Below are 121,896 nucleotides of genomic sequence, written 5' to 3' on the forward strand. Positions count from 1 at the left end.
AGGACAGTCAGTAGAGGAGTTTGTGCCTGTTCAGTTTCTGCTCACCAGGAGGGAGAGGAAGTTAGTGAGCTAGTTAATTTTCCCTTGGCACTTGTCTTTCCCCCTACCTGAGGAAGTGGACTCTCTCTCTCTCTCTGGATGGACAGAAAAGTCTAAAGTGAGAGAGGAAAAATACACAAGACAGCAGCCTGTAGCCTATGGGCACGTTCAGATCCCGCGTTTGTTCCTTCAAGAGAGATTGGCAGCGCTTTCCTGCGCTCCTGCCCACACGCTGCTAAGGGGCTTATGGTTTTGTTTGTTTCCCCAAAGATAATTCCGTTTAGAACTGCCCGGCTCTCCCGCATAGCGCCAGCTGAGGTTAGCCTGGAGTTACTGTGTATTGGGGGAAAGCAGGAAAAAACTCAGCAGCCATTGGCAAGGAGGGAAGAGCCAGAGAAAGGACAAGAAAAGGTTAGGCTAGCTTTTGTGTGCAGTATAAAAAGCAAGTCAATACCATTGTGGGGGCATTGGCGGGTACTCAAAGCAATCAGCCGGGGGTCATTGTGATGGTTTAATCTACATGTGTATTTCCCAAGAGCGCTATTAGTGAAGATGAATGGACTGTGCAATGTCCCTAATTTCTTCTCATTTGGAGCTGGATGTTTAGGGCCCTCACACCCGCACACAAAATGCTCCCGTCCCTCCAGAAACACGGGGCACGGAATCCCTCTGCACGATGCAGCAAAACGTAGAAGAAGATGAAATTACAAACTGCTGCTCAACTCCCGAGCAGGGAATAAGGGCACAAAGGAGCCAGGGGAGCGCACCTTCTGCAAAAGCCACAGACTGTGGTCCTGCAGATGGGCTGTTTTCGTGTCTCACCAGGGTTGGATCAAAGGTAGGGTGAAGCAAGAGGGTCCAGGTTCCCAGACCACAGTGTGCAGGAGTCCTCCACTGTGACCTAACACAGCAGGATAATATCCTATCCAATGTCCGAGGTTCCTTCCTCGTGGCTAAGGAGCCCCTATTTTATTTTTTACCTTAGCATCCCATAATCTATTATAAATACCTATATGACATCCATTACCACACAGGCTTGCAATAACTACCCAGAACATGATGTATAATGTGAGGGGGTCAGCTGCCAACTCCCCTCAGAGAGAACTAGCGATTACTGCACAGACAATATAACAAGTTTGTCTTACTTTATCCCCCCCAACCAAGACTAACACTTGCAGTTTAGGTTAGCAAACGGAGGAAGGGTAATTGCTTGAACGTCTTCCTTTGATACTAAAGCATTAACCACTAGATAAATCCTCTGCACACCACTGAATCCCATCTCACACTAGTGTGACATCTCAGAAACTGATCCCATGATAGGCCGGAGCTTAGCAAAGACGATTTCGCCTTGGAAATGACAAATAGGGGAATAGGATAAGATCTGAAAATATCAATCATCTGAATCAAGTAGCTGGGATATTCCTCTCCTTTGTGAGATAGTCCCCGCCCCTTCCCATTCCCTAGCTTCTTGCAAAGGTGTTTTGTATTATTACTATTATTGTTGCAGGTACTTTATGAAAAAAGTGTGAGACAAAAATAGAGACTATGTGAAGCGTTTATATACCAGCTTCTACACATGATGCAGAATAGAAGAGAATAACTTATCTCCTGTCAATAATACTCAGCGATATGCATCAATTTCTCCCTTATAGGGCAGGATGAAAGCAGAACCACAAAGCACTGACCCACAGAATTCTGCTTCCCTTTTCCATGTCCTTTATTTGTCTAGATCAAATGATCATTGCCTTTACCCCTCCCCCACACACACTTAAACTGTACATAAACAAAAAAATTGTTTTAACCGTTACAATACTTACCAATATGGGTGTATGAAACAACGGAGTGCGAGCGCAGGTTTTAAATAGGCAGCAGGTTTAAAACACACAAAAGGAAGTATTTCTTCACACTAAGCACAGTCAACCCGTGGAACTCTTTGCCAGAAGATGCTGTGAAAGCCAAGACTATAACAGAGTTCAAAAAAGAACTAGATAAATTCATGGAGGATAGGTCCATTACCCAGGATGGGCAGAGATGGTGTCCCTGACCTCTTTGCCAGAAGCTGGGAATGGGCGACAGGGGATGGATCACTTGATGATTACCTGTTCTGTTCATTCCCTCTGGGGCACCTGGCATTGGCCACTGTCGGAAGACAGGATACTGGGCTAGATGGACCTTTGGTCTGACCCAGTATGGCCCTTTTTATGAAGGGTAAATATGGCTCTCTGGATGGACAGCGAAGTCTAAACTAAGAGAAAAAAATACACAAGACAGTATCAGCCCGTGCTTATTGGAACATTCATATTCCCTGTTCGTTCCTCCAACAGACAGTTATAAAAATTTATAGCAATTTGTATTGTATTTTTCCTGTCTCTACATAGGTCATCTTATTTGCACATTAAAGCACTCTTTTTGAAAACACAACTTGAACTTTACTGGGGAACTGGCGTCCTTCGCTTATTACTTATTGCGGGTTGCCTTGCAGTGCTGTGTAACATTTATCAGAGGGGTAGCCGTGTTAGTCTGAATCTGTAAAAAGCAACAGAGGGTCCTGTGGCACCTTTAAGACTAACAGAAGTATTGGGAGCATAAGCTTTCGTGGGTAAGAACCTCACTTCTTCAGATGCAAGTGAACAAATGTGTAACATTTGTTTCTCGACAGACGCATTTTCAGTTCCCATCCACCTGGACAGTTGATGATATTTGTTCAGCCCAGTGTAGATGAAACATACACGCAGCATTAACAAGGAACGCGGAAAAGGTTAGCTGTCCGCTGTAGGTTACTACACGTGGGAGTATACAAGACTGAGATTAACTATGTATCTGTTCAGTGTCCAGCACAATTCAGCCCGATTTGCCAAGGCGCTTCCCCAGTAGGAGCAATGTTAAAGAATAAATAACGATGGGTCACTTCTGTGGTCGGTGAATAAGCCAGGTGTGTGCCGCTGAGAAGCACAGACCTGGGCCGGTTGCACCAGTGATTTCTCCTGAGAGGGCGGAGCTGGGAGTTTCATGCCGCAAAGCTATATTAATGCAATCCTTCTTTACTTGTTTTCCAATTAGCCTAATTGAATTCAGATTGCTTAAAAGTGGGCACCAGAGACGTTTATCTTGATGGGATGACGGCCCTGAGCTCTAGCGATCCTATTAGCGGTAAGAATGCAAATCCCAGGTAGAGTCCCTCTAGCAGCAACAGCAGCAGCTCCCATGTGACAGACCCCTGCTAATCTGCCGTCTTCCCGGCGAGTCCCCCACACCCGTATGCGGCCCCCTGCCTGCGGGCGAGAACGTTTAGAGAAAGTACTTAGAGCAAGATCATTTATTAATTATTAGTGGTGGTGTAATAGGAGCGCGAATCTGGGCCTGGCTTATTCCTGGCTCTGCCCCAGGCTGGTTTAATGACTAGGGCAAGTCACTCGGGGAAGCGGCCATTGATTTATATTTGGTGTGTGTGTGTGTGTGCTCGGCCTGACCCAACCGCAGATCTGATTTTCAGAAGCGCTGGGCAGCCACAACTCCATGTGCAGGCGATGGGGCCTGCGAGTCTTGAGGCGCGAGGGGGTCTCAAACCGGGCACCGCCCGCGAAGGCGCTCACAACTAGGGTCTCGTTATGACTTTTTTTTTTTTTGGACTTCCCCTCGCTCCGTTTTTCACACGTGTAAACTGGAGACGTGTACCTACCCCCAACCATGCTGTGAGAGTGAATTCCCGTTTGGGAAGCGGCGTTAGGTGCTCTGTAAAATGCAAAGCTGTAGTAACACTACTGCTGTCCAGATGCACTAATCAAGAAGCAGGACAAGAATAATTTTGGCTGGGTTATCAAAGGACTCTAAATCCCTTAAACTCCTTGGACAATCCCGAGCTTTATTTCTAAAAGGCCCACCAGTGCCACAACATTCAGGGTGAGATGTAGCTAATGAAGATTACAGTTTAAGGCTACAGTGCCTTTAAAAGGGAACAACATGCCTCTAATAAACCAAAACCTGCTGCTAGAGGGGAACCCCTTGGAGGCAGGGACTCTCTCATTGTGTGTCTTGTGTAGCACCAAGTAAATTGTGGAGTTTCACGTAAAATACAAACAAAACCTTTCACTTGCGGACTGCTAGCGCTTTTGGCGCGGGGGTGTGTGTGTGTGCGCGCGCACTTCCTCTATATAAACATGAAATAATAATAATAATTTCTCTGAAAAATAACCGGGGGAAGCGGAAGTGAGCGACACAGGGATCAGCCTCAACTCCCCGTGAAGAAGGTTGAGTTTCAGTGAGGAGGAATGGACTGAATCCCACACGCCAAGGGCCACCCCAACAAAGCTCAGACACCTACTAAGCCAAGGTGAAGTGGCAGATACGTAGAGGGCTTGGTCTACATTGAGGATTTTCTCCCACTTTTGCTCTGGCCCCTACGCAGCGCCACTCCTGGGAGCATTAGTGCAGATCAGTCACAGCTGTGTTTAAACACCGTCCTCCACACAGGCTCAAAGCAGGTCCAGGCTGCCCCTTCCCCCGTTTTTACCACCCATGGAATGGTAGCCGCTGGGAACTGTGCTTCTGATTGATGCAGGTGGGATGGTTGAGCTCTTTTTGTGTGTAAAATCAGTTCGGTTCAGAGCTCTGCCGCTGGCCTGCTGAGGGACCTTGGCAAAGTCCCTTCACTTCCATGCCTCAGTTTCCCCATCGGTAAAATGGAGATATTACTGATGCTTCCCTTCTTTGTAAGGTACTTTGAAATCCACAGAAGAAAAGTGCTATTTAAGAGGTAAGTGGCGTTATTAAGGATTTTGTCATTTTTTACTAGTAATAAACGGCTAGATTCCCTGTGAGACAATTTACGACACTGATTCTTCAAAGCTTTGCACTCCTATTTAACGATCTCTTGCCAGTAATCTCATTGAAGGCAATGGACCTAGTGCTCACAGTTATTGGGGCAAATAATGTCTTTCCGTATTTGACTCGTGCATTTAAAAAAATAACCTTGTCAATTACCCAGAAACTCCTCCCCCTCCGTATTTGTCTAGGTTTGTAAACGCTGTTGAAGAAAGGGGCAAGCTGATTTCTGAAAACGCAAGCCCTTTAACGAGCAGAGCATGAGGTCATCTTTTTTAAGTGCCAGGCGGTGGGTCAGGTGACAGGAAGGATTTACTCTTCAATCCCCTTGCTTTTCATTCTCTGCTAGCTGCTGCTTTTAGATTTTTGCAAACCTAAAGCCGAATGGGAATCTCCCCTATTTCTCCGTAAAGTGCAATGTGTAAAAAGAACAGGAGTACTTGTGGCACCTTAGAGACTAACACGTTTATTTGAGCATAAGCTTTCATGGGCTACAGCCCACTTCTTCGGCTGCATAGAATAGAACATATATTGTGGAGATATATACACACACACACACATATACAGAGCATGAACAGGTGGGAGTTGTTTTACCAACTCTGAGAAGCCAATTAAGTAAGAGAAAAAAAAACTTTTGAAGTGATAATCAAGATAGCTCAGTACAGACATTTTGATAAGAAGTGCGAGAATACTTACATGGGGAGATAGATTCAATGTTTGTAATGGCTCAGACATTCCCAGTCTTTATTCAAACCTAAAGGGATTGTGTCTAATTTGCATATCACTTCGAGTTCAGCAGTTTCTCCTTGGAGTCTGTTTTTGAAGCTTTTCTGTTGTAAAATAGCCACCCGCAGGTCTGTCATTGAATGACCAGACACATTAAAGTGTTCTCCCACTGGTTTTTGAGTATTGATTCCCGATGTCAGATTTGTGTCCATTAATTCTTTTGTGTAGAGACTGTCTGGTTTGGCCAATATACCTGGCAGAGGGGCATTGCTGGCATATCACATTGGTAGATGTGCAGGTGAAGGAGCCCCTGATGGTATGGCTGATGTGATTAGGTCCTATGATGATGTCACTTGAATAGATATGTGGACAGAGTGGGCATCAGGCTTTGTTGCAAGGATAGGTTCCTGGGTCAGTGTTTTTGTTCAGTGATGTGTGTTTGCATTCCTGTTCATAAGTCATAGAAGGTGTTTCTTGTAGGCAGCACTATGCCTCTGTCAGCAAAGTGCCATCTCTTCCATATACGATTTTGAAACTTGTCTCAAGTAAGTGATTTGATTCCCAGAGGAGGTGAATATCTACAGATTCCAATGAAAATCAAACCACTTAGACATCTAAACGTAGATCTGGGTACTGACTATTAGTTGCCCAAGTTTCAAAATTCTAGCTGGTGTGTTTTTGTTTTAAGTCCTTGGCTTGTCTTTAAAAAATGGTGCATAAAATAATCTGATCCCTTTCAAAAGGTATTTTAGTTCACTCCACTCTTGTTAATATCAGCCCAGCTTCATTACAGCACCCATTTGCTTTGAAATTCTTATAGAGCTGCCCCCATATTTCAGTACAGATCACCCATACATTAAAAAAGACATTACTTCTTAGTAATATGGGACAGCGGACAGTGAAAAGTCTTTTCCAATAGTGACTTCTATAATTACACTTCAAATCTATTTGCTTCATTCAACCCTTAATTTTTATGGAATCTTATTAATCACTTGTGTAGTGATTGTACTTTCTCCTTTGACCCTTTAAACTGTGAAAATGCTGATCCTATATGTACTGACCAATTTAATTAGCTGCTTGAAACCACCAGATGCTTTCAATAAGCTTTTCAAGATGTTTCTGTCACATTTTAATTCAAAGGTCAAATGCTTTAGCTGTGTTTACTGTGGTGTTTTTAGATAAGGTATTTTAATCTGCAAAGCTAGACAAAGGTTTGGTGGTAGTATCAGATTGATATAGGGAAAAATATAAATGGAGGCATGGACTGATCACCAGAAGTTAAAAGGTTGAAATTGGGCTTGTGACAATTTTTTTTTCCCTTTGTGATGTAGAAAAACAGGCTGAAACTTTTTAGTTAACACACATCTGTTTTATTTATTTTTTTTTTTTTTAACCTAAGTAAAAACATTCTTGAAAACTCTGGTGACTGAGTTTGTCTCTTGTGATGTCATCATGTAACCAAACAAGTGTGGTGGGAAGATTTTCAAGCAGAAAATATTAAACTCTGACTAAAGTACTCTTTGGAAAAAGGGAGGGGGTCTTTATTAAAGCTTATCCTTGCCCCTTCAGTTAAGAGGTGAGCACTCACAATACACACCTTAGAGATGTCCCAGAAGTCTTTCAGAAAACGAAGGGATGACCAAACTTGACATTCCTGCTATTTTCTAAGGTGAAAAAGCCAAAAAACTACAAACAATACTTTTTTGGGGGGGAACGCCCCATGCTTGTACGTGGGTTAGAGGAGAACAAATCCAGTTATTAGCAATCCTTTGCAGTTCACCTTTGAAACAATAGTTGCCAAGAGATACAACGTAATGGGTGTCTCAGTTACACGGCTAGCTGTACCGCTGCCCCACTCTGGTCTCTCCAAATGCATCTTCCAGGTTCCAGGCCTCATGTCTTAAACTATTCTGGGATGGAATTTCAGAATTCCTCCACTCTTAGACCAGGCCTTGGGGCTATAGTCCCCATGGATCCACCAGGCTTACTCACCAGATCTGACAGGGTGTGGCACCTGCAGTTCTTCCCTTCAGGAGCCTGTGTCCAGGGGCGACTACAGTGACAAGACAGCCTTCTAAAGCTAAAAGTGTTGTTTGTTTTGCAATAGGAACAAAAAGCATTTAGGGGAAAAAGGGTTTAAAAAAACCAAACAGTCCATACCATCCCCTTATGGTAACCTAGGCAGGCCTAACTTCTTCAGACACCCCAGGAAGTGCCTATGTCTCAATCTGGTTTCCCAGAACAGCCCCTCACTCCGTTAAGAGACACTCTTTTTAAACAGCCAGAGTTCTTTTTTTGTTCTGCATTCTTGAGCTCTGGCCCTTCTGGACAAACTCAGGCCTGTAGGCTCAGTAGGAGATTAAGCTAGGATCCTCCTCTGACATTGTCCCTTAATGACCCTCAAGTGTTTGCTGAGAAGTTGCTTATCTTGAGCCATTCTTTCCTTTCCTGACAGTCCACCATTAAACCAATATATTCATACAGTAAACATCTCAATCACCAGGTCTACATACAGTATTCATAAATTAGTACAGAGCAGCTCCAATTGCATCACAGTTGGTTTAAAAACTTAAACTATACCACATGGAACTACCTTATACTAGATGATGGTGAAGTTAGTTGCATGGATCTACAGATCTTTATCACTAACGTCTATGATCCCACGATCACACGCATTGGGAGCATTTTCTTCATAAGGTGATTCTGAATTAAAACTAAATAGCTTGATTCAACACTCAGGAATCTGTCAACCAATAGCTGTGAATACAGTGTAAATGCGACAAAGATGATAAAAAAGCAAAAATCTAGGTTGTCAGGGTTTTGTAAGAGTGAAAGAAAGTTTTCTGGCCAAAGAACTTAAACAAAACACAACAACAACCACACCACACCATTTCATTTATACCCCGCCCATACTAATGCATGTGCTTAATTTCACTATTATTAGTGGCCCATTGACTTCAATAAGAACACTTGTAGTGCAGCAAAGCACAAGTGAGAATTTGGGGACATACCAAGGATAAGAAAGCTGGTTATCTGGGATGTTATAATCCTCCTAGTATTGCAGTCTTCCAGAGAGTCTTCTAGGCCAGATAAGAATGGACTTTAATTTAAATTAAAAAAAAGCAAATTTTATTTTGAAAAAAACAAATCAAGCTTTTTTTTAAAATGGCACAAATCCATTCCTCCCCACCCCTTAGTATTACATAGGAAGCACAAAAAAAAGACCCATATTGACACATCTGTCAACCTAGGCATGACCAAGGTCAAATTTGCACTACATATAGGGCTTATTTGGTGGAAATAACAGGTTGAGCCAAACCAAACTGTCTTTACAACCACACCCTTATATACACCCACACACTTAAGCCCTAGTGTTCAGACACCCTGCTTTTCACACGCAATTATTGTGCAACTTTGGCATTAAATGGACTAGCCCATTTGTAAGGAATTAAAAATAATTTGTTTAATCAAACCCCTTCAGGCATCTATCACTATAACAGAAGATTAACTACAGTAGCAGAAGAGATCTAGTAAAAAAGGTAGATTTACTATTCATTAGCTAATTGTATTTTGTTATAAATAGGGTAGCTACCAATTTATGGAAAGACCCTACACCCATTCCTTCATCAAAGGACTGAACACCAAGGAGTGACATTTCATCTTAGCAATGTGAGTATATATATAGCATTAATTTGTTATACTGCAATTTCTATACATGCTTTATTTTATCATAATAAAATTTTGAATTTCATCACTTAGTGTGTCACTAAAGATTCTTAGACTGAATTAAATAAGTTACCTGCGATGAAATCAAGGCCCAAACCTTGGGCTTACATTATTTTTAAATTTTGCATCTAAACATATTATTAATGAGAATATTCAAATAAAAGTTTATAGTATGGGGAGCCTAGCACAATGGGGTCTTGATCTGAGGCCTCTGGGTGCTCGCTGTTGCAATAGAAACAGATAAAATAATAATGTGGTAGGTATAGAGGGCTGTATGTAGCAGTCACCTCTGTAGTCTATCTTAAAAAAAAAGTGATTTAGGGCCAAATCCTGCTTCCCTTGCACATATGAAATCTCCAGCTGCTTACATGCGTGAAGCCCTGTCTACAGTGTGACTAGAATCACAGCAGGGAAGCCAGTTACAAGAAAACTTGCAGTCCGAGGGTGAACATCCGTTTCGGTGGTAGAGTAACGCTGGGAGGGTGTATCTCCAAGGAGCCTTTTGCAGAGCTCCAGCCCAGTTGCTCCAATGGTAGGTTCAGGAGATACCAGTGAAGTTCAGCTGCAGGGAACTCCTCCCACCCTGGAAGAGCCCCAGAGATCCACAGGTGGTGACAGACACAGGACAGAAGCCTCCATACCAGGCCCTTGGCTCCTAGCAGTACAGCTCCTTTGACTGTGGTTATATTAGCTTTTCTGAGTTAGCTCCATGGGGAAGATCAGGAGACTAGTTACATCTCCATTCCCAGGGCCACAGAGGGACCACTTAGTCCCTGCCTACTTCCCTTTATCCTTGGTGCAGAGCCTGATAGTCACCTCATCATTGTCCTGCTCCTGAGGTCCTGTGAAGAGGGTGGGGAGGGAAGAGTACTGTGGAGGCAGCTGACTCCACCCTTCTGTGGGAAGCCCACATGTGAAGGGGGTCCTCTTAACAAGGAGATCTTGGAAAGATGAGGAAGCAGCTGTCTATACTGCAAATTAGATGCAACTCCCACCAACGATTCCCACTGGAGTCACTGGGAGTTGTTCTGCATCCCAGGGCCCCTATTCTGTAAAGAGAACCATGCAGATGAAGTGTCACTACAGCCAGGGGTCCATCTGGATGCGGAGTCTGTCTGCGTGGTTCTCCTTGTAGGATCAGGGGCCCTGTTTGTAAGGGAGTTAAGGGATATGATTGATTATTATCCAAGTTCTCGGATGGGGTTGTATTGGACAGGTAGACAAGGCCCAAGGAAGCAGGATTTGGTCCTTAATGAACAAAGACTACATCAAATTGAGGGCTTGATTCTCATTTACCCCATTCTGGCTGCATAAAGGGGCCTTATGTGAATATAAATAGTGGTATAAAGGGACCTCAATGTACATGAGAATCAGGTCCTTTAAGTTTGTTATTCACTTTTAACTTGACTTTAAAATACAATGTAGATTTTATTTTAACAATGAAATGCTTCCAGCACCATTGTATAGGGCTCCCTTTCTCCCCTTGGAGCAATCAGAACAAACAGTGTCCTTGGGAAGCAGAAAGATTTAATTTGTCAAACTAATTTGTCATCCAACTAATTCCCTACTTTAAAAAAAAACAAAACACACTTTATACTTCCATTAATCATAACAAGAACATCGTCCATCCTCTAAAACCCAAGAGCAGTCAGTTTTCATTGATAATGTCACAGAATAGTTATTATATTTAAGTGAAACCACAGAGAATGTACTCGAACATGAGACAATATAAAGAAATCCAAGTGAAGGCCAGTTGCTGAAGCCTGCACTCAGAGTAAGGGCTGCAGGATCAGGTTCAAACAGTTGAACTGAAGAATGTAATTACACAGCAGGTAACGCGAGACTCTCCTTTGGTTCTACATACAGCACCATTCATGCACAAGGAGGATAGGTCCATCAATGACTATTAGCCCAGATGCTCAGGGACACTATCCCATGCTCTAGGGATTTCCTAAATGTCAGACTGCCGGAAGCTGGGACTGGACAGAGGATGGATCACTCAATAATTGGCCGTTTCTGTTTATCCCCTCTGAAGCACCTGGCACTGCCCACTGTCAGAACACAGGAAATGGGCCTGATGGGTCATTGGTCAGACCCAGTATGGCTATTCTTATGTTCTTATAAGGAATTTCAAAGCCTTTTTTACTGTTAAACTGGCCAGATTGGAGGAAGCAAATACCTGGATACTGTCTGCATTTAAGGTTTTGTAGCCAGTTCTGGTAAGGGTTGCTTGTTTAGACATCTGGAAGCCTTTCAGGCACTGAGGAGCCAGAGTATACTAGAACAAGTCTCAAAGAGCTGGCTGAAATTTTTCATCTCAATCTTTTTTCCCCTTTTTTAGGATAAAGCCAAAAATATATATTTTTGCCCCCAAATTTTGGTCTCTTCTCCTCCTTTCTTTTCTTTTCCTTGACACTGAGGACAATAGCACGAATGCGGTCTAGGATTTTCTTGCACACCCATTTTTATTTTGTGTCCATCTGTAACTATTCCAAAGTTGATGAAGATTTGAAAAGCGACAGACTAGCAAAAGGAAAAGGTGTGTGTATGGAGGGGGAAAATCCAAGCCCCTGGGCGCATCAGTCATTTTGTTGCGCTCAGTGGCAAAAAGATAGAAATTTGTCAACTTTTAAAATATTTGTTTTTCAAAAAATATTAGGGCTGTTAAGCGATTAAAAATTAATTTCAATTAACTGTGCTACTAAACACTAGAATACAATTATTTAAATATTTTTGGATGTTTTCTACATTTTCAAATATCTGTATTGTGTTGTAATTGAAATAAAGTATACAGTGCTCACTTTATATTTTTGATTAAATATTTGCATTGCAAAAAACAACAAGTTTTCCAATTCATCTCATACAAATGTAGTGCAATCTCTCATGAAAGTTGAACTTAGAAATATACAAAAAGATAACTGCATTCAAAAATAAAAATAAAACTTTAGGGCCTTCAAGTCCACTCAGTCCTACTTCTTGGTCAGACAATCGCTCAGACAAACAAGTTTTTTTTGTTTTAAACATTTGCAGGAGATAATGCTTCCCGCTTCTTGTTTGCAATGTCACCTGAAAGTGAGAACAGGCGTTCTCATGACAATGTTGTAGCTGGCGTCGCAAGATATTTGTGTGCCAGATGTGCTAAAGATTCATATGTCCCTTCATGCTTCAACCACCATTCCAGAGGACATGCGTCCATACTGATGACGGGTTCTGCTCGACAATGATCCAAAGCAGTGTGGACTGACGCATGTTCATTTTCATCATCCGAGTCAGACGCCACCAGCAGAAAGTGGATTTTCTTTTTTGGTGGTTCGGGTTCTGTAGTTTTATGCATCAGAATGTTTCTCTTTTAAGATTTCTGAAACCATCTTCCATACTCATCCCTCTCAGATTTTGGAAGGCAATTAAACCTTGGGTCAGTGCTGTAGCTATCTTTAGTAATTTGATATTGGGACCTTCTTTGTGCTTTGTCAAATCTGCAGTGAAAGTGTTCTTAAAATCAAACACCATATGCTGGGTTGTCATCCGAGACTACCATAACACTAAATATATGGCAGAATGAGGGTAAAACCATGGAGCAGGAGACATACAATTCTCCTCCAAGGAGTTCAGTCACATTTAACTAATGCATTTTTTTAAAACAAGCATCAGCATGGAAGCATGTCCTCTGGAATGGTGGTTGAAGCATGAAAAGGCATATGAATGTTTATTATATCTGGCACATAAATATTGTACCTTGCAATGCCGGCTACAAAAGTGCCATGTGAACACCTGTTCTCACTTTCAGGTGACATTGTAAAGAAGAAGTGGGCAGCATTATCTCCCATACATGTAAACAAACTTGTTTCTCTTAATGATTGGCTGAACAAGAAGTAGGACTGACTGGACTAGTAGGTCTCTAAAGTTTTACTTTGTTTTGGAGAGCAGTTATGTAACAAAAACCCTCTACATTTGTAAGTTGCACTTTCATGATAAAGAGATTGCACTACAGTACTTGTATGAAATGAACTGAAAAATACTAGTCATTTTTACAGTGCAAATATTTGTAATCAAAAGTAATACAGTGAGCACTGTACACTTTGTATTCTGTGTTGTAATTGAAATAAATATATTTGGAAGTGTAGAAGAACTTCCAAAAATATTTAATAAATTTCAATTGGTTTTCTATTGTTTAACAGTGCAACTAAAACTGCAATTAACTCAAAAAATAATCTCAATTAATCGCGCGAGTTAACTGCGATTAATCGACAGCCCTAGAAAATATTCAAAACCAAAAAATGGTTCTGCTTCAAACCCTGCACAATGGAAACAGCTCTGAGATTTCAACATGAAATTGGCTTTTTTCCCCACAGCTTTACTTCTATCTCCAGCACATGCCTTCCATGTGACTTACCTTGCCATTGCCCAGGTTGGACCACTAGGTCAGGAATTGGCAATTGGGAGGCGATTGGATGATGTATGCCTCGCCAAAGAGAAGGAACTGGTGGGAAGCTGGAGCAGATGGTAACAGGGCAGCACTTAAGAAGAAAGAAATAGCAATCCAACCTGGCCTCTCGTATGAGTTAAGTGGTGAGGGTGGGGCTGGGTCAGAGGCTGGAAGTGAGCCAGTTCCCTCCGTGGGAGGGAGAATCAGTTGCAGGGAGGATTAGGGTGTTGGATAGTTTGAGAACTAATTAGTATATTTAGTCTCCATGTTTGAAAGGTTGAACATTACTAAACACAGGTCTCAGCTGCAGCAGAAGTTGAGGAGTCTAAGCCCCTCAAAGAACAAGACCCCTAGTTACTGGTATTGCAGCAAATACATAGGCAAATGGAGTAGCTATTATGAGCTTAGAAATAGCTGACCCACAACCATAGACATTAGCATCTGTTTTCAAGAAATTTAGGGAGGAAATGTTGAGCACACTAACAGGGTCAGCACCCACCTCTCATGAGCGCCCCCTCTGGTTGCATATGTCCACGGTCTTTCAACCAGTCCCAGCCCTGCCATTGGGTTGTACCCCCAGGGCTTCCTCCCTGGAGGCAATGGTTTTGCTCTCTTAGCCTGTTTTGGCCCCAGTCTTCACCTGGGCCTCCTGATAGTTCAGTCCCCTTCTGGGAGTTTACTGATGTCCAATTGTAGGCCCTTCCCCAGTAGCCTGTGTGTGTGTGTGGGGGGAGGGGGGGGGGGGGGGGGGGAGGGATGAAGGGGGCAGGCACACCCACTACTCTGGTCCCAGCCCAGGAATACTAAGAACAGGAGCCACGCACCACCGCATCCCTTTAGTAAAATGATCTTCAGTTCCCTGGGCCACTTTCCCATGGCCCCAGCCCTCACCAATGCCTTACCCTTAGCTCAGGGTTCTTCTAAGCTCAGGCCCAGTAGCCAGCCAGGAGCTCTTCCTTGTTCCTCACTAGCACTGAGCTATCCGTTCTGTTGGTCTTCCCTTTGCCAGCCAGGAGCCCCTCTACACTCTTCTACCTCCAGCAAGGAACTGCCTGTCTCCAGCGCTGTAGCTCCATTTTATAGGGCCCTCCTGGGCCCTTATTGGCTGCTTCCCTTGCAGCCACTCTAGTCTGCTTGGAGGACCTCTCCACTGCTTCTCACCTGGGACAAGTATGGCAGGACTCTGAGGCCTCCAGCAGGGGGACTCTGGGCCTAGTCCACCCCATCACACACCGCCAGACGTTTTCCTTTCCTCTTTTCTACATGGCTGCTGGATTTTTAACTTTCACCTTGAGAGGCCCAAGGGACAGTCAGTTCAAACTTGCTAGATTAGGGATGACACATCTAGCACTATAGTACCTCCTACAGCAGCCACAGTGGGTGTGAGCCAAAGTTCCTGATCCTGTACTGTACTTGAACCTGCAACACTTGACTCAGAGACAAACCTGCTACCAACAGCTTGATTACCTGTACAGGGTTAAGCATGGTCAACTTCCCATCAGGAGGAGGCGTATATATTTTGAGAGGCTTTGAACATTCCAGTTTTAGTCTTCTTTCATATTTCTAATAGATACACACTGTATGACACCTGGTGTATCTGTAATCATCTGGTTACTATAACATATCAGAGCCCATGGTTTAATAATGCTGATTGCACATGTTTTGGGAAGCATGGTTTATAAATTACCAGTAATAAATATGTACAATTTTTTCCCTTCTCTTTACTTACACATCACCTTTGCCATATTTTGAAACCAGTCGTGTACGCCTGACTCGGGCTGAACCCCCATTGATAATAAATGCAACTTCTGCCTGGGTCAAGATTGTAGCCCATTTCCACAGGATGTGTTACCTGTGTTGCCAAAGCAGTTAAGATACAAAAAATAATAAATTAATTTAAACAGATTGTGTTGAAAATGCCCTCCTCTTTCTAAGAGAAGTCTTTAAATGCACTGTAGCCTTCTCAATGCTTGTCCTAAAAGTCACCTGCAAAGGGCTTTTAAAACTTTGGGCTTGTACCATTTGTGATTCTTGACAACTGTACAAAGAGGGGAGGAAAGCTTTTCTTCTTCTACTTTCTAACTGTTTTCTTACCTTACCAGTATTCAGAATGATAGGTCTGATTCACCTGGTCTTGTTGGGGGATGCAGCAGGTCTATATTGTTAGATCTCCCACCATAACTGAAGGAGAGTACTGAATCTTTAGCAAATGCTTTCTTTCCCTAGAAATGTTATTGAAGTCACTGAAGTTAGAGGGTGTTCAAACTTTAAGAGTCAAGGTCTACACTCCGCTTTTGTACCATATTGGCTAGGGATGTGGTTTTTTGTTTTTTTTACCAGTGTAGTTATACCGAGACAATCCCTTGTGTAGACTCAGTTATACCATTATAAAGATGCCTTTTACAGGTATATATTTCCCCCCCTGCCCATATAGGAATAAGATATACAGGTATAACTGCATCCACTCCAGGCGCATTGTACCACTTTAATTATACCAGTATGGTTAAAACAGTACAACTTTTGCATGTAGACATGGCCAACACCTTGATTCAAATCTCCCCTCCTCTCAGGCCCAGATCCTGCAATTAATTATGTGCAGGCACAGCCCTGCACCCATTTCAAGCTGCATAGTGAGTTGCACGTGTCGCTCAGTCTCTGGGCTCACAAAATGTCATCATAGGGTCTTCCATGCTAGAGAGGACCTACATTTTTAATGGAAAAAAGCAAGTAGGGAAACTCTCCCTCCCAGTGACAGGTTTTTTAGGAATGAATAAATAACATTTTTAGACCTTCATTAAACATCATAGAAAAGAAAAAAGGACCTTAAAAGCAGGGGTCACCTTTAAAAACTCAGGACCTAAGATTTATGGGGAACTTACATAATTCTTAGCACACGGTCTCAAAGGCAGAAGTTCCTTTCACGTATATTAAATTAAAATAAAGTGCCCCTTCTGAGAAGCCAGGCAACATCAGATTGATGCCACCTTGGTGTGAGTTTGTACTTGATTGACACCTGCCTGGGAGTTTGTGACTGATAACCTCAACCTTAAAGGGTTTTTTTCTCTGTTGGGTGAGGATTGAGACAGAAAAATACAGAGCTAGGGACAGTTGATGTGAAAGGAGTAGTATAGTCGGTGGCTTGAACTATGATTACTTTGATGGGAGGGTCTGAAAGTGGGGCTACAGCTGTGTATATTTTTCCTGCTACTATCTACCTCCAAAGAAACCATAAAAACAATATTATGTACATAATGGTAACAAAAATAGACTGGACACAATATCCTGAGTCTTTTTTGTCCCTCATAAACCCATCCCTGATATTCAAATCTTTCCTAACTGCTCAGCAGCCAGGACTGATGTATTAAATACGTAAACATTCCTGTAATTTTTTGCTGAAATCTCTAAATAACCTGAACTAATCAGAGCATATTTTCTGAAGCAAGTGCTGGGAAACAAACACATTTTAAATAAGATCACCTACATTTTCCCACTTCACAGAAAAAGGTAACCACTTTAAAATTACAAAAGTTTAGAAAATGTTGTGGCAGAAAATAAATCAAAGGTACACAGATATATAATATTTGAATATACTCCCCCAAATGAATACAAAAATGGCCCTTGATATGATATATACAGTAATGAACATTTGAAGCCATATAGTGCTCTCAATCTCTTTGTGCAACTGGAGTTGCACTGTAGATGGGGGACAGTATTTATAGCCCTTGCTGAGATGATAAACTTGTAAAAGTTTTGGAGGAACTTATCCAGTCTATTTTTTCTGTGATAAAGCACCTAAGGTATTGCTTCTTGAGCACCATATTGGAAAGCTTGCAGGCTAAATGCAAGCATTGACACAACACCTAAGCCAAAGCCTTGTCACCGCTAACAAAATGGAGTGGTGGGGGAGGTGAGCGAATATATTACATTTAGGGAATTAACCCATCCTTAGAAATTGATCCTACTCAAATGAATGGAAAACTCCCATTGACCTGAATGGTGCAGGATCAACCCCCTACTGAGGTCTTTTAATTCCTCTTTCTTACATACATGGGATGAGTAAACTGTCAGCAGCCATTCACATGAATGTTTGTTTTCTGGTTCAAGAAAATGTTATACGCTGTTGTTCATAAAGCTGGTGAAGTATATTTTTATTACATTTATTCAAGTAGGGGGCTGGAATAAAGGGGGAAGAACTTTGTATTCCAAGGGGATGTTGCCTTCTTCAATTGAGCAAAATACACATTTTGTGAAAGCAAAACTTTATAAAACTAATGCTTAGGATCAATATAAATGTCTCTTCAATGCTTTTAAATTCTAATTAAAACCATTGTGTTTAAATCAATACAAACATTGCAATCCAATCATTGCTGCACCAAATCCTGAAAGTGAAACTGGCTTCTTTGATATTCAGTGCCAAGCCAAGGGATATGCAACAGGCAAAGAGAGAGCATCAGCAAAGACAGGTACACTAGATTTTAAAGGATCTTTCACATTTAGTACCTAGGGTATGATTAGGAACATAGGGAAAGAAATGTGTTTACCAGACCTGGTTTAAGTTGACAGAATCCCTTTAAATGTTCAGTAATAGAGAGGCAGATGTTTCTCTGTATCCACCACTGGACTCTGAGAATGCCCAGCTACTTCCACACTGTATCCACCCTGTGAAGGTCCCATTTCAAAGCAACCACACCTCCTTTCTGAAGACCGTCAAACAGGAATTCCTTTGGAGCTTCTCAACAAAGCTCCTTCACTGACCATGTTGTAGCTACTGAAAGATACAAGGCACTCCCTCCCCTAGGGGATTCATGAGGCTGATCCCACAGAGGCCAGTTTTAACTCCAATAAACCCATTAGTCCAATATTAAAGGTGGAAGCTGTTGGGAAGAAGTAATTAAAAACTGGAGGACTGGGGGCAGGGGTGCTGAACTCTTAATGGATCTCACATCTGAAGTCCACTTTAAAGCTGCCTTTGGCCATTTCGAGGAAGATAAGTGAGACCAGGTTTGGCTTGTGTGTTCACAATGAAAAAGCGACCATATTTTAATGCATTTGTTCATCCTAAATTCATCCTTTACTTAAGGGGGAGGGGAGGGGAGAGAGAGAGAGACATATAAACCTCTCAAATAGCATTAATCTAGGTACACACACTGTAGAATATTTGTCAATTTCTTCCTGGCCTATCTGTCCAAGGAATTACACAGCCCGCGTCACTGTAGTATTGAGCATTCAGGGCCGCCTCTAGGCACCAGCAAAGCAAGCAGTTGCTTGGGGCGGCAAATTTGCAGGGGAGCAAGAATCTAGCATGGGAGCTGAGAACCAACAGGGGGCCCTGGGAGCTGTAGTTCCTTGGTTAGCTCCCTGCCTATAGAGCCAGCCCTGGAGCAGGGAAAGAACTACATTTCCCAGCATTCCCTTGGCCGCAATTAACAGGAAAGGGAGGGGAAGGAGTGTGGAACTGAAACCTCATGCTGCAGCTTGCTGTGAATGGTAGGGACAAAGCCAGCTCTAGGTTTTTTGCTGCCCCCAGCCCAGCCCTGGGCTCCCCCCGCACACCCGTGTTGCTCTAGCCCTGGACTCTCCCCTGCCCACACCGCCTGCTGCCCCTGCTCTGGCCCCCACCTGGGCTCTCCCCCCACCCGCATCTCCTGCCACCCCAGCCCTGGGCTCTTCTCTCCCCCCCCCCACATCCGCACCCCTTGCCACCCCAGCTCTGGCCCCCACCTGCACCTTCTGCCACCCCAGTCCTGGGCTCTCCCCTAAAGAAAGAATTGGATGGACTAAATGGACAGTGCACCTCTCTATCTGAAGCTTAGCAAGGGAGGTACATGGATCCCACTAGAATTTAAAATGAAAAATAAGGGAGGGGAGGCTCTACTAGGACCTGGGCAGCTTTAAATACAGTACCAGGCACGTAGGAGGATTTACACTTCTGAGCCAGGGAAGCAGAAATTGACTTTTCTTTTCCAGATTTAGCTAATATTCAGAAAGGGAATCTAGCACCTGCCTTCCAGTTTTGAACACCCTCAAAATTCAGGAGTGCTCAAGCTCAGTTTGGGCAGCTGTTACTTCATTTCTCCCAAATCACATATACTGATCCACTGTAACTTGCTGTAGAAAAAGTAAAATAAATGGAGCAAGAAATGCTTCCCAGTGGTTATTAGGACTGGAATTCCTCAAGGAATCAATTATGAAACATTTAGAGGAAAGGAAAGTGATCAGGAACAGTCAGCATGGATTCACGAAGGGGAAGTCGTGCCTGACTAACCTAATTGCCTTCTATGATGAGATAACTGGCTCTGTGGATGAGGGGAAAGCAGTGGATGTGTTATTTCTTGACTTTAGCAAAGCTTTTGATACTGTCTCCCACAGTATTCTTGTCACCAAATTAAAGAAGTATGGGCTGGATGAATGGACTGTAAGGTGGATAGAAAGCTGGCTAGATCGTCGGGCTCAACGGGTAGTGATCAATGGCTCCATGTCTAGTTGGCAGCCGGTTTCAAGTGGAGTGCCCCAAGGGTCGGTCCTGGGGCCGGTTTTGTTTAATATCTTTATTAATGATCTGGAGGATGGTGTGGACTGCACTCTCAGCAAGTTTGCAGATGACACTAAACTAGGAGGCGTGGTAGATACACTAGAGGGTAGGGATCGGATACAGAGGGACCTAGACAAATTAGAGGATTGGGCAGAAAAAAACCTGATGAGGTTCAACAAGGACAAGTGCAGAGTCCTGCACTTAGGACGGAAGAATCCCATGCACTGCTACAGACTAGGGACCGAATGGCTAGGTAGCAGTTCTGCTGAAAAGGACCTAGGGGTCACAGTGGATGAGAAGCTGGATATGAGTCAACAGTGTGCTCTTGTTGCCAAGAAGGCTAACGGCATTTTGGGCTGTATAAGTAGGGGCATTGCCAGCAGATCGAGGAACGTGATCGTTCCCCTTTATTCGACATTGGTGAGGCCTCATCTGGAATACTGTGTCCAGTTTTGGGCCCCACACTACAAGAAGGATGTGGAAAAATTGGAAAGAGTCCAGCGGAGGGCAACAAAAATGATTAGGGGTCTGGAGCACATGACTTATGAGGAGAGGCTGAGAGAACTGGGATTGTTTAGTCTCCAGAAGAGAAGAATGAGGGGGGATTTGATAGCAGCCTTCAACTACCTGAAGGGGGGTTCCAAAGAGGATGGAGCTCGGCTGTTCTCAGTGGTGGCAGATGACAGAACAAGGAGCAATGGTCTCAAGTTGCGGTGGGGGAGGTCCAGGTTGGATATCAGGAAAAACTATTTCACTAGGAGGGTGGTGAAACACTGGAATGCGTTACCTAGGGAGGTGGTGGAGTCTCCTTCCTTGGAGGTTTTTAAGGCCCGGCTTGACAAAGCCCTGGCTGGGATGATTTAGCTGGGAATTGGTCCTGCTTTGAGCAGGGGGTTGGACTAGATGACCTCTTGAGGTCCCTTCCAACTCTGATATTCTATGATTCTATGATTCTATGAATTGCTATTTTCAACAGCCATTGCTTTTTTTGTTAGTTTTAGTTTTATTTGTTTAAAAGGAAGACAGTGATATTGCATTGGCAAATTCCCCATAGAAACAAAGAATGGAACAAAAGAATAATAAAGGCACCTCAACTTTTCCTCATTTATGTAGGACAGTCTTACAATATGCATCCAGATAGCCTTCAATCACACAAGCTGAAAATTGTTCCACTTTACTGCAGTTCTGTAACCATATGGGAACCAATCCTGTCTGTGTTCTGTGCACATTCAAAATTCCTGCTGAATGACCCGCCCTGGGAGCGAGCTACCAGTGACCCAGGGCTGGGGCGGCAGGAGGGTGCAGTTGAGGGGGAGGGGGGGAGTGAGCGAGCCCAGGGCTGGCGGGGGGGGGGGGGCAGCAAAAAACCTAGAGCCAGCCCTGTGAGCATTAATAAGTGTATTCTTACAACAGAGAAGTGTTGTTATCCCTGTGTTACAGGTGGAGAACTCCAGCCCCGAAAGAGTACATGATTTGCCTAAGGGCACACAGGAAGTCTGTGACAGAACCAGGCACTGAATCTGATCTTGAGTCCCAGTTCACTGCCTTAACCACAAGACTATGCTTTGCACTAGCTATCGACGAGTTATCTCATAGTCCCTAATTTAATGTCACTTATTATAGGCTCTTTTAGAAAAAATAAATGCCTCAAGTCTGCCAGTCACTGAAGAGGACTAACTAACCTCGTGGTCCACAGGCAGCAGTTCTAGCAAGTGATCCAAAATTATGCCTCCCTGTAACAAAGCCAGTAGAGGCTGTGCCAAGCTTGTCTCAGCTGGAAGCTGGTCGTTGCATACTGTACCTTTGTGCTTTGAAAACTTCTGGGATGAAAAGGGCTAAACCAATCAAATTATGATTAATCATATCTTCGTGTTCACCTGATTACAGGACCGAATCCCAAAGTCCTTATTCAGGACCTAATTCTCCCCATTTATGCTTCGGTCACTCCCACTTTATATCAGGGCAAGTGAAAGGAGAAATCAGGCTCTTGGCATTTACTTCGGCTTCACTCAGGCAAGTCTCTGGTTGACATTGATGAAAGTTTTGCTTGAGTCAAGACTAAAACCTAAGGGCCAGATTCTGCTATTACATTAGTGTAAATCAGAAGCAAGTCAGTGGAATTATTCAGAATTGACACGGGTGTAGCTGATCATAAACTTGTTTTGAGTAAGGAATTTAGGATTTAGCCCACTGTAAATACGCCTCTACCCCGATATAACACGAATTCGGATATAACACGGTAAAGCAGTGCTCCGGGGGGGCGGGGCTGCGTGATCCGGCGGATCAAAGCAAGTTCGATAGAACGCGGTTTCACCTATAACGCAGTAAGATTTTTTGGCTCCCGAGGACAGCGTTCTATGGGGGGTAGAGGTGTACCTGCAAAACTGCAGGTAAGATAAATACTCGTGTCTAACAATTGCATTGGTTCTTCTTTCCTGATCTCACTGGTTCTTTGTTCTGAGATTTATAAGTAGCACATTTCAAGAGAAGTAAAAATATATTCTACCGTGTCTAATAACTGTAACTTAGTTACAGAAAAGCATGAGAAATAGTAGAGAGAAAAAATCGACAGCTGAAAAAGAAACAAAGCTACTATTCAAGTTGTGCAAATCCCAGACTTCAATCAGATTAAATGCTAACACAGGACACGTGTATACAGTATAAGATGCACAACAAAGATGATTGCAGGAGTATAAGGTGACACCATGAGTTAAAATACTTACCTGTCACTTCTGGGGATCTGATAATGATCATACTTTGCATCTTTCACCTGTAGAATAAGAACCAAATTCATTTCATTTAATAATCTCCGTTTAGCCTATGCTGGATATTTGTCAACATCAGAAACCCACAGCATTCGGAACCAATGGCAATCCAGGAGAGACCCACTACTGTAATAGTAAGTTTGTGTTGTAGTCCAGGATTGAGGAGCAGTTAAAGTAATTGGAGGAAGTTTGCGTTATTCGTTATTCCTGGCTCTAGTGCTAGCCACCTATCTTTGACTTACCACAAAAATCACTATATTCACTCAGAGCTGTGTGATTGTGCAGCATTTCCTGCAAGTTCTAAATCCATAAAGCATTTGTCCTATGATGCATTGTTATAAATTTCAAGATTTTTTTTTATGTTTAGCATAGAGGTGGTCAAAAAAGGGAAATCTAGTTTGCAAAATGTGTCAAAATTTCAACATTATTTTTGTTTTGAAGAGTTTGAAAATGACCCAATTTTCATTTGTAACATTTTTTCCATGATTTATTTTTTCTGAAAACAATATCACAGTGGTTATAGACATTTTTCATTTACCAAAGACCCAATTTCTGGTTAAAAAATTAAAAACCATTCTTATAAGCTTTTTGATGTTTTCAATACATTTTTTGGAAAAAAGGCAGCACTTTTTGCAAAAAATAATTTGACGATTTTTCATGAAAAATGTTGTTTTTGAAAATGCCATTTTTCCATGGAAAAACTTTGTTTGAAAAATGCTGACCAGCTCTAGATTAGTGCTATTTAAGCAGGTACATTGCCTACATTGATTTAAATCTGGAGGTTTAGAAGTCTCTCTCTCTCATATGTACACATATTGCTTTGGAACTATATGGCATGCCATCAATTTTGCTTGTACCGTCCAGCAACTCCCATGATACAATATTAAATTCACATGATTCGCAAAAACTCTCAAGCTCTGATTTCTCTTTCACATGACACAACATTTCTGTTCGGCTGCTTGCTTTATTTCAGTGAAAGTGGCTTGAGCTTTTTCTTTAATAGTGTCTATATCCATATTCTGAATGTTCTGTAACTGTCCAAGGATAGACTCCTTGTCTTCTTCTTCTACTTGATCCTCTGCCACCATTTTCTGGAGGTCTTCTGGTAAATCCACATCATCACCAGCCATTTGTATCTGGTTCTCATCCATTTCACTCTGTGAGGAAAAACAAATATAGTACATTCCATTATGACAGCATACTGCCTTTGCTAATATAGAACCTAACCTGGGGGGACGGATAGCTCAGTGGTTTGAACATTGGCCTGCTAAACCCAGACTTGTGAGTTCAATCCTTGAGGGGGCCACTTAGGGATCTGGGGCAAAAATCAGTACTTGGTCCTGCTAGTGAAGGCAGGGGGCTGGGCTTGATGACCTTTCAAGGTCCCTTCCAGTTCTAGGAGATAGGATATCTCCATTAATTTAAAAAATATATATTTATTTAAAATGTAAAAAAATTAACGTAACCTATCGCCTGTTGAAGTCAATGGGAGTCATTCCATTGACTTCAGTGGACTAGAAGCAACCCATGGGCACTTCAGTCAAAATTTTTAGACACAACAAGTAAATTTTGGTGTCCAGCCCGGGAAACCATAAAGAGGCCTGATTTTCAGAAAATGTTGAGCACGTGCCCTCTGAAAATAGATCCCTGTAAAGTGTCTCAAATAACACAATCAAAAATTGATGCACTCAGAATCACTTGACACTTTCGAAAATCTTGGCCATCACTATTAATGGAGGTGACAAGTTGGTACCCTGTGCGTGTGATCTATCTATATCAATAACATCATCAAAATCAACCTGGTGCAACTCCCATAGCTAACCTGCAGCATAACTCACTTCTGGAAGCTTATTCTTTCAGCTGTGACTTACAGATGACATGAAGCTATATTTTTAAATATTTTCTAGGCTAAGAAGTCTATTGTGCAGGTGGTCCAGAAGTCATTCGCTTTAGAGAAATTGTGCTGTCCTTTTTTTGTTGCAACGCTTGCAAAATATCTATTAGATCCTGAAAACAAAGCCAGTGTGGCAGTTTGCACAGTGCAAGTGAAAGCTGGAAAAAATAGATTGGTATTTCCTCGGACCGTCGGAAAAGGCCTCCGATCAAAGGAATGGTGGTGGTGGTTGTGCCGAGGATGGGGATTGCTCTTTTAGAATTTGGCCATTGTAACATTATGCTGGGCTGCCACATCCCTACCCCCAAATTAGAAACTCAGTAAGTCACTCTTTCTGATCTGTTTCTTTCCAAGCTGTAAACGATATCTGCAGTTCCCATGCAATCCCTTTTCTAAGGGAAAGCTGACAGGTGCGGAGGAACATGTGGTTTAGACAGAGACACCCCTTAGGGGAGTATCTATAAATGGAGATTCCCTGTGTCCTAATAAGAATGAGAGGATGGAAGACGATAAAATACAGGTAGGATCTGTTGAAAAACAGTCCAATGAAAAAAAGTCTCATTCAGTTACATCATGTAATGGCAGCCAGCTAAAAAGTGACAAGTTTTTTAAGTGCTTATATGCCAATGCTAGAAGTCTAAATAATAAGATGGGTGAACTAGAGTGCCTCATATTAAATGAGGATATTGATATAATAGTCATCCCAGAAACTTGGTGGAATGAGGATTATCAGTGGGACAAAGTAATACCAGGGTACAAAATATATCAGAAGAACAGAACAGATCATGCTGGTGGGGGAGTGGCACTATATGTGAAAGAAAGCATAGAATCAAATGAAGCAAAAAACCTTGACTGAACCAAACTGTATCATGGAATCTCTGTGGATAGTAATTCCATGCTCAAATAAGAAGAATATAGCAGTAGGGATATATTACTGACCACCTGACCAGGATGGTGATAGTGACTGGGAAATGCTCAGGGAGATTAAAGAGGCTATAAAAATAAAAAACTCAATAATAATAATGGGGGATTTCAACTATCCCCATATTGACTGGGTACATGTCACCTCAGGATGGGATGCAGAGATAAAGTTTCTTGACACTTTAAATGACTGCTTCTTGGAGCAGCTGGTCCTGGAACCCACAAGAGGAGAGGCAATTCTTGATTTAGTCCTAAGTGGAGCACAGGATCTGGTCCAAGAGGTGACTATAGCTGGACCGCTTGGTAATAGTGGCCATAATATAATTAAATTTAACATTCCTGTGGCAGGGAAAACACTACAGTGGCCCAACACTGTAGCATTTAATTTCAGAAAGGGGAACTACACACAAAAAAGTGGTTAGTTAAACAGAAATTAAAAGGTACAGCGCCAAAAGTAAAATTCCTGTAAGCTGCACGGAAACATTTTAAAGATACCATAATAGAGGCGCAACTTAAATGTATACCCCAAATTAAAAAACATAGTAATAGAACCAAAAAAGTGCCACTGTGGCTCAACAACAAAGTAAAAGAAGCAGTGAGAGACAAAAAGGCATCCTTTAAAAAGTGGAATTTAAATCCTAGTGAGGAAAATAGAAAGGAGCATAAACTCTGGCAAATGAAGTGTAAAAATATGATTAGGAAGGCCAAAAAAGAATTTGAAGAACAGCTAGCTAAAGACTCAAAAAGTAATAGCAACATTTTTTAAAGTACATCAGATGCCACTGGATAATCAAGATGCTAAAGGAGAACTCAAGGACGATAAGGCCATTGTGGAGAAATTAAATGAATTCTTTGCATCAGTCTTCACGGTTGAGGATGTGAGGGAGATTCCCAAACCTGAGCCATTCTTTTTAGGTGACAAATCTGAGGAACTGCCCCAGATTGAGGTGTCATTAGAGAAGGTTTTGGAACAAACTGATAAACTAAACAGTAGTAAGTCACCAGGACCAGATGGTATTCACCCAAGAGTTCTGAAGGAACTCAAATGTGAAATTGCAGAACTACTAACTGTAGTTTGTAACCTATCATTTAAATCAGCTTCTGTATCAAATGACTGGAGGTAATGTGATTTCAATTTTTAAAAAGGGCTCCAGAGGTGACCCCGGTAATTACAGGCCAGTAAGCTTGACTTCAGTACCGGGAAAACTGGTTGAAACTATAATAAAGAACACAATTGTCAGACACATAGATTAACATAATTTATTTGGGAAGAGTCAACATGGTTTTTGTAAAGGAAAATCATGCCTCACCAATCTACTGGAATTCTTTGAGGGGATCAACAAGCATGTGGACAAGAGGGATCCAGTGGATATAGTGTACTTAGATTTTCAGAAAGCTTTTGACAAGGTCCCTCACCAAAGGCTCTTAAGCAAAGTAAGCTGTCATGGGATAAGAGGGAAGATCCTCTCATGGATTGGTGACTGGTTAAAAGACAGGAAACAAAGGGTAGGAATAAATGGTCCATTTTCAGAATGGAGCGAGGTAAATAATGGTGTCCCTCAGGGGTCTATACTCTGGGACCAGTCCTATTCAACATATTCATAAATGATCTGGAAAAAGGGGTAAACGGTGAAGTGGCAAAATTTGCAGATGATACAAAACTACTCAAGATCGTTCCAGGCAGACTACGAAGAGCTACAAAAGGATCTCTCAAAACTGGGTGACTGGGCAACAAAATGGCAGATGAAATTCAGTGTTGATAAATGCAAAGTAATGCACATTGGAAAACATAATCCCAACTACACATATAAAATGATGGAGTCTAAATTAGCTGTTACCACTCAAGAAAGAGCTCTTGGAGTCATTGTGGATAGTTCTCTGGAAACATCCACTCAATGTGCTGCGGCAGTCAAAAAAGCAAACAGAATGTTGGGCATCATTAAGAAAGGGATAGATAATAAGACAGAAAATATCATATTGCCTCTATACAAATCCATGGTATGCTCACATCTTGAATACTGCATGCAGATGTGGTCACCCATCTCAAAAAAGAAATACTGCAATTGGAAAAGGTTCAGAAAAGGGCAACAAAAATTATGAGGGGTATGGAATGGCTTCTGTATGAGGAGAGACTAATAAGACTTGGACTTTTCTGCTTAGAAAAGAGACGACTAAGGGGGGATATGATAGAGGTCTATAAAATCATGAAAGGTGTGGAGAAAGTAAATAAGGAAATTTTATTTACTCCTTCTCATAACACAAGGAATCTGGTGGCCAATAAGGAATCTTAGGGATTGTCTACACGTGGAGTTTAAGCATTTGTTAAACAGGAACACGGTACTCTTATGCCGGAATAAGAATGTCCACACATGGAGTTAGTCAGGAACTACTCCATGGGTAAACAAGCCTTAAGAACAAAACTTCTTCCACCAAAGGCTCCTCAAAAAAGTGTGTCGGCATGAGAAGGCGCTCACGTACTACAGTGATAAGTGTGGTATTAGATCCTATATAGGATAAATAATTGGACAAATTCTTCTCCATCTTCTTTAAACCAAATATACAAAACAAACTATATTTAGGTCTCCAGTCCGCGTCTGTCTATGACAGAGGTGGGCAAACTACTGCCTGTGGGCCACATCCGGCCCGCGGGACCGTTCTCCGCAGCCCCTGAGCGCCTAGCCCGGGAGGCTAGGCCCCGGCCCCTCCCCCGCAGCCTCAGCTCACTCTACCACCGGCGCAATGCTCTGGGCAGCGAGCTCCTGGGGCAGTTCAGCTGCAGAGTCCAGCCTGACCCAGTGCTCTGTGCTGCACGGTGCGTGGCTGGCTCCAGCCGGGCAGCACGGCTGCTTGTCATGGTGCAGCCGCGCCATCAGCCACTGGTGCTCCAGGCAGTGTGGTAAGGGGACAGAGGGGTTGGATAGAGGGCAGGGGAGTGGTCGGGGGTGTGGATAGGGGTTAGGGCGATCAGAGGGCAGGGAACAGGGGGGTTGAATGGGGACAGAGGTTCCAGGGGCAGTCAGGGAGAAGGGGTGGTTGGATGGGGTAGGGGTCCCAGGGGGGCAGTCAGGAAGGAGATGGGGGGTTGGATGGGGCGACGGGAGATAGTCAGGGGTGGGGGTTCTGGGGGCGGCCAGGGAGTGGGGTGTGTGTGGATGGGGCAGGGGTCCCGGGGGGGCTGTCAGGAAGAAAAGGGGTGTTGGATGGGGCAGTGGGAGGCAGTCGCGGCGCGGGGAAGTTATGGGTGGTCAGGAAGAAGGGGTGGTTGGATGGGGCAGGGGTCCTGGGCGGGCAGTCAGGAAGGAAGGGGGGGTTGGATGGGGTGGTAGAGGGCAGTTAGGGGCGGGGGTCCGGGGGCGGTCAGGGGACAGGGAGCGTCAGATAGAGGGCAGGGGCCGGGCCATGCCTGCCTGTTTGCCCCTAACCGGCCCTCCATACAATTTCTGAAACCTGATGCGGCCCTCAGGCCAAAAAGTTTGCCCGCCCCGGTCTATGACATGCTGACAGTGAGGGACTGTATTGTGCATAATCAGAGCACTGGCTGCAGCATCGTTAAGTGGGGTAATGGGAGGACTTAGACAACAAAAGAGAGGGTGGAAGTTGGGCATGAGGCTGAGAATGCAAACGAGAGGCAAGGGAAGGAACTAGTTAAGCAATTAAAGGGAACAAAATGCAGCAAATACTATACACGCTTGTTTCCTGCTTGCCCACTGAAAAGCCCTGCCAATGGGACTATGTCAATTTTTCAAACAATGGCCATTTTGTTCAAATTTTATGGTGAATTCTGATGGGTCCAGCATTCATAAGAGCAGGATATTTTGACACAGTTCACACATCAAAGATAAGCATTAATGCCTCATTATATCTCCAAAATGAAGCATGACAGTGGCTAAGGCCCAATGTGAATAAGCAGTAATGCAGTCAGCAGGAGGTGTTTCAGCGAGTGAGAGGGTTCCGGTATCTGAATGAATCAATGTAAGAATGAATGAAAGAATGCACATGTGCAGTGGACATTCAGTCTCGGTTCTATAGCAAGGGAGCTCAGATTGGCTTACCCAACTGCTTAAGCATTATTTACTGTTACAGTTTTTCGTGTGACAATATATTTGACAGCTTTGTTTACCTCAAACCTGATTTTTTTCCATATGCTGTTAAAACAGCCTGGGCAACACCAGAGTTAATATGATGCAAATAAAATCAACATGCTATCTCGTGGCTGCTTGCAAGAAACAACAGGAATATGATTTGCTACCACTAGATCTGTTGAAGACAGCAACAATATTATAATGAATATTCTTTATAGAGTTAACAATGTGTTAATAAGGAAACTTTTGCTACAAAAGGAGTTTCTCTTCTTGAGGTTCTTCCCAACCAGTAGTATAGGTGGATGAGGGCAGACTTCAGATGACAAAAGTTACCCTACAAATTAGGCAAACTCACATTAACTCGTCAGCCATAGATTTCCCAACCTTCAGAATTGTAGCAATAAATGCACTAATACTACTACATAATGAATTACTGTATATTAAATCCTTACCTGCACATGTGTATACAGTACTCACTCGGCCTACCTCTACATAGGCAATGATGGGGTTGAACTGAAGTGTTTGAAGTCTGGTTTCAGGAGGCAATTTTTTGGATTTAACTAGTCTCTGACTATAGTGGGCCAAATTTAGAAGTGATGCAAGCAAGTACAATTCTAGTGAAGTCAGGGGAATTGCAACTGCTTACACCAAATCTGTATTTGGCCCAGTGTCTCTTAATCTTGCTAAGAATTCCAGTAGGGAATAGACTACCAATGGTACACTAAGAAGAATATAAACCTCAACCTTCCTTTCGAGGCAGCTTCTCAGAGCTCCAGTTTTCCTACTTTGATTGTTTAATGGAAATTTAGTTTAGATATCTGGATTCTACTGATTTGCGTAAGCCTGATAGAACAAATCCCTTATTATTTCTATTCGAAAACAAATTTTTTCAGTGGGAGCTAGCTGGTGCCCAATACTTAAAAAAATCAGTTCAATCATTCAGGTGCCTATATAAAGAATTAGGTGGCCAACTTTAGCACCCTGTTTTGAAAGTCTTGGCCTTAGAGCCTGCTGAAAAAAATAAAAATATCCTTTGTAATACATTTATACCAAAACCCACCAATCCCAGCCAGCGAATTCTTTTTAATGATTTTACATGGAAAGTGCTCAGACACTATGAATAGGTACCAGTATAAAATCCTAAGATAGATAGGTGGAAACATTGTTTTCACTGGTGAGGAAAGCACAGATTTCAATATTATTTTAACTGAGGAAAGCATAATGTTACTTGAAGGCTTGTGGTCTACTGATGAATCACACACTACTTTCTACATGACTCTGCAAGTGCTTTTCAACACTCACTTGAGGACTTGCACTTCTGAGAGCATAGAGAACATTAGCCACGGTTTTGCGTTAGCCTACTTCCTTTAAAGCAGCATCTGCTCTAAGCCAGAGCCCTGATTATGGACCTTATACATCAGTGTAATTAGCAATCATGTAGTCTAACCATTCAGTCTGATCAACTCTATTTAAAATCAAAGCCAAAGGGATGAAAGATCACAGACTAATCCATAGGGGAGCCAAACGATCTCCTCAATATCAGTAAGCAACAGACTACATTTAGGTTGATCATTCTGTCATGTGATTTGCCTGTGCCTAACGTACAGTGGTACTTGGATACGGTGAAACTGAACAGAATTCAGTGTTGTTTCAGTGCTTTGCAATGGGCAGCTGGCAATTCCAATTAGAGTGAATCTGCACCTACAATGAAAGTTGCATGCAAAATCTGACTTCATTAGGGCCATGGCTGTGTGCTGGGATTGCCAAGGGGAAGCAATTCTGCACCCCCAGGCACTGCTGTAGCCTCAGGGTTTCAGTTACACTGTGCGCAGTGTACTCCCACCTTTTTGTGGAGAAGAATGCCTGGCAGATTTATAGATCCACTAGCCCTTCTTCCCACAAACTCCCTTTGCAGTGGAGAAAGATCTCACCTCCCACCCCTGCAGAGCTCCATGGCGCACAACTGGTGTGTGAAGCCTGCATGGAATCCCCAAATCTTACTCCTCTTTCTACAGTGGAGCTATATCTGTTCTATTAGGTCTGAAGAGAGAGGATTTGGCCCTACAAGGGAGTCCAGTATATGTTTTGTATAGACAGTTCTCTGAAAACTCAGTGTTCCAAATTCTCCTCCTCAGGAAAGTTTCCCTTTGTGCTTTGACACTATCTATGAGGCAGAAAGAGATTATGTAGCATGCAGCATAACGTTTAGCAAATCACTTATTTCAGAATAGTGCAGTTATTAAACTGAGTCAGTGATAGTCTGGCTCCAAAAAAACAAAAAGGTTTTTTAGGGATTATGAGGCTGCATGTAATTAATGATGTTTCTTTTGTTCTTCATGCATTGTAAGAGGAAAATGTATTCCTTTTTTAACTTAAAAACAAAGAGAATGTAAGTGCATCATTTTATAATGAGCCTGTTATATGGAAGATGCTTAATGATATCTGTAAACCTTTTCCTTCAAGTGGCAATGACTAAGAGACTCTTCATACCCAGCAACCAGGAATCTGCCAAAGCAACGTCAATGGACAGTGAAAGTGCGGAGATTAGATTATACTGTACATTTCAGCTGCAGTCCAGATGGTGTTTAGAATGATATTTTGCAAAGTCTTACATAAAAGCTGGGGGTGGGGGGATTTATGTTTCACTTCTAAAAATATTCATGACAAAAATTCAAGAAACTGACAAAGTCCCACAATTCTTTCCCTCTCCCTTGACCATTTCATTCTGACATTTTACCCAGATCTAATTTTTCCTACAATTTTTCCACCTGGTTCCTCACTGCCACCTCAGACCTTCTTTTTAAAGAAGCTATAAGCCATTCATGTACAGCTAGAGAGATGTCATCTCCCCCCGCCCTTTTTTGGGGGAAGGAGGGTAAGGCAACAAGAAAGCAGATTTTCTAGCCACCTCCGAACGATCTGAGCACGAGTCGTGAGATGTACAGTTACTGATTTGAATATGCCAGTCTGGGCTTTAAATGTGCAAGAGATAAACACAAAAAATCAGAGCTAAAAATTCCACTCCATGGTCTCATTATTGGGCATTCAATAGCACAACACAGGTGGGAGCCAAGGAAAAGCACTGTCGAAGGTGAAAATAAACCAATTTACTTTTCAGAGGGTAGATTATACTCCCGGGGAGAGAAGAAGAACAGGGCACCAGTGGATAAGGAATGATGATGATGATGACGACTCCACACCAGATTTTGATGCCAGTTACAACAGTGTAAATCCAGACTTCATGAAGACTTTTGTGGTTGGTAGTGCTAGAGATGCCAGTGAATAAGGCACTGGATTGGGACTCAGGACATCCGGGCTCTATTCCCATCTCTGCCACTAATCTTGGGCAAGTTGTCTCATCTCCATTATCCTTTCCCACTCATCTGTTTAGACTGAGAACTTTGCAGGGCAGAGATGGTCTCTTACAATATGTCTGTACAGTGCAGCTCAGTGCAATGGGATCTCAGTTGAGCCACTAGGCACTACTATGACAAAAAGATAATAGTGTTAGTTTGATTTACACTGGGGTAAAGCAGAACACAGTCCAGGCCTACATTTAAAAACAAACCCTATCTGATACAGAAGTCCAACAGAAGAAAAACTATGGATATCTCTTGATCTAGCACAGGACTCAGTATGCTGGATTCTATCCCTGGCTGTGCCTTAATTAAAAATAATAAGGCAATACCATCTCTGTCTAACTAACAGCTATAAATCAAATACTGGAGCATAACATTGAGAATTGACATCTCAGGTGTCAAATTCAGAGATGCAAAAATATTTTTTAGAATCAGATTTGGTATAATTTAAAATGAAGATGTTAGTTTCACCAATGTCTTTGAATTTTCAATCTATTTTTCTAGACAAATCACAGTGGGCAGCACACAGCAGCATATCTGCAGTCAAGGTATTGAATCCACATTGTTCTTCCACTATTACACTAGCATAACACTGAAGTTAGGTAGTGATGAATCAAGTCCCCAAATGCAATGTTTAAGGCAGAGAGCTGTGCTCTTCCCCTATCTCACAGAGAATTCTTTGCTGACTACTGATGAGTTCCCTTACCGTTATGCTTTCTTTTTCTGTGCAGAGAGGGACAATCACCTCCAAGTTTCTTGGCTCCTTTGTGCATGCAGTCCCAAAGTGCCTCATCATTATTATTAAATACACCTCTACCCCAATATAACGCAACCTGATATAACTCGAATTCGGATATAATGCGGTAAAACAGTGCTCCGGGGGGGGCGGGACTGCGCACTCCAGCGGATCAAAGCAAGTTCGATATAACGCGGTTTCACCTGTAACGCGGTAAGATTTTTTGGCTCCCGAGGACAGCATTATATCGAGGTAGAGGTTTATTTATATCTCAGCACCCGGAACCTCCCAATCAGAACTGGGGTCTCATTATGCCTGGTGCTTTGATTTTGTTGTTTTACCTTATAAATATTAGGATTGCCAAGTCCCATCTTCTCAATTTTGCTGAAAATCTTTCTTAGAGGAGCCAGACATATAAATCTGGAACTTTCTCATCCTTCAATTGAAGTGGGAAGCTATAGATTTTTTTACTCAAAGAGCTTTTCTTCAAACTCTTATTCAGTCCATTGAGGTGTCAAACAACAACATTTTAAACAGTCTGAATAAGAATCACTTCCCCTCACACATTATCAAGGTTCCACCTTGCATGCTTTCTCTAATAACATCATCCTCACAGCTCTCCAGTCATCCAGGAAGCCTTCGAAGAAAACCAAGAGACACAAGGCCTAACTTTCTAATGCAAGTAACAAGCAGCAACTTCTCATTCAACCTCTTTCTTTAAAAAAAAAAAAAAAAAAAAAAAAAAAGGCTCTCTGAATACATTAGAAACAATAGTAGACCTAATTTTGGTTTCATTGTTGATCGTCTTTAAAATAAGTTCCCATTGTTACTGGCATGTCATGGTTGGTTTTGGAATTACCTTGGCTGATCAAATATCTCAGGTTAGATGTATATTTATATCAATTGCTCAAACTAGCCTAACAGTCCCATTATGATGATGTTTGAAAAGAGACACTATTTAGTACACAATTTTGGAGATCATAACCTAAGTTAGGATAACAGGAACTTTCCTCAAATGATGAGCTTTTAAAATGCAACTCATGAGGTATCTCCTATTTTCACCTTCTTTTTGAGGCCTAATCCTACAAACTTGAGACTTGAATGGGACTATGTATGTGGGTAAGAAATACTCAACTGAGACCAAGCCCAGTGTTGGGTAAAAAAATCAATTATTAAGCTGAATCCAGTTCACTGTATTAAAAACATGCAGTAGAGACAGATCTTACCTTGGAAATAGGTGATATGCTGACTACTGTGGAGAGGCGAAAGTTGTCAACAAATAATACCTCTCATGGATGAAAACATCTTTTCAATGACAAACCTAAGCTGACAATTCTGTTAATAGGATTAAGGTTCATTAAGGAACTGTTTTCTCCTATAAATCTGGTCCAAATAGCATGGAGCTTTAGGTTTTGCACTGATGTGGGGGCCCTTTTTAATCTTGATGTTCATTATTTTATTTACACCTTAGGATACTTTTTGATATTGTTAAAATTTATGCCTTTCAGTTCAATAGCCTGTTATTTAGATTCAGGCCAACGATTCCAACTGGTTAATGCAGTTTGGGCTGCCGTATTACCTTTTTGAGAGTATTATGCAGTGCTTTAGAAGGATAATGAAGGGGTATGCTTTTGTGGGGGAGATAATTTGAATCTAATTCTTTGTTTTTTTCAATGTATAATTTATATATATATTTTCTATGATCAGAGGGAGGAAAGCTGGGTTACAACCAAGAAAATAACAGATCATATAGACGCACAGATCCAAAATGGTGAATCTTGCAACACTTATCTAGTTAGGACCCAATTCAGCAAAGCACGTGCTTAACTGTTTTGCTGACTCAGAGTTTCTGCCCTTACTTGTCATTGGAAGTTTGATTAGAGGGGACTGAATGAAAAATGAGGCCAGAATCCTACAATGAGCACTGGAGAAATCCATTGGGCTTACTGGGATTTTGGACAGAGGTGTGTGTGTGTGTGTGTTTGGGGAGAGGAGACCACCTGTTTAGAGATTACTGCAGCATCAGGGCTTAAGCATTACTAGGGTTGCCAGCTGTCTAATCACACAAACCCAAACACCTTTGCCCCATGGCCCTGCCCCGCCTCTTCTCCAAGGCCCCATCCCTGCCTCCGCCCCTTCTCTGAGGCCCTGCCCTGCTCACTCCATCCCCCCTCCCTCCCTCTCTCACTCTCCCCCACCCTCACTGACTTTCACCGGGCTGGGGCAGGGTGTTGGGTTGCGGGAGGGGGTGCGGGCTCTGGGCTGGGGCCAAGGGGTTTGGAGTGTGGGAGGTGGCTCCGGGCTGAGCCGGGGGCAGGGGTTGGGGTGCAGGAGGAGGAGCAGGGTGCAAGCTGTGGGACGAAGTTTGGGTACAGGAGCGGTTTCAGGGCTGGAGCAGGGGATGGAGTGCAGGAGGGGGTGCAGACTCTGGGAGGGAGTTTGGGTCTGGGAGGGGGTTCAGGAGGGGGTGCAGGCTCTGGGCTGGGGCTGAGGGGTTCAGAGTGTAGGAGGTGGCTCCGGGCTGAGCCTGGGGCAGAGGATTGGGATATAGGAGGGAGTGCAGGGTACAAGCTCTGGGAAGGAGTTTGGGTGCAGGAGGGGGCTGAGGGCTGGGGCAGGGGGGTGCGGTCTCTGAGAGGGAGTTTGGCTGCAGGAGGAGGTGAGGGGTGCAGGCTCCGGCCGGGCGGTGCTTACTTTGGGCGGCTTCTGGTCAGCGGCACAGTGGAGCTAAGGCAGGCTCCCTGCTTGCCCTGGCCCTGCGCTGCTCATGGAAGCAGCAGGCATGTCCCGGGGGGGCAGGAGGAGAGGAGAAGGGGGCTCTGAGCACTGCCCCTGCCTGCAAGCACTGCTCCCACAGCTCCCATTGGCCGCAGTTCCCGGCCAATGGGAACTGTGGGGGCGGTGCTTGCAGGCAGGTGCAGTGTGTGGAGACCCTCTGTCATCCTCCTCACCCCCCGGGGGCATGAAAAAAAGAAATTCTTTGACTACGCCAGTGCTAGGAGCCTGGTAACAAACAAGAACTGTATTTGTTCATTTGAACATTTGTTCATTTGAGCATAAATTTGATCTAGTTGGTATTACTGAAACCTAGTGGGATGATTTACACTTTTGGAATATTAAAATCAATGGTTCTAACCTACAGACACCCCCAGACTTAAGCAATCGTTCCGTTCCGGAAAGCCTGGTGTAACTCGAATTTTGCGTAAGTTGGAAACGTATACCTGTACATTACGCAAAAATTTCCGCAACTTGAAAATCCTATTTCTGGCTTATGGAACTTTTTCCGTAAGTGCGAATTTGCGTAAGTCGAGTCTTGCGTAACCTGGGGAGCATCTCTATTTAGGAAGGATCAAGTGGCAAAAGGGGAAGGGACGTGGCCCTTTTTGTCCAAAATAGCATTGCCTGCTTTATGTCCCTGATAACTCAAAGTAAATCATCTTGAATGCTTACGGATTAACATCCTGACAGACAATGCACAAGATGGGGTCGTAATTGGTGTCTGCTACAGAACACCAAATCACACTAGAGAACAGGATGACCAGCTCCTTATGCACCTATCTATAATGTGTAGGAAATAAAGCTGTATGATCAGCCTGAGTTACATATGCAAACTGGTGGTGCAAACTGGCAGAAGGAATAAAGGGTACATACATAGAGGTTTACAGGGATCCCCTGGATCAGGAATCTATATAATAGTTCACTAAAGGGTGGCATGCAAGGTGTCTACCAAGACCCAATAGCTTACTAGTCATCATATGTACAGATAACATTTAAGGAGTTATGCATCCATACTGAAAAATATGTCCTTAAATTATGTGAGCTGACAGGTCACCAGAAGGTGATACCCGGGTTCTGTTCAGGGAGGGGGTAGTAGTCCCTCATCTCTCTGGCTGGTCATTGTGTAGTCAATGTCTCTCAGTGTCTTACTGAGCCTGATGCAAATGAAGAGATTATGAATTCACATGAGAGGCAGCCTGCAGGAAAAAACAAAAACAGCTGGGGGGCATGTTGTTTACAGGTAAAGACAATGGATTTTTGGGGTAGAACCAGGAGTACTGAGGTACCTCTGGGATCCTTCACTGAGGAGATGAACTGTCAATGTGTTCGGCCTTATGAAAGGAAGGTCACAGCCAACCTGGCTTGAAAACACTGCAAAGACTTTGGGGAGCTAAACTTCATTAGACAGGAAAGTATCTGGTTAATTAAGTCTAGGCTATAGAACGTGTATTATAATTTTATTTGACATGTAACCATTTGTTTCCAAGACTTTGGCGGCAAGGGGCGGCACATGCGGCAATTCAGGGGCGGCAGGTCCTTCACTCCCTCTAGGAGCGAAGGACCTGCCGCCGAACTGCCACCGCCAATCGCGACTTTTTTTTTTTTTTTTTTTTTTTTTTTGCTTGGGGTGGCAAAAATGCTGGAGACGGCCCTGTCAATCTGACATTGATCCCAGGCAAGATAATGGAGCAGCTAATATGGGACTCAATTAATAAAGAACTAAAGGAGGGTAATATAATTAATACCTATCAACATGGTCTTAGGGAAAACAGATCATTTCAAACTTTAACTAGATACCTTTTTTGATGAGATTACAAGTTTGGTTGATAAAGGTAATAGTGTTGATGTAATATACTTAGGCTTCTATAAGGCATTTGATCTGGTACTGCACATTTTAATTGAAAAACTAGCATATAAAATTAATAGGACATATATTAACTGGATTAAAAACTAGCTAAGGTCTCAAAATGTAATGTAAATGGGGAATCATCATCAAGTGGTGTGTTTCTAGTGGGGTCCAACGGCGATCGGTTCTTGGTCCCACACTATTGCACATTTTTATCACTGACCTGGAATAAAATATAAAATCATCTCTGATAAAGTTCGCAGATAACAAAAAATTGGGGGAGTGGTAAATAATGAAGATGACAGATCACTGATACAGAGCAGTCTGCATAGCTTGGTAAGTTGGGTTCCAGCAAACAATGTGTGTTTTAAAGATGACTAAATGTGTACATCTAGGAGCAAATAATGTAGGCCATGATACTTACAGGACGAGGGACTCTATCCTGAGAAACAGCAACTCTGAACATTTTTGGGGGGTGGCAGTGGATAATCAGCTGAAGATGAGCTCCCAGTGCGACATTTTGGCCAAAAGGACTAATGTGATCCTTGGAAGCAAAAACGGGAATCTTGAGTAGTAAAGATGTTTATTTTACCTTGAATTTGGCACTGGTACAACCGTTGCTGGAGTACTGTGTCTAGTTCGGGTGTCCACAATTCAAGAAGGATTCTGATAAATTGGAGAGGGTTCAGAGAAGAGCCACAAAAATGATGAAAAGATTTGAAAACCTGCCTTATAGTGATAGCCTCAAAGGAGCTCAATCTATTTAGTTTAACAAAAGAAGTTAGCGTGTGACTTGGTCACAGTTTACAAGTACTTACATGGGGAACAAATATTTGATAAGGGGCTCCTCAGCAGAGAAGGGTATAACAATCCAATGTCTCGAAGTTGAAGGTAGACAAATTCAGACTAGAAATGAGGTGCATATTTTTAACAGCGAGCATTATTAACCATTGGAACAATTTACCAATGCCATGGTGGATTCTACATCCCTGGAAATTTTTAAATCAAGATTAGATATTTTTCTAGAAGATCTGCTCTCGGAATTACTTTTGGGAAGTTCTATGGCCTGTGTTATGTAAGAGGTCAGACTAGATGATTACAATGGTCCCTTCTGACCCTGGAAACTATTAATCTAAGACCTAAGAAGTGTTAGTGCTGTTATTACAATGGAGAAATCCAATGAAAAGCCACAAGTGAGATAACTTTCAACTGCAAAAGAAAAAGTGTGTCCATTCAGACTCTTAGGCTGTGATTTTAGGTTTAGGATCCTTTGAATATCCCAGTCTAAGGGCTAATATAAAATTGTTTTAGCTTTCTAATAGTTCACAGATGTATTATTTAATAATGAAGAGTTGAAAGGGAGAAGGTGACAAACAAAGAAGGCCAATTACATTTTTACACAGTGTCATTTAAAAATAATCCTACCACATTTGATAGCAGCAGTTTTCATTGATGTCACTGAGCAATTAAAGTCAGTCAGCAAGTTTTCAGTTATGGAGAAGGGTATATATTTTAAATGATAGATTGGATCACTAAAAAAAAAATGGTTTTACATCTGGTAATGAACAAGGTTTGCCAAGTCATATAAAGAAAGATGGCATAATTTTTTGAAGCTGCAAGTTTGATTTTTTTTAACAGGGCTATTTGCTTTTAAAGCTGGTGAGTTTTAGATACCAACATTTGGTTATGCTTTAAAGTAAGAATGATGTAATGTTATGAAAAGGTCACCAGAGGGCCTTTAATGGCTAAAAGTTAGTAATAGACTAACTACACTACATACAATACACAGATTTATACTTGCTTTTTAAATACATGTGTGTGTTTATAATCATTTTCTGAAGCAATGTGGTTTTGTTTTCTAACTGATAGATCAGTTTAACTACTTTGTGGTTAGGTTCCCAGCTTTGTTTTGTTTAGTTTGTTTGTTTTAAACATTTTTGATGTTTTGGAAGGGAATTCTTTAAACCACTGGGCAGAGGTGGCTGTAACTATGTTAGTACTAAGTTATGTTTTTTGTAGGAAATAGATGTGTAAAATATAGTTCAGCTATAGGTTAGGGAACGTGTTTTTAAATTCTCCATTTAATTCATACACCAGCAGTCTCAGGTTTTCATGCAAAAAACAGAAGAGCTTTTGAATGACATTAAAATATTAGATGAAGCTGGCCGTGTGAAGTGTATGTAAACTTCCTTACAATATTTTTGCCTTGGGAAGGCTCTCAAAGAGGCTATTTCAATAGTCAGGGTGCTGTTTCTCTGAGACAGTGTGATGGTACACCAGTCGGGTTTTATTTATTTTTCTAGCAGACCACTGGAGATATATGAATGATGCAGGACTCTCCAAAATCCCATACACAGCACTGGGTAACTGTCGAGCCCACAGATTGCAACTTTCTTAAAATGCTTTGTGCTCATGTATGCTTTAGGGAATTATTTTGATTTTTTCCCCCCACTATACAGTAAAACTCCCTCCAACCTCATTAGTGCCATTAAATACAGAGTCAGGGTGGAGACAGTGGCACACAGAAGACCTACCAAAAAGCACCTCCCCTGGGAAAGAAAGCAAATGAAGACATACAGGCTGCCCTCCAGAGACTGCTTAAGCTCCAACAAAGGCCTTGACAAATTTGTGGCTGTGTGATGGTTTAATGAATGTTATAATATTCTTCAGGGAGACTGAGAAGTGGCAACAGTAAATTTCTTAAACAAGACAGCTTACCTACTCACATTAAGCCAGATTATTGCAGAAGGTTCTCTTAGGATTGCAAGTAACAGTGGTTAAAAGTACAGAGGTGGGTGATAGGCCTCCTAAAGCAATCAACGTTCATGTACAGGAAAATTATTGACATGCAATGGAAAACTGGAATTGTTTTAAGAAATCTGCATGACAAGTTTAGTTTTGCTGGTCGATTCCTGTGATTTATATCAGCATGGAATACCAGAGAGTTGTTAGAGGGAGTCAGACAGCTACCAGTGGTGGTCCATTTTTCAGACCAAAATGAAAGATTAGTTTGAAAAATGTCACCATGTTTGAACAGCACTTTGGGGCTCAATCATAGTCCTGTAGCATGAAACTGGAGACTTCTTAACAGTGGGTGAAGAATCTCCACGAAAAAGGCCTTTATTTTGTTGCACAATGAACATTACTACAGTATACTTAATGGGAAAACTTTAGTTGGTGAAAAATTTTTAATACAAGTTCTGCTTCCTGACTTTTAGCTATAAAAACAAACATTCATGCAAATAAACTCACAAGACCTGTGCAGGTCTCTTATTCCGAATTTTACCAACCAGGGAAAGTGATAGGGTGCTGCTTATCTTGTGCCTTACCTTCACAGAAAACAGGCAAATAGTAGTTTACGTATATGGTGATAAAGGAAGTACCTGATGCATTGAAGAGTTGAATGCCACTTTAGAAAGGGTTATAAAGGTGGCTAAAATTTTTAGATTGGAAGCTCTTTTGGGTAGGGACTGTCCTTTTGTTTGGTGTATGGACTGCACCAAGCACAATAGTAGAGTTGTGGTTGGAAGTAGTTTTCCTGTCCTATGAATATTTTTAAGACTTAAATTTTTCCTGTTTTGAATCAGAACAAAATACCCAAATCTAAAAAAATATTAATGAATAATGTTTTTGTTTTGGATTAGTTGAAACATTTTGTTTCAATAATTTTGAAATGTCTTGTTTAGATTTAGACTTTTAAAAATATTTTTTCAGGCTAGTTATCTTAAACATTGAAATGAAAAGTTGTGTCAAAAAATGTCAAAACCAATTTTTTTTTTTTTTTTTTACAATAAAAAAAATTGACTCTTTTCAAGTCTGGATATGTGTCCCTGTTCCACTTTTGATGAATTGGCAAGTTTTGATGAAAAAAATTGTCAAAAAATTTCCAACCAGCTCCCTGCAATAGGATCTTGGACAATAACTGGGTCTCCAAGGTGCTACCACAATTCAAATAATTAATAACAACAATAACAACAACATTTGGCATTTTAGCCAAGGAACCACAGAGCCATTTTAGGAAGCATATCAAAATGCACCTCTGCCAGAACAAGAAACTTCTTGTTGTACCTCATTGATATATTGGGGTAACCCGAACAATACATAAACAAGGCATACATTTATATTGAACTCCACTGCCACGATTCTCACTAAATTTCAAAATTGTTTTTAAATCAGATAAGTTTAGGCAACAAAAAACACCCCCCAAAAAAATCTGCTAAAAAAACCCTTTTCTAACTCTTCCAGTATGTTTATTTTTCTCCATCACCTTCCAGATCAAAGCAAAGAAGGGACACCAAGTGACTTCAGTATTTTTATCAACTCTGATCAGGTTAAATCCTTCTTATTGTGCTCAAATAAGCAAGAGCAAAACTCATGGCAAGAAGTCTCATACTGATAGCTAAAGCTGATGGAAATTTTTCCACACAAAAAGATTTTAATGAAATAATGGCCTTTTTACAAACATTTTTGAGAAAAAATTGACAGATTTTTTTTCTGTTTTTTTGGTGAAACTTGCTACGACTTTAATCTATATTTTAGACAAATTTTATCAAAATTGTTTTTAAGACATTATAGAAAATGGACTCCCTCCCTTTCCCCCCCCAAAGAATACACTGTTTTTATTAAATAAGACATTTTTATAAAATGTTGGTAAAAATATTGTGAATAATCCATGAAAACCAGAAAATGAATCCATTTGAAATCATGCAAAATTGAACTTTTTTTTTTTTAAAGTGTGACATTATTTTCCTGGGTTTTCTGACCATCTCTATTGGTAGCCTTCAGCAATGGTTATGCTATTACAGTAAAAACCCTATTTATCCAAATAAAACTGAGGTCATGGAATTTATTCTGGTAAATGGAAGTGTTAATAAAAGTGGGAGTTTTTCCAGGTAAGTGATGCTCACAGAAGAACGTAATCTAAATTAGGATAACAGAAGCATTCGGATAAGAGGGGTTAATATAAGAGGGGCTCAACTGTGTTAGATTTATTGCTGACATCCTACATTTTCCTTACCCATTTCAGTAGTTAGCACATTCTTTTTGCACAGGAAAGAAGATGCCATAGACTTATTTTTTCCTCCCAGAAAAATCCATTCCCAAATCCGTGCTTTGGCAAAGTTAAAATTACAAGAGCTGACAGCTCATGGGAAGATTTTTTTCTTAACTTTTCTTTAAGTTGGGCCTTAATAGGGTGGTTGCTGATGGGCCCATGGTTGACTCTTTATTCCCTGCTGTTACATAGCCTCTGTGATAGTAACCCCGAGCAATTATGAATGAAGTACCTTGGCGGATTAATAATTTGTTAGTTGAGGGCATTTTGAATGTGTTGAACTCCCTGTTGATTGTTAATTTCATTATTGCTGCTTAGTTAATATAGAGAACAAAGTTGCATGGAGACTTCTCAACATTTAATAGGGCCATCATCTCAGATAAACCCTAACCCTAACCCTTTTTCACCCAGTAAAAGAAGACTGCAGGAAAATGTTATGAGTTTACTGCTACAATAACCTGACGTTTACATACACTGCACTAGTTACTAGAACTTTACTTATAAGGCCTTGACTCAGCAGTCATATGTTCGATAAAATGTATCTTGATTCAGCCTAGTTGAATCCTGGGTCAGGGGGCAGAGTCCACCAAAACAAAGGAAAACCCGCCCTCTCAGGTGAGAGAAGGGCCACAGAGCCAGAAACTCAGCTGATTACAAGAGACAGAGAATGAAAAACAGGGATGGGGGTATAGATCACAGGATCAAACAAGGGATCCGGAGGAGGACACCAAGCACAGAACTCAAGACAATGCCCGTGACGGGTTGGATCACAGAAACCCCCTTGGGAGCTGCCAACAGATGTGCAAAGACTACCCCTGCTCCTGTTTTCCCTGCCAGCTCAGGACTCCAGCACCCTGTCTTGCTGAGCCAGACACTCCGTCTGGCTCCAGACACAGATCCAGGGTCTGAATCTCCTGTCCCAAAGCTGCAAGTTACCTGAAAACAGCGTACAGAAGTGCGCTTGTCTTTAGCACTCAGATGCCCAACTCCCAGTGGGGTCTAAACCCAGATAAATCTGTTTTACCCTGTATAAAGCTTATGCAGGGCAAACTCATAAATTGTTCGCCCTCTATAACACTGATAGAGAGATATGCACAGTTGTTTGCTCCCCCAGGTATTAATACATACTCTGAGTGAATTACTAAATAGAAAGTGATTTTATTAAATACAGACAGTAGGATTTAAGTGGTTCAAAGTAGTAACAGACAGAACAAAGTAAGTCACCAAGCAAAATAAAATAAAATGCGCAAATCTATGCCTAATCAAACTAAATACAGATAATCTCACCCTCAGAGATGTTTCAGTAAGTTTTTCTCAGACTGGACACCTTCCAGGCCTGGGCACAATTCTTTCCCCTGGTACAGCTCTTGTTGCAGCTCAGGTGGTAGCTAGGGGATTCTTCATGATGGCTTCTCCTCCTCTCTCTTCTCTTCCCCCCTTTATATATCTTTTGCATAAGGCGGGAACTCTTTGTCTCTCTGGGTTTCCACCCCCCCTCACTGGAAAAGCACCAGGTTAAAGATGGATTCCAGTTCAGGTGACATGATCACATGTCACTGCAAGACTTCATTACTCACTTGCCAGCACACACATATACAGGAAGACTCACAGGTAAATACAGCCATCTGCAGACAATGGGAGTCATCAAGATTCCAAACCATCATTAATGGTCCACACTTTACACAATTACAATAGGCCCTCAGAGTTACATTTTATATTTCTAGTTTTAGATACAAGAGTGGTACATTTATACAAATCAGATGATCACACTTAGTAGATTATAAGCTTTGTAATGATACCTTACAAGAGACCTTTTGCGTGAGGCATATCCCAGTTACTTACATTCACTTATTACCGTATTTTCTCTAAAACTATCTCAGTTACATTATATTGACTTATTATCAAGTTTTTATAAAACCATATAGACTGCACAACGTCACAGCCCCCTGTTCCAAGAAGGTGCCAGTCGATGCCATCCAGAGGAACTCTTGACAAAGGAATATACCCCTAACTGATCGCTATATTTGGGGTCAGGAAGGAATTGTCCCTTGGGTCAGATTGGCTGAGACCCTGGGGTTTTTTTGCCTGCCTCTGCAGCATGGGGTACAGGTTGCCTACAGGTTTAAACTAGTGTAAATGGTGGATTCTCTGTACCCTGAAGTCTTTAAATCATGATTTGAGGACTTCAGTAACTCAGATAGAGGTTAGGGGTCTATTTATAGGAGTGAGTGGGTGGGTGAGATTCTGTGGCCTGCAATGTGCAGAAGGTAAGACTAGATGATCACGATGGTCCCTTCTGACCTTAAAATTTGAGAGTATGAATCTATCTAAAATCTCAGAAATTCAGTATAGTTGAGGACCAAAAACCCTTTTATGTTGTATTTGTACACTATGGCTATTTTATCCAACATGGAAAGAGAAACGCTCTAGGAATCTTTAAAATGCTGTGAAGTGATCCTATTGGAGCCTGATAGGCCTGCCCGAATTGTGAGCCTAATTGTGGAAAAGTGGATGGAAGTTTATAAAATGGTCCAAATCATCTATAATAATAAATGTTGATGGGAAAAGGCAACAGATGACCAACTCTGCCTGTTACAGGTAATTTAACCATTTTTAACCTTCTATCCACTTTCCCACAGTTAGGCTCGCAATTAATATGGACTACTAGACCCCAATGCACCTGCATGGAGCCCCATTTACATGGCTCCCCAATACCCCAAAACTCAGACCTTTGCCTGAGGAAACGAAGATGTAAGGCTGGCTTTTAAACTTTACGGAGTCAGTTGCTCACACTGTACACAGAAATGTCCAGTACAAAAGGGCTTAAGGTGAAGAGACTAAGCATTACATCCATGCCTCGTCTAGTGTAGCTGTTCACACAGCTATTAGCTACCCAGGAAGGCTGAGTGGCCCAGAATTATTTGTAGGGCTTCTTAGCCTTCAGAAAGAGGGTTGAGTAGGGAATCAAGGGGAAAATACATATTACCGATGAGGACAAACCAGTCTTTTAGAGCAAAGGGAATAAAAGCTGAAATTTCAAGCAGAGAATTGGCAAATTAAGTTAACCAAAGCAATCTTTAGATCTTCCTGCAGAGCTCTCCTAACCCACCAGACAAGTCCACTAATAAGAGAAAAAAAATAAGTTCAATATCAGAAAAAACTGATCATTAGTAGTTCAGTTATCCCAAGTACTGTGGAAAAAACCCCAGCCTTCTCCACCTCAGCAGGTGGCAGTGACTTATGGTCCACAATATTCCACAGTGGTCTCTAAGGCCTTGTCTCAGAGAAATGTAGAAGGAAAGAAATACATTTTGCTACTTTCCACAGGCTGAAACCATAGCAAAATGCTACAACTATGAACTCAGAAGTGACTAGAAAAGAAAAAGGTGTGGTTGCAAGTTCTGATTAGTGGAGATGAATCACATACTTGGGTCAGATTGGCAGCCGCTGGAGGAGGCCAGGCATGAAGTCAGATAGAACAGGCTGGAGTCTCAATGAATCCCTGTCAATTTTCTGAGCAACTATTTCAGACACTATGATTTCACATTGACTTAACTCTATGGACAGACATATATACATCTTTCTACATATTCATTTTGATACCAGTCTGGGAAATGCCACTGTCTTAAGAAATGCCAATGCCAATTCAGCTCCAACATGCTATCTAAAATGCTCCTGAAGCCATCTCAGCTTGCCCAGGCTGTTAGCAATGTTCCAGATATCTTTGTTGCTTGACAGCTTTTACTTCTTTTGGGGTTACCTTTTGGTTTCTCAGTTAATATTTGATTAGTGGCATTAGGGACAGGGATGGGAGAAGGAGAGACTACCCATTGCAACAAACTTGCAACAAACTTCTGACCTTATAAGAATGGCAGAATAAATGAAACTCAGCATTCAAAAGGTTCAGAGGGTTTGAACCTACAACATTGAAGTGGGAGTTTGCAATGCCATCAAAATGCTGAAAGCCCTAGTTTTCAATGTTATTGTGTATGTCTTGCTGAGCATTGGCCCTCTGTTCAGTGCAGTACAGAACAAAGCTAGAAACACACTCTTTCCCCATATTTACAGTATAAGTACAGCTGTTAAAACCTAATAATTAAGTCGTAACTAAATCATGTCATTTAACTGCAGACTCTGTAATACAATAGTCCAGCAGCAATGCTTGGTATACAGCCTCTATATGAACATTTAAATTTAAAAAAGGCTCCAAATGCTAATCATAGAATATCAGGGTTGGAAAGGACCTCAGGAGGTCATCTAGTCCAACCCCCTGCTCAAAGCAGGACCAATCCCCAGATGGATTTTTGCCCCAGATCCCTAAATGCCCCCCCAAGGATTGAACTCACAACCCTGGGTTTAACAGGCCAATGCTCAAACCACTGCCAATGCCAATTCAGCTCCAGCTTCCTCTTTTCTTCTTTTCTTTTGCTGCCAAAGCACTCTGCTTACAGACCTTCCAAAATTCTCTCACTGAGGAGTAACAGGAACCTAAAGCTACACAAGTCTCACCCGCAAATTGTCCTCCCCTTTTATGCTTAATCATACATACCAAGAACCAAGGGTAACATTTTCAAAAGAGCCTATATCCCATTTTCAGAAATGACCAACACACTTATGAGCTGAAGTCTCATTGAAAAATCAATGGAATTTAGCCTCCACAGTGTGTCACTTAAAAAAAAAAAAAGAATGTAGGCTCCTAAATCACGTAGGCACTTTTGAAAATTTTACCCCAAATATTTAATTGTGGTGATACCCGATAATATTGCAAAGGGCAGTTCACCCCTATTATTGTAGGTGGGACAACTGGAGTAAGAAACCATAAGATTTTTTAAAATTATTTCAGTAACACTATTTTATCATTAAAATATTTTTCACTCCCATAGGGCTGCCCATCTGAAGTAGCTCATATAAATATTAATCAATGAAGCCTCACAATCCTGCGAGGTAAAGTGGAGAAACTTGGGCACAGAGAGATTAAGTGATACTATACTGGGTCCCAAAGCAAGAGGCAGGCTGTGGCAGAGCCAGGAATTAGAGTGGGTCAGAAAATGTCCCCCCTCCACCCCCCCATGGATAATTTTGACTTTTCCTTGGAAAAAAACAAAATATTTTTGACAAAAACCATCAAAGTTTTCTAAAGCAGACACATTTTTCCAAAAAATTCATTTGATCAAACCCCAATTTTCTTGAAAAACCCATACCGATGGAAAATTTTCAGCCATCTCTTCCAGGAATAAAACTAAGGTCGCCGAAGCCCAATCCCCACGCCTTAACGAGACAGGGTTTTCAAGGGTGACTAGCAATTTTGTGTGCCAAACTTGATGGAGATTTATCTGAGCACCCTTTAAAAATCAAGTCCCTTTAAAGCATCTCAGGTTGGGCACCTAAAATGGAGGCACTGAAAATCACTAGTCGCTTTTGAGAACCTAGAGCCAGCCTTCCTCCATTTTTGTGTTATGTGAAGTGTAGTGTAGCATAGGAATCTCTTTGGCCAAGAGACTTGATAGTCTCAATGTGCACATTTGTTGGAAGATGACATGGGTATGGAAATCTCCCCAGCCAGACAGCAGGTCGGACTGCAACTGTTTTAAAATTGGCCTGCGAACGAGATCATGATTGTGACTTCATCTTACCTTAGGAAGCCTGTACTTTTCTCTCAGATGAACCCTCAGACAAGCTCTCTCTGCCTTTTTTTGTGCAAACGCTGCATCTCTCTCCATCCTGAAAATCAAAATAATAGGTGTGTAACCAGAAACCTATCATGTGACAACTTGTCATTGTCACGGAACTAATTACTCAGCTACAGAAAACTACAGGCTGAAGTCATTCTCATCCCATTTTATGCTTTAACACAGCATAGTCTGTATCAGACTAAACAAACAACAACGAACATATGTAGAGCTCTTTCCAGACATTTACTAGTCAGCTTCATGGCACCTATGGAAGGTAGGCTAGTATTATGCCCATTTTACAGGGGAACTTGAGTCACAAAGTTAAGTTACTGGTCCAAAGCTACAAATGGAGTCATGGTTAGAGGTTGCACTAGAAGTCAGGAGTCCCTGATTACCAGGCCTGTGCTTAGTCTAGTAGGTCATTAATCTCTGTAAGAAATGAAGGACAAGTCTAATGACATAAGTGATGTTTTGGTCTCTCCTCCAGTTTTGTTTTCTCTACGTGGCTGGATCTTGCATTGATTATCACTGAGATCAATGGAGAGCTCTGTACAACAGAATCTGAAAGTTAAAATCTTTTCCTCATAATCTGAGAGGAGAATCTTTTCCTCCATTCAGTAACAATGTGCCTGTTGAAGGGAGGCAGCTATATCGCCACAAATTTAATGGGATAAAAAAATTAAATAAAAAAAAAGTGGTCATAGGTTTGTTTACCCCTCACATGACCATTGTTTCCAAGCGATATTTTATAGGGATGCTACCTTTGGGCCAAATGCAACAGTCCTTAATCAAAACTCCAGGATTTGGCCATTCCTATCAAATACCTTCCGAGACTGAAGCCAAATAAGGGGTAAACAGCCATTCGTCACTGCCAAATTTATGAATGGCCATTTTACTGAATCAAGGTAAAATTTTACTTAATTTGATTTCAAAAAAATTCACTGTGATTTTTGGTTAGATTGTTTATATTTTCAGCTGTAAAGTTGATAGCACTACAGCTGGTTGAGAAATATTCCTCTCCCCCCCCCCCCCCCCCCCACACACATTCTCCAAACTTCTTAATTTTCATGATTTTTTTTCATAAACTGTTTGGTTTTTGTACATATACCAAAGTGGTTTGATCAAATCTTAACCATAAGCTTTCAAAACAATATATGTGGATTTAGCAGAATTTAATTTATTTTTTATTTAACTTCCTTTAAAGTTAAAAACCTGCATAGATAATGTGCAATTGCCTACCATGCAGTTTCCTGTTCCTGTCCACTAGAGGTTAATGGGCTGTTGTAGATTCATAACAACTGTGACATATCTATTAGGTCGTGTAGTTCACCCTCTTGCTGGTGCAACATTATTTTCTGTGGAACCTATTCTAAAGTTTCACGTAAGGTAGTTTTAAGCATCCACTTGAAAAGGTATTCCACAGCCGAATAGATCTCACTCAGGAACTTTTTCTGATATTCAGCATACATTTTCTCACCTAATGTCATCCCAATACTCTAACTAGCCTGCCCATGTACAATAATAAGAGATTCTCTTTCTGCATTTTTACATCCATCACATACTTGTAGATAGTCATTTCCCACTTATTGCTATCCTCAAATCTTTATAAAGAAGATGGGGTCAAAGTGTGACTTCAGAGATGAAGTTCTAGAAAATCAAGGCTAGAATTGATGCCCATCTATCATGAATAGTGAAATCAACCTTTTTATGATGCAGGAGAATGGACTATGTGACTCATTAGAGGACCCCTTTGCTTTTAACAAGTCTCTCATTTGCTCATTTACATGCCTTCCAGATGGTGATTGATGCATTTTTACATTTTTAACCTAAGCAGTGTTGGTTAGAGGTTAAACAAAAATAGTGGAGACAACGGGGTCACGTCAGGGGTTCTAATCCAGTCTGAGCCTCTGACTCACTGGGTGACCTTGGGCAAGTCACTTAACCTCTTTGATCCTCAGGCTGTGCAGCTGTAAAACTGAGTAAAATTAGGAGGTCACTAAAACCAGATGTTGCATCTGTGATCATGTTTCCAGGATGAACTGGAATACAATTACAGAACCAGTGCAGCGTCCAGTTCCATTATTCAGTTTTTCTGTGCAAAAACACAACCATTTTCATTACAGTTCCCCTATTCCCACCTGTGCTGGAAGGAATATTGTTCAGTTATTGACTTATAGCACAGCTTCATATTTAACAAACACAGCAGGCTTCAAAACATTATTAAAAGAACATGCTCTTCTCTTTCAAATCTTTCCTCCTCTCCGGATTTCTTGCTTTGCTTATCTATTCCAGCACAGCATCTTTTTGCAGGCTGATTGAAAAGAAAAAATAATCTCCCCCATGTAATGTACCACAAAAGAAATTAACATTTTGAATTGTGTTTACAAACAGGTTACATTTATTCAGAATTTTATGACTGAAGTTGCTGCTGCTAAATATAGACCTGGATACCTCTTAAATTCTATAAGTCATTAACCTTTCACCTATAATCATCTTAAATGTAGGATTTAGACAACCATTATGTAATTGATCATTAGTGAACTAGATGCAGTGGAGATTTAGAATTCAATTGTCTTTCTTTATAATTCTACAGGGTTTAAACTCCTACCTGCTTGAAACTAATTATTTTACTTGATATCTGCTATGTAAACAGTGCCCCTGCATTTTACTTGTCAGAATGTGGTTACGGATTGCAATTATCAGCCAAATAAAATTCCTGAGCTATAAACACAGATCAAAACCTCTCTCCTTCATTTAATAGAGTTTGGACAACTGAAAAAATGGTTTAAATTTCTAGTTTTGAAATTAGTCAAGCATCCTTCGAATAAACATTACCAGCTTTACATTCTTCGTTCTTACCCTGTCCTCAATTTTTGCAACGATAAATGGGGGAGATTAAATATTTTAAGCATATCAGATTTATGTTTTAAGAGGGTAGATCATGTGATTTTCAGCATTAACCACTGCATTCTTAGATTGCAACAGCATTTACACCATTAAACCTACAGAAATAAACTTGAAAGAAATTATCTTGCCCATATGGAAGCAGAAAGCAACACCAGCACAAGATGTGTAGCTGAGTGTGTGGGGAGGTGGGGAGGATTGGAAATGAGGGTGAAGGATGAAACCACGATACAAAACATCTTACAGCTAGATGAGCTTTTGTTTAGGAGAGGCTGTTCGGCAAGGCAATGTTCCCTATGCTTAAAAATAGGAACGTGGGGTAAGGAGACAATGTACTGACTTTTTCTGGGGTTATTCTCAGATGAGCCAAGTCATCATGAATTAGTCACACATTGATAATAAGGGAATGTGTACTCACTTCTCCTCAACAATTTGCTTTTGATATTCCTCATATTCCTCTCTAGTCATTCCTGCTGCTGCAGCTGGGTCGGAAGGACCACTTTCTTCTTTGCTTTCCTCACCTCCACCACCAAGTCCTAAATTCTTTACCTGGTTGCTCAACATGCTTTTCATTAAGAAAGCCATTTTCTTCCCAAGAAAATTTTAAAAACAAAACAAAACCAAAAAAGGCTCCCGAAAGACAACAATAGGTTTGTCAGCAAGGGAATTTCTACAGCCTCAGCAGCTCTTCAAGGGCACAATGCTAGTGAGAAGTGGATGCCAAAAACAGTTCGTCAGCCATAATCTGGATTAAAGTGGTGAACTCCTTAGTATCTAGAGGCAGATGGTTCAGATTACTCCAAAAAGTCATTAGATGCAGCTCCCTACTTTTAATATTAATACCTTAAGCTAATTGTAAATACAGAAAAATTCACATAGTTCACAGAAGCATTTTGATTTCTTTAGTCTTGAAACTCTCAATTACATGGAGACCAAAGAGCCTTCGTCAGAACACACAGTATCTGAATTAAAATAAGACTTGGTTGATTACATGATCACAGCAGAATTGTAAAGTTCAGGCTACTGAACAGCAAATCCTGTTGGATGTACACAGTCCAATGAGATTTGAAAACTAGGATTCTTCATTAAGCAAAAACAATCCTTTTATCCATTAATGTTTTTATCCCATTGGACAGAAAGTACAGTACAATGGGGGGGTTTCTTCATCTGCTTTTTCAAGCCTTTTAAATGGTTGGTTTCTGTGACAGATGAACGAATCCTTAGTGTGATCATAATTTCTTCCCTCTATTAAAAAAACAAAGTTATTTCTTCCCGTTTTTCTCCACCATTCTGATTTGCTCATGGCACTATACTCTCTCTCTCTCTAGACCATCACTTTGATTGGCACTGCATGGAATATTTAATGCTGAAGGTTCTTAGCCGGGTAAGAAGAAATGCATTTTGTTCAGCTAGATTACAGTTTTGATATCCTTTGTCTGAAAATTGTCTTCTTAGGGCTGGTCTTGCACACCCTTACTCTCATGAATGAGCCCATTGACTTCAGTGGAATTAGTTGTGTGAGTTGGGTATACTCACATAAGGGTTTGCAGGAGCTGGCACTTAAGATTGCAAACTCTTTGGAGATGGGAAATTGTTTGTGTGTCTCAAATGCCTTGCACACTGTGGGATATTTTAATAATCACGCCGAGGATTATTGGGTACTGTTTAATGAAATATTTTTGAGCTCTGATTATCAAAATGGCTCTCCCAATGCAGTCGTCATTTCATTGGCGATATGGGAGGAGTCCAGTTCAGTTAATGCCCTAATCTACATTAGTACCTTTCTAATTAAAGCACTCCCTGCTACTAAAAAAAAAAAGTGCAGGATGTCCAGTAATCCTGGATTATCTCTGATTAATCAACCGACTTTAACTTTCCTTTTGAAAACAGATAAATATTATTTAGGAGAATTTAAAAAACAAAATACATTTGGTCTACTGAAAAGATTTACAAAACTATTGCTTTTTAAAGCCTGAAATCATTTTGTAAACATTATGCTCCCCTTTAAAGTCCTGCATAACTGAATTCTTTGGGAGTAGGTATTGCCTTCTACTTTGCTGGCTTATTCAGCCCCTAGCAAAACTGGGCCCCAAGTACTTTCCAGAGTTTCAGTCATCCAATCAGGGACCAAGAAACAAGAACATGCAAATTAGGTGACCAATCACAGTTTGAATAGAAAATTTGGACCAGTTGCAACTCAGGAGCAAGCCACAGACTGAAACTGATGCACAAACTGTTTGCCAAATAATGAATAAAACTTATTATCTAGTCACACAGTTTGCAACAGAAAAACAAAAAAACCAACCTGCTCTGTTCATTGGCCAGAGTACAGATACATGCAGGATAGGAAACATCACTTTTGCTTTGACAAAGGACTATTAAGAATTTGCACCGATACAGTTGCCAATCTCTAAATTACTGTGAGCCCACATTACACAGAAGAGAGTAGCACTAAGCAAAAATAGTAATTAATGTCTTACATTTACATAGCCCCTTTACAGATTCTATAGATAGGCATCACAATGCTCATCACAGATGGAAAGTTGCTTCCAAAGTGGATCATGGCTGCTGTTAAAGGGTAAAATCCTGGTAGAGTGCACAGTCCAGACAAATGCACATGGAACTGAGGAATGATCTTCATCCCCAACCTACAGCAGGGGACATGTTTCAGCTATGTGGGCATAGCAGAAATATCACTTTTACTAGGTCCTGCATAAGTGGGTTGATAGGCCCATGGTTCTGTACACTTTGCAGAACATCTGGCTAGATCTTTGTCCCACTCCTGCAAAGTGCCCAGAGAGCTGCTGGAGTTGGTGTTCAAAATCCCTTGCACAAGTTTTCTCTAGTCTGGCAGCTCTGCAGGGATTCGGGTACTCAAATACCACAATGACTGGTGCATCTTAACCTGAATAGGGCATTTTATTCTTCAGGCAGTTAGCTGACGTACTCTGAAGCTAAGAACCTGGAGTTCTCTAGTTTTGCTTGGAGTAGCTTACTGTGACAGAGCAAATTCAGATGTATTGGTACAAGAAAAATCTCACCACGCTGCTTCTGGAACAGCAGTCCTAGAAAGCACTCCCTTTCTCTTTGTTAGGATCAAGTAAGACCTGTCCTCTGTTTATTAACGTACATAAGATCGTATCATGAGGGTCAAGACAGGAGATGACCTCTCAGAAGCAGGCTGGCAACACTCCTGCACAGCCCATCTTCCTCTTAGGGAAGAAGTATTTGCTGGCTGTGATGCACAGTGATAGCAATCCAATCATGTACGAAGACCACTTGAGACTATGAGCCATGTGATGGATGTTTCCTTCCCACCAGTGACTTCCCTGCCACAACTATATTTAAAACCCAAACGATACAGACTTCCTCCCATTTTTTCTGTTTCACACCTCTTTTTGGTCACCGTCCTTCTGCGCTCGGTAGTATCATTCCTCAATGACCTAAAGGAGCTGCTGTTGAACATAACATCCTCTCAAGAGGCATCAAACAAAAATGTAACACAGCATTTAGCCATCTCATAGCTCTGTATGGTTCACATACACAGTGCTTATCACACTGCATAGTTACCATCCACACTTTATAGGTGGGGAAACAGATAAGAGATGGGCAGGATACAAAGTAACTCTCAATGTCATAGACATAGTTTTAAGTGGCTTTCCCCAGGCCTTTCAGTGAGTTAGTGTCAAAGGCAGGATTAGAATTTAGAGTTCCTGCATCCCAGCTAAATCCAACAGGCCAGCAGTTGGATTGATGGACTACCACTTGTCCATAGACACTTTCTACTAGTCAGTCCAATAAAGCATTTTGAGACTGTCAGCTCTTCAGGGCAGGGACAGTCTTCTAGTTCTATGTTCAGAACATAAGAATGACCATACTGGGTCGGACCAATGGTCCAGCCAGCCCAGTAGCCTGTCTTCAGACAGTGGCCAATGCCAGAAGCTTCAGAAGGAATGATCAGAACAGAGTAATTATCAAGTGATCTATCCCTGGTGGTCTAGTGGTTAGGATTTGGCACTTTCACTGCCACGGCCTGGGTTCATTTTCCAGTCAGGGAAAAGTGACTTTGGGGGGAGGGATAGCTCAGTGGTTTGAGCATTGGCCTGCTAAACCCAAGGTTGTGAATTCAATCCTTGAGGAGGCCATTTAGGGATTTAGGGCAAAAATCTGTCTGGGGATTGGTCCTGCTTTGAGCAGGGGATTGGACTAGATGACCTCCTGAGGTCTCTTCCAACACTGGTATTCTATGATTCTATCCCCTGTTGTCCAGTCCCGGCCTCTGGCAGTCAGAGGTTTAGGGACATCCAGAGCATGGGATTGCATCCCTGACCATCTTGGCTAATAGCCATTGATGCACCTACCTTCCATGAACTTATCTAATTCTTTTCTGAACCCAGTTATACTTTTGGCCTTCACAATATCCCCTGGCAATGAGTTCCACAGGTTGACTGTGCACTGTGTGAAGAAATGTTTCCTTTTGTTTATTTTAAACCTGCTGCCTATTGTTTTCATTGGGTGACCCCTGGTTCTTGTGTTATGTTTAGGGTTAAATAATACTTCTTTATTCACTTTCTCCACACCATTCATGGTTTTACAGACCTCTGTCATATTCCCCCCTCAATCATTTCTTTTCAAAGCTGACCAGTTCCAGTCTTTTTAATCTCCCCTCATATAGAAGCTATTCCATACCCTTAAAACATTTTTGTTTCCCTTTCCCATTTCTAACGTATCTTTTTTGAGATAGGGTGACCAGAATTGCATGCAGCATTCAAGATGTGGGCATAGCATGGATTTATATAGTGGCATTATATCTACTGTCTTATTATCTATCCCTTTTCTAATGATTCCTAAACTTTCTGGCCTGCTGCCGCACATGGAGCAGATATTTTCAGAGCTAGCTACAATGACTCCAAGATCTCTTTCTTGAGTGGTAACAGCTAATTTAGACCTCATCATTTTTTATGTATAGTTGGGATGTTTTTTCAATGTGCATTACTTTGGATTTATCAACATTAAATTTCATCTGCCATTTTCTTGCTCAGTCACCCAGTTTCAGGAGAAACTTTGTAACTCTTCACAGTCAGTTTTGGACTTAACTATCTTGAGTAATTTTCTATCTTCTCCAAATTTTGCCAGGTCACCATTTACACCTTTTTCCAGACTATTTATGAATATATTGAACAACACTGGCGCCTGTACTAGATTCTTGGGGGACACCACTATTTGCCTCTCACCGTTCTGAAAACTGACCATTTATTCCTACTATGTTTCCTTTTGACCAGTTACTGATCCGTGAGAGGACCTTCCCTCTTATCCCACAACTTCAGAGCCTTTGATTGAGGGACCTTGCCAAAGGCTTTTTGAAAGTCCAAGTACACTATGTTCATTGGATCATCCTTGTCTGCACATTTGTCGACTGCTTATAGGAATTCTAATAAATGGGTGAGGCATGATTTTCCTTTACAAAAGCTGTGTTGACTCTTCCTCAACAAATTGTGTTCATCTGTGTGTCTGATAATTCTGTTCTTTACTATAGTTTCAACCGATTTGCCTGGTACTGAAGTTATGCTTACCGGCCTGTAATTGCCAGGATCACCTCTGGTGCCTTTTTTAAAAAATTGGCATCACATTAGCTATCCCTCAGTCATCTGGACAGGAGCGGATGTACTACTCATACTTGATTTATCAATTTGCTCCAATACCTTCTCTTTTGACACCTCAATCTGGGACAGTTCCGCAGTTCCCCTAAAAAGAATGGCTCCGGTGTGGGAATCTCCACACATCCTCTGCAGTGAATTCCGATGCAAAAAATTCATTCAGCTTCTCCACATGGCCATGTCTTCCTTGAGTGCTCCTTTAGCACCTCAATCGTCCAGGGGTTCCAATAATTGTTTGGCAGGCTTCCTGCTCCTAATATACTTAATTTTTTTCCTGTTAGTTTTGTCTCTTTTGCTAGTTGCTCTTCAAATTCTTTTTTTGGCCTGCCTAATTATACTTTTACACTTGACTTGCCAGAGTTTATGCTCCTTTCTATTTTCCTCAGTAAGATTTGACTTCCAATTTTTAAAGGATGTCTTTTGGTCTCTGCCTTTTTTACTCTGTTTAGCCATGGCTTAGCTGGTGACCACACTTGCAGTCATGTAGGAGATTCATAGATTTTTAAGGCCAGAAGTGACCATTATGATCATCTAGTCTGACCTCCTGCATAACACAGGCCACAGAATTTCACCCAGTATTCCCTTCATCAAGCCCATAATGTTTCATTGAGCTAGAGCTCATCTTTTAGAAAGATATCCAGTTTTGATTTCAATCCACTACATCCCTAAGTTGTTCTAATGATCAATTACCCTGTTAGAATTTTGCACTTTATTTCAAATCTGAATTTGTTTCGCTTCAGCTTCCAGTTCTTGATTTGAGCCTTCATTAGACAAGAAAAAGGCTGGGAGGTCTACAAGAATAATGTTTCTAGCCTAGCCAGGGAGGAGGGGTTCTGTTGTATAGCTTTTGATTACCACCATAGCAGAACAGAGGTGCTTCAAAACTTAGTGTATTTTTGCCCTGTTAATATCATGCTGTTTTGTAGTAGTGATGCAGCTGAAGCTCAGACATTAAGGGGTAACAATATATTAAACTGGGGAAGGGATGCCTGGAGTGAAAGACTATCTTGGATTTGCAAGAGAACAAGAAAGAGCCATACTGATCCATAAAGCAATTGGGACAGTGTACCCCATAAGGCTTTATGGGTGTGTGTGTGTGCTTATACATGTATGTATGACATAACTGGAATATATTTTGTGCTGCCTGTGCCATGTAACATATCTCCATAAAGGTTGTGGTCTACTATATCTATTCATCCTATTTGTACACATATATCATTTTCTATTTGAGGTTAAGAATATGGGCTGTATACTTGCTTGGTTTCTAAGTAAGCTTTGTGAGGCATTTGGTCAGTTTCTTTAGGAAGGAATTCGCAAGGTTAAGTACCTGATCAGGAAGCACTTGGGGAACAATGCATCTTGGAATGCTCCAATCCACATAAGAAGTCTTCCTGGAGACATACAAGATACCATGTGGACAATGGCTTGGGCTGTAAAGACTGAGTCATGCAGGGACATGTGACTTGCCCAGGTGACTCCAGAACTCCATCTTGGAGCTGGACTTTGCATAGGAGTGAGGAGGGGGGTCTCCATCCACAAGAGAAAGTCTATTTAAACCCGTGGGAGACCCCTCCATTTTGTCTTCAGCTGGCTAAAGAAGGAGCCTCGCCACCCCCGAGAATACTGGAAGGAAACTGGAACAAAGGACAGTAACTACAGGGGGTGTGAGTGATTGCTGGACCCAGGCTAAAAGGAGATTAGCCTCTAAAAGGAAGCATTCTGAAACTGGTGAGGAACTTATCTGTCTTTAGTTTGATTAGACATAGATTTGCGCATTTTATTTTATTTTGCTTGGTGACTTACTTTGTTCTGTCTGTTACTACTTGGAATCACTTAAATCCTACTTTCTGTATTTAATAAAATCACTTTCTACTTATTAATACATACTGAGTTAATTACTAACTGGGGGAGCAAACAACTGTGCATATCTCTCTGTCAGTGTTATAGAGGGCGAACAATTTATGAGTTTACTCTGCATAAGCTTTATACAGGGTAAAACGGATTTATTTGGGTTTAGACCATTGGGAGTTGGGCATCTGAATGCTATAGACAAGCACACTGCTGTGAGCTGTTTTCAAGTAAATCTGCAGCTTTGGGGCAAGTAATTCAGACCCTGGGTCTGTGTTGGAGCAGACAGGAGTGTCTGGCTCAGCAAGACAGGGTGCTGGAGTCCTGAGCTGGCAGGGAAAACAGGAACAGGGGTAGTCTTGGTACATTAGGTGGCAGCTCCCAAGGGGGTTTCTGTGATCCAGCCCGTCACAACAATAAAAGTAAATGTCAAAATATGGAAGAGACATGTAACACTAGCCAGCTCAGTGTAGAGGAGGAGCTGCCTGTGGGATACAAGAAGCCATTTAGTTTTATGCAGGCTGCCTGTCTAAGTCCTTGGAGTCTGTGCTGTAATAAACCAGTCAAAAGGCATGAATGGGCACAATGCCATTTAGCAGATGGGCATGAGGAGGAGGGAAGTAAGAGACCATCTCTGATTGTGTTCACTCCTGACATTTTTCTACAGCTGAAAATTTCTGCTCAGCTATTCCTCTCCAGATTATACACATGCTGACCATCACCGCTGAAGCACCTGACAAGACTGGCTTTCAGAAACATAAAACATTGCTTCTGCAGCTGGGCTGTGGAGAACAGAAGTGCGTGCTGCATGGGGAGGAGTGAGGAATGGGAAATACAAGATTCTCTAGTCTCCTTCTTCAACACCCACCTGTGTGGTCTACAGTGTTGCTCCCCAACTGCCTTTTTGCTAAATACTGTGAAGTACCATTTCCCCTTAGTTTCCACGTATAAAGTCAGCAAGCCACTTCTGAAGCCTGTTAGTAAGTTACTCCCTCATTCATTGGTATCTGATACGGGGAGGAAACACCAAACCAGAAGAGGTCTTTGGTTCAAAGTCCCACTCTAGCTCCCTCCAAACTCTGCTTCCTAGTTGCCTCTAACACCTATATCCCTTACACATCACCTTGTCAGGGATTTCTGCTAACAATGCCCCCAAGCCCTGCATAGAGCAAGCAGCAAACCAGAGGCAAAGGACAGCTATGCAAACAGAGGTTAAGAGAGGGCATTTTGGCAATTTAATTACCATAGTCAGATGAGACCAAAGAGTGGGAAGCAGGGGCTGGCACAGAGTGATATCCTCACCCCCGTTCCAGGCCCATAAAGGGGTCTCAGCACATGAGGAAGTCTGCTAGAAGGGTGACTTCCTGAGGACCCATCCATAAGCCCTGGGGTCTGGAGAGGCATGGCCTTTGCATGACTGGACAGACCATAAAAATGTTTTGGAGTAATTAATGCTCATAACTCAAAAACTTAAGAGCCCTTTAAAACTAGCAGTTATGCTCAAGCGATTCTAAAAATAAAGGGTGATCACCATGCCTGTTCATGGGTTAAGTCAGTGAGAAGTTAATGCTGTTTGCCCATTTTAGGTTCCACAGAAGCGGAGCAAACATAGTGAAAATGATTCAAGGAACATATTCTTAACTTTAAATCTGGCAGTATATAAAACAGTTGGCAGGACGAGGAAACTTAAGGAACATAAATATGGAAGTTTACTTTACCCCCTTGTCTTCTCATACTAGTGTCACAATCCCTACTCCCTAATTTTAGTCTAAGCACTTAGCAGACCTAGATTCAGGCATGAACAAACAGCCTATCTTGTCTTAAAGAAACCTTCATACTTAACTAGAACTGGAAAACACCATAGCTCTAATATACATCAGATGTGAAGAAATCCCCCTGTAGCTCTCTGTTGCCAAGAGGTGAGGAACAGGTGAAGAGTTAAATACTTAATTATACTTGAATTTTAGAAGAGTTAGATTCCTCATCACTCTCACAAGTGGAAACAGAACTCAGGGTAAACAGCAAATATATTCTAAAACAAAGTATAATACCAAGGAGTGAAACTTCTGAAATCTTCTCTTATAATTTTAAAGACTTACTTGTGTGTTAAAATGGGAGGAATATTTGATCCAGATGTAGGTTTCACCCACAGCAAGCTAACATAGCACTACATCCAGACACAGATGTTCCATTTAATGAGTGGAGATGAGTGTGAAACAGGAACAAAAAATTAAGTTGTGCAGCAAGTAAACAAACTTAAATTCATAGAGTCCAAGGCCATAAGGGACCATTGTGATGCTCTAGTCTGACCTTCTGTATAACACCTGCCAAAGAAGTTTCCCCCAAATAATTCCTACACCATAGCTTTAAGAAAAACATCCAATCTTGATTTAAAAATAGTCAGTGATGAAGAATCCACCATGACCATTAGTAAATTGTACTCATGGTCAATTACTCTCCCCATTAAAAAGTTACCTTATTTCCAGTTTGTCTGTCTCAACTTCCAGCCATTGGATCGTGTTATACTTTTCTCTGCTACATTCAAGATCCTGTTATCAAATTTGTTCCCCATAGAGACACTTACAGACTGTAATCAAGTCCCCCCTTAAGTTCTTACATTCCACTGCACACAGAACATCAATTCTATTGCAACATTTTTAATCTCTATAATCTTCATTCACAGACTTTAAAGGAATTAATATTTTTAGGGTAAGGGAAGAGAAATATTTTGGGACCTACTTGAGAGAAGTTAGCATTCACCCTTCTCAGAAACCCTGCCCTCCATTGGCCTTCCCAATTTTGTCCTCTGCTGGCTCTGCAATGTGGTCACTAGAGCACCGGAGAAGGATCTCTTGTTTTCTTCTATAGCTGTAATGCAAGATCTCCTTATGCTATAGCTTGTTCCAAGTCCTAGATGTTTTTCCAACACCAGCGCTTGAATATGCTCTACTGTAGTAAAAGCAACATACTCTGTCTAGGTTGTGGAAGAGCCACTTAGGTGTCAGGGCATCAACTGTGGGATGCAACCACTACCTGCTATTTGGGAAAGAGCATGGAGAATTGGCATCCTGAAGTTATGGACACTAGCCAATCAGGACAGCTGCCCTTGCTAACACTGCTAGATCTTTCAATTGTCTTCAGTATTACCAACTATGCATGGCTGGTTGTTAAGGCAAGCAAGAGTTAGAATCGATGAAGAGAATCACTGTTTCTTATCATTCCAGTCAGATCCTAAAGAGAGGTAACAGGATACTGCCTTTCCTTTTCAAGGTCCTTGGCTGTGGAGTTGAACAGGGTGTAGAATTACCAGTCTGTGTTTCATGTTTACACAAAGCAAGCTAACAATCATCAACATGCTGGAGGACAATCGTCTCAAGCCCTTTAAGACCCAGGTGGTGCCTTACCTTACCAAACATCTAGCAGAGAGACAGCAAGCCTCAGGTTTGGTTTAAGACAGCTCTGGATAAGAAGAATTATGCCAATTGTCAAAGGGAAGCATTTTCAGGAAGTGGTAATATGATTGTTTCCTCATTTGAAAGAACCTACCCACCTACTATCTAAAGTGGTTTACAATCTTGTGGTTTACATATATATGTTTCCTCATCCATCCTTAAAAGCTTTGATGCACTGGAAGATTAAGTAGTATTAGCTCTCTCACATTTTTGCCTTCCAAAATCTGAGGGGATGACGCATGGAGCATGCTTTCAGAAGTCTTAAAAGAGCAACACTCCAATGTGAAAACTACAGAACATGAACCACCAAAAAAGAAAATCAACCTTCTGCGGGTGGCATCTGACTCAGACGATGAAAATAAACATGCGTCGGTCCGAACTGCTTTGGATCGTTATCGAGTAGAACCTGTCATCAGCATAGAAGCATGTCCTCTGGAATGGTGGTTGAAACATGAAGGGACATATGAATCTTTAGTGCATCTGGCACAGAAATATCTTGCGACGCTGGCTACAAAAGTGCCATAACACCTGTTCTCACTTTCAGGTGACATTGTGAACAAGAAGCGGGCAGCATTATCGCCTGCCAATGTAAACAAACTTGTTTGTCTGAGCAATTGGCAGAAACAAGAAATAGGACTGAGTGGACTTGTAAGCTATAAAGTTTTATATTGTTTTATTTTTGAATGCAGTTCATTTTTGTACATAATTCTACCTTTGTAAGTTCAACTTTCATGAGAAGGAGATTGCACTACAGTACTTGTATTAGGTGAAAACTATTTCTTTTGTTTATGACAGTGCAAATATTTGTAATAAAAATCAAGTGATCTCTGTACACTTTGTATTCTGTGTTATAACTGAAATAAATATATTTGAAAATGTAGAAAACATCCAAAATATTTAAATAAATGGTATTCTATTATTGTTTAACAATTTTTTTTAATCACTTGACAGCCCTGTTACTAACCAATGTAAACTTTGGAACAGTCTATACTTGAAGTGGTACTAATATAACTAACTATATCTGTTAGGGATTGGATTTTTTTTAAAACCATTAGTCATACCAGTCTAAGTACAAGATTGGACACTGCTATACCAGTATAAATAAAAAAAACCTCCTACTGGTAGTTCTCTCTTCCCATACAGGAATAGCTATATTGGTATAAAGCACATTTATACCAATATAACTACATCCACACTAGGGAGGTTTGTACCATTTTATCCATAGCCATAACATGATACATGTATAGAGGTAGTAGTACAACATTCTAGTGTAGAAGAGGTCTGTCTTTGACAGAATGAAACAGCAGAGAAGTGTGAACTATTCCAGCTTCTCTTTAAAAGATGTTTGTTATGAAGCTCAATGAAAACACTTCTAGGGCCAAAATTGTTAACTTAGATGCACAACTGTGTGTGAATTAAACATAGTCGTTAATCTTATATAACAGGCAGTAATACCATGCTGCACCCTAACACCACCATCATTCTTAAATGAGACAGACAAGTAACTCCTATCTCACTTATACTGTCATGGTTTAAATGAACGTAAAAATCAGAAACTAAATGTTTAGCTGATACAGAAAGGCCATATTCAAGCCTAAATTTTTGTGTAACCCTACTACTGTAATCAATGGCAGATCTGAAGTAGATTGAGAGTAGTCAAACGCTAAGATTTGTAGCTATAGCTAACAGAACATGATAAAAAGGATATTAGTTCCTTTCCACAAAATGAATTGATACTAGAGTTAGTGTAGTTAATCCTCATTGTAAGCATTTTGTATTATTGAACCAAGAGACAAAGCGGTGGAATCCCAGTCCCCAGGCCAATGGGCACTAAGGGCTCGATACACTCATGATCAGCATTTCACTGTAAATTAAAGACACTGAGCCCCTAATCCCAGAAAGCATCCAATCTCTGCCAAGCAGCAACAGCAGTTAGAGAACTTTTAGTTTGCCTGCCCAGGAAATTTTCTAAAGTTATGCAACATGACACCATGCGGAATAGATTGAAGATTTTTTTTGAAGTGACTTCATTGACTGCTATACAGTAACTCCTCACTTAACGTCATCCCATTGTTACGTCGCTAATCAATTAGAGAACATGCTTGTTTAAAGTTGCACAATGCTCCCTTATAATGTCATTTGGCAGCCGCCTGCTTTATCCACTGCTTGCAGGAAGAGCAGCCCATTGGAGCTAGCTGGGGGGCTTGGAACCAGGGTGGGCCGGCAGCCCCCCTAAGTTCCTGTGCCGCAGCCACCCAGCAGGCTATCAATTGCCTGGCCATTCAGGTGTCCCACCCCCCACTGCTGTGTGCAGCTCCTGTCCTCCTGCTTGCTGTGCAGGGGGTGGGGGGGAAGAGGGGTGCTAATGTCAGGGTGTCCCTCTCCCCCTGCTCCTGTACCCCATCTCCACAAAGCAGGGCTCAGGATGGAGGGAGCTTGCTGGCAGCACCTGCTGTCTCAACTTGTTGATCTACTTAAGAAGGCAGTGTACTTAAGAGTGGGGTCAGCCTACTTAAAGGGGCAATGCATCTCTCTCACACACACACAGGCCTGGTCTACACTGGGGGTGGGGGGTGGGAAGGCAGGAGCTAAGTCGGTCTAAGTTGCACAACTTCAACTACAAAAATAGCATAGCTGAAGTTGACGTACTTAGATCTACTTACCGCGGTGTCTTCACTGCGATAGGTCAACTGCTGCCGCTCCCCCGTCGACTCCACCTACGCTTCTCGCTCCAGTGGAGTACCGGAGTCAACGGGAGAGCGCTCAGCAGTTGATTTATCGTGTCCTCACTAGACGTGATAATCGACCCCGCTGGATCAATTGCTCCAGAGGTAAGTGTAGGCATCCTCCCCCCACCCCACACACACACACCCCCTCCCTCCCAGCTCCGGCACTTTGGAAAGTAGAGGGAGTGGTGTGCTCCAGCGGGATAGCATGGGTTCATCCGCGTGGGTTCAGTTTCCGCAGGGAATGTTTGCAGCCACTGCCATGCCTCTATTGGGTCTTCTTCCTCCAGTCCTGCTGCCTTGTAGAGTGTGAGGCTACATTAACAACGTGTTAACCCTTGAGAGCTCAGCCGAGTGCTAGTTCATCATTTAGCAGCAAGGCATTCCCTGGAAAATATCCCACCCTCTAACTCCACCACCTCAACCAAGCTTCACAATCATCATTGCTGTGTACAGTATTAAATTGTTTGTTTAAAACATATACTGTGTGTGTATATTCTTTTGTCTGGTGAAAAAAAATTTCCCTGGAACCTAACCTCCCCCCCCCCCCCCCCCCAGTTTACATTAATTCTTATGGGGAAACTGGATTCACTTAACATAGTTTTGCTTAAAGTAGCTTTTTTCAGGAACATAACTACAACGTTAAGTGAGGAGTTACTGTACCAAATTCAGAGGGAAAACATTTACTAAAATATGTATCTTTATTCAAATAAGGTTATGTTCTTTACTTCCAAAACAACAGATGGACAACCTTTTCAGTGTTACATTAATTGATACATCAATACAAGTCAAAGTCTCTCAAACAGGAAACAGTCAATTTAAATAACAATGATTTTGCATTTTGCTTAAAGGGCTCAGATGACTTGTGTTGAGATTCTCTCTCCATTTCCATGTGCCATTTATCATGCTACGCTCAATTTTAAGACTCAGACCAGGCTAATTTGCCCCTCAAACTGTTAAAATTAGATTCCAAGTTTTTTCATCTCTCTAAGACTCAATTTCTGTTTGAAAAAAGCAAGTGTGTTTGCACACAACATTGCAACAATTAGTGGCACTAATGAAACAGTATTTTAGCTAACAAGATAGTCTGACGAAAAAGCCACAGTTTAAAGTCATGGTAGGAACGAGAGTAAAGTCACGTAATTACCAAGATGTTTTATACTTTCCACCCCTCCAGCAAGTAGCAAGGATAACCCATGAATTATTGTTTCATTGTAAAATTACATGCGATCACCTTTTGAAAGTTACACATTTTGGGCCTTCTGTTTCCACAGAAGTCAATGGCAAACTGCTATTGTTTCCCGTGGGATCAGGTCCATCCGCAGCATAAATGCATTTTAATTTAACATGATAGATAGTGTACATACAATTTTAGATAGTGAGCGAATTCAGAAACTGCACAAGTTGCCCCCAGTGTTTTCCTCTTCCCAACACAAGATACAATACCACTGGTTGCTTCAACATTTTAATTTTCAAATTGAATAAGTCATAGTTGGAAAGATTCACAAAATGGAGAAACAAGAATGTATTAATTGGAAGATATCTTTAAGAACTGTACATCCCTTTACCAAATGTATTCTGGAAAGTAGGATCATATGAGATCTATTCTTTCAGCAGAACATACGAACTATTTATCTATCATGAAAGTGGAGGTTGTGTTTGTTTGACCATGTTCCAGCGCCAGAGGTGAAAGAAATAATACTGTGCATTGTTAGAAAGATAATGAACTACAATACAACACTCTGATAAAACACTGGCATTTTCTTCATTAATTTAGTTTAGTCCAAGGCATCTGTAAATACTTACTGGTGTGAGAGAAGAGAGCAGATTAATTGCTGCCTTGTGTTACTCTAAGCTATAGCAAGGGTTCTGCCATTGACTTGTCTTTATCTATGTAGATCAGTTTGGGGCAGTAGTTTCTCCTATCGGTACAGTAAACAAAGCCTTCCCATAATTTAAGTAAATTTATTAAACTATACCATTTATAGTGTATCACATACTTTAGCTATACAAATAGGTGTGGAATGGATCTAATCACACTTTATTGGTATAGCATAGACATCCACATTTATATGATAGTTTAATTTTTAAAGTAACAAAAATATATTGCATAGATTTTTTTATTTCCCCAAATTCTCAGGCACAATTCTAACAAATAGTTTTTCGTGACACTGAACTTGACAGCATGTGTTGCCTCCTCCAAAGGAGTCAAAGTTACATACATTAAGTTCTAGACAATTTCTGCAGGTATTGAGACAAACACATTCTGTAATTAAAAATGAACAGTCCCAATGTCCAGTTTTCATCATGTGCCTTGCAGAAACTTAGAAATACTTTAACTCTGTAGGAGAGCTACTCAAGAACAGATTACTATGGATATGTAAACAAAGTAGAGTGAATCCTTTTCTTATTACTAATTTGAGCATCTGTTCCATTTTGTCCCTGAAGCAAATGTTCACATGATAAGCAATGTTAAACAATCTTCAAATCCATCAGACTGAACACTTAGTTAACTTACACAATACTGGTTCAGTAAGAATTGCTGGACTAACAGCAAAACACGTCTGAGGCAACGGCTTGTGAGGAAGTAGGAAACGTGTACATAGAACTTCTAGTTTTCAACACTTACTATGTAAAATATTAACCAGAGTCTCCACTGTGATATTTCTATTAGATTCATGAAACAGCTTATAAAAATAAAAGCATTTGTCAATCTAAATATGCCCTTATTTCAATTGGAGTTTAAGAAATATCAGCAATATTATCTCTTTGTCGGAGAGGTTCCATTAATTACTTTACAAAGTTACGGTCAGTCATGAAACTACTATAACCCTAACAATCCCCACACAACTGCTTAAAGGACCTCTACTCTATTAGAATGTATTGTTTTCTCCCATTGTCTCATAAGAGACAAGGCTTTGTTTGCTTGTTCTGCATAGAGAGCCTTTGTTCTACACTCCAGCAGCTACTAATCAGACTGTTATTAAAGGCCTTTGTCTTTCAGGGTCCACAAATTACCAAGTTATTTCTACAAACTCTTGTGAAATTTAGATCTACAAGCCACTAAATCATTGCCAAACTGAAATCCAAATGACAAATAAAATATTTATAACGATGCTTTTTTCCCAAATTAGAGGAATGCAATTTTATTTAAAAGAAATCTCGTATGTCAGGATGCTTAAATATATTTTTCTGCACAAATCATTGGACATGAAATACTCAGCAATAGCGACTGGACCTCTATGCCCCAATCCTCCTATCTTGGAAACTTATTGATAAAACAATAGGAATACCATGGTCAAGTCCCAGTATGTACCAGAAACGTTTAAAAGTAAAAAAGATTCACAGATTTCCTTTGTACTTGCTCCATTGCTCTATGGGCTGTTTTTAAACCACAGTATTAATGTTTTAAACAAGAACTTATTTTGTTTAGCAAAAATTCAATAATTTACAATATTGAAGCATTTTAAACACTAGAATTTCCCTCATTTACAGACTTGTGTAATATTCTGTGCATACATACTGCAGGCATATACACACAAAAGGAACAGATCATCAAAAGAACTTTTTAGCTGCTGCTTCTTGCTGACTCCTAAAAACAAACAAACAAACAAAAAGCAGGAGATAATGCACAAAGAACTTAGTACATTTCATTACGTGAGAAGGCTACTCAAATAAGCAATATTTTTTTCCAATAAAGCTTCAATTACATTGCAAGCATGGCACGATCAGGGACATTAATCAGATTGGCTAACAGAACATTCAACCCAAAATTTAGGTTTTATAAAAAAATAAAATAACCTCCCCTCCCCCAATTCCCCCCGCCAAAAACAAAACAACATTTTAGAAAACCAAGCCCAATACATAAAAAAGTTTTAATTAGCATATTTTGAGAAAGTTTAACTGAAATAGTTAAACAGATTCCTCTGCCCTGTTTGAGTTTAACAGTGTAGCACTGTGCTAAGGGATATATACATCAAAGAGGAAAGCTGACTGTGCTATTTTAATTTGTCAGCCTGGACAAAGTGTGTGCGCAAATATATAATAAAAAAATATTTTAAAAATCTAACTTAATAATACAAGTTTGTTTTGAAAACAATGATTAATATGATCATGTCACTTTAACTGTACTTAAAATTAGAACTCCTAAATAAAGATAGCTATCAATCTTTTAAACAGTAACTTACCTATACATGATATAACCGATGAATAACACTGTTTGAACCGCTACAAAAATGAAGAAGTGAGTTGTAGATAGGCATGATGGAAACGGTGGTAATTCTGGACACTTTGGTTTCTCATTTGATGGCTAGAAAGCAAAAATTTGTTAAAATAATGCAGAAAGATGCCAATTGAATTTTTAAAACTGCTATTTTAGAAAACAACATTTTCAAAAGAAAGTTGCACATACATGTTTACAGAAAGAACAGGGGAAAGTGAAGGAATGTGTGGGTAGGAGACTCAAGATGTTTTAATTTTTATTTTTGTGTACGAGAGCTGAACAGATTGAAGTTACTTGGAGGCTGGGAGTGCGAGGATACATGTTTAGTTAAGCACCCCAGACATAATAATTAAAAAAAAAAAATTTTCTTGCAAGACTCATAAGCCATTTGAGCACAGCGGTGGTGGTGAAGGGGCCTTGAATGATCTAATCTGGATTGTAGTTGGGAAGTTCCGAATGCCTGAGCTATATGCAAAATAGACACTCTCCATGTTAAAGCACATCAGCATGCTTGGACTTTTCTTGCAGCAATAGGGGCAGCTGGGAAGTCTGCAGATGATGTTATTACTGAGCACATGCTGAAGCCAGTTACTTATGGTCTTAGAAACTGGTGAAAAGAAAAATAATGTGCCATTGTTAGGGGAACACATCAGACCGTGGGACAAAAGATGCCAACCTTTTCTTTCAGTTTTCTGGAAACTGCAAGGGTTTTTGCTTTGTAAATACAGAAGTTAAAAATATGGGATGGCCAAAAAATATCTGAGATGTATTCATACTCCGACTGCATCTCAGGCCTGTTACCAAAGACAGAACAAGCCTATTATGGATGGAGCTCTGCTAAATACATTAGATGGACAAATAGGAAGTCATTTGAATCAATGTTCCCAGCTTACAAAGAAAATATTGCATCATTCCAAAAACAAAAACAAACAAAAAAAAAAAAACACACACCGCCAAGATTGAGTGATTCCACAGGTTACAAGTTTCAGACTACCGTATAGGTAAATATTCAAACCACCATATTAAAGCAACTAATATGCAGTATTTGACAGCAATTCCCACAGTTTCTTACAGCTGGGTTTTTTAAACTATTGCAGCTCTTGCTTTGCAAGTATGATAAAAGTAGTGTATGTGCCCCCCATGCACATACAGGTACCTTTATAATAAAAAGCGTTTTCTAATTATTAAGTATTAGCTACGACAATTGCTGTAGGTCCTCTTCATGCAATTTGAAAAAAAAAAAATTCTAGTGTAGTCTGAGGAATTATCTTCTAAGTGGTCACACATTTATTTTTGATCAGATTCTGAACCATGTTTGTGTTTGAGTGTGCAATTACTACAACAGCAAACATTGAGAACTGTGCACGCTCAAATGGGCAGTTGTGCATTTAACTGGCTATTTATATTAATACAAGATTTGCATGCACATTATAAATGTGATTTCAAGTTAAGGCAGTTAAAAATATCATGCTTTTTATGCCTATCTTATCAAAACACTGATCATGCAGTTAAGGCAAAACAGTTTCAGGAGAGCAGCTTAATGAAAGATTAATTGTTCAGTAAATTACATGCTGGCTTTTCCCAACATTTCACTAACAGCCATATGCTGAATTTCTGCAGCCATTCTTTACACTAGTAGTACACAAATTACCATATTTCGCTGTACTAAATGCTCGATGTCCCTCTTTACTATATGAAGATGCTCTTTGATGTCATTGAAGTGCTGAGTTGTTTCATAGAGTCCTCCTGCAGAGCCAGGGTGCTGAACTCCACTGACCAACCTCAGAGTGTCACCCATGGAATTTCTGAAAACAAAAAGACGACTTGTTTCAGCATGGGGCAGTTCCTGAAAAATTCCCTCTTGCATACAGGCTACATTTATAACCTATTAAGATTAGTTTCAATTTAACATCTTACAAACAAAGGTAGGACACTTTTTTTTATAGCTTCCATGAATATCTGTGAAGAAGCACTTAGTTTTTCAAAATACCTATTTTTAAACCTGCATTGAGCAGAAGAATCTCAATTTTGTACAGTGCAACATGTCCCAAAGCTATAGTAAAAGCAAAATCAGCTCTATGGTGAATATTCTTTTGCTAAGCATCTGCTTTGGCTTATTTTTTGATGAAGTCTCAAACAAATGTTTTGAATCTGTGGATCTGACCAAGGCTTTAGGATAAACATGGTATAATGCTATCTTTTAAGGAAACTAAAAGCTGTTCCAAAAAAAAAAATATAATGCAGTCATGTAAGAAATAAAGAAGAGGCTTTAGGGATAAGAAAAGATTTAGGGCCATTCACGTTCCATGATTACCTTTTACATGAGAAACTCATTTCCCCATATACACTGCTGTAATACTTAATACTGTGTTCACATGAATTCATTTTGTTGTTACAACAAATCAAATTAAATCCACAAAAAGTTGAAACTCCATAACTAATATAAACTAATCAATGAAGAAAACATACATGCTCCTCTATCAATATGGTCATATAATTTTTCCCTATTGTGATGCTTCTTTTCAGTTGCAAAGAGGATTAAAGTCTACAGCTAAAACATTTATCATGTGAATGTTAATCCCTTCATTATTAACAGAATAATCAAAATGTACATCTTGGATTTAATTTACTTTAAACTTTACATTTTGTTCAGACAAGACAGCTTGACAACTATCTGTATGTAAAGCCCTAACTCTTCATCCAACGGTCTGTGACTCAACTTCCAACTAAAAACTCAAGTCATTTGGCTTGAATGTTTATCATTGTTGTACTGCAGTTACCAATGTGTATAATTCCACGCACTAGAAAGACTGTTAAACCATTTTTATACATTCTTTAAAATTCAAAATAGGATTACACTTATTGTAAAAGCTAGAGGTGAAAGCAAAGATCAAGTTTTGCTGCTAGTGTCTGATCATCTATAAACATAATGGTTAATTTAATTATAATTAATAGTTATAATACAAATTAAAACTTTAAACACCCCCTAACTTTTGCATTAATTACCCGTCACATCATTAAACTAAGCATTTGAATTTCAAGATCAGTCTATTTATTTTTGGAATTCTATAAGGGGAAAAATGTAAAAAGTATAAGTATCCAAAAGGTAATAGGACAATGCACCATACATATCTACAAGCACTACACCACAAATATACTATTTATGACTGCAGATTCCGTGAGTGGTTTTGATTGTAATAGTATATGTATTGTTAAACCACAGCTCACTAGAGGTTTCTCCCTCCATTGTGATTGCAGTGAAGTGTATTTAGATCATTTGGTGGGGAGGATTCTTAACTTGATCAGTACTGTATATCCTGGGCTAACACTCATCTCAGTTTTACCCCAGACATAACCAGTACTGAGTTAATTAAATAACTTGAATGCTTCTTATTAACTCAGTACTGGTATAATATTTAGATATGAGTAGCCTAAAAATCTATTTGTTTCTTTCAGTTACTAATATGCAAATATTCTTGTTTTCATGAGCTGACAATTAGATATTTCATCGGTTTCTTGAATTTGGTTACTATCCTTAGTTTCTTTATGAGGCTCAGGGAAAAAAAATCAACCAATACAACATGCTAGACTTTCATTCATTATTAGATATATTTCTCCTTAGTACAGCTTTTCAAGAATTCTACTTTTCTTCTCCACCAGTCTTCTTAAATGACAAAACCCAGGAATCCCCTTTTCATTTCAGGTTTCTCACAAAAAGACAAAAAAAAAAAACTTAACATCCCGCTCCACATTACTCTGTTTAAAAGCTATTAAAGAAAAAGTGAGTTTTAAGAACATAGTTATAGTCTGCTGTTCCTGGTTAAATTTCAAATTTAGAATGGATAATTCCAGGAGATTTACTTCACAATAAGCAAAATATTGTCAGCCATAAGTTACTGCATGACTTTTGGTATTTGCCAAAAATAAGTTCCCATTCTGAACACAATTCAAAATGTACTATGAGAAAGAGGGGTTTACCTTGTCCTTCTGCCAGCCACTGCTAACAACACTAGCCAAAGTGGCCCTACAAACAGCTCTCAACCTTTCTGTAATTTTCCTCTTCAACAGTCAGAAATATAACTAGGCTTGGCAGAATTTGATTTTTTTTTTTTAAACAATTTTGAGAGATAATATCAGTGTTTATTTTTAAGCATTTTTAATTTTAATCTATTTAAGTTTTCACAGTTGAGGGAAATTATGATCAGGCAAAAGGGGTGACAATTATTTAATGACAGCAGATATTGAAATTCGAACAGTTAAACCTTTATAGCTATTAAAACACAATTTGTCATCATCACATGTCAAAATATACAAAATATGCTTAAATCAAACTATCTTGGTCTATCCAAGGCCGTGATCAAGTGTCTTGATATTTTTGGGCTTTTGGCCTCAAGATGAAAACCTTGTCTTTGTTTCTGGGACCTTGAAGTGAAAAAAATTCTCCAAGTTATATCAGTTCTCAAGCAGCATTTCTCACTTAGCCTATATGTAAATTTCGATCATCATTGATGGAAATGTGTGTGTGTGTGTGTGTGTGTGTGTGTGTGTGTGTGTAAGTAAAATTGTCGTTTACAGACATTTACCTATAAAAAAAATCTAATCCTTCCAAGCCTAAATAAAACTCTGAATGTGACACAAACTGTATACATGCTAAGTAAGATTAGTGAACTTTTCATCCAATGTTCCTCCCCCTCCCGCAGTTTTCTTTTTATCATCACTGTATCAGAAGTCAATTTGTGAAACCAGGCCTTTGTTTGAATTACTTTTACAAGTCTTTTTTCTGGAACAGACTGCATATATTTGAGAAATAATTTTGCTTGTAATCTAAGCCATGCAAGCTATATTCAACAGCTATAGTGACCTCCACCTAATAAACGCTTGTTGTAATGAAATCTGTACAAATACAGTAAATTGATTTTTGTAATAATTTCTGTACATTATATATGGGATGGCTTTACGGGAGAAGGTGTTCTAAGTCTCTGAATCAACCATTGACTTCTAGCACTAAGAATACATGATGGGGTAAGATTAAAAAAAAAGACAAAATTAATGATGATCCATTTTTGTTATTAAAAGAAAATATTAAGTTCTCTAAATAAATGTGGGCCATGTCAAATTTAAATTATGTTGCTCCCACAAAGACAACATGCTGTTTGTTGCTATTGTCTACACTGGCAAGGATTCTTCTGTAATCAGATGATTAAGAAATCTACAAATCTTGACATGAAAATTACTTTGACAATAAGTCCTTTTCCTCCAGGGATGACCAATAAAGCAGCAGTGGGCTGTTCATTTTTGTTATTTCCTTATCTATAACATAAGACATTTCTTTAATCTAAGCAGAAAATATTAAGATGTTACGCAAATGCATACCTAATAAGTAGTCACTGAAAGGGCAGACTACCAATGTTAACAAGAAAATCTAATTTACTTGCTTGGCATAAGGATTGGTCAAGAATATTAAAATAAAAGCTTTCCTGGAAGAACAAGAGTGAAAATGGAAGTACTCTAATCTTTGTTCTACAAAAAACCTGACCTACTTAGATGAATTACAAGATGTTTCCCTTGAACTATTAATACTGGCAAAATACAATTGTTTATAATTGTAGCATAAAGTTGTCTGCAAAATTTTTACAAAAGATAATGAATGTTTTAACTTTTGTGAATACAAAGTTAAAGGAATTAAATTATACAACTGTGAACAATTTTGAATACAATGTACAAACATGCCTTTCAGAAAATTCCCAATATTAAAATCCATTAGTTTTATTAATACTTAAGCTACAAGCCACTACCAAAGAACAAAGTAATAATTTATTTTTACAAAAGATTCAAATAAGAGTAGCTGAGTGCCAATATACAACTGTGAGCAGAGATTTTTAAACATGCATTATTTGGGTCTCTCTCAATCTCGCCTGTTGAAGTGTTCCACTCTATAAATAATCATTGGAGTAGGGATTTGAACCTGGGTCCCTCATTCCTAAGTAAGTGCCCTAACAGGCTACAGGAGTAATTCTCACTCTCTTTTCCTGGCCCAGAGACAGGAAACAAGTGGCCCAGAGACAACTGTAATTCATGGTAGCAATTCACTGTCATTCATGACATTGCTAAGGCTTTGGAGCGGTGCTCCGGCTCCACTCCAGCTCCAGGCAAAAACCTGCAGCTCCACTGCTCTGGAGCTGCTCCGCGCTCCAGCTCTGGGTTCCGCTCCAAAGCCCTGCATTGAACAGTCACTTGACCAGAGAAAGACAGAATGACTATAGCGCAGGAGTTAGGGCACTCACCTAGGATGTGGGATACTTAAGTTCAAGTCCCTACCACAATGAGCGTTTTTTAAAAAAAGTAGAACATCTTCAACAGAACAAACACAGAGATCCATATCAGAATATCCCATAGCCCAATGGCGAGGATGACCGCCCCGCCCACTACTCACCCTATGAGGGAGACCAAGTTTTAAACCCCTTCTCCATATCAGGCAGAGGGGCAGAAATAGAACCTCGGCCTCCCAAATCCCAGGTGAGCACCTTACCAACTAGGATAAAGGTTATAAAGAAAGCGGTTGTCCTCCTCTGCCATTTTCTGGATCTAGTCCTCCTTTGCTTTTGACATTTTGTTTTGAAATTTTTGTGTTTTGATTTTTTTGGTTCAGTCCAAACTATTAGTCGAACTCAACACAAATAGTTTTGAGTTGACCAAAACTGTATTTTTCAGCAAATAAACTATTTGCAGAAATATTTTTGCCTTGCTGTACCTCTCCCTCTCTCTCATAGAACTGGAAGGGACCCTGAAAGGTCATTGAGTCCAGCCCCCTCCCTGCCTTCACTAGCAGGACCAAGTACTGATTTTGCCCCAGATCCCTAAGTAGCCCCCTTAAGGATTGAACTCACAACCCTGGGTTTAGCAGGCCAATGCTCAAACCACTCAGCTATCCCTCCCCCCTGAGGAGAGGCTAACCTCTAATGTCATTAATTGTGCTACACAAAAGACACTTTGGTGTATTAATTGATAGATCCATTTTTTACAATGACTTGCCACATTCTTTTCTAAAATGATAAATATCTGAACAAGTTAAATTAATACAAACAAACACACATGCTGAGAAGCACAATGTATCTATTTTGAAGTGCAGTTACTGAAAGGCAAATGTTTTTCTGACTGCGAGATTGTTAAATGTTTCTTCCGCCAAAATCCAGAAGATTGTATTAACATGTTTCTTACAACAACATGACACATGAACTCAGGAAATCTGAAGTTACAGTTAACATTTCTGTATTTAATGTGCAGCTTGGCATCAGATATTGTATGAGAACACTATGATTAGAGATAATTACGCTTGATATTTTCCTAACTTTTTGCATTATAAACACAGTACACCGTTTATTTTTCTTGTATAGGATTTCTTTGTAGTTTAGGCCAGAATTTTCAGAAGGCTCCAGTGGAGGCCAGCTTTTCAAGAGTTAAGATTTTTCAACACCCAGAAGATCTGACTGACAAGAGGCACTGGGCTACTTTGAAAATCCAGCCCCAGTTGAGAGCGCTCAGTCTGTGTTCCCTCTAATGTGCATGCCTGCGCAGCTGCACAGGACCCCATCAAGGACTGCGCACCTGATGAGGAGAGCCATGTAGCCACAGGGGCCTGGAGAGGTGAGAGATGTGTGTGTGGGGGAGAATAGGGGGAGTTTGGGGCGCCTCTCCCGTGGCCCTGGTCCAGGGACTGCTGCAGCAGGGAGGGGGTCGGGGGTAGTCCTCTTTCCCTGCCACAGCCCCGGGGCCCATACCTCAAACCCCTCATCCCCGGCCCCACCCTAGAGCCCACACCTCCAGCCACAGCGCTCACCCCCCATACCCCAAATGTCTGCCCCAGCCCTGAGCCCCCTCCCACATGCCAAACCTCTCGCCCCACCCCTGCCACACATCACCTCCATATTGGTGCATATAACAAAATTCATTCTGCACATGGATGGAAAAAGAGGGAACACTGCACTCAGTAATGTGTGGGGGGAGGGATAGCTCAGCGGTTTGAGCATTGGCCTGCTAAACCCAGGGTTGTGAGTTCAATCCTTGAGGGGGCCACTTAGGGATCTGGAGCAAAATCAGTACTTGGTCCTGCTAGTGAAGGCAGGGGGCTGGACTCGATGACCTTTCAAGGTCCCTTCCAGTTCTAAGAGATAGGATACCTCCATTAAAAGTACTTTTCCAAGTCTGGTCCTTGAACTCTCATTCCACTGAAGTCAATGGGACACTGACTTCAGCAGGAGCAGGATTGGGCCCTCACTAGGATACTAAATATTTGTTTTTAAATACAGAGGTTTGGGGAGTGTCCAAACAACAAAGGACAACGATACATGACTTACAGAGATTTGAGTAGTCTATGTGACTAAAAATGCAAACAACCGTAAAAAATATTTCTGTGGGATGCAAACTAAAAGACAGGCTACAGATCAAGGTGGAGCCATTTAGACATCATAGTGATTAGGAAAGGGATCATCTCAACTACCACTGTGGTAAAGAGCTACGCTTCTCTTCACTTCATCTAAAACGTGTTTCTCACACACGCACACACAAGAAGTAATTCAAGCAGAGCTGCTTCACTCAAAACAAGTGATCAAATGAAGTTAGATGGCAAAAAAGAGCATGAAGTTAGAATCATAGACTATCAGGGTTGGAAAGGATCTCAGGCGGTCATCTAGTCCAACCCCTTGCTCAAAGCAGGACCAATCCCCAACTAATAAAGTTTGTAGGTATAACATACAGCTAGATATCTTTAAGCAAGAGGAATGGAAAAACAGAGCAACAAAGATTAGATACACTTAGAGGGACAAGTCCAACTAATCTAATCATAATAATTTTTGATGTACATACTGAAGAAAAAACACTTATCTGAATGGTAACTTCTGAACATACAAAAAATATTAAAATGTATGAACTTTTGAATAGTGCTAGTCAATGTCCCTGGAAAGCTAACTTCCTTAACATAACTTGTTTGACACTAAACACATATACTGGAAATATTTAATTTCACATGTTTGCTCCTGGCATGAAAAACACCTATGGCTGGCAGAAAACGCTTTTTTCAGAAGCCAGAATTCACTAATGCAGTGGTTTTCATTTGTGGGCCCCTAACAAATTTCAAATACAGGTGTGGACCCCTTTGGAAATCTTAAACAGTCTGCATACCCCTAGGGGTCCGCAGACCATAAGTTGAAAGTCACTGCACTAATGTTACGGTCTTCTGAGATAGTTACATTGCTAACAATATCATCTTCTCATGATGAGGTACAAACCTGAGTTCAAAAAAGGATTAGATAAGCTCAGGAAGGATAAGTCCATCAACGGCGACTAGCCATGATAGAGCACGTGTGTCGCCGACTGTTTGTCCCTAAGATCTGGTTGACACTATACACCTCTATGTTGCTCATGAAAAATCCACATCCATGAGCGATGTAGTTATACCAGTGGTCCCCAACCTTTTTCGTCTATGGAGGACCGTGGTGGCGGACAAGCATCTACCGAAATGCCACCAAAATGCCGCTGACAAGTGGCAATGTCAATGGGCGTCGCCGCTGAAACGCCGCCGACAAGCAGCCTCACCCAGAGGCATCATCGCCAAAAATTGGCAGCATTTCACCGGCGACGCCTCTGGATGACTGCTTCCTGGTGGCATTTCGGTGTATGCTCGTCCGCTGGCCAGTACCCGGGTGCACTTAGACGCCCTGGCGGGCGCCATGGGCACTGCGTTGGGGACCCCTGAGTTATATCAACCTAATCCCCTATATAGATAGTGTCATGTCATGAGGAGAGCAGTAATCAGAAGTGATACAATATTAATACTGTGAACAAAAAAATTCTATTTTTACAATGTCCAGAGCCAAATTCAAGAGGCTACAAGATTGAGAAATATCAGCCAAATTAAAAAGTTGCCTACTTTTCACTAAACAAAATTAGTTTGGATTTTAAGCTATTATGGTACAAACAGTCATTTTAGGTGGTGACAAAAAGATTAGAGAAAAGATAATGTCTTTCAGTTTGTTTACTGTGTGCATTTTATATGCAGGGAAGAAGAGCTTGGTATAATCAAGGAAATTAGACGATTCCATAGGTCCACAAAGGATCTTGCTATGGCTAAGATAATTTGCCTGGGAAGCACAAATGCTATGAAAATATTTTCTATAACGCTCCTCAAAAGTCACTTTCACTGTTTCCCCTCCACAGTCAGTTTCCCAATTTGTGTGGCTCCTTTTCCACAATGAAACAGGGAAGAAGTTTTCTCTTTTAAGAACAAAAAACCCAGGAAAATAAGATTGTAAAAACAGAAAAATTGACACCTGGACTCAAAGGCAAGCACAGTAACCTGAAACCTCTTAAAAAATTGACTAGCCTGCCAGCTGATGATGTCCCTTTAACCTCGTATTGTCAGAACAACATCTGAAATCTTAATCCTTCATTTACCTATGTAAGAGAAATGTAAAGAGGCTCACTTAACTACTGTCTGTACATGAAGTTCCCTCTACACTCATGTACACATTTTTCAGATTTCAGTTTGACCTGACCTATACTGATTTAAATCAGGAAGAATTACAATGAAGAAAAAATTGAGTTAGACCCTTGTAAAACCAGTGTAAGAGAAATTTGAATCAGGTCTTCAACAAGACACTAAGGACACACACTTACCTCATTTCATTCACTTGTCTGAGGACCTCCTCTTGAGTTTTCACAATAGTGTCAAGCTCTTGTTGGGAGACCTGAAAAAACAAACCCCCAAAAATGGTCAATGCCAGAGTACAGAGCTATGCATGTAGAAAAGAAGTAAACTGATTACATGTTTGAATTCATGTCAACATATTAACAATGATACACATTTTGAGTTCACCTGTCCTTGTTGGCCTGGAATACCAGCTCCTCTTTTGGTAATCTCTTCTGTTACTGCAGAGACGTACCTCCTCTGCTCATCGAGAATCATGTCCAACTGCCTATTAAGTTGCTTGATTTCAAGATGAATTCGATTCTGCCCTTCAAAGATTTGTCTCAATTCACGATCACTTACAGTTTCATAGAAATCATCCGCTAACAAAAAATAAATGACTTATTATAGTTCTCCATTTTCAGATAGTCAAATATGTGCATGCATGTTCATATGCCATAGAGTTTTATTTCACCTCAGCCGCCCAAAACACCCAGAAGTTATGAGTACACTCATTTTTGTATTTATATTAATACCTGCAGCACCTCAAAACCCCAGCCTAGGATTAGAGCCCCTTTTGTATTAGTCACAGTAAAAAAACAAAAACAAAACAAAACAAAACAAAAAAAAAACCACACCACACACAAAAAACCCCAACCAAAGACAGTCCCTGCTTCAGAAAGCTCAAGCTGCGATTCAGACAATGTGCAAGAAAGACAAGGTAATAATATGGACAGACAAGTTTGCGTAAATTAGTAGTCATAGTGGTCTCAGTAGTCACCAGCCTAACCACTGTCAATCAGAAGCGATTTGAAGGAATCGTAAAAGTACATTTTAAGGAGAATTTTGAGATAAAGAGGTCTCTTTCCAAATTTTGACAGGAGTTCTTCTCAAGCAATGTGGGAATGGGAGAAAAGCAGTCAATTAAAACCAGCATTCAGTAGCGAAGTAAAAGCTGAAATCAACTGTGCAATAAAAAAAAATCTGATTTGAAAGGCAAGGTGGGGCTAAAATGGTAGAAGGTTATAAAGTGAAGACAAGAAGCTTAAGCTTGATACAGTGGGCAAGGGGGAGTCAGTGGAGGAATGCAAAGTGGGGGGCAGGGTGGTCATATGACTGGACAGAACAGGTGATCCTAGCAGCAGACCTGGCATAGCTAAAATTTTCTAAACTGGGACCCTAAATCCATATTTAGGTATCTAAATATAAATGACCTGAATTTATGATCAGCTCACTCACAAATCTCATTTAAGTCACTGGGAGCTATAGGTGTAAGATCCTAAATATGGGTTTAGGAGCCTACTGTTAGGTACTTATATTTTAAATACCATGATGTTAATAATTTGGTAGTCCTATTTGTTAGAGGTATGGTATAAGTTTCATATCATAACTTTCAAATCTAACCCTGAGTTAACATGAGTTACTGGTATTTTTAATATTTCAATGCTAGTTATTTCTGCAGAGTTGAAATTAATGGGACTCAAATATCTGCTTGAAGTTAAACATATGTTCAAAGGCTTTAGTGAATAGGGATGGACTGTTGAATTAGGGCCTTAACAACCGACACATCACAGACAGAAAGAAGATCCACAGAAAACATTTGCCTGGCTCCTTACTTTCAGATCAGCAGAAGAGATTAGTTTTCTCAATAAATTTTCAAGAAACTGTCAAACTTTTCCCCTGGCCCATTAAAAAAACCACCTGTCCACCCATCACCCTACAGGCACACAGACTTCTATTCGCTCCTTCAGTTACAAAGGAACATCATACATGTCTGTTAATATTTCAGCAATCCCTTGGCATAGAGAAGTCCAAAGAACTTCTGGATAAAATAATTGACATAAGGGAGTTGGGGGAGCTCAGGATTTACGGGACTGGGCCCCAGTTCTAAATACACTGGCACAGCTAATGTAATCGTGAGCATGGATATCATCATCTTCAGGTTTAATAATGTGTTTTCCCTGACAATTAATAATTTGTTTATTTAACTTGCCTGGCTGCCCTTGCATATCAGGATGATCCTTCTGAAATTCTTCCTTCTTTTTATCCAGTTCTTGTTGAAAATGCTCAAACTCTTCTTGATATTTCTCTTTATCCGTCTCGGGAATTTCTGCATCTGGAAGAGGCTTTAAAGCAATTTTTAAAAACAAGGTATTACTAGAAATCCTCAACATTTTCAGTCCTCTTTCCAACAAATCTTATCTCCCAGGGGCTCTTGTCAAGATTTGTTCACATTCTGAGGCAAACAAACATGCTTCAACACTCATGCTACTTGCTATAAGATCTACACTTACGGAAACACATACTTCAGAGTGTAAAGTTGATATTATAAGACACTATACATCCCTATTGTGATTCCTACCATTTTTAATTTGTGGGAATTTTTTTGCAGTTAGAAACATCAGAACTTTCTACTGTGAGAGATAGACAGACATTGTGAACAAATATTACAGTACTAAACAAGTGCCATGCGAAGTAGAAAGTCAAACTGGCCAAGCATTTTTCCAGGAAAGAGAAATAGTGAAAAGTAATTTTTTTAAAATTTCACTATTAATATAAATATGACAAAACAAGTATATTTTGTTTTTAAAACTATTCAATTTAATTCAGTGCCCTTTCAAAGTGTCTAGTTTAAGATTTTTCCACATTTTACTATTCAGACATTTTATTGTATTAGTCTCATTTTCCCAAGATAGTAGACTGTATACCCACATCAACATTTTGAAACAGAAAAGAAAAACATGAAATAAGGTGCTTCAATGCTGACATTTTAATGGACTCCCAGCCACATGCTGAACATATGCATATCTGTAAAATTAATATATTCCAATGCATAAAGATGCTTACTGCTTCTTTCCCAGGCTCAGTCAACTGGAAAGTTAGGAAAGACAGTACATCGTGGTCATCTGAATAAAAAGCAAATACATCAAATTAGTCTAAATATACTAGTATTTAAATTACCACTATTAGTTATGAAATATTTTTTCTAACATATTCTAATTTATTATGGAAGTTTCTGATTTACTACAATAAAATTCTAGCCTTCTTTTGACTGTTGGGGTTTTGTGGTATGCTCTCTCAGTTCTCATTAGTTGGTCACTTGGATTTGTAGCCCAGATGAATGGCATACCAAAGACAGAAGAAGTGAGAAAAGTCTTCTATACAGTACTTTAAAAAGTTACAAGGACATACTAACTAGTGTATTAGATAATTTCCCTTCCACCCATCTGTCCCCTGCCTGCCCACCCCAACCCCACAAAAACAATTTTTTTTATATATATATTATACACACACACACAGAAAGAATTTGGGAAGTACAGTCAGTCTGGCTTTAAAATGTTCTAATACGCCTTTGTTTTATTTGGGAATGAAACTGCCAAGTTGCAGATCTCAAACCTAAACAATTAGATGGTGTTTGTTTTTAAAAAGTTTATCTTTTCAACAATTCCTTTCATATATCCCCTCAAGATTCCCCCCCCCAGTGAGCTTAGTACTCATGAATGGTGTTCAGTTAATACTGTTGGAGACTGAAGTCCTCTAAAATTCACCCAGATGCAGAAAGTGGGACTGCACAGGGAGCAAGGAGTGGAGGTGGCACAGGCAGAGCAGGTGCACAGGGTGGTGTCCTTCTCCATACAGTTAAAGGAGTCTCTGGTCTAGCCACAAATAGGCCAAAGTATAAAAGGTGGTTTGGGGGGAGGTCAAGACCACTGTATCTATATTATGGGGCCAGAAACCACAGTAAAGGAAGACTGAAATAGTAACTGTGCCATCCACTGGTTGACAACATTCATTCCATTACTCACAAACCCAGAACTGATCCTTACACAAGGACCAATTATTCAGGTATTGGGCAGTGTTGGCTTCTTGATATTCACATCCATAAAACAGGTGCAGCACAGACAGCAGTTGCGCATGCTTTTTTAGACTATCCTGCTAATATGCCGTCCTTATCTGTAGGGACAGTCAATCACCAACAAGGGTTCCAAGTACTGCTAATTAGGGTGATAGCTTTGCAGCTTGGCTAGTTGTTTAATAGACACTAGAGAGCGATCAGCAAGTCATTTCACACAGGCCAAACAGCTATCATGGCCAGCACAGCCTAGACTCTTACTATCAGCTAGTCACCATCATTCCATACCAACCCCCTTCGGCATCCCATCATTTACAATTAGCCTCATTCTATCTTAAAATGTCAGTTGCCAAGTAATGATTTACTGAAGCCCTATACATCACAGCTCATCAACATGGACCTCAAACTTAAATACAGTGAAAAATATTACCTGCAAGTCCCCCTGTTGCTGCGGATATTCCAAAGTACCCTTGCGATGGTAGTACCATATTTTCCACTTTACCACAAAATTCATAGTCTTCTTTATCTGGAGTAAAGCCATTGTTAATCATTACCTAGAAAGAAAGACACCTAGATTACACCTACAAATTTGAATTTGATGCTTAAAACATGCCAGTTTAATTAGTACAGAACTTGCATAAAGCAAAGTAAAAAGTGCATTAGGTAAGTTAGAAAGAGGGTCTAGAAATAAGGAGTTAGTAAAACCCCTCATAATTTTAGCTATTAAAGTTCTAGTTAAGGAGTATACAGCAAATGCATTATTTCTTTATTTTATAAATCTATAAGATTATACATTATACATTAGACATACAGGGTATGAAATACAGATCTTTTATACCCAAAGGACACCAACAGTGAAAGAAAGCAGTTAGAACTTAATTTTCCAAAGTGTAGCAATGGAAGAAAAAAAAACTAAAATTCTAATTCAAAGGTAGCTCCCCAGTTCAGTGATATTCAGAGGTCAGTGGTTCAGGAGCCAAATTAGTGATCAACGTTACCCTAAAGAGCCACAATAGGCAGAATTCATGGCTTCATTTACCATAGTACTATATACTCATATTTAAAAACAGTATGACAGGGGAAATTATATATGTTAATTTATATGTTATTCTCACAGCAATAACATATAATACTGACCAAGTATTATTATTTTATCAACTACAATTGGGTAATATCATAGTAAAAGCATCCTGATTATTAACTATTCTAAATTATTAACCAAATCACACAGTGTTTTAATATCATGCTGCAAAGAGCCACGAGACACATTAAAGAGTCACTTGCACTCCTGAGCCTCGGTCTAAGCATCACTGGGGTAATACAAGTAGTTCTATCCAGCATGCAAGAGTATTACACAAGTTCTGACAAATGTAATAATTTCCTGTATGCTTTTTGGTGCCACTCAAAGGGTTGGCTTCAATGGACAGCCAAGGATTTGGATGTTAGCTTAGAGACGGCCTCCTTCACCACAAAATGCACCGAGTTGCTTGGGCTAACAACACTGAGATCTAAAGTACTGGCAAGAGCGTCAGGGCCCACTCAGTTAAGGGCTCCAGGAAAGATGCATCTTTTCTAAGGCTTCCTGGTGTTTGCTTTTTGGAGGACATCTTTTACTACTTTTATCCCAAAGCAAAAGACTTGAACATATTAATTAGCTCATGTAACTACTCTGGAACTTGGTAATTGGGCACATTTTATGGAAGCCCAGAATTAAGGTTAAAAATAGAACAAATATTTGTTTCAAACTGCCTCATCCTAGTGCCATTTCTCCATCTGGAGTGGGTTCATTCCACCACAAACTTAAAAAAATTTCTTGGACATTTCCTTACATCATAAAAACACCACAAAACTGGACATACCTGCCAAAAGCAGCCTTGGAATGTAGAAGCAAGAATGTTGAAGGTGCACAGCAGAGTTAGGGAAGCTTGCAAAGTGGCTGTCGACACTATACTTTTATCTGATTTCTATCAGTCCCTCATTTTCATAAGTTTTAGTTCACTTGGCTTTTTTTTTTTTTTTTTTTTAAATAAAAGAGTTCAAGAAAATTTCATACTTAAAAGCTCCAGAAGTTGAATAATGAACTGTGTTATCTCAAGACTACCAGAGTACTTACAGTTAGTGTTTTTTGGTAATATGTAATCTTTGCTCGGACAGGATAGGGCTTGTTACGAAAATCTCTCTGACAAGATGCCAATGCTTGTGTGGAACCATCACTATGAAAGAAGAGAATCTGCTTACAGAACTACATCTTTACTATGTACTAGCTAGAAAAAAAGGCATGAAAATTTCATTATTTTAGTGGATTACAAATGTCAAGCAAGAACAAAAGCCCTCTGGACAGTTAAATTAAGTTTTGCATTTCCAAAAGGTTTAGGATTGACAGCACTGGAAGTGAAGTGAAGTCCTTTAACACAGGACACAAGCATGGGCAGAGGCAGTACAAGCTTCCCAATGCTACCTTTCCAACGTGCTTCAGTACTGACCCAGAGGGACCACCTCCCGGAGACTCTCTATGCAGACAGCTAACAAGGGTGTCAAATGTGATGTAGACATTTGTCCATCAGGAATATGAATGAGATCACCAATTCATTTCACAGAGGTATGTCAGTTGTCAACTGGTAGCTACTTGTGATCACTGAGAATTTGGGGCATATCTGAATGAGTGATCTACAGGTGAAAAATTCTGTACCTCACCAGTTTATCTGAGCCACCTTGTCCCGGTACACTTGGTATTATATTATCACAATATTCACCATGCTATTTTTTAAAAAAAATTGGCACTCCTGTGCAGCTTCTGCTAAATTCACAAACAGTTAAAAAAAAAAAATCAAAGCTATTAAATTATACTGGTTCAACAAAAAAAAGCATTTTATAGTTCTTCCATAGGGGTTTGAATTTGAATAGAAGACAATCTGTAGGAAAAGCGTATGCTTCTAGGTGATTTCAATCAATGCAGTTATATTATAACACATACACACACTGTCTGGCATGTGCACCTACATGGAACACAACAAAAACTATTTGACATTCTCTTACCAATAAAAATTAAGTGTCTTCAACCTTATTTAAAAAGCCTCCAAACATTTCAGCAATCAATACCACAGGTCTATCACATCCAAATAAAATTAATAGACTTACTTCTGATGGTCATAAAGGAGTTTTCCATTGTTGCCTACAACAATTATTGATGGATTGTTTTTCTGAAAGACAAACCATATGAACAAACAGGGTTTAAAAATTTAAAATGAAGTAATTTTACAAATTAGAAACAGATTCAATGTACAATATCATTAACAGCCTTCCCAACAGCATGGTAGTAGGCTATAGAGACAGCCAAAATCTTAACTCTGATGCAGCTTTGGTGGGAGGGGAGTAGGAAAACTAAATAGTTTGATGAAATAGCACTGTGTCAATCAACACAAAGAACGGCAACCTGCTTTTGTTCTATAAAAGATCTGTGGGTGGAAAAAAAGTATGGGAGTTCAGTTATGGACATACTATTTTCATATTTACTATTTATTCTTGTAATTTGATAATTTAAAAATAAAAACTGAAGGTATTAGTTGAAAGATGATCAAATCCAATAAAGATGCAGCACTTCACGCCTAAACACTATAACAGGAGTAGTAGGTGAAGGACTGACCTTCTATTCCACTAGTATCTTTGGAGGATGTTAAACAAAAGCTGCTAAGTTAGACATTTTTAAAGTAGCAAGTTCAGATGACAAGCATCCAAAAGCTTTAAAAGAGCTGGCTGAGGAGCTCACTGAATCATTAATGTCGATTTGCAATACGTCTTGGAGCACAGGAGAAATTCCAGAAGACTGGAAGAAAGCTAATGATCTGCCAATTTTTTAAAAGGTAATGGGATGACCTGAGTAATTATAGGCCTCTCAGCCTGACATCAATCCTGGGCAACATAATGAAGTGGCTGATAAAAGACTTGATTAATAAAGAATTAAATTAGGGTAATGTAATTAATGCCAATCAACATGGGTTTATAGAAAATAGGTTCTGTTAAACTAACTCATCTTTTTCGATGAGAGCATAAGTTTGGTTGATACGGTCATAGTGTTGACATAATATACTCAGATTTCTGTAAGGCATTTGACTTGGTACAGCATGACATTTGATTAAAAAACTAGAATAATATAAAACGAACATGGTACACATTAAATGGATTAAAACTGTGTAGAACTGATGAATGAAATTGTTTTTAATTGTTCAGTTTATTAATGTAACTTCATAAGTAAAGTTTTATGAATGAAATAACATTCATTCATAAAATTGGTTACCCCAATAACTGGCTAATTGACAATTAAGATGCTTGTTAAGAGCCATAGCCTTCAGCCAGCTGCCCTTGTAAGTTTCACTTTCAATCCAATTGCTGCTTAAATCACTGAAACTTGCACTGTTTCAACATTGTAACTTCTGCTCACGGTTTGCCATTCATTATACTTGTCTACATTGTAGCTTCTGTTCTCTTTGTCATTCCTTACACTTGTCCATACTGTAACTCAAACTCTATTTTAAAACGCTCACTCCATTTCGTAAAAGCCTGCTGCAACCTTCATTTTTGCAAAACCCTGCTGTAATCTTATTAGTTTACATGTGTGAATGAGGTATGGATGGATGATGAAATCAAACTCCAGCACCAGCCTGTCCTGATGAAATAGAGTTCAAACACCAAAGGCTGAAGATGCAGACAACAGCCCTAACAAAGTAAGAAGAGTCCACCCTAAAAAGAAAATAACAAAGGTACAATAGAAGGAAGATCAAAGCCCGGTCCGTGGCTGAAAGGCACATCTGCAATTGACGGTTGATCAATCACACCGAACCCAGAGGCAGCGTGACACAGCAAGACCTATAGACTCTGGATTCAAACTAAAGCCTACAAAAAGGATGGGTGAGATGGAAGACTTTGGAGGGTAACGTTCTGCTGCCAACATGGGATGGCAGACCCAGCCTTCCTTGTGCCCGGCTTTCCTGGCCAGTTAGCCGTCACAAGCTACGATCCCAAGCCACGAACTCAAGCTATGTTCAGGACTGGTAACTATACAGCAGCTGCATTACATTGTGTGTAGGTATTAGTCATAAATCAAATTGTGTTATCATAATAAATGTGGCATCTTTGTCTTGCCCCCTAAAACGATCCTGTGTAGTTTTGTCTGCATAACAACTGGCTAACTGATAGATCTCAAAATGAATGGGCCTGTTTCCAGCTCTTGGCCCCATGCTATTTAAAATGTTTCTCAATGACATGGAAGAAAACAAAATCATCACTGATAAAGTTTGCAAAGGACACAAAAAATTGGGGGAGTGGTAAATAATGACAAGGAAAGGTCACTGATATAGAATGATCTGGATCACTTGGTAAACTGAGCACAAGCAAACAATGTGTGTTTTAACATGGCTAAATGTAAATATATACATCTAGTAACAAAGCGTAGGCCATAATTACATGATGGGGAACTCTATCCTGGGAAGCAATAACTAAAAAAAGGTTTGGGGTGCTGGATAAACTGCTGAACATGAGCTCCCAGTGTTAAGCCGCGGCCAAAAGTGCCAATACGATCCTGGGATGCATAAAGAGGGGAATCTCGAGAAGGAGTAGAGAGGTTATTTTACCTCTGAATTTGGCACTGGTGTGACCACTGCTGGAATACTGTACCCAGTTCTGGTGTCCACAATTCAAGAAGGATGTTGATAAATTGGATAGGGTTCAGAGAAGAGCCATGGAAATGGTTAAAGGATTAGAAAACATGCCTTATAATGATAAGACTCCAGGAGCTCAATCTATTTAGTTTAACACAGAGAATTTTAAGGGTGACTTGATTACAATCCGTAATTATCTACATGGAGGACAAATATTTAATAATGGGCTCTTCAATCTAGCAGAGAAAGGCATAATTCAATCCAATGTCTGGAAGTTGAGGCTAGACAACTTCAGACTGGAAATAAGACAAATTTTTAATCGTGAGAACAATTAACTATTGGAACAATTTACCAAAGGTAGTGGGGGATTCTCTATCACTGACAATTTTAAAATTAAGATGGGGTGTTTTTCTAAAAGATGTGCTGTAGAAATTATTTTGGGGAAGTTCTATGGCCTGTGTTATACAGGAGGTCGGACTAGATTATCATAATGGTCCCTTCTGGTCTTGGAATCTATCAATCTATGTTGACTTCATTACATTCATAAGAAAAAACACTTACAAATAATTTCTAATAGACTACACATATAAGAGACGGGTATATTTGAAAGTGTTGGTTTAAGTTGTTAGAAGCTTGGAAGAAACTAAAGATATAAGAAGAGCAGATTTACAACACCATACTAACTGAAAGCCTCCAAGGGTTGAGAAGATGAATTAGTTATGCAGAAAACATGGAGTTTGGGAGACCCCTAAAAAGGTGAAAAAAATTCTTTCCCTTTCCTCAAAGTACATATTATTCCACTAGAATTCTATATAATTCTTTGCATTCTCTAAAGAAAAGTCCTTAGAAAGAGGGAAAGAAATCTAAAATAGAAATATAAATTTGGAGTTCACTTTCCCATTGTTCTTGAATTGTATTTGGGAATTCCTCCATATTAAAGCCTCCAGCGATTTTGTTTTTTAAGCAACCTTTTAAAATAAATTCTGACTATAGACCCTAAACTATTTGACTGTGCCCCTGCAGTATGACAAAATACAAAAAAATACCTAGTGTGTGAGGACTATAGGGAATTATACTAACCCCCCCCCCCAAAAACAAACAAACAAACAAACAAAATATTTCTGCTTTTCTATGGCTAGAGTTAATCTTGTAGGTTAATTATACAACCACATTCAATTATGTCAGTGTTTATCTGGAGTTAGGCCATGTCTACACTGCACTTTTGTCATTAAAACTTTTGTTGCTCAGGGGTGTGAAAGAAAACATACCCCTGAACAACAAAAGTTTTAACGAGGAAAGCCACTGGTGTGGACAGCACTTCGTGGTCGTAAGCCGCTCTCCCATCGACTAAGCTACTGCCCCTCGTTCGGGGTGGTTTTATTGTGTCACTGGGAAAGCTCTCTCCCAGCAAGAGAGAGCAGCTACAGTGCACACCTTACAACAGCGTGGCTGCAGGGGCGCAGCTGGGCTGTTGTAAGATGTGCAGTGTAGTCAAGTTAAAGTACTTTATTAGCACCATTTAACTGTTCATTAAGTTTAAAAGTGGCACTATTCAACTGAAACTAATGAGTTTTTTAAATATTTGCACATAGTTCAGACTACGTTTACAAATTATTTGCATTTCAAAGGCCAATGCACAGTCAATTAAGATTTTAAGTATTTTAGAAGAGATTACAGGAGCTCCTAACTTGAAGCATTCTGCGTTAATTGTTAACTAGCAAGCTGATTTCTGTAAAAGGTCATGTCTGAAAATAAGACATGGACAAATAGTGAAAGGAGATATAATGCCCTGAAAAGAGCTAAAGAAATCAAAATCAAAGAGTATAAAAGACAGTTTTTGCTCCTTAAAAAGATCTTAACATCAGATGATGGGGTATCAATATTATCCCACAATATTATCACAAGTCTTGTGATATTTGGTGTTTTTTCCAAAAACTCCAGCTCCTGAAATCATGAGTATCTTAGGTGTCATTTAAAAAAAAAGAAAAGAAAAAAAGATTCTTGCCATGGTTGCAGAGAAAATATGGAAAACAGACACAAGTGCAACTTAAGGCTCAAAAAGCAGAAGACCGAGACAGAATTTTAAAAAAACCTTGTGATTTTTAAATCAATTTCATGATTTTGAGGGCATGATTCATGAGACTTTGGGTTGGTTCGATTCTTACCACCGCTCCACTCCACATATGCAGAGTTAAGGGGCCAAAGCTATGTAAAGACAATCAAATAGACTTCCATACAGCCAGAGAGAGGACTCCTCTGGCACAGGAACTGAGAAAGACAGCCACAGATTGTCTTTTGAGGACCCTCTCAAAAACCTCAGTGTAGAATACATTCCAAGACATAATGCTGTGACGATTCTGAGCAGCACTGCTGCCTATAAACAGTGACAGGATGCCACAACTCAGTCCTCCAGGATTATCCAATTAGATGCCAGGGTCCACTCTGGTTCCTAGACCCTCTCAAAACTGGGGGAACATAATGGTGACTTAAAGGCACCCTTACCCCTTGTCCCCGGGCTGTGAGTTCTGTGCTATACCCTTTAGAGGTACAACATAAAATCTCACCTATGTCTTTAGACTTCTGTGCTTTGTATTAATAGGTGTGGTTAACATATGTAAAGGTAGTTCTGACAGTATTTCAAAATTGAAGAATTTATTCTAGTCTGTCTACTGTGTAAAGTTTGACTATCAGAATCCATAAGAATGACCTTCTTATTAGAATTACCAAAAAAAATGAATTAAGTTCACATAGTTTGACATTATTACAAAACATCTTCAACAAATGATACAAAAGTTTGGATCCCTAAAGCAACTCTGTCACACTGCAAATTCTGTATATTTTAGGATGTCAAAAATGCTTTAATATTTAGATAAGAAAAAACACAGGGATGCACATGCAAACTTAACATTGCTGTTGGAACATTAATTACTGTATTCCATTACTCATTTTAACTATTCAACCTTAATGAGGCCCTTGCCCCAATATAATTTTTATACACATTTAGTTCCCCACTGTTACTTTTTTTTTTAAACCCAGAAAATACCAGGGGCACAGGTATACTTCTTGGTAGTACCATAACAGTGCCTATAAAAGTAGTAAGCACTTAGGAGTTAAGAAACCACTTTCCAGATAGTGGAAAGGTATCGAAGAGTAGACAGGGACAAGGAATTTAGATAACACCTCACTACCCATTCCTCCAGCTAGGGAGGACAGAACTAAAACTGCCTGCGCCACTTCCCGCAGCTCCCATTGGCTGGGAATGGCGAACCGGGGCCACAGGGAGCTGAGGGGTTCCATGCCTGCAGATGCTCCAAGTAAACAAAACGTCCCGACCTGCTAGCGGCTTACCCTGACAGGCCAGGAGGCAAAGCATGCCAACCCCTGAAATATAGGGTCGGCTTATGAAAGGGTCATACAGTTTTTGCTATTTTTACCTAACCATCTTGGGGGGGTTGGCTTATAAACAAACAGGCTAATGAACGAGTATATACGGTAGGTAGAGTACAGGGCAGTTGGATGCAGAAGAATCAAAAATGAAGAAGCTTCAAAAACGTGCATTTCCTGATCTGCATACATATGCCAGTATCCCTCTCCTAATACATAAACATTTAGACTTAATAAAAGTACAAGGGGTTTCAACATGTATAACTATCAAAACCGTTTTCCCTTCAAATCTAGCAAAGGAACTGGTCCTCACTGATCCTCAATTACAGCAAGGTTAATCTTTCAAGCTTCAGCTTTTGTTTGTTTGTTTGTTTTTTTAAATAAACATAGCCTGGTCAAAAAGGAGTCTTTTAAGAAACTGCATAACAGAAAAGTTGTAAGCTTCATTTTCTCTTTTTTAAAAAACCTGCATCTAGCTGAAAGCCAAAACCCCCTGATATAAAACAGCTAATTTTTCACAAAAAGTATAAGCATGTGTGAACACAAAGGTAAAAGTGAAACCATTCTAGAACCTTTATTATAAGAGTTTGCTTCCAACTAACCTTTCCATCATTGTCAAAAGAGTCAAAGAAAATGCCAACACCATTCCAAGTATCAGCTGCCCCAAAAACCGGACCTTCTAAGCCTTGACCTTCAGTAAACCAGATTGCCTGTGCACAGAAATTTAAAAAAAAGTCATAAATTAAGATCTACATTTATAAAATAAATTTGTTTTCAAAATTAAATCAAGTTCATTTACTAGTCCATCAGCTCCAATCCGGCCTCTCCCTGTCACTCGAAATGTCACCTCAACCTCCCAGTATTCAAATATAGACTTGGTTTTTGTCCACACTGATCCTCTCTGGCTTTTTAAAGATGGAGTTATTCGAATCTGATCTGCACTAGGTATGGCATCTGAAAAAGAAAAAAAGAAAAAAAAAATCAACAATGAACATACGAGAGAACATGAAGAGCACATCCTGCAATCATAAGGCAAATACTGGATTTGCTAAGCACACTTTACCTTATAATTTTGCAGATAGATGGTCCCTCTAATTGAAGAGCCAACTGTTTTCGGATTGTAGTTTTAAGAACCTAACATTTGAACAGTTAAGGGGCAATTAAAGTAGTAACGTTTAAATTTAACATTTCATTGTTTATCTCATAATTCAAAATGTTGTAATTAAAGGGAACTCCATGTTTTACAGTGCCTTATTCAAAGTTCATCTAGGATAGCAGATGCTAGTGGTTGGAGCAGCACTCTGCCTCCTGGAAGTACAGTCAAGTCTTTAAACCATCACTGAAAATCATGTAGAAATTAACTAAACAGTGTACAATAAATCTGCTTTTCAAGTCAAAACTTTTAGTTAAAGTATAGTTTCTACATGTCACTAAACAATTTGATTTCCAACTGGAAGAGATGCAGAGATAAAATCTGCAGACACATTAAATGACTGCTTCTTGGAGCAGTTTGTCCTGGAACTCACAAGGGGAAAAGGCAATCCTTGATTAAGGCCATGTCTACATTTGCAAGCTTACAGTGGCACAACTGTACTGATACAGCTGTGCCACTGTAAGGGCACTCATGTAGCCACGTTATGCTGAGAGGAGAGAGCTCTCCCCTCGACGTAATACACCCATCTCAATGAGTGGCAGTATCTATATTGGCGGGAAAGCATCTCCTGCTGACAAAGCGCTGTGCACATAAGTGCTTATGCTAGCAAAACGTATGTCACTTGGGGGCGTGTTTTTTTCATACCCTTCAGTGACAAAAGTTTTGCGACATAAATGCTAGTGTAAACATGGCCTTAGTCCCAAGTGGAACAAAGGATATGGTCCAGGAGGTGAATATAGCAGAACTGCTCAGTAGTAGTGACCATAAAATAATTACATTTAATATCCTTGCAGGGGGAAAAGTGCCATAATAGAACTGAACTTCAAAAAGGGGAGCTACACAAAAATGAGGAAGCAGAAATTGAACAGAAATTAAAAGGAACACTCACAACGGTGAAATGCCTGCAAACTGCATGGAGACTGTTTAAAAACACCAGAGTAGAGGCTCAAACTAAATGTATACAGTAAAATTTCATTCATTTGACACTCCATTATCCGGCTCTCCATATTAACCAAACAACTAGCACATGCAGGTCCAGAAGAAGGCGATCACTCCTGTGGTAGCTAGATTGCGGGTGCAGCCTTAGACTTTCCCCATTCTCCAGATTATCTGATCTCGCCCCGGTCCCAATTAGGTTGGAGGGTCCTACTGTACAACCAACCAACCTGTAAGAGGACCAAAAAGATGCCACTGTGGCTAGACAGCAGAGTAAAAAGTGGTTAGAGACCAAAAGACATCCTTTAAAAACTGAAGTCAAGACCAACTGAGAAAAATACAAAGAAGCCTAAACTCTGGCAAGCCAAGAAAGAATTTGAAGAGCAACTAGCTAAGGACACAAAAACTAATAGCAAAAAACCCTATAAGTACCCCAGAAGCAGGAAGGTTGCCAAACAGTCAGTGGGGCCACTAGATAATTGAGGTGCTAAAGGAGCACTCTGGAAAGACAAAGCTACATTAATTCTTTGATGGGTGAGATCCCCATACCCGAACCATTCTTTTTACATGACAACTCTGAGGAACTGTTCAAGATTGAGGTCTCAGTAGAGGAGGTTTTCAAACAAATTGATAAAATTATACAGTAATAACTCACCAGGATCAGATGGTATTCACCCAAGAGTTCTGAACCAACTCAAATATGAAATTGCAGAACTACTAACTGTGGTATGTAATCTAATGCTTAAATCAGCCATTGTACCAGATGATTACAGGATAGCTAATTAACAGCCGTTTTAAAAAAAAGGCTCCAGAGGCAATCCTGGCAATTACAGGCCAGTAAGCCTAACATCTGTACCAGGCAAACTGGTTGAAACTACTGTATAGTAAACCACAGAATTATCAGGCGCATAGATGAACACAATTTGTTGGGGGAAGAGTCAACATGATTTTGGAAAGGGAAATTATGCTAATCTATTATAATTATTTGACGGTGGCAATAAGCACATGGACGAGGGTGATCCAGTGTATATAGTGTACCTGGACTTTCAGAATGCCTTTGACAAGGTCTCACACCAAAGTAAAGTATACAATCATGAGATAAGAGGGAAGTCCTCTCATTGATCAGTAACTGGTTAAAAGACAAGAAACAAAGGGTAGAAATGAACGGTCAATTTTCAAAATGGAGAGAGGTCAATATCAGGATCCCCCAAGGATCAATATATTCATAAATGATCTGGAAAAAGGCATGAACAGTAAGGAAGCAAAGTTTGGAGAAGATAAAAAATTCCTCAAAAATAACAGGAGTACTTGTGGCACCTTAGAGACTGACAACTTTATTAAGCTTTCGTGGGCTACAGCCCACTTCATCGGATGCATAGAATGGAACATATAAGCTGACTCTGAGGAGTTACAAAGGGATCTCACAAAACTGGGAGACTGGGCAACAAAACAGCAGATGAAGTTCAGTGTTGAAAAGTGCAAAATAATATACATTGGAACATATAATCCCAACTATACACATGAAATGATGGGTCTAAATTAGCTGTTACCACTCAAGAGAGATCTTGGGAGTCACCATGGATAGTGCAATGAAAACATCTGCTCAATATGCAGCAGCAGTCAAAAAAGCTAACAGAATGTTAGGAGCCATTAGGAAAGGGATAGATAATAAAACAGGAAATATCATAATGGCTCTATATAAATCCAGGGTAACCCACATCTTGAATACTGCATGCTGTTCTGGTTGCTTCTTTTCAAAAAAAGATATATTCGAATTGGAAAGATGCAGAAAAGGACAATGAAAATGACTGGGGATGGAACAGCTTCCACAGGATGAGAGATTAAAAGACTGTTCAGTTTGGAAAAGAGACTACTCAGGGGACAATAGAGATCTAAAAAAATCATGAATGATATGGAGAAAATGAATAAGGAAGTGTTATTTACTCCTTCACATAACACAAGAACTAGGTGTCATCTGATTAAATTAATAGGCAGCAGGTTTAAAACAAACAAAAGGAAGGCCATCTCACAAGCATAGACAACTTGTGGAACTTATTGCCACAGGATGTCGTGAAGGCCAAAAGTAGAACTGAGTTCAAAAAAGAATTAGATAAGCTCAAAGAGGATAGCTGCATGAATAGCTATTAGCCAAGATGGTCAGGGACGCAATCCCATGCTCTGGGTGCCCCTAAACCTCCAACTACCGGAAACTGGGACTGGACAACAGGGGATGGATCACTGGAAAATGCCCCATTCCGTTCATTCCTTCTGAAGCATCTGGTACCGGCTATTGTCAGAGACAGGATACTGGGCCACAAGGATCACTGGTCTGACCCAGTATGGGTCTTTTGTAAAGTAACCACAATTTGTTTCAAGTGCTTCTGTATCAGTGACAGAACAGTCAGTACAAAAGAACACTTTCCTGATATCATTAAGCTAGAAAGGGCTTCATGTTACATAGTAAGTAAACCTGTTTTGACAATTAAGTAAGTAATTTTATTAATAAAAACAAAATAAAAAGTGCAGACTGAAGCATAATATTTGAAAGGAGGGACATGGATTTTAAATGAAATTATTGTGTATTATATTATCTTGTTTAAACCATAACGAAGATATGATTTTCATATTTCAACATGGCACTTTATATTCATATACTTGCCATTCAAAAATCTCAGAGTGCTTTATGAATATTAACAAGGCCTCTTAACATCCCCCTCAGATTCATATTGTCCTAATTTTACAGCTAAGGCACGGAGAGGTTAAGTGATTTGTTCAAATCCATACAAGAGGCCAAAAACAACCTGAAACTCCCAATCCTGCTTTGTAGCCAAAGTGCTAACATATACATACATTTGCTGTAGAAGATAAACAGCAAATGGGAGCGTTATCAAGTGGTTATTTACACTTGGCTTTATTATCAGGCTTGCTACTGACTGCCTGCATGACCTTGAGCAAGTCAATTCAACATAATTGGCTGAAGAACCTGAACTAGTAGCTTCATTTTCAGCACACCTTTTAAGAGTCAAACCACTTATTTAGGTATCTAATTACAGATAGAAAGGTAAAGGCCAAAACTATCTATACCACAATTGTGATGCAAGATTCTACTTGCCTGTCTAAAAGGTGCATTGTGAGGCTTAATTCATTAACAATACTACAGCGCTTGGAGATCATGGAAAGATAATCCATCAGCACCAAGTTTCTTTTATGCAATAAATGCGATGAAAGCATATGCCAAGGAATTGACCAAAGTTGCCAGCTACCCTAATTTGTTTATAGCTATACAGACCAGATGCCATATTGTCACTGGACTAGTTACAAGAATTTGACTACATGTGCATCTGTCTTTCTCCCACAAAATTGTTTTAGAGTGACTTGACATTTGCCCTACCACAAATGACACCATATTTACCAGAGTGACAAGGTGGGGAGGGATAGCTCAGTGGTTTGAGCATTGGCCTGCTAAACCCAGGGTTGTCAGTTCAATCCTTGAGGGGGCCACTTAGGGATCTGGGGCAAAATCAGTACTTGGTCCTGCTAGTGAAGGCAGGGGGCTGGACTCGATGACCTTTCAAGGTCCCTTCCAGTTCTAGGAGATGGGGTATCTCCATTAATTTATATTTATTGGCCCAACTTCTGTTGGTGAGAGAGACAAGCTTCTGAGCCACCAGAGTTGTTCTTCAGATCAGGGAAATACATTCCAAGCATCATAGTACAGTTATGAATTTAAGCTCCCTCAAAATGTGTGTTAATTACATATGCTACACAATCTGTTCCACCTTACATTTAGCTGAGATGCTCAGAGTACCTTTCAAAGATCTGAAGAAGATCTCTGTGTGGCTTGAAAGCTTCTCTCTCACACCAACAGAAGTTGGGCCGATAAAAGATATTACCTCACCCACTTTGTCTCGCTAATATCCTGGGACCAACAGGGCTACAACTACACCATATAGCTGGTTAAAAAACAACAGAGGGTCCTGTGGCACCTTTAAGACTAACAGAAGTATTGGGAGCATAAGCTTTCGTGGGTAAGAACCTCACTTCTTCAGATGCAAGAGTTGCATCTGAAGAAGTGAGGTTCTTACCCACGAAAGCTTATGCTCCCAATATTTCTGTTAGTCTTAAAGGTGCCACAGGACCCTCTGTTGCTTTTTACAGATTCAGACTAACACGGCTACCCCTCTGATACACTACATACCTGGTTGTAATGACATAGAGCTGCATCCTTTGTACAGCAATGAGAAACTTTTTTTTTAAATAGTCACCCTGAATTCCACATCTACTTTTACTGTGATCCCCAAAGTCAGCTATGCTACCAGACACAGCACAGGGGGAATGATTTCGGGGGGTTATGATTATAGAAACACCCCCTCCCCCACACGCTGCACCAGGGTCTCTGTTGGTGGGAGCAAAGAGCTTAGGTACTGTGGATAACCCTGACTATAGAGCCTCAAGCTGCATGTACGTTTGTGTGCGGTATCCCCACACTCACGGGGCCAGTAGTCCGGGAATCATGCCCATAGAGCCAGGCGCCCCCCAGGGCCCCGCCAAGGGAGCCAGGCGCCCCCCGGAACCGGAGGGGGCCGTACTGGGGGGCGAGGTAGGCCAGGCGTCCCCTCAGCCGGAGGGAGCCAGTACTGCGGGGGGCGGGGCCAAGGAGGCAGGCGGCCCCCCAACTGGAGGGAGTCGCTACCGGGGTTGCGGGGGTCATAGGTCACTGCTCGCCCCAGCGCGGAGCGGCGGGTACTTACTGCCCGTGTGGACCCAGAACGGCACCGACCCGTCCCCCTGCACCAGGTGCGGCCCCTTGAAGCTGTACTTGTACTCGAAGCGGCGGTGCGGCTGGGCAGCGGCCCCTCCCGCGACCCCCAGGCTGCTGGCCCCGGCGGGGAGCAGCAGGCGGCAGCCCAGGCAAAGCAACGCGGCCCAAAGTACGTTCCCCCCAACCAGGCATCCCCGCTGCATGGAGACCGCCATCTTGGACTCTGCCACGGGGAGCCAGGCACGGCCAACAGGGCGCTGCCTGATTGGCTGCGGGGGCAGGGGGCGGGGATTGCCGGCCAAAGGGCAAAGTCGAGCGCGTGGCTACATGTCAGCGCCGCTCGGGGGCGGGGACAGGGACGGAGAGGCCCCGCCCCCCAGGACTCCCCGCCCCGCCTCTCCTCTCTTCCTCTGCCTCTTCACTGTACTTCCCCCCACACACACACTCCTCCCCGTCCCCTTCTTTCCCCCGCCACGCCCCGGCCAGGAGCGGGCGGCAGAGAGCGGGGGGTGCCACAAAGGGAGGGAAAGGGATCCTATGGAGGTGGCGGCCTCAGGTGGGAGGTGGAGTCCCATGGAGGGGCCCCCTGGGGAGGAGGTCCTGTTCTATTAGTTTAGATGGAGTAAGTGGGCTGTCCAGCATCACACAGCGTTCAACAAGGTGCGGGGGTTTGCCAGCTCAGTTCGATGGCAAACACCCCGTGAAAAATCCTTTCAACTTTTCATTAAAGATGCAGAAAAGAAGGAAAAACAGTTAAAGGCTTTGAACAGCATTAAATGAGGCTTCATTTGTAACAATATCTCTTGTGCCCTTTTCCTTTCGCTGTAAAGAGGCTTTAGAAGGAACCTCCGTGCCCCCCCCCCCCCCGTTTGACGGTCTCTTAGGTGGTATTAAAGATGGTAATAACTGTCCTTTCTGGGGGAAAGGGAAAAAGTTAGTTGAGATGGGCAGCTGCTATTTTGTTAAAGGCAACCTACAAGCCATAACAAGACAAAACACATACAAAAGAAGGGAGAAAGAAAAGAACAGCAAAGATAGAAAATGCAGCTTCCATCTCTGGTGTTGACTCTCACTTGCAACCTCACTGCTGGATGAACACTGGCCCAGCACACAGTGTGAGCTGTTTAGGGAATTTCTATTAGTTGCCTCTTTTGTGTCACAGCCTTACAGCAGTGTTGCAAAATATACAGTCTTGGCTGGCTAAGGCACACTCTTATTAGACAGAAGGAAAAAAGAGAGAGAAGAAGTAAGGTAGAGAAAGAAAAGGACATATGGGGTTGGGGGAAGAGATAAAGTCTCACATGATGTTCAGAAGTCAGCTGCAATGGATGAAAGTGGTGATGTCATCTGGCTCTCTCTGGCCTGGTCTGCTCATGACATCTGTCAGAATGAGGATGTAGAAGGTCCAAGGTCCCAGGAAATGGTGGGGTAGCAATCATGATGATGAAACTCGTACCAGTAGTCAATTTTTACCCCAAAGTCTCTTTCTTTAAGGACCCGCAAAAAAGAGTGCTGGTTAGAATAGCCTGTCCTCTCATTATTTTGTCCACCAATTAGGCCTAGTTTCTGACACACCAATTTTAGTTCACTGATTTCTGGTTCCCTCCCTTTCTTGTTCACCAAGCATGATCTTAACACAGTCCTTGAGTTATGTCAGAAGGTCTTTTGGTTTGGATTAATTCAGGCTTTCTGACTCCCTTTTGTACCGTTTCCCATCAACATTTGTTATTATATGCTATTGTGACCTTTTATATACTGTCACTTACTTTTTACAGTTGAGCTCACAATTAGAGGAAATTTGTAGGCCCAGTATCACATAGTCAGAGGGAAGACAGAAGAGGACGTCATAGATAGGTGGGGTGGACAAGGTCCATAGGGAGGGGAAAGAGCTTCCTATGGAGAGAGGAATGTCTTGCGGGGGAGGGGAGTCCCTCACGGGGAGAAGGAAGGGACAGTAGATTGTGGCCAGTGTCACTCCTTCCCCTCTGTCTAAATGCACAAGAGTGCATGGTGCTGCAAGCTACCATGCCCCACAGTACAGGTGCACCCTCTTGCTGGAAGCACCCCTTAGCTTTAATGTAGACGCCAGGGCCTATAGCATGCACTGTTCCATTTTGAAATGACGGGCAACATTTTTACCTAGCTGGAAGAGGAATATCCCTGTTTTCAGAAAGTGTCTTTCTTGATGTTATCTTTCAAATATTGGCTGGTTATTATGGGGAATATGGGGGCGTGGGGGCAGGGAAAGCAGCAGATTGAGATTAGAGCAGGGGTCCTACCCAAACTTTGCCCAAGGTTTGATTCTGTATGTGATGGGTTGGATCACAGAAACCCCCTTGGGAGCTGCCACCCGATGTGCAAAGACTACCCCTGCTTCTGTTTTCCCTGCCAGCTCAGGACTCCAGCACCCTGTCTTGCTGAGCCAGACACTCCCGTCTGGCTCCAGACACAGACCCAGGGTCTGAATCACTTGTCCCAAAGCTGCAAGTTTACCTGAAAACAGCTCACAGTAGTGTGCTTGTCTTTAGCACTCAGATGCCCAACTCCCAATGGGATCTAAACCCAGATAAATCCGTTTTACCCTGCATAAGGCTTATGCAGGGCAAACTCATAAATTGTTCGCCCTCTGTAACACTGATAGAGAGATATGCACAGCTGTTTGCTCCCCCAGGTATTAATACATACTCTGAGTAAATTACTAAATAAAAAGTGATTTTATTAAATACAGACAGTAGGATTTAAGTGGTCCAAAGTAGTAACAGACAGAACAAAGTAAGTCACCAAGCAAAATAAAATAAAATGTGCATATCTATGCCTAATCAAACTGAATACAGATAATCTCACCCTCAGAGATGCTTCAGTAAGTTTTTTCTCAGACTGGACACCTTCCAGGCCTGGGCACAATTCTTTCCCCTGGTACAGCTCTTGTTGCAGCTCAGGTGATAGCTAGGGGATTCTTCATGATGGCTCCTCTCTCTTCTGTTCTCTTCAACCCCTTTATATATCTTTTGCATAAGGCGGGAACCCTTTGTCCCTCTGGGTTACCACCCCCCCCCCCTCACTGGAAAAGCACCAGGTTAAAGATGGATTCCAGTTCAGGTGACATGATCACATGTCACCGCAACACTTCATTACTCACTTGCCAGCACACACATATACAGGAAGACTCACAGGTAAATACAGCCATCTGCAGACAATGGGAGTCATCAAGATTCCAAACCATCCTTAATGGCCCACACTTTACATAATTACAATAGGCCCTCAGAGTTATATTTTATAATTCTAGTTTTAGATACAAGAGTGGTACATTTCTACAGATAGGATGATCACACTCAGTAGATTATGAGCTTTGTAATGATACCTTACAAGAGACCTTTTGCATGAAGCATATCCCAGTTACATTATATTCACTTATATTTTTATAAAACCATATAAAAGGGGAGGGATAGCTCAGTGGTTTGAGCATTGGCCTGCTAAACCCAGGGTTGTGAGCTCAATCCTTGAGGGGGTCACTTAGGGATCTGGGGCAAAATCAGTACTTGGTCCTGCTAGTGAAGGCAGGGGGCTGGACTCGATGACCTTTCAAGGTCCCTTCCAGTTCTAGGAGATGGGATATCTCCATTAAAAACAAAAAACAAAACAAAATATAGACTGCACGTCACACTGTATTAGCACAGTGCCAGGAGACCATATCTGATTTGCATGAAATAAAGCAAACTATGTTCCCCTCCACCAGCCACTCCAATTAGGATAGCATGTCACCTGCTAAGATCTTTGATTTCACAATGTGGTACTAAAGCTTACATAAGGCCCAATCCTGCAATGAGCTGTGCCAGGGCAACCCTTAACTCTGCTCCAGTAGTGCCACCTTGAGAACAAGGAGAAATTCTGAGACAACCCTGTGCATCCACTATGCAAGATTATTCATATTATGAATAAGGTATTAGAGTGTGTGATGTTACACCCCATATTCTTCATAAAAATATGGTTATGATATGAATATGGCATAACTAAGATATACTGTATGCAAGATGGCTCATGTAAGGTATCATTGGAAAGATTATGATTTACTGAATGCAATTATCCAATTTGTATGCATGTATCATTTCTGTATCTGCAGTTAGGAATATTGACTATGTAACAATTACAATTGTGTGTGTCCTTGGGAAAATGCCCACCAGACAGTAAGCAATCAGCCTGAATGAGCCATTTAAGAAGGACAATAGAACTCTGAAGATACTAATCTCTCACCTTCCTGAGGAGTTTCCTGGGATGCTACATTGGCACTACAAGGTCAGGTGATAATGTCACCTAATGCAAAATATCACCTTGGACACTGCTGGTACTTTTCCTCTGTAGGGGGATGGGGATCAAACATATACTTATACTTATATTATCAAACATATACTTCCTGCCTTATGTGGATCCTTTTTAAGACTGGGGAGAGAGTTGGTCTTGACTCTCCTCCATTGCCTACCCAAGAAGAAAGACTGCTGAAAGAACCTGAGGGGAAAGGCAGGTGTGAGTCCAGACTGAGACAGAGGTCCAGTCTGTAAAATGAGATAACTGGAACTCTAATCTACACAAACTCTGCATCCTGCCTAATTCAGCATCTAGGGTGAGAAATTACATTTTGTGACCTGTTTCTTTGGTGAATCAAGCTTAGTTTGCATGTTTTGTTTTATTTGCTTAGTAATCTGCTTTGTTCTGTTTGCTATCCCTTATAACCACTTAAAATCTGTGTTGTAGTAACCTAGTTTGTGCAATCCATATCTGGGCGGGCAAGAAGCTGTGCATATCTCTCTTCACATTGAAGGAGAGGTCGAATTTTTATGAGCTTGCACTGTGCAGATTTACAATACACCTTTTGGTCTGCATTCCAAAGGCAGGGCCGCCCGGGAGGGGCAAGTGGGGCAATTTGCCCCGGGCCCGCAGGGGCCCCCATGAGAGTTTTTCGGGGCTCCTAGAACAGGGTCCTTCACTCGCTCTGGGGGCTCCGGAAAACTCTTGCGGGGTCCGGGCTCCCGGAGCTTCTTCCGCTCCGGGTCAATTCGGCGTCGGGGGGTCCTTCCACTCCGGGACCCGCCGCTGAAGTGCCCTGAAGACCCGTGGCGGGGGGTCCTTCCGCTCTGGGACCCGCCGCCAAAGTGCCCTGAAGACCCACGGTGGGGGGTCCTTCCGCTCCGGGACCTGCCGCCAAAGTGCCCTGATGACCCATGGCGGGGGGTCCTTCCGCTCCGGGACCCACCGCCGAAGTGCCAGGTCTTCGGTGGCAATTCGGTGGTGGGGACCCCCCGCCGCCGAAGACCCCAGGCCCCCTGAATCCTCTGGGCGGCCCTGTCCAAAGGAGGTGGGCACCTGAATGCTGGGGGCAAGTCCCTTAAACTGAGTCTTCCCAGAACTGATCTCAGTGTCTGTGTCTTTCTGCAGCTGGGTGTGGCCCTGCCTGTGTGTGTCCTAGAGGAGGCTTAAGAGCCTGGCTCAGCAAGACAGGGTAAAGGGGGCCCAGGCTGGGGGAACAGGCAGGCTCGGTGGTATCCCAGTACATCAGGTAGCACCTTAAAGGGGGGCAACCCATCACAGAGTGTTTTATGGTCATGAAGGAGATGGATCTGTGGGACGGATGGTGATGACTCTTTCTGGTCGTTGTCAGGGTAGCGATATAAAAGCAGAGGTAAGATTGTTGAGAAAATGACAACATTCTCTTGTGGGGGTTTGGCTTTCAGACTAAACTCCAGGTTTGGGTTTTTTTGGCCTGGAATATAGTATATAATAAAACATGGCATCATGGGTACAATTATATGAGAAAAGGGTAGCAGAATCTGGACCTTAGGAAATTATAATGTTTTAGAACCTCCCTAGGAAACTTAGTGGGTTTTTAATGACCTCTTAAGCAAGTCTACTCACACAGTATTCCAGAGATCCGGTGCTTAATTTACACCTCTAAAGTAGCGGTGCTTAAACTGTGGGTCGCGACCCCATTTTAATGGGGTCACCAGGGCTGGCATTAGATCTGCTGGAGGCTGGGGCAGAAGCTGAAGCCCGAGCCCTGCTGCCCAGGATCGAAGCCAAAGCCCGAGGGCTTCAGCCCTGGGCAGCGGTGCTCAGGCTTCAGCCTTGGGCAGTGGAGCTCAGGTTACAGGCCCCACACCTGGGGCTGAAGCCCTTTGGCTTTGCCCCTCTGCCTCAGGCAGCAGGGCTTGGGTGGGCTTGGGCTTCAGTCCTCACTCCTGGGGTCATGTAGTAATTTTTGTTGTCAGAAGGGGGTTGCAGTGCAATGAAGTTTGAGAATCCCTACTCTAGAAAAAAGAACAGGAGTACTTGTGGCACCTTAGAGACTAACAAAGAACACAAACCCATCGACTAGTGTTGCCATTTGTACTACTATATATAAAGGCCTGTTAGCTTTTATATTATAATTTTTTTCCCAGAGTCTTGTAACTTGACTATATAAAATCACTCCAGCTGAAATTTAGAATACAAGATCTCATTGCTATGTATTATGTTAAGATTTAATTCAATCAAAATATTTTATGATTAGTATGCAAAAAAAATAAAAAATAAAGTAGTTCCAGGCACTTTAGTCATACTGTGAGTTGTAATGCTTTATTTAAACAATTCAATGTATGTTGTTTGAGAACTTGTTCAACTGATTCCAAACAATTATTAATATTTATCTATTTACCAAATGAGCCTCAATGACTCTTGAAATGCCACAAGTTCTGCTGGATAAATAGCGCCAGTTTCATATAGTCCACAGATCCAAATGTATTTGAAAATGTCGTAGTGGCAGATTACATGACATGATCAAATTGAGGATGCAAATATCCTCATTCATGTTGGAATGAAAGGCCCCTACTGGAATGATTATGCTCCATCACGGCTTGTTTCCTTATTGGGCCAAAGGTAGGGGTTGAAATTCACTCCACTCCATCTGTTTCTAAAAAGTGATGCAAACCCTTGTGAGTCCCAGAATTTGTGAAAGAGAGTTCAAGAGGCTTGAAAAGACCTAAATTCCAGGTAGCTCACCCATTCCTAGAAATAAGAGAGTACTTTAACCCCTCCAAATGTGCTAAAACATATAAAATGTATAAAGCATTCTGAGAGACTGTGTGTTTCTAGGTGGTTTTCAAGAACCCAATTGTCATCCAAAGATTTTACTATGGCCATTAAGCAGCCACCCCATTAACTATCGTGCACAAGGATTTTTTTAAAAACTAATTTTAAAAATGGAAATTCACACCTTTAAACCCCCACCTTCCAAACATAGAAAAATACTGGAAGCTGCCACAGTAAGGAGATTCTCTATTTAAAACTAAGCTCGTTGTTAGGAATGTTTGCCATTTCCCAGTCAGTCACGAGCTGCTTTTTGAATTTTTCAGAGACATGCACAAGTTTGAAAAAATGCCCTCTCCCCCCGCAAAAAATTAGTCCATCCTGAAATGAAGAAGACCACCCATCCAATCCCCAATTATGCAAATTAGCACCAAGAAATGGAAACACCCCTTGAAGCTGCATAAGTGAGTGTCTTCATTATAGTACATAATAATGTTGCTCATTTGTAAGAACTCTTTCACTTTGTCCAGATAATTAAATTTGTTTCCAAATATATTTAAGGGGAAGAGTACACAATGGTTGATGGTAGGGGTTGCAGAACTGGTTCATTGGTCTGCATTCAGCTGGGGTCAGTAGGGACTGACAATTGTTGCCATCCAAGAAAAGAGCTGGCTTTATCAGTTCAGTTCCTGGAGAAGAGATGTGCACTCAGAAAACACCATCATATGTTCTGGATGTCTCAGCAAAGTGGCCAAGGACCAAATAAACATAAGTACTAATATAGCCTCTCCCCTGTTGGGGCTGAGGTTCATTGGCAGGATGGTGTGGTACAAGCTTGTATAACCCCAACAATCGCAGGGACCTAATTATTGCAGAGTCAGCTGACCAACAGAAGGCCAAATTTCTTCTGACAGTGTGTTCAGAAATAATTAATTAATAAATTAAATAAAGAATGATCAATATTCCTTGCAAAAATATTCATATAAGCAATAATCTTCAAAGTCCTTATGTTAGTGCTAAAAAGAATGTCATACAATAAATAGTTATAATTAGAACTAATCAAAAATCCCATTGAAACAGCTTTTTGAACAGAAAATGACTTTTAAAAAAAAATTCTCAGGAAACTTTGTTTCGTTAAAGAGATTTTGTTTATTTTTAACATAAAACTATTTTTTCCCCAGAGTTTTCTGTGAAAAATGTTATTTTCTCACCTGCTCTAGCTAACTGTACATTATAAAACCATGGCACAACTGAACCAGAGTATTTTAACACACAGTTGTGTTCACTGAGCTCTAGCTGACATGATGGCGCTGAGAATGTTCCTAGTATTGTGGATCTGACGATATGCTTCTGTGTTGGCCATCATTTGGATGATACACTGAATACTGAACCATGGGCTGCTACTTCATGAAGGTTCCCTAGCTGGGGCACTAATATACTCGTCCTCTGTGGAACAGGCACAAGGAGGAACCTGCAATACCCACTGACCAGTGGGTTACACTTCTTCAGCTAATTATCTATATACTCCCCTAACATCACCATGGTATCTGAGTGTCTTATTTAAATCCAGGAGAGCAATCCACAAATAGATCTGAGTTTTCTTGCCCTCTTATCAGGAGCAAGTAGGATTTTTAGGAAATTCTCTCTATTCTTATTCTTCTTTCCCTCATTCTGACAGCTGACTGGTTGTGGAAATTTATTCTCAATTAATTTGCTCTGAAAAGGGTGGGGGGGGGGGGAGGTTGAACACTGACTGGTAGTTGGACGGGTTGGTGGCATTGGGTTTTGATTTCTTGAATCCCAGCCATATAGTTGTGAAGTTCTTTCTATGTTGACAACTTCTTATTAATTATTATTATATTATTTGCATTACAGTAGTTCCTAGTATTCTCAGTCATGGACCAGGACCTCATTGTGCTAGGTGCTGTACAAACACAGGGAAAAAAAGAGAGGCCTTGCCCCTAAGAGCTTACAATCTTGTCTATATTAGTAGAGGGTCGCAATGTTCACTGTCCTTCAACAGCCAGAAGGGGCCTTGGCAAGAATCTCAGGTGGTGGCTCAAACATCCTTTAGCACATCCAGCATTTTCTGTTGTATGAAAAGACCAAAGCCTGTAATGAAGTTTTGAGCGTTGTCTAGTCCATGGGTTACTATCCGATTCGGGATTCCATGCAGAGCATTTTGAGAAGGTTGATCATCTTTCACAGCAGTCTGTGCTGACTCTTGAAGCCGACTGGTCATCCAGCCTAGTTTTGCCACCTAAGACTTTCCAGGACTTATGGCTGACGAGAAGAAGGGTCTCTCCATTTCCATGGTCTTGGTAAAGGTCTGAAGGAATTCCTTAGCTCATAGCCTCTGTGTTATGAAGTGTTTTTTTGCTCACAGTGTTAGAGTCAACTATCTTTGTGTTTCCTCTGTCACAAATTGTCAGAGAACCCTAAAGTATTCCGTGGGTCATGTTGGCTGGGAAGGGTGATTTAGTTGCTAACATGTTGATTGCAATGAATAGTATGTGATTGTAACATCTTTCTGGGTGCGTAGCAATTTTCCTAAGGAAGTTCTGGGAACTTTCTGGATCCAGAGGTTTTCTGGGGTGGACAACTGTGATGTAGCCTTCTATTGCAATAGTATCTTGTTATGCCTTCTTATCAGGTAGACCTGTGACATCAGCAAGGAGAATGTGGTGGTCCATGTATGATGGGATAGGCTTCATGTGTTATCTACATCCACATTCAGACAGAAGATAAGGTCTAGTGAATGGCATACTGTCTGGATCGAGCCTGTGACTGCCTAAGAAAACCCTATGGTTGTTAATCTAGACACGAGGACTCTGACCAGGGCATTGGAGCAATGCCATCATGGGTGCAGAAGTCTCCCAAAACAATGAGTCTAGAGGTGTCTGACATCATCTCTGTTAGCTCTGCTGGGAAGCCTGAACTTTTTGAAAACCTATACACTAAAAGATGCTAAATGTTGGCTTTGTTTTTGGCATTCGGACTTTGACTGTAGGCTGATCACTTAAAAATTAGGGTAGTCCTGATGGAACCTTTTCTGGCTTGATGTAGCCTTCGACAGAATATCAGCTTTGCCTTTGGCCTTCTCCATTGCTCTGATATAATGATGTATGGAGTAGCCTCAGGGGATGACGTAGCACTGTACCTGTGTTGTTGTTGAATCGGATCTCAGGAATGCAGCTCAGAGGTTTCCTTGAAGTTTCTTACCAAGCCCCAGGAATTTGACTAGGTTGCAACGAGAAACTATAAGTGTTTTGGGGTCCTAGGTAGTACACTGCTGCAGTAGAGGCAGTGGTACATGTAAATATTATGTTATGGCAGGCATCACCAAGTGGTGCTTAGTCTATTCATAGTCTTCCAAGTTCAAGCAAATGTTCAGTCTTGGGGAGACATGCTGTATTGTTAGTTTTTGTAATACAAAGTTCTGCATAGAGACAGTGGTCCTCAGGGAGGAAACTGAGCAATCAGATGGTGAATATAGTCTCTGGTTGGAGTAAATTCTTAAAGCAGAGTTGCTCATTGGGAATTGGGCACTGGTGTTGGTCTGAGTTTTCTGAAAGAAGAGAGGGTGTTGTATGCAGTTTGACCATCACTGTTCCATGATGAATGTATATGTGTAAATACAAGAAGTTACAGAATAGACCCAGACTCCACCTATGTCACTGATTTCAACTCCACTGGGAAGCAGACCTGCAAAAACCTGGACATCTGCTATCACTCGTAAGAGGACTGAAGTTGGTGTCCCAATGGGATGCGTGTTAGAAGGAGGAGCAACAATTAACCAGTTCATTACAATGAGCTAGATCATCCCTATTTAATCTAATCTAATCTAGTCTATCTAGAAGTATTCAAATAGTTTTTAATGGCCATAAATGGTATATCCCGGAGATCTACATGAGCAAGGAATATAAACTGCCACCTGCATGGCACTATTCCCCAGCCACAGACCCAAGGAGAGCCCTTTGAGGAATCCACACCTGGGGAGAGAGTGGGAACATAAAATGATTTATTTCTGGGAACATTATGTTGTTCATGTTCAAGATAGTAAAGAAGATAAGGGGTAATAAATAGAACACCAACTGGAAATGTACTTAAAAGTGAAATGACCAACTACAAAAAAAGGCACGAGAAGAAAAACAGATATGAGTAACTTAAATGGTGAACATTAGCTGTGAGTACTCAGTGATGAGCCCTAGTCCATCTAGGCTCATATATGTCCCTTTATCCCCCATCTGTATAATCACTGAGAACCTCACAACCATGAGTGCGTTTATTTTGGGGCATGTCTACACAAATAATGTTTGCGGCCTAGCCTGCTGCACACTAAGCGTCCATGTGGACCCTACTGCCACACACTAAAATTTCCCAAGGGCTCTTTCATGTACCCCACTTTGAAACAGGAATAGATTAAAGCACAATAGCAAACTTTTAGTGTGTGGCAACAGAGTCCACACTGAAACCTAGTGCACAGCAGGCTAGTGTGAGGTAGATTTACACCCCCGCTTGCTGTGAATTATGTGTTTGGATAAATAAACCCTTTGCAACTACTCCCTGAGATAGGAAAGTAGTATCACCGCATGTGACACATAGAGAACTGAGGCAAAGAGATTAAGTGATTTGCCCAGGTTACCCAGACAGTCTGTGGTAGAACTAAGTCTGTGGTGAGACCTAAGCCAGGGTGTTCTCCACAAGCCTATCCTTTCTCCCTGTTGCGATCCTGGTTCTAGCACAGGTTCCCTGACTGGTATGTACAGTGATTTATTTATTTTTTCATGAGAACCATGTAGTCCAACCCATGCCCCCTTGACTCTCCTCCTAGGTAATCTATAGCACAGTTTGATAACACAGTTCTCATACAAACAAAAAGCTCTATCCATGTCAGTGAAAGAAATCATGCTAGAACGCCATACTAACAAGCATGCTTAGACACACACACCTGTAGCTAAGATGCTTCTGAATCATAAATGAACTGATTCTTATTAATCTTATTTAGCATATGGGCATAGGTACTGGAACTAGGAGTGCTGGGATTGCTGCCGTGAAGTTGTTTCCAGCATGTACAGGGTTTACAGTTTGGTTCAATGGCTCCCAGCACCCCCACTATACAAATCATTCCAGCACCCTTGCATATGGGTGGAAGGTAGGTGTTTGTCAGATGTTCAGAAGTCCTAAGCAACTCCCTTCTACAACCCACTCCACGCCCCAATAGGTGATGTCCAGCAATAACTTAATGTTAGGATTTTCCCCCTGTAGCTGCGGCCCAAGAGGTTCTCAAAATCCCCTAAAATTTTAGACAGGAAAAGAATATTTCACAACTTTTCTTAATTTCCAGGCCGTGGTCCTTGCTGGTCCTACTCAGTTGCTCTTTCTAGCGCAGAAATCAATAAATGAAGTATATTGCTTAATTTCAATTACAATGTTAATTATAGAAGACAAATGGATACTGGATCTCACACCATAATTAATCTACCCGATATTTACTTAGTAAATTGCTCAGACCAGATTAAGCTGTAGCTAGGGAAGCAGGACAAGGAAAGTGAGTGACAGAAGCATTATCATGGCACACTGCCTCCCATTGGGAGAGTTCTTCTTTCTTCTGAAAGAGACGCCTTCAGGGATCATGTAATTTGAATTCCCTGTGAATTTAGTGTCATCTTAGCTTGACCAGCTCTGGAAGAACATATTAACCTCCTCTTGTGATTTTCAAAAAACCATTCTAATTTAGCAAGTAATTAAGGGTCACATGTAGGATAAAGAGCTAGATAATCTTGGATTACGCACAGGAAGCTTTGTTTCCAAGGCAACCCCAGTGGAGGGGGTGTTAATGCCGAGGTCAGTCAGTTAATGAACTGGGAATGGTTACTGGCTGCAAAACATGCTAGGGCCAGGGAAATGGAAATAACAATTATATTACCATTTAATGATTCAGTAATAGAAAACAAATGCTTACAAAGCTGGTTAACACAGAAAATAGTGGAGACAAAGGTTCAGTCAGTGGGAACGTTCTGCTGGGTAAGGTCAAGCGAAATCAAAAACAGTGACGCTTGACAAGCCTCATATTTTTGAGTTCAAATCACTTCAGTTGTCATTCATGGATTTCATTGCAGTCTCAGTATGAAACGGTCAGTGTTTGCGTAAGCTGATGTTGTTTTCATTGGCACTAAATGCTGGACATTCATTTCTTCCTAGGTTAGTCCTGACGGCAGTTACTACCTGTGGGACTTTGTTGGAGGGATGTCAGCCTGATGGATTTAAGACATTGGGAGCAGGACACACAGCTTCTATGTATTAAGGAGGTAGCATTGTCTGACAGAGTTCTAGGCCTCCAGGACTAATCCTACAAAAAATCTCATGAGGCAAGAATACAGTTAAACATTATGGACAAGGCTGATGTGTACAAGAAGCTCAAGAGGCACATGGTAAAGGTTAACTAAAATTAAATCAATACATTAAAACAATGATAACATTTTAAAAAATGGAATCTAATGCAGGAGAGACTACTCATAAGAGATTGTAATTTGAATTATATTACCAGGTGGACATTTATGACCATTCTAAATGCTTGCTTCCAATCCAATTATTCTTTTATAATCAGGCTACCTTGGGGAACAGAAGACTATGTTCACATGGTTCAGTGGGAACATCTTCACAGCATCCCATATTTCTGCTTCTATTTAAACCCTTTCATACTACCTCTCTCACAAGGTGGACAGATCCACATCAGGAGCCAAATTCAGTGCTAACAAACGGAGGCGTCACTCCCATTGACTTAGATAGAAGTCATGTCTGCTTATTCCAGGGGCTGGATGTAACCCTGAGATGCCAATGAGCGGGTGCATTTTGCAGAGCTGATGGTAAGAATTCCTTCATTATTCAACGTTTGGGGCCAACTTGTTAAAATCTGGACACAAAATCCTGTGTTTTCATGCACAAACCGGATAGCAGCACAGAAATATTGTATGCAGTGTTATTGTAGCCATGTTGGTCCCAGGATGTTAGAGAGGCAAGGTGGGTGAGGTAATATCTTTTATTGGACCAACTTCTGTTGGTGAGAGAGACCAGCTTTCAAGAAGAAATATTATTTATTAATTTGTGTTGAGTTTTTCAGACTTAGTGGGCACTTCTTGTTTCACCATGGAATTGCTTATGGAGTCATGTGCCATGCCTCACGAGTACCTCTGAATATTCCAAGCATGCCTGTAATGCCCCATGTGCGAAGGGTAACCTTCAACGTTGTACTTTACATGTAAATAGGCTACTGAGACATGGCTAGCGTACCAATCACCCATCATCCTGATTCTAATTATATAGACACTATCAGATAAAAATCTCACCCCCAAAATGTATATTTTGCAAAAACAAGCTTTTATAAAACCTTGGTGCAATGAACCGTGGCCAATACGTGCCACTCTTTGTCTGTAACATAGTCTTCATTTAATTTTATTCTTCACATTTCACAATGCACAGGATAAAAATGTCACTGTAAGTAACTAATTTTGCCTCATGCTTAAGTAGATTTCATAATAAGCTACAGGATGTACAAGAGGTTACAAGCAACTGTTCAGTTCAGAAGTTCCCCAATGCTGCACAGATTTATAGGCAAGAAGAAATCTTAACTCTAGCATTCTGATTGCAAACGGATCAAAAGTACATTTAAAAGACATAAGTGAATCAATATAGAAGCTTGGAAAACCAGGAATCATTGTACAATGGATTCAAGTAGCTCATCAAAATTGGACTAATGCCAAGTTTCTCAAGATAATGCATTCTGGTTCAGATAGTACAATGAAATTATTTTGTTGTCAAAAAATGGTGCTGTGACACATCCATGCAGTGTGAATTGTTTGGGTTGAGTATTAGTCTGCCACAGACATCCACTAAGCAAATCTAGAAATTGTGCCAAATTGTTTTGAGGTTCTGTAAGACGAATTTATCTAGAGGTTGAACAAATATAATCAAACTGTTGACTGCTTAATTGTTAGACGCCAGGCTGCGAAGTAATTACTCACTAGGTTTATTTGTCTATTTATACAATTTCAAAACCCCAATACTGCCTGAACAGTCAATGGAGGCATTTAACTTATTGTGATTCCTGGTAAGTCTTAATTCAACATTTGATTTGGGAGGTGTATCTGCCAAAATTTTACCAAGGATAACAATTTAACAATGGGATTAATCAGAGTACTTCAAGGATTAAGCAGTGGCAAACTAGCAAACATCATTATGGATATGCTTTGTAGCTTTCACACAAGTACTGTACAGTCACTAATATTCAGTAAACAAACACTTGACTTCCCAATTGACTTCAGTCTTTTTCTTCTCAACATTTTCCTTAAGGAAACTCTACCAATACCTGATGTTTCCATAGAAAAGGAAGCAAAAGCCCTTCACTGTGCAAAAGTCTTTATGGAGAGGAAGATAAACTTAGGTGCTTTCCTTTTTTACATGCCTTCCTATAACAGCTGGCTACAGTTAACAAACCAGCCTGACTGTGAAATGAAGGCAAGATGTAGCCTTTTCAGCTATCAATGCAGGAGTGATATAATACCTAATTTTGATGGGGAACACAACATACTAATTATTACTCACAAAGCAGGGACAAAGTCATAGAGATTGCCTAGCCATTAATAATTATTATTTAGAAAGCACACCAGATCATCTATACTCTTTCTAAAATAATAGGTCAACAAATCTAGTCATTTTGTTCAACATCTAAAATACTCTTTTTAAAATGTGAGCAGAACAGACACTGCATCTTATTGGGACCTGTAGGTCACAGTGATACTCACCATTAATTATATTTCCTTGTTTCTTTCTCTCCTTTTTTCTTTTTTGGCTGATTATAATACATTTCAATCTAAAGGACTGCTATTTTGTAAGAGCTTTCACTATCTTTTGCAACTTTGGACAACCATGTTCAAGTCGAATTTTATTAAAATGAACAACTGACCTGTTCATGTTTACTTCAAGCAGGGATGAGCTGAACTGATTTGAAAACATCTGAAACCCTTTGAATGTTAGAGGTTGGAGAGTTTAGACTCGTTTAAAGTAAATGACCTGGAAGTGAACCATGAAAAACATGGAAGCATCCTAGGCTTTGAACTTTGACTTCTAGAATGCACCCATGAGAAGCATGAGTTACTCCCTTGGAGGAACTCATGTGATCCACACCACTCCCTCACTTGACCCACCAGATTTTCTTCTCTCTCATTGCTACAGTCTCTTTCCTTTTCAGTTACCAAAGATTCCTTCTCATTCTCAGTTGCCAGACCTGTACCCTGATCTACCTAACAGCTTTCCTTCTCTCTTCTTTGCCTCTCACAACTGCTACACCTCTTTTGTTTGGCTTGCAAACCCTTCTCCCACATCCATCCCAAGCTCTCTTTCACTTTCTTTCCATTCTCTCAATGACATTCATTTTCTTCCTTTTGCCAGGTCCTGTCTCAGCTGCCACACACTCTCTTTCAGATGCTTTATCTCTTCCATGGTACAGCACAACTGCCAGCATCACAACACCAGATAATGGAAGGAGCAGTGCAGAAATCCATAGTGCAGATTTCCTGTGATTCACTATAGGAGCTCCCCTTTCTAATGGGATCTGCTATATAGGATCAGGCCATTAGTCTATATTTTCCCAGGAAATGGCCAGTGACTAACGCTCAGAGGAAGATGAAAATACTAACGATGCAATGCTGCTGCTTTCCAATGGTCTTGCTTTGAACAACACAGTGATCTTCTTCAACATGGATTGTGATTAAAGTGAACCTGGAAGTACTAATGAATGAAACCAGGAAGTAAAAGTACCAAAACAATAAGAAATCCTTCTACTCTGGGGGAAGTTGGAGATACATAATAGCACTACATACTAGGCATTCAGGATATTTCTCAAGCCCTCATATATAATTCCTCCAATCTTCCAGGGCTCTGGGCCATAGGTGTGGCAGCCACAGGCACTGCAGCCATCAAGGTGGCACTGAATAGACTACAGGAGGAATAGGGAAAGGGGCCACATCCAGTCAAGCTGCAAAGAACACAGTTCTTGAGCCCTGTCATTCTGCAAATTCACTTCCAGTTGGAGTAACATCAATTATTTTGCTATTTTTTTCTTGAATGCAGAGAGAAACCCGTGGGGCTGAGGGGGTGGGAGAGGGAATGATCTGCCAAGAGGGAAATCTCAGGATTTCCAATTTCCTACTGTAGGTCTACAAGTAGAACTAGACACACACTGGACAACAGAGCATTCGTTGACAGGTTAGTCGTTCTTCTGGGCTGTGGGGTTGGGTTACTTCCTTGCAGGCTCATGGCTGGCCAGACAGCTGGCTCATGGCTGGCCAGACAGCTGGCTCCTATCCACTTCAGGTGTTCATCTGTGGACAAGAGAACCCCCTTTAGATGCCAGCAGGAATTTGACCCCTCCACTCCTTGGCTCTATCTTGCTGCTGGTGAAAGTCACTGAATCTGCACTCTCCACCTCCTGCTGCAGTGACTTCTCCTCTCCCAAACTGAGAATGGCCTGTTGGGGACTTCCTAGCCAAGAAGGAGGCGGGGAGAATGCCAAACAGGTGGACAACTCAGTATAACTGAAGTCATTCAAGCATACATTCCTTCCAGTTTAGCTTTTCATGACTTTCCTCAGGCTTACTCAACCTTGCTGTAATGTTACTTTAATTTATGGGTGAGGAATATGGGAGTAGGTGTGGGTGTAGCGAGATTATTGTACCAGATTACAAAGCAATAGCTGTCTTTTTGCACAGACTAATTTTTTTAGTTGTGAGAATTCATCGCTCCATGACACACCTACAAACAAAGCAGGGAAAACAGTGTGTTTGAAGAATTAAAGAAAGACAATCCTTCTTTTCACCTTAGAGCAGAGTCAATGGTTGTGTGTCCTGCAGACATTGTTATTCAATCTGCATTTAGCGAAAAGCTGTGGCTGTTGCTTTATGCAAAGACTAACTGTACTTCAATTATTTCAAAAACTGACCCTAGAGCCAAGATTTAATTGACACAAATAAAAGAGGTTCATTTGTAACTAGTGAAAAGAACTGAGAGATTTGGATTTTGTAGCTAAAACAGGAGGAATATCCTTTTCAGAGTAATTGTCATCTCCCCTGCAGTACAGATAACCTGTGAGGAGTATGCTTTTTAACTTGACAAACCATCACAATGAGAAACCATTCTGCTTTGAACAGAAAACTTCCTGTAGCTTAACTTATAACCATTAAATGACCAGAGATGTAGCCAGTGAAGTCTGACTGACCCTCTACTATGGCTTGTTCCCGACTATTATAAACGGTGCTGACTTTTGCATATCATGAAACGTGCCTTTGCTAATGTGGGAATTTGAGAAAAAAGAAACATATTTATAATTATTAAGTTCCATGGTTTTTTCCATTTTCAAATCACATTCCAAATATTAACCTTCAAAATAACTCTGTAAAATAGGTATAATTTTGGAGCCAGATCTTCAGCTGGTGTCAATTGTTTTAGCTCCATGGACTTCAGTGGAACGACAATAATTTACACAAATTGAGGATCTGGCCCTCGCATTTTACAAGGCCAAATACTAGTAAGTTAGTTTCACCCTGCTTCCATTCACTGAGGTCAGACACAGAATATGGCATATTGAAAAGTATTTGCTAGAACATATGATTTAGACGTTTGACGTGGTAATTTGACACTCGGACATCAAGGGAAAGAGCAAAAGCACTTGTCCTTGAGGAAAATGGCAGATGTTTTTCCCCATCTTTCAATAATATTCTTCAGATAATTTATCCTTTCATTTCTGATTTGTTTATGCATATGAAGGTAAAATGAATTATCAGCTATTTCAGTGTAGGTTTGTTTATTTCATAAGCTATAAAATATATTACCACCTAGATGATAGATAGATAGATAAGTTAGCCCATTAAAGCTAAAAGGGCCATATTCAAATTCCACAGCTACATTATAATCTTTTAACCTTTATTAGCCAAGGTCATCTTCATGTCAGTATCAGACACTGGGTCATTTGATCCTTTCTTAAAGCCTGTTCGATCCAGTGAGACGCAGAGTGCCTTTTCCAAGGTGCTCCGCTCTCAATTGCTGGTGCTCAGTATTTTGCAAGACAGCACTTAGTATCTCACAGGATCATGCTCTGGGGCATCCTTATCAGAGCTAGAACAGTTTGTTTCCAGCCACAAAAAATAAAACCTATGGAGTAGTATATACTGTACTGAGTATTTGAGATGCCACATCCACCTGCGAGGAAGTAAGAATTCTGAATTGGCTTCATTCTTCCATGAAGCCTATGCTAATACACTCCCCAGAGAATATTAAAATCCTCACCAATGACATTGTTGAGATCTTTACTAATTACTGATAGTTACATTGTTATTTTAGCTGTGTCAGTCCCTGGATATTTGAAAGACAAGGTGGGTGAGGTAATATCTTTTATTGGACCAACTTTTGTTGGTGAGAGAGACGAGCTTTTGAGTGACATGGAGCTGAAGAGCTCTGTGTGGCTCAGAAGCGTGTCTCTCTCACCAACAGAAGTCGGTCCAATTAAAGATATTACCTTGCCTCTTTGATAGTTACAATGACGAACACAGCAAGACAGACACAGTTTAGGCCCAATTATCATTGGAGTCTCAAGCTAGCCTCTGTGTGAGCACCTGACACTAAAATTCTCAAAAGCAGGCAACGTGTTGTAATATGTGGAAATTCTACCAGGGTTATGCCCGTTTGGGGCACTAATATGTGCATGTAGATTTCTGTGCACAGAGAGATGGAGAGGGCGGGGTCTGAAATATCAGGCCCTTTATGCTCTTTGCTGCATGATTTTTATGAATGTTGTATCATTTCTTTTGTGTTTTCCATTGTCTGCTTATGTGCCATCATTCAACTTATTCTATTCAAAACTTTTTTAAAAAGGGAAAAGTAAGGCCAGAGGACTTGGCAGAAGGCACCACGTCTGCCATAATTTAGCTTTTACATTCAATAACCATTCCTGGATCCCAGGACACGGTAGGCACCCCGATTATAACCAACTACATCTTTACGTTTAAAGTTCATTCCTCCTAGCTCCTATAGTGACCTCAGTTTTGTACAATTGCACAAAAGGGGGGAGCCAGGAAGAAGGTACAAGGAACCTGCCAGACTTTCATTAGAAAATAATCTTTCTTGCACTCACCCTGTTTTCTAAGCCTCCCCCAATACCTTTGAGTTATTTTCTTTGGCAACAGAGATTTTTCTCTTTCAATAATTGCCTGGCTTGTGTTACAATACTCCTTTGTCACTTTCTCTTTACATCATCCCTTGTACCTTTCCCTTGTACATGAGCTTTTTAAATAGGCTTTACTGCCCTTCGAGAGGGCTTAATTATTTAACATTAGCCCAAGTGAATTTGTGCTGAACTAGCACTTCCACAGTGATCAACTCGAGGAAGTGCCAGTGTCGTACTTCAATGGATGGAGCAGCAGGAGGGGGAAAGAAAGAAGACAGAAGAGGAAAGGAACAGACGTGTGTGTTCACCTCCATCTTTCCAAGGTTGCTGTCTTCCCCTAAGGACCTCGCTGGTGGTTAATAAATGACTTTTATGCACAAGTTTTCACCTGCTAATAAAACCTCACATATGCTTCGGTGGGACAGGGCCCAATCATTTACACAGCGCCCGATTCAAAAGATTCGATGGATTTTAATGGACTTCGTTTGAGTCAGATCCATAGAGAGAGGGTACCTGAAACTGTGGTGGTGGGAACTGAAAAATGCTATTGTCGTGGCAAGTGCAGTACCACTAATAAATAGCACTTTGCCTTTATATGGTGACTTTCATTCCAGGACCTCCATGCACTGTACAAATACTCAGTGAGACAGGGTATGTATCAGTATCCCCAATTTACAGCTAATGATACTATGGTCCAGAGAGGTGAAGCAGCTTGCCCAAGGTCACCCAGCAAATTCACGGTAGAACCCAGATCTCCTGCCTTCCTCCCCGTCCCTGTGCCTTAACCACAAGATCATCATTCCCCTTCAGAAAGTGACAATCATTCCAGGTTAAAGTGGCACGTAATCCACCACGCTCAATAGCCCTTAGGGGATATGAAGCACATGTACTGACATTGACTGAGGTAAACTGGGGAGTACGGCACACGTCTAAAGATTACAGCTCAGATGTGGGAAATGTACAGCAGCATCCCAGTGCTGCACAGTGTGTGATTTTACACCCCATGATTCATT

General features: G+C 40.8%; 2 protein-coding genes and 1 non-coding gene across 3 annotated transcripts; 1 reads left to right on the forward strand and 2 right to left on the reverse strand.

Annotated features, from left to right (window-relative positions):
- Window positions 1-19,943: 19,943 nt before the first annotated feature.
- CPLX4 (complexin 4) lies at window positions 19,944-54,140 on the reverse strand. Its single transcript, XM_005303850.5, has 3 exons — window positions 52,699-54,140; window positions 49,338-49,425; window positions 19,944-24,192 (listed from the first exon to the last, which is right to left on the reverse strand). Exons 1-3 carry the CDS (start codon window positions 52,863-52,865, stop codon window positions 23,965-23,967), a joined length of 483 nt encoding a protein of 160 aa, XP_005303907.1. The 5' UTR covers window positions 52,866-54,140; the 3' UTR covers window positions 19,944-23,964.
- A 2,126-nt stretch (window positions 54,141-56,266) lies between these two features.
- TRNAE-UUC (transfer RNA glutamic acid (anticodon UUC)) lies at window positions 56,267-56,338 on the forward strand. The gene has a single exon. It is a non-coding gene; the product is annotated as a tRNA-Glu (tRNA).
- A 10,307-nt stretch (window positions 56,339-66,645) lies between these two features.
- LMAN1 (lectin, mannose binding 1) lies at window positions 66,646-101,013 on the reverse strand. Its single transcript, XM_005303849.5, has 13 exons — window positions 100,598-101,013; window positions 94,557-94,711; window positions 94,360-94,467; window positions 87,858-87,919; window positions 86,833-86,932; window positions 85,150-85,273; window positions 83,714-83,772; window positions 82,860-82,992; window positions 81,056-81,249; window positions 80,857-80,927; window positions 71,837-71,990; window positions 70,151-70,272; window positions 66,646-69,555 (listed from the first exon to the last, which is right to left on the reverse strand). Exons 1-13 carry the CDS (start codon window positions 100,821-100,823, stop codon window positions 69,519-69,521), a joined length of 1,545 nt encoding a protein of 514 aa, XP_005303906.1. The 5' UTR covers window positions 100,824-101,013; the 3' UTR covers window positions 66,646-69,518.
- Window positions 101,014-121,896: the final 20,883 nt, after the last annotated feature.

The sequence above is a fragment of the Chrysemys picta genome, chromosome 6 (assembly GCF_011386835.1).
Source record: "Chrysemys picta bellii isolate R12L10 chromosome 6, ASM1138683v2, whole genome shotgun sequence".
NCBI classification, from domain to species: domain Eukaryota; kingdom Metazoa; phylum Chordata; order Testudines; family Emydidae; genus Chrysemys; species Chrysemys picta.

What these genes read in the sequence shown, in the direction of transcription:
- CPLX4 (XM_005303850.5), bottom strand. Translation starts at nt 52,865, where the DNA reads ATGGCTTTCTTAATGAAAAGCATGTTGAGCAACCAGGTAAAGAATTTA. An exon ending in AAGCAAATTGTTGAGGAGAA is followed by an intron (nt 49,426 to 52,698) that starts GTGAGTACACAT and finishes TTTGATTTTCAG; the next exon opens with GATGGAGAGAGATGCAGCGT. An exon ending in AAAAGTACAGGCTTCCTAAG is followed by an intron (nt 24,193 to 49,337) that starts GTAAGATGAAGT and finishes TTTTCCTCACAG; the next exon opens with AGTGAAATGGATGAGAACCA.
- LMAN1 (XM_005303849.5), bottom strand. Translation starts at nt 100,823, where the DNA reads ATGGCGGTCTCCATGCAGCGGGGATGCCTGGTTGGGGGGAACGTACTT. An exon ending in CTCCTTTATGACCATCAGAA is followed by an intron (nt 86,933 to 87,857) that starts GTAAGTCTATTA and finishes CTTCTTTCATAG; the next exon opens with TGATGGTTCCACACAAGCAT. An exon ending in TGATATGCAAGGGCAGCCAG is followed by an intron (nt 81,250 to 82,859) that starts GCAAGTTAAATA and finishes ATTTTTTGTTAG; the next exon opens with CGGATGATTTCTATGAAACT.